Below are 110703 nucleotides of genomic sequence, written 5' to 3'. Positions count from 1 at the left end.
GCTCACATCCAAGTGAATGATCATTGCAAAAGAAAGCATACCCAAGCAAGCACAAACACACAAGCAAGGGTGAGCTAGATATACAAAAATCATGTTATATCAATCACACACAATATGCAATTAAAGGCAGATATAATAGACCATGCAACATAACTTCTTACACTTTACACTTGACTCGTCCGGACGAGAATGATTGCCGAGCTATGGCGGGTTATACACTCGTGGTGGCCTCTACTGCTTTGCAAAGTCATTACCAATGGGTTTCACTCTACCACACTCACGAGGTTAGTCTGTTATCACTCACCTTGGGTCATACTGGAAGCACCCAAGACTAGGACCTCCTGCTACTCCTCACCACGTGGATCAATCCTCTCTACTTGAGAATGAAAGACCATTGGAGCGTCAGGAAAACCCCCAAAACTGAGCTACCATGCATTCATTCCAAACACTGAGGGCACCACCATGAATCCTCACCTTAAGGCCATGGAATTACGTTCATTACACATAGGGCACCACCATGTGACCTCCCTTGAGATCCATGGAATTACGTCCATTACACATACTTGTTACATTCAACCACCAAACATGTCTCATACATTCACATACTTTCAGTATAATAACATTACCACGATCATACTATGCATTCCAATCATTCCGCACACTTAATTCAAACCAAAACAAGAGCAAATGAGCTTGAACGGAACGCTATGAGCTTTGGCCGAGCACTGAGAGCTTTGGCCGAATGATATGAGCTATGGCCAAACACCTAGAGCTTTGGCCAAACACTTAGAACCTTGGACGAACGCTTAGAGCCTTGGTCGAACGCTTAGAGCCTTGGTCGAACGCTTAAAGCCTTGGCTGAACACCTAGAGCCCTGGCCAAACACCTAGAGCCTTAGCCGAACACCTAGAATCTTGGTTGAATGCTTAGAGCCTTGGTCGAACGCTTAGAGCCTTGGGCGAACGCTTAGAGCCTTAGCCGAACACCTAGAGCCTTGGTCGAACGCTATCAAGACCACCACTAAGACTGAACGTTACCAAGACCACCCACTGAGACCGAACGCTACCTATGACCGAGCGCTACCTGAGATCGAGCACCATCAAGACTGAACGTACCTAAGACCGAGCACTATCAAGACCGAACGCTACATATGACCGAGCGCTACCTGAGACCGAGCACCATCAAGACCGAACGCTACTTATGAGACCGAGCACCATCAAGACCGAACGCTACTTATGAGACCGAGCACCATCAAGACCGAACGCTACTTATGAGACCGAGCACTATCAAGACCGAACGCTACATATGACCGAGCGCTACCTGAGATCGAGCACCATCAAGACCGAACGCTACCTATGAGACCAAACGCTCAACAGCGCATGGCCGAACGATTATTAGTTCACTCTCGGCGAAACTGCATAATTCTGCAGAATTATGAACAACACCTAACATAACCATTCCTAACCATTTTTACTAACTTCTAACACCCTTAATTCTTGTTTTATACTTAATTAAACTTATCTAAATGATTCTAAACATTCCTACTACCATTCTAAAGTGATTAAGACTCAAATTCAACTCTAAAACACCAATTTTCCCAACTTAGGGATTCAAAATTCAATCCCACGGCTTTGCACCTAGTTTGATCAATTTAGTGACTCAAACAAGTCACATTACAGTGGCTAAGACTACCCCAACAGCCCAGTTGCGCTTTAGACCCCAAATGCCCAAAACCACTACCTCACTTCCTCTCAAAGTGACCTAAAAACCACAAAACTCAAAATTTCTATCCAACCAAAAATATACCAGATTTCACACCTAAATCACTTCCAATTGGTCAATTATAGCAATTCAAACCTATCCAAATCAATTCCAAACAGCTCAACACAGTTTCATGGATTTCACATATCAACACATACAATATGATAATGCTAGTTCTTACCATTATCTAAGCATCATTTTAGTAGCAAAATCAACTCTTCTTTAGCTTATTACTTGCTTAAATCCTCTCTTTTATTTAGTTTTAGTATTTATCTATATTTTGAGCTACATTACGTAAATAATACTCTAATCCCTTGTTTTTTGATCTATTTTGATGTTAGGAAGATCCTCCATTACATTGAAGAGCCTCGGTGATCCAGGAAGTCATTGATTTAACAGTCATTTTCGCTTAAGCGAGAATAATTTAGCTTAAGCGAGAATGACTATCTTCTCCAAGAAGAATTCTCGCTTAAGCGAGAATTCGGGCAGTATATATACTCACGAGGCAGAAAGAAAAAAGGGTCTTTGGTTCTTTGGAGGTGCGATTTCACGTTTGGAGCTCATGGAGGGTGCGAGGAGCTTGTGGGAACATCTCCTCCTCTTCCTTTGGGTCTCCTTCTTCTTCCATCTTCCATGTTTGTAAGCTTTAGGGTTCTCCATGGAAATGGAGAACCAGATTCATCTTGTTAGGGTTAGATGTAGCCTATGAACTCTTGTGTAATGAATGATTGTTTCGTATTTATAAATGTCTTTTCTATCTATTTCTAGTATTCTTGTTTCCGATCTTAAAGCTTGCATGTAATGGAGACGTTCATGACTTGATTTTAGGGTTTCATTGAGCCAGGGATGGGATACGAAATCTTGAACTGAAACAAGAGTCCTTGTGGGTCATTGAGCTAGGGATGGGATATGATTCACATGTTGTCTTAGATCCTAGTTCTTAATGTGGGTTTGCTTGTTAGATTGTCCAAGGGATTGGAGTTTGATAAGGAAAACCTAGGCTCTTTCACCTAAGGGATTAGGGCTAGAGTGTTTTAGTGGATTGACTTTAGTAAATTGATAGAGAGGAGATGAAATTGGTTATACACAAGAGTGCATTGGTGAAAACTAACCTTAACAATGTCATTTCATACCATTTCTAGTCTTTTCCATTTCCAAGTGTCTTCAATACCAAAGTCCAACCTTGTAATTACATGTGAATTTATCTTTTTGCACATATTCTTAAATGATGAGTTGTTCTTGAGTCTAGATGAGTTGTTAATCGCATAATTTTCTAGTATTACGAGTCTCTTGGGAAAACGATACCTGGTCTTACCACGGTTTATTACTTGAACGATTTGGTGCACTTGCCAAAGAGATTAACACAATACAACATACTCAAAACAAAATACAACTCCAAACAGTGCACCAATTCAGAATCCAATATACATACACTTCATGCAAGCAATTTAAAGAAGTATTCTAGCTCCCTTTACCTTGAAACTTCTTTGCTCAGCTCAAAGACCCGCAACTACAGTACCTCACACGCGAATAATCTAGACAGCACCCTACAACCCGCAATGCGGTGATTAAGAACAGCTCTTAGAGCTAGAATGAACGGAGGAAAACGTAAAGGAGGGTACACTAGGCACATGCAACTTGCCCTAGGTCCCAAACAGCGGAGAACAGTGAAGAGCTACTTACCCGCTGAAGAATGAAAATATATTCGGATGGTTGCGAAGGTCTCTACGCCGTGGTCACTTGAGCACCACCTAATCCAACATGCAACCACTAAATGTGAGGGAATGGTAGAGAGAAGGCAGAGAAATGAAAGAGCAAGATTTTTAGAGAGAGAATGGGAAGCTGAGATAATGAACTCAGATTTTGAAAGGTTTCTTCCTAAGATCATAGTGCCCTTAGTCTTATGGGCCTGACTGCCTCAACCTAAAGCCCAACTGCCATATATTTTCAGACTCTTACATGTTTCATATTGCATTTCATTTTTTTTTTTTGAATGTTTGTTCCAGAAATCCTATTCTAGAAATTGTTTCGAAAATCATGCTCTCGAAATCATGTTCTGGAAATTTTGGATAATGTGTTCATAAATTTCCATAACAAGTAATCTAGAAGTCACTTTTTGAAGGGTAAAAGGGTGATTTTAAAAGTTATGGAGCTGCAATTAGAAATTACGGTGGTGCAAGAATTGGACTTTAGCAACAAAGATCGTAGTGGACCATTTGATACCGATCATGCTAATGATAACTTGCAGTAAAGTTGCACAAGAGCGGTGCATGAAGAATGATTTCTAATATTATATGGGACAATGCAATAATAAATTAAATTTATTTAATTAAAATTTTATGATGGGATAATGAATGAGTTTATATAGAATAAAGTATTAAATATTACTTTTACAAGATTTCAAGTTAATCTCTTGTGACCGGAGGTTAAATAAATTTATTCATGAGTTTGAATAATATTATATTAAGAAAATATGATTAGTGACATTTAATCTCACATATATTAGAAACTTTTAAATGATAGTTTGGGATAGAATGAATAATTGGTATGTCATGCTTTTATAAGTTGATAATTTAACTATTTACATGTTTCACATTTATATGATTCAATCTCATTTAATTAGTTCTTTTGTTGTTGAATCATATTTTAATATATCAAAACTTAATCCATCTATCAATGTCGTTCTTATATTAAATCTAAAATTGATTATTCATTTTTCTCAAAACATTTACTATTTTTCAAACATAAGTATCATTCTTATTATAATAGAATTACTACTTTGCGGGACATGTAATCTAGTAGTTAGAAATTGTTTTTTAGATTACATAATCTTAAAGTCAAACATGATTTTAAATTGGCTAATTTGAAAGTATGTTTCACTTTCGAATTATGTAATCAAATTTATACTTTTGAATTGTATAATTCAAAATTTTTATGATAAGGTTTTTGTCTGAAATTATACAATTTATATTTATTATAATAATCGACTATACAATCTAGAATGCTACAAAACTTTAATATATATATATATATATATATATATATATATATATAGTATGATATAGTCTAGTCATGTTTTTATGAAATAATGTCGATTGTGAATATATATTAAAAAAACTTTATTATGAAAGTTGTTCTTTCCTGATTGTTCCTTGATAAAACCTCGAACTTATTTTAGATAAAGATATTTTAATATAAAAGTAGCCAATACACAAATGTTATATTAAAAAAATTCTATAATAATCATTCTCAACTAAAATCACAGTATTAACAAATTTCATTTTATCTTACAATACCCTAAGTCTATGCTTTGTTTATTGGAGAAAAATAAGTTAGGGAGTTAATTTTGCTTAAGAAATTTAAAACATAGTAAAATTAGCCGATATATATATATATATATATATATATATATATATATATATATATATATATAAAATTTTATTTTTCACATTCCATTTTAATAATATAAAATTATTAAAATAAGACATATATAAATGATAACTTATAAGGAACTTGAGACTATTAAAGCAAGAGTTTTTATTTTTGATGAACCAAAGACTATCTATCTTGTTGTTTCTCTCTTTTCTTCATGCTGAAACGATTGAAAAGACGTCATTCTTAAGCTTACACCATTTAGGTGATTATCGCAAAAAAAAAACATACATAAAGATAAATAACACAAAAGCAAGGGTAAGTCGATGGTGAAACAGTTCTTCATAATACAATAAAATTTCATTATACATTATATTATAAACGTAAAAAACATACATCATAATCATATTATAACATTAGACTTGACTCATTCGAATATAGTATGAATGTTGAACTAGGGTAGTTTATGCAATTGTAATGGTAATACAGTTGGTCCACCCCAAGCTACCATACAATGTTAGTTCATAAATGTCTTTGGGCAAGGTAAAGCCCCTATACTATTCCTCTTGCTACTCTCCAAGACATAACCAACCATCTCTACTTGAGTTGGGGTTATTGAGAGCATCAGGATAAACTCCCAGTACAAAGCTACATACATTCATATAACGAAAACACAGGGAACCACTATGTAACATCTCCACGAGTGTCATGGAATTACGTCCATCAATATCATTCACATAATCAACCATATATTCATCATCATAATATCATTCTTCCTTTTTCTTAGTTTAAGATTATGCTTAGGAATATATGTGTTATATATCTCTTTTTCTTAGTTCCTTGTGGATTAGAGGTTCTAAGAACTCTCTTTGATCGCTTTTCTATGTTTTGTAGGTGTTCTTAGGATTCCTTGAACCTTGAGCAAGGTTGGTGAGCTGCGTTGATATGTGCTAGTTCTCCTTAATGTAAGGAAAACTAGTGTTTTTTTTTAATTATTGAAACTACTTGTATGATTGATCGTTAGTAGAATGGTAGAATGATTTAATTGTAATTGAAATGATTATTGTGGTGAAGATTTTGTTTGATGATCTCAGTGATAATATGATTGTTTGAAAGATTGATATGTTTATATGTTGAATGGGATTGAAAAGCTTGTGATTGATGTTGTCGTGATGTTGATGGAGTTGTTTTGGTGGAATACTGATCAATAAATGTTCGAGGCTAAATTATAGGTTATCTTTGGTTTAAAAATAATAGGTGTTGATATAAAAGATTAAGAATTAAGAGTTAAGGAGGACAAAAGTAATTTATAGATGGTAAGAATTAATCAATTGGGAGTTATTGGAGCTTTTAGTTGGTATTAGTTTGTGGTATAAGAAGTAAGGAAGTTATAGGTTGTGTTTATAAGGTTTTTAAAGTTCATTTTGGGGGTTTGAACTAGTGAGATTTTGAATTATAGGTTATTTGTCAAATTGGTCATTTTGGAAGGTGTTAGTAAGTCATTTCTGACCTGTTAGAGTTCCTAAGTTACTTAAAAATGAGTTATAGAACTTGTAGAATTCAATTTTGGCCTCAAATGCAAGATTTTATATGTTTCAAAGTGAAATCTTGTGGTAAAATAGTTGAGAATTAGTTTAAGTTGGGTTTAACACTTTTGTTTAGGCCTATAGTAGTTTATAATCTAATCTAAGAGTGTTAAAAGTTGGTAAAAATGATTAGAATAGGTCATAGGTGGTTTACAAGTGATAATTATGCAGTGGGGCTGGGCAAACAATATGGGCTCGCTAGGCGAGTTTAAAGGAGTTCTGGTAGTGAGTTCCAAAGACTGAGCGAGCCAACTCGTTTAGCTTGGGGAGCTTGTTGTCTTGGCTCTCGCTAGGCGAGTGGAGGAGCTCGTTGGGCGAGTATTTAGGATATTTGGCAGAGTTACAAAGGCTAAGCTAGCCAATGCACTTAGCATGAGAGATTTGTTGTTTTACCTCTCGTTGGGCGAGCAGAGTCTGATTCATGGGTGAGTGGGTCTGAGTCTTGTTAGGAGTTTTTGAATCCTTTCTCTTATGTGCATGGTTTTAAAAGTTATAATGGTTTGTTGTATGACCTATGGTAAGGTTTGGAACATATGCGTGAATGAAATAAGGCGTGTAACTAAGGAGAATTCTTAATGGTTTTATTTAAGTATTGTTGGAATGAATGTAGGAACTCAGTATTGGGGGTTATCCTAACACTCTAATGATCATTCATTATTAATTAGAGAGAATTGATACATGTGGTGAGTAGTAGGAGCTCTTAGTCTAGGTGCTTTTAGTATGGCCTAAGACGTGATACAGACTAACCTTGTGAGTGTGATAGGGTGAAACCCATTGGCAATGACTCTGTAGAATAGTAGAAGCCACCACAATTGCACTATCCATCATAGCTCAACATTTATATTAAATCTGCATAGTCAAGTCTAGGTCTTGGCATGATTAAGATTGTTCAGATTACTTTATGTGAAATATGACTCATGTATGAAATGTTAATGTATATTATAATTTGTTTTATATCACTAGCTTATCCTGTTTATTTGTGTCTTGTTGGGATGTTCTTGTGCGTTGTTTGTTTTGGCGATGATTATCTGATGGATGTGAGTTGAGGGTGATAATTTGATAGTGGAATAAGCATTAGATGGAGTTGACTCAAAGACGTAGGAACTTTAGTAATGTTATGCTTATTAGTTATGTTTTAGCTTTGTTGATTTTAAATAACCATTTTTGTATATAGTTTTGATCTTGATACTTCGTATATAAAATTTGTTTTTATAGTTATATTAGATAACTGTAAATTAACTTATATTCTTGAATGTTAATCGATGTAGTTTATTAATTATGCAATAGTTCCTTTATAATTTTAATACCATATAATTGAAATTAAATGCTTTGTTTTTAAATTTAACACTTTTTTTATTTGATATTTTTTTAACCTTAACAAAATTTAAAAATTAAAATAATATTTACAACTAAAAAACCCTATAAAATAAAGAAAGAATATTTCTTATTATAATAATTATTTTATATTTACTTTATAATTATAATTCTATTATTTTAAAAAATGTATGTATTTCACTATATAATTTAATTTAATTTATTTAAGTATACCATGATTAAAATATTTTTTTTCTTTACTTTTTATATCTATTTATACTTTAAAAAACAACAAAATATTTAAGTGTACTTTATATATATATATATATATATATATATATATATATATATATATATATATATATATATATATATATATATATATATATATATATATATATATAAAAGTTTCTTTTACTTCTATTTTCACATATATGGAACAAATGCTTAATGATGGGTCCTAGAGCAATTTATTGTCAATACTGCTATCCACCTCTCTTTCTGAATTTTGAAAACAATTATAATTTTTAATTTAGAAAATAAAAATAATTACAGATAAACTCTGAAAAAATATTCCTTTTTCATTTGTTTCCCTCCTTTCTTCCTTTCTTCTTGTTTACAAACTTCAAACCCTTATTAATTTTACTTTTACTCATCAACCATTTATTTTTATTATTTTTAGCTTAAAGCATGCTTTTTGTTTTTAAATTTTTTCAGAAAAATCTTAAATCGTGTTTTACTTTTTTTTATTCAATTTTATTTTTATTTTAAAAAATTATTCAATCATATTTTTTATTTTTATTGTATTAACAGTAGAAAGATGTTATATGTCAGTTTATTATTTTTTTTTAATTTTTTTAAATTATGTGAAGTTTACATCATATTATATGATATAGACGGTGTGAGATAATGATGTTAAGGTTACGTGTTTCAATTTGATTATTATATTTTTATTTTATTTTAATTCAATCTTAAATTTTTTTAAATTAAACAACTAAATTAAAATTAAATTTAGTTTTTATATAAATATTATACAAATATTTTTATTAAAATTAATATTTTAAAAATATTAAATTTATTTAAATTTTCATTTTATATTAAATTTTATTTAAAATTATTAATAGAAAGTAATTTTAGTAAAAATTTCGAAATAATTTTAACTATGTTAAACATTTTTATCAATTACATTTCATAAAATAAAATAAATTTATTAAAATTTTCAATTATTTTAATTAATTATACATTTTTAAAATGTATAAAATTTAATATCTTTTTATATAAATATTTGATTTGGTTGAAAAATAATAATTTTATAAATTTAAACGTGAAATTTGAAAATAATTATAAATAAAAACAAATAAATTTAAAATTTGAAAATAATTTTAAATAAATTTTAATATAAAGTATAAATATAAATAAATTTTATATTATTAAAAATATTTAATAAAAATAATTAAACATTTATAAAATTAAATTTTATTTCAATATGAAAAAGACTAAATTATTTAATTATAAAAAATAAAACTAAATTAAAACAAAATAAAAGTAACAAAATATTAAAACAATAACCCATCATGACATGTATAACTGTTACTGTTAAATCTTCACCTAACTTTAAATAATAAATTTTTAATTTTTAGAAAAATTAAAAAAAAGTTAAAGAAAGATAAAAAAAAACTAGAAGCGGGACATGTGACATATTTAAAGCTGTTAGTCCATTATTAATAAAAAGACATTATTACATTAAATTTTTACAGTAGAAATCAAATTAAAACTAATTAAATATAGCCTCATTATTATTATTATTATTATTTAAAATAATAAGAAAGGCATTCCCCTCGCACTCAACTCAAACTTATTTTCCCACACTTCTCTTCCACTTACTGTTAAATGAGTACACCAAACCCGACCCAAACCGACGATGGGCCCTGACCCACTTCGCTGGCAATGGGAAAGTCCGGAGAGGAAGACCACCCTCTACCGTCCACCGTCGCCGCCGAGGATCCATGGCGGAATGCAGTGGCGGCGGGCTGCGCCTCCGTCGTTCGAGTCAAATGCGTTATTGTCTTGCTTTTCTCACTCGCAGTTTTTCTATCCGTACTCTTGTGGTTACCACCATTCGTTCACTTCCCAGATCCCAAGGATCTGTATTTAAATTCTAATTACAGAGGTAAGTTTTTGAACTTTTTTTTCAAACAAATTTTGGGTACTCTCTCACAGCAAATATCTTTCTTTATTTAGTATTTAATTTTAGGAAAATCTTTAATTAAGAAAAACAATCCCTGTGGTGATAATTAGTGGATTTGGTTTTATAATTGGTGTTTTTTTTAGTGAAAAAGATAACAATGTGAGCGAAAATGTAGATTTTAACTTGGATAGGTTTATAATTTTTAATTTTTTTGGGGCGGTTTTTAATTTTTACTATTTATTATATTTTGTGAACAAAAGGGGAGATCTGTTTGTTGCATCGTGTTTTGATGTTTTCTTTACTTTGGAAATTATTGTTCGAAACATTTATTATTAATTAAAATTTTAATTTTAATGATACAGATATTGAAATTATCTTGATGTTGCACGTGAATACAAAAAATTTCCCAGTTTTAGGATCTGACACTATCATATATGCTGTTGTGAATTTTGGTTGAGCTGGAATATTGCAGTGAGAATTTTCTTCTGGGAAACTCTTACTATAAGAATCTTGAAGCTTTTATGCTAGTAATGGAGTGGTTTCTTTTTGACTCTATATGTCAATGTTATTAGTTGATAGGTTTAATGCTTCTGTTAGCATTCGCAAAGAGAATACTGGGTTTGCATAGCACTTTACCTTTTAGAGCAAGAAATGGAGGTGTTGTAAGTGTTGACTTGAAGAACCATGGGAGGTTAAGCTGCTGGATATGAGAAAGTGAGAATATGAGGGTTTGTTTGTGTTTTATTCTTCAAAATTGTTTTTTGTTTCAGGAAAAAAAAACTAGTTTTAGAAGTTATTTTCGAAAGGGGTACTTCCTCATTTTTAAAATTAATAGAGAATCATAACATATTAAGTTTTTAGTACATTATGCTTTCAAACTTATATTTATTCATACTCTTTCTTGCATTTCCCTATTTTCTTCCCTTACTCTTTACTATCTAAAAAGTAGATTTTCAAATTTAATTTACAAAATTGTTTTAAAAGACAAAAAAGAATCACAAGACCCTGGGTGATTAAATGCTTTAGCACATAAAAAGTAACGGAGGAGGCAGGGACAAAGAAAATTAAATTAACTATAGGAAAATAGAAATTTTGTTGGATGATGCAGTAATGGCAGTTAGCATTAGAATATATGTAGTTCCAATATACTTCCTTTAATAACATACCTTTTAGGCTCGTACTTTTGCATGAAATGTCCACAATTTCCGACACAGTATTCTCTTATCTGCTACAATAAATATATTTTCTTGTTGATAATGAGTTTAATTGTTGGAATGTTTAAGTAAATACGTTGCTTTGTACATAAAAACATGAAATTAACCGGCTTTTTGTATGTTTTTTTGTCGTCACGTGTACAGGAAATAATGCAAACTAAATATGGAACGGTTAAATGTTTAGAATTCTATTTAAATAAAACCATTACTAGTAATAATGACTCGATGAAAAATAACTGTTAACGGTATATATAATTTTGATTTGTAATCCATACCAATATGATTAGAGAAATGCATGTAACATCAACGGGACCGAATATAATAAAAGGGTTAGTCTTCCACAACGTGGTGAAACAAAGTTTGAGTCCCTATTAGAAGAGTATTCTCATTTAGCGTCTGAATGTATCTAAAAAGCATTGTTTTTAAAGATAACTGTATGAAAAAAAAGGATATATGCATGTCATTTGAATCTAATTTATTTTTTTGGAAATTCTGTTTCCAAAAAAATAGGAAGGAACAAGTCAGGGGCTGGAAATGTGTCGCCACATGTGCTGTTTGGTTTGAGAAATGAAATATTTTGATTTCGTTCTGGACGTGATACTGTCAAATCGATTTTGTGATCATTATCAGTGGCTCATAACAAAGTTTTAAATCTTGATCGAGGTTTAAGCATGATTTTATTTAGTGCTATAGTAGTGTAGTCGGGAGCGCCCTTACCTGTTACAGGGGTTGCTATAGCAGAGAGGTTTAATGTCTCAGGTTGAATAGCTGTCATGGAAAACTAAGGGTTTGCATGTGTTTTTTTACCCTTGGAGTATCCACTACCATAATGAAAGTTTGGATAGGTGAGAGAATCAGTGTACAGCTAGTTCTATTTATGAAAGAAGTCAAGAATCAAGGACGGCTCAAGGTTTTTGGAGGTCTAAAACAAACTTAAGAATAATATATTTTCATTTACTAATAAAACATTTTGTTAAAATGTATCGTAGTTTTATTTAAAATTTATTTTCGAGCTTTTTTTATGCAAAATAATCTATTAAAAAAATTTGGAGCCTTTTTTTCTAGGAGACCTAAAGCAAAGGTTTTTTTTAGCTGCTTGGGCCTTGAGTGAGCCATGATCTTTACTATATAAATAAAGGAATCATGTGAAGAAATATGACATACCCAAACTTGAGAGAGGGGTCACCACTTTAAGAGAAAGGATGATCTTGGAATGGGGGAGTTTTTACAAGTTTGTTTGAAAACTTGTAATGTGTTATAGTATATGATGAAATATTGTTGAGAACATAGGTACAAGGTGCTGAACCCTGTAAATTCATGCATTTCGTTATTTTTTTCTGTGATGTTGATTTGCGTGTCTCACACTTTGGTTCTAATTTATTATGTTTGAAAAATAAATTTTCCCAGTCCGTAATGGACGCTATAGCAACATCATGTGTCTTGATTCCGAAATATGTTTTGGATCACATACAGTAGAGTTTTTTAGGACTATTTTGGGATTTTCGTTCCAAAATTGAAATCTAAAAATGGCATATTAATGAAAATGATAAAGAAACTTGGATTTAGATGATGATGATGATGAGAGATATTTCCAATATAAAAAACTTGTATTTCACATTTGTTGGTGTTAACTTCTATGTTTTGTTTAAAGATGTTCTCGCTGATAATTATAGATGTTAATTCTGATTAATTTGTATTAATTTTTGTGAGTTTATACTCAGCACTCTCCTATGGTTTTGTCATTAAATGGATGTTACGGGAAGAAGCTATATATAAATAAATCTTTATTATCTGACTCTTAAACAATGTGAAGCTTTTCTGTGTACCAAAACAATTCACCTCTAAAAATTTGACAATTTATCTCTTCTAGTTTTGTATTGGTCTTGTATGGTACGTTATTTTCCCGTGGCTTCTGACATGCTGCTGAATACAGTAATCAGTTTGACTGAGTCATGTGTTGGCTTTCAAATCGTGTATGTGACGCAACATTTTAGGATGAACCATGAATGTTATCTTCAATTTTGTGATATATGAAAATGTCCTTGTAATTATATATTTGGAAGCTTCTAACTCATATGTTACCATATATTATTATATAATTTATATGATAAATAATGTAATGTAGTTACGCTTTCGAGCATGATTATCTAATCTTTTTATTAAATGACGTTGTTTTAACTTTTCAGATCATGATATCGTTGCAAGCTTTTATCTGCAGAAGCCAGTTTCTGTGGTAAAAGACAATATGTTGCAGCTTTCTGATGACATTTTCGAAGAGATAGGGGTTCCCTCAACCAAAGTAACACCTTCACTGGTTTCCTTTTGTGAACTTTATTAGCATGTTTTTTTTTGGTAAAAGAACTTTATTAATGTTAATATTATTTGATATAGAACTCATTCTTATATTTTAAAACTAGGTGGTCATCTTGTCAGTGGATCTCTTACGACGATCAAACATGACAAAAGTCGTGTTTGCAGTTGATCCTGATGGTAAATATTCTGAAATGTCTGCAGCTGCCATTAGTTTGATAAGAGCGTCATTTAAATACTTTGTTATACGCCAATCATATCTCCTGCTCACTACATCCTTATTTGGTGTACCCTCCGTTTTTGAGATGCTGAAATTTAAGGGAGGGATCACTATCATTCCACAACAAAGTGTGTTTCCTCTGCAAACAGTGCAAACACTATTCAACTTTACTTTGAATTTCTCCATTTACGAAATACAAACAGATTTTGGTGAGCTGACTAGTCAGCTAAAGGCTGGGCTACTTTTGGCTCCTTATGAGGTTTGTCTTTTTTATTTTTGTCCTTACTGCTTTTGTTGTATGGCTCTTGATTGTAGTTTTTTTACATACTTTCTCAGTTCTGATGTCATGTCAAATCTGTCAATTATGGGTTCTATGTGATTACCTTTATATGGTATTATGGATTCTGTTGTGGGATTTCTATCAGTTACAAGTGAACCATGTTTAAGGTTGGACTCTGTAAGCCAAAAGACTAACATATATCATGAAAAATACGATAGCTGTCTTGGGTATAATCTTTAAATCTAGGAATTCCTTATCCTTACTCAATATACATTTACTTATTCTTAATACTGGAAGGATTTCGAATATACTGATGTCACCAACCTGATTCTGATTGGGTTTCCTTGTTGGTATGCAGAACTTGTATGTCATCTTATCAAATTCTGAAGGTTCTACAGTAGCTGCTCCTACCACAGTTCAAACGTCTGTCCTACTTGCAGTTGGGGTGACGCCATCAAAGGAGAGGCTAAAGCAACTGGCACAAACCATAATGGGACATCATTCATGGAACCTTGGGTTGAATAACACACAGTTTGGTAGGGTTAAGCAGGTTCGACTATCATCCATCTTGCAACACTCCCTTCATGGCACCGGCAGTGGTGGCTCTGCTCGGTCACCTTCCCCCGCCCCTCTACCTCATCCTCACCACCATCATCACCACCATCACCATCACCATCACCACCATAGTCACCACCATAATGCGCATGATTTTCCTGAAACTTCACCTTCACCTATACCTACAACTGGGGAAGGTGCTGCTTCACCTGAGTTTGGTTCTCCGGCCCCTGCAAGAAGTCTGCCTGCCCCAGGTAGACGCTCTTATGCTCAACCTCCAAAATGTCAATCCGGGTTTAGAAAGAGATCTAGCCGGAATACTCAAAAACAATTTCATCTAACACCTGCAGTTGCTCCTACTAATGCCCCACACTATCCTGTTCCGTCACCAAAGGATCGACCCTCAGCACATGGTTTTCATTTCTCAGTTCCTGCCTTAAGTCCTTTACCAAACATAGCATTTGCGCATATCGACCCCCCTCCTAAGAATGAGCCATCTGCTGAACGTCCCAGCACACATTTTCATGGGCCATCGCCATCTTTATGTGAGTGTTGTTAATGGTTACTTGCATGAGCTAACATATTAACTCTAAATTACAAACGACTCCTTTTTACATAGCTTTTTGTCTGCACATGTTTTAATGCTATTTGTCATATCTTGTTATTAAATTTATCGAGTTTACTAAGTTTATAAAGGAATTAGAAATTATTAGCTCAATGAAGTTGAGCTTTGAAGGGAAGTAGGAGAGGAGGAAACTGCCAGATTGTGTCTGGGCTCAAACTAACTCCTACTCTGCATGTCCTCAAGAAGTTCTTTCACTGTTTTGCATTGCATGCTCGGGTCATACAGTATAGAGTCTACTGCTTTGTTTTTGTTGTCCCCTTTTTTTAATGGAGGTTTCTAGTTCATCAATATTAAATTTAATGTTCCAACATTAGATTATAATCTCGAGCAATGCTAACATGAAATTTCTTTGGTACATTCTTTTCTATTTGTAAGTTTTATGAGGGTTCCACTGAAAAAAGCACAGAATCAGGTTGTTTTAGCGAGACCATATTTGAAATTCATCTTATTGAGAGATAATTGAAAAAAGTGTTACTAAGCTCTAGCTCACTTGCTCGTCCTTAGGTTTGACTATTCCCTTCATGATCATGAGCTTTTCTAAACTTGTGGATTTCATTGTATCTGGGTATTGGCTATACTTGCAAATGAACATAATGATTGTTTGAGTTCTTAAGAATATGTGGTAACTCTATAAATTACCATGGTTATGAAAATGGACCAGAACAGTTGCTTCCATTAAAAATCCAGTGGACTGCTCATGTCTAGTTCATAAGTCTAAACTGACTGGAATTAGTCCATATCCTATACAACCATAGAGAACTAATTGTTTTCTGTGTTTTCTCTTTTTAATATTTTTCAAATATTTTCAGTCAATCAAAAATACTTCTAACCAAATAAAGAACCTATGCTAGTTGCTACGATCCATACACAAGGCTTTTATTATCTTTTATCAAACCATATATTAAATCCTTCGACAGATTTAAATTTTTATTTGACTTGATTTTTATTATTTTGTGTTAGTTTATCATTTAATATTTTACATAATCTTATAAATATATGCATGTTTATTTTCTGTTCCTCTATGTTTTGATTTGGCTGAATCATTGAACCCTAAAACATTGTATGAGACCATGAAATATTCCTTTGTACTGACATTTTTCCTTTGCAGATTCTGCAGGTTGTGCTGGGACTATTAATGGGATACCATTAATGTTTTCAGTAATTTTATTACTTGTATAAGAAGTTCTGAACTTCAGCCAGATAAACCAGAGTGTTATAAAGGTGAGCTACGCAAAGGCTATCTCACATGAGTGAATACAATGTGTTATTAAGAGTGTAAATAGTTGATTAAAAAGATTCAAGAACAAATGTGCCCTTCAAAGAGGGACAAAAAGAAATTCAAACAGTGGATGCGTTTTCAGGTCAAAGTCTTAAAGTGGCAGGCCTTGATTACTTGCATAGCTGATGTTCTGTAACTGTAGATGGAAAAAGAAAATGAAAGCAAGACAAAAAATTGTAACAATTTCCCTTTTGGTTCTCATGGCTTTTAAATCCAATTTTGCATGCATTTCTCATGTATGTATTTCATTTCATTTTATTCTTATGCATTGATTTGCTTATATTTATAAATGTTGTAAAAGTTATCATTGGAGCTTGGTTGTTTTTTCTGGTAATTTATGTTGCTGCTGTTCCTTTTTAACATATCTGACTTTTCACTGTTAGATTCAATTGATAAGATTTTATTAAGTCTAATTTTTCGTTTAAGTGTAATTCAATTTTACAAAACAAATTTAAAATTCACATTCATTTGAATATTATAAATTGGTATTAGTTTTATTCGGTGTGAGACTTTCAACGTCAATGTTCAATATTGTTTGCATTTTTGTGTTGTATTCTTGACATCACATTGAGCATCCAAACTCTGATGTTTTATGTGTATATGATAGAATATTTTTTATGATGTGCACGTGTTAACTTTGTCTACTTCTCCTTTGCATTAGGCTTTTTTGTTAGACTTGCCTTTTGTCATTTGGGTTCGCATTTGACACTTCATTTAAATTTCATCTAGTCTTTATGTATTTGTATATTAAGTAGACTAAATTTACTTTTCAAACATGATTTTGATATATGTTAAAATGTAGATTTGTTTAATTTAATCTATTTATATATATATATATATATATATATATATATATATATATATATATATATATATATGATTTCCAACACATCAAATGTATTCGGAATTGATTTTTCAAAATGAAATTTTCTGAATAAATTTTTTAAAATACATGTCTTTGGAATAAATTTTCTGAAATATTCTTACATAAAATACATTTTAGAAGTTTCGGATTGAACTTTTCAAAATATATAAAATGTTTAAGAATTTTTCGGGAGGAGTTGAACCGACAGTGTCGGTGGGCGGTGGTTGGTGACAGTGATGAAAGTGTTTAAGTCTTTTTTTCTCTTATTATAGTTAGTAATTTTGGAAATGTAAATCTAATCTTACAGTGCTTTGCTTCCTTACACCCTTATTATTAGTAACTTTACTCCGATATTAACTAAAAAGACTAAAATACCCTCTTATTGTATCACCTCAGCCATCATCATTACTACCGCTGCAGAGAAAGGAGAGGAAGAACGCATTGCAAAAAATTAATTCATTCTAGAAAACTCATTCTGGAATATTTCTAAAGCTTGTTTCAAAATACATTCCACGCATTCGTCAATGTTTATTCTGAAAATCCTACTTAGGAAAGCTTGTTTTGAAACGCATTTCATGCTTCTCAAAAATCCCATTTCAAAATCATGTTCTAGAAAATTTGGAAAAGTTGTGGCAAATAATTTACAGAATAGATAATTCGAAAGTCACTTTAATGAAATATAGAATGGTCATTTAAAAAAAAAATATGAAGATGAACCCATAAATTATGAAATTGCAAAATGAAAAGGCCTCTTTCTTGACAGCTAAATATTTTTATTTTTTCAGTAGCTGAGATGTTCCACAATTTTTTTTTCTAAAAATTCCCAAACATTAACCACTAGTCAAGTTCGCAGAAACTCGTGAAAGTGCTGTTATGTCCCAATTTTTATAAAAGAACGATACATGAAATCTGAGAATCTACACCAAATACAGGTATTCCAAGAAAGTGAAGAAGATCTGGACTACACACATCTCCATCAACCATCATAAAATACCATCGTACTATAATGAAAAAAGAAAATTAACATGACTAGCTATAATGATGAACAAAAAGAATGAGCACAGACCATGTTGGAAGGCTCAGAATTTCCTTTCTCACACAACCTTGAGGTTCTAGATTTTTCCAATCGTGAAAAATCATATGGTTATGACGTTTCTGCTCATGAATGCCTGCCAAGCCGAGTTCCATTTTCATCATCACCCGTCAGAATGCTTCAAGTATATTCCGTTCAGCCATTTGGTTATAACATTGAACTGGTGATCATTTTCCAGTATTTGCAGTAAGTCACAGTATTACTGCACAACAGCACAGATGGTTTTGCCAATGCAGTGACATCCTTATCTAACTCCTGGATATTAGAGTAAAATGTATCTGATAAATTTCATCCACTTGGCAAAAAGAATAAGACAAATGAGCTCATTATTCTGATAAGATGGTTCTAATCTGCATCACCAAGCCCATCACTTCCATCACCCCTTTTGGAAATGGGAGTAAAATGTGAATTTGGTTTCTTCTTCTGAGAAGCAATTTCAGCATTCTTCCGCAAAACAGCTCCAGGAGATGGATATGGTCGTTGTTGAAAGAGAGGACCCTGAAATTGATCAAGAACTTATAAATCATGTTCAGTTCAGGAATGTCAGGAAACCGAAACCAGAAATATTATTATGGCAGACATTCTACTTTCTCAGTTTCTGCATAACAGGCATCACTGCTACCCACTGGCACTTGATACTACCAACTCTAGAGACTATATTGGCATCAAATAGAAGCTCAATTTCCACCAACTCTACCCGTAATCTTTCATTACTCAATTTCACCTACTTTTTTATTGTTTACACACGCCACGTTTTCACGGATAACTTCATTCAGTTACAAAATTCTTCTGAGAATTAAAGCATCCACATAAATGAGGCTAAAACATTTGTTTGGCTAAAAATGCATTGAAAAAAATAGACATCAAATTTATCAATAAGAAAAGCAATTAAGGAAAAGATAGGAACAAAAGAATTTCTGAAAATAAAAAGAATAAATAAAAAGAAGTAATGTACATACTGTTGCTGTTGTGTCAGCTGCTCGTGGCTGCACACCTTTCAGACCCACGACCCTGAAAGTAATCATACATTTACAATTACTAATCATTTAATCGAGCTTTTCTATTATATGTGTGTGTAGCACACACAATACACATACCAGCCACCACGAGGAGCATCAGAATAGGAGCTAGGGTCCATGGGATCCAACTCATCATCCTCTGCATGAGCACGTTTCTTTCCCCCTTTTCTGCTTCCTTTGTGAAATGGAGGTTTCGAACTGGTCCTGGAGAAACAAATTCTAATCATTACAATCCTCTATGGCACCAGTAAAGAGAAACCGTGAGATAACTCAATGAGATGATAGCAACCCAGCCCACAACTCCCGGCCCAACAACAAAATGGACTGTATGATTATTGAGCATTTAGCAGTTTGGGGAATATCTAGGGTGGTAGAGGTCACAGGGCAGAGTAGGCTCTTCACGTTTGATAGGTTTCATTTTCTATCATTCTGCATTTACATTCTTGTGTTATCTATTGTAATGAGAGCTCTACCTCTGCAGTTATATTGCTTTTATTTACTAATACTGGTTCCTATCATTTTCTTTTCAAAAGTTCATTCGCCTTAATTTTCATCAATCATTTCTTCAGAATGCACCTTCCACTGTTGAACTCTAGGAAGTATTATCACAATATGGAAGAGAACCTAAAAGAAAGTGTATTTGCTATACAAGCTTTTAATCTAAGCATACTGTAGATTTTTCATGAAAGCATAGTGTAGAAAAAGAGAAAATCTAAAAGGACAGTGAAAGATGAAATTTAATTATATATTATTATAGAGGTCTGTCTCAAGGGTGCACAGCAACAAAATTGGCTAGATAACATCAACAGAACAACAATGAGTTTTTGTTAAAAAATTAATAGCACTGCAGATCTTCATGCAACTAACCTCTCTTTGTTAGACTTATTGTCTGAAATTTGAGAGGGATGTGCAGCACTGCTTTGCTGATTGTTCAAACTTGAGGACAAATACTGACATTGAGGAAGATTCAGAACCCTGCATTTTTTAATTTTTTGATAATAAAACCAAATGAAATATTAGAGATAAGCCTATGCTGCTAATTTGGAAAAAAAAAAGGTAAGCAGATGATGTATATAGTCATACATGAAGAAAAAAATGAACATTAATTTTGTGGATTTCATTTTCACTGCAGTGAGTGGGATCTGTTGTTCTGATTTTATTTTTGTAGATTTATTTACTTACTATTATAGCACATTTCCAGGGACCTCCTATTACAATTCAACGTATGATACAGATGAACTAGCAAATTACAAGTGAGCAAGACAAGCATCTTTCTGTCACAAATGGTGTTGTAAGGAAAGATCAGAAAGGAATAATGTTTTGCCTTAAAATGACAAAACTAGTACTTGGTTAAGCCTTTGAACAATTTCATCTACAGCAGTGAAAAAAGGTTTGGGTATGTGTAGCCCCGTTGCTTGGAATTAGTATATAAAAGCCTAAAGCATGTCCCCCACCAAATCTTGTTAACTAATTTTGGTTTTCAGGAAACTTTAATTTTTCCCTCCATTCCCTTTGATTTAGTGTGTCAAAATGAATGATACCCTGTCATTACAGGACTATAATCATCAATAAGCTGAAAATAATGCAGAAACATCTTCATTTTCTCTTGTGATAACAATGTAGTTGACATACAAAATGAGATAGATACATTCCTGGAAAGAATGATGATAAAACCGAACTATCAACATCACTTTGTACCATTCCAAACCGAGGATTGCTTGAGGCCAGACAGGGATCTATGATGTTGGCATATCTAGGAGGTTCCTCCATGTAGATTTTCTCATCAAGATCACTATTGTTAGGTGAAAGTTCAACAGACCCTTTACTTTGGTTTTGATTATGTGCTTAAATCATAACAAAGTATAAAATATAATTTTATAAGTATCAGGTCTTGTCAAACGCAAGTACTTTATTGGCTTGAGAGACGCAAACATGTTGCTCTTCACCAAACACAATGGGTACACCAGGTCTACATCTAGATACTACGTTAAACAGCAACATGGCTTTCAAGAAGCCCTAGATACTATGTTTAAGTATAAGAAATAAAATCAATACAATAAATAGAAGAGAAGTGGTATTCGGTAATGATAATGATATGATATGGTAATAAATAAAAACATTCCTAATAATAATCTACATATTCTTCATTCTAAAAGCTTTGTGCCTTGTTTATGTAATTATAGTAATAAGAACTCCCCATTAGCAAGCTTGGTTGGGATTATTTCTAAAGAAACAATAAGAGTAACCATTTTCCAAAAATAAGATGAACCAAACACAAACTAAGACCTCAGTATTCATTAACAGTAGCAACTCTCTACCTTGTACAGTGATTGCAGTAACCCCATGCTTGAACAAGGCCAACACCCCACCCACCACATCTCATGCACCGTGGTAAATTAGATGATTGGTCATATCCATCACCAACAGAAACTTCGTGAGCTAAATTAGGCCTCTCCCATTGTGATATATGAGTTTTTGTATTGTAATAATACTTATGACCTGAAATACAAAGAAATAATTGATAAGAAAAATTATAAAATTCTCAAAACAATGACAAAAAAGATAAGAAAAATGAATTGTACAAGTACAATCAAGTATATGAAAAACTGGTCCAACAAACAAACCACTCTAAAAGTCACTTCGCAAGTGTTTAAACGTCTTATTTCTCTACCAAGAATCTAAAGTATATATTGAACCTGGTAGATATTTACATGGTCACTATGAAAATTTGTCATGTTTATATCAAACACCAATGAATGACGAATCAAATACATTTACTAGTTGACAAAATAAAAACATGCAAAAGGAAAGAACAAATGAAAACTCAGATGTTAAAATTGTTAAACTACAAGAAAGAGAGACATTAAACTGAAATCATGTGTTGGAGACAACATGGGTGCTAGAGGTTTTACTGTTGTTTTCTACCGGCAACAACAACAACAAAGGCCTTTCCAACTTCAACAACTAACTTGTTAGGAGTCCTACATTGAGTAGAATCAACTATTTGATAGTATTTAAGCCTTGAGGAGGAGAGTCCAACCCAAAAATGCTAGTCCATTGGGTGGGAGAGCCTCGAGGCATACTACATCAAATACTTCATTTTACTCAGTGTAAGACTCCTAAGATAACTCCAGTGTTGTGATTCTCTCCCTAGTTTCTTATCAAGGTCCTTACCATGACATTGAAGAAGGTCAGTGGATCCCATTGAACATTGCTTTCTCCTACTAAATTTACCTTGATCAAATAGTTCATTTTACTCAATGTGAGACTCCTAAGATAACTCCAGTGTTGTGATTCTCTCCCTAGTTTCTTATCAAGGTCCTTACCATGGCATTGAAGGTCAGTGGGTCCTATTGAACATTGCTTTCTCCTACTAAATTTAGCTTGAGGACAAGGTGAATGTATTCCTTTGGGGGTTATTGTTTCGTAAATATATTGGGTTAAACTAGTTTCTATTATCAAAGGAGGTTATCGTTAGTTACTGATGGCTAGAGAGATTTCAAAAAAAAACATTTAACAGATAGGTTGGAGTCTCCTTAGAATACAATAAATAAAACTCAGAGACCAGATGCAACTACATGATAATTATAGCTGAACCTGTTGTTTCATCCAATGACTCCACCCAATTTTCTGGGAGATGTGAAGATGATGGTGATTGCTCAGTTAAGTATGATTCTTGAGGCTTTTCCCATTGACTCTTTCCTGTACTTTCATTATAATAATAACATGCCCCACTTCCAGGATCTTTTGCCTCAACCTACATGGAAAATTCTAGTAGTAGTAAGGTATTGATAAAATTAAGATATGTTCATTATCCGAACTTAAAATGCACAATAAGATATCATTAATTATGTGCCTCCAAACCTACTCATAAACTTCTACTTTGGAACAAAAATTATTTCATTAGCTGGGTACAGAGTAAAGCCCAACATCTAATATGTTGTTTCTTGTTTGTCAAGCCTAAGGTTTCATTCTTCCATAATTCACATGCCAAAACTTTCTGTCAACAAGATTTCATTTACCTTCCATTTGTTTTTGAAAAATGATATACCCAGGATTGTGGTGATGATTAAATATGCAGCAGCTGTGACACCAAAATCTTAATTCTATCTTCTTTTTTGTAGAAATTATGATTTGATTTAAGAAGGTCCAGGACTGATTAAGAGATTTAAATAGCTAAAGGCATATGCCAAGAAATTTCCCACCGAAATTCAAAAGCAAACTTTATAACAAGTGATAGTGATACACACCCATCCTGGTGGCAACTTTCGATATTCCGTAACTTCATCTGCAGTGGCTTTCTGAAACTCAGTAACGGGTAATATGTAAGGTAGTTGAACAGATTGAAAGTAATTACTGTAAAACACTTAAGAGAATGAAAAACTATAAGTTAAAGTTGCAGCAAAATAGTCTTAAAAGATAGAATATCTTGTATTTCAAACCTCAGATAAAATTTGTAGCACAAAGTTGTGGATGAAACCTCAGAAATAGATTGTCATCCTCACTTCCACGTAGGAAAATATCAGAAAAAAAAAAGGTGCAGGAGGGGAAAGTGAATATGATAACAAATATAAAATAAGATAATATACTTACAAGATCTGCCGTGCATGAATTGTCTCCAAGAATACCCCTAGCTCTCAACCTCTGCTTGAGGTACTCAGGCAATTCTTTAGCTGCAGGTTTCTGTTCTGAACATCTATCGAGTATAGGATCAGACTGACTGATGGCACTGTTACCTACTTCACAGTTCCAGAACCCAGAAAGTTAAGGTACAAGAGTCTACAGCACGAGTAAAAAATCTTTGTAATCATATTTACCTGCAGCAGTATTAAGTTTTGGACCATCATAATAGGCACCTCCACCGGGCACACCATATCCATTGCCTATTTCTGTGTTACCTGATACAGAATGCATATGATACCAACATAATCAGACAAGCTATTACCACTAAAAAACAAGCACAGATGCAATATTGTTAAAATCGCGAGCAAACTTGCATAATCGTCTTATCCCACGAGTTCAGGGGATGCTAAAAGTTTACAGAGATGGCAGATCAGGAGAGGCACAGGCTGTGGGATCACAAGGCTGCTTGCCGAATCCCAGGATTATGTGCCACATCTATCCTTTCCATTTTTTGCAGCTAGGGTTCAACAACCCATTTGTTGGCTAAAAGAGAAGACTAAACCCCGCCCTATAACAAAGGCCAACTCATATGACCCTTTTGTTCTAATAGGAAATCAGAAACGGAGGAGACTACTCATAGCACCCATAATGTTGATGCTAACACTGCTGTCAAACAACCATAACTGTCATCACTGACAGCCATCTAAAGACTAATGTAGCTACTGCCGACACTAGCTTCTTCTTTGTCAGCAGAAAATATTGTTGCCAGTGATGCCCTCACAGTCGTCAACACTTGCTATGGCTGCTGTGTCTTTACTTCTTTTGTTCTTGCAAGAGAGTGTTCTATGTTCTGTTTAGAATTTGAAGAAAAAAAAATTGGCATCAGATAGGGGTGATTCGGGTCACACTGCTAGAAGGCATAGGAGTAAGGACTGATCCTGCATGGAGTCAGTGTGTTTTAATTGGTGGGAAATCAAGAACTGTGAAGTGTAAATATTGTGAGAAAGTATTAACAGAAGGAATCTATCGATTGAAGCAACATCTAGCAGGATTTTCAAATGATACTGGACATGTATAGCAGCTCCAAAAGATGCTAAAAAAATATTTTGGATGTTGTTTATCAGGTGCATAAAATTTGATTAAAAAATAAAATTCAAAGAATTTGAAGGGGGAGTAGTGTCAATAATTCAGAAGATGCTAGAAAGGGACTAAAACAAGATGAAGAGGGTTATGACCCATCATGGATTTTCAGGAAAAGAGGATTAGGGAGTCAAACTACTATAAATGCCATTTTCAAGAACAGTAAGAGGGACTATGCATATCAAGAAATTGCTTTATCTTTCTACAATAATGTTATACCATTTAACGTACCAACAAGTGAAGAGTTCTCAACTTTGGATGCTTCGGATGAAAACATATAAGTTGACGTTGGAGAAAATGCTAGTGGTGGTGTTGCTGCTGCAGAAATGGATAATTCGGAGGTTCCTCCAGGCTTATCTTATGACATAAGTGCTTCGGTAAGTATTTGGAAGACGTCAAAAAAAAATTGCTATGTTAGCTTCTCTCAATAAGCTCTCTACTCTAGCTTATGAAAACATTTACAACTTGCATGGAAACAATTTAGCCCTGCTTCCTCTCACTTATCGAAACAACTTATAAATAAGTGCATACACGATAAGGAATTATTCGGTAAGCACTCAAGTAAGCTGCTTACTTACTGTCCTTAACACAACCTACATTAGGGTAAACTTGTAAAGTAATGTCTAATTCCAATCAAAGGACCCCCAGAGTTTGCCTAAAGATTTCCTGTGGTTAATCCATTCGAAGTGCTCTAGCTGTCCCATTAGATCTGAATTTATTATTTCATAATTTATACTCCTTCCAGTTGACAGATACTACCCATTTGTTTACCACCCATCCTCTACTCCTACCTGATGCTCCCTTATGTAAAGATCCATTGTGGAATACCTTTACAGAGGTATGAATGCTACTCTAATATATACACACACAATATTATACATAAATAAGACAGTTATTTACTTCTCTTGTCAAAATCCTTTAAAACAACTCAAGGTTCTCATATTTGTATGAAGGGGATAGACGCATGATTTATTCTTCATTTTTATAAAGATGTTAGATGTCAATTAAATGAAAGAGCCAACAAAATGGGAAAAGAAATATTATGAGAAAGAAAAGTCCATAAGAGTTGAACGTCCAGAAGTCCAAATGGAAAAAGAAGATGGAGCAATATACAAGGAAATCAAGTCATAAATGAAGGTAAAAGTATAAAGTAATATCAGTCCACCAACATCAAGCCACCAATGCCACTTAATCATTGAACTGGAGAAAAAGGAAGCAAAATGGTACAGAAATAAGAATACTCGGTTAAGTAAACTACAGACCTTCTTCCACACGTGCAGCTTTCCCACGTTTCACAGCCATTTCAGCCCTATGCTCTGTGGCCATTTTCAACAGATGCTCCTGTTTTTTTTTTAATAAAAACAAAAAATAGAAAAGCTCCGTCTAACTCTCCTACTCTTCAAAGAAATAAAATTAATCCCAATCACGTTTTGTCACGCACCTTCAAAGCGTTGGGGTCACGCCGCTCCGAGAATATATCCAAATTGTCCTCGTTAGGTGCAACAGCAGTTCTTCCCTCCCTGGAATGGCACAACACAAACATCTAACTCAATAATCCCACTATCTCAAACCACTAACATTGCAAGACAGCATTCCACATAATTGATCAAAGGAAAACGAAAATCAACACACACCTTTGACTCCTTATGACATTTTGCATCGCAATTTCCTATCAACAAAAACAACCAGAACAGTCAAATGAAAACTAACCAAAAAAAAAAATTAATAAAAAAAAAACACGAGAGCAAGAACTTAAAACACAGTCCAAAAGATCAATAAAACAACAACTGCACCCACATTTCTCCACAATATCAAAAAATCACAAAAGAACCCAAAATACCAATATAAAACCTTGCACAAGAGATAGCAACATACTTGTTCGCGCAGTACTGCATCCTGAGCAGCAATATCAATGTCGCGCGACCCATTGAACTGTGCTCCATAGTAGTTCGAAGCGATGTTATTTGAAACTGTAACTGTGGCATCATCCACTCTAGTGTTCACAGTAAGATTAGAATTGGAAGGGCGAATTTCATGTTGAAGGTTGTTGGGGGCGTTGGGAGGAAAAGGGTATTGAGGTGAAGGAGCGGCAAGGGCATAGTTTGGCCACGAAGGAACACCTGGAGGAAGTGGTTCATCTTGGGAATTTTCCATGCCTTCTGAATTTCCTCTGCTTAACACACCAAAAAAATGGTGAAATCACAACATCGATTTCGTAAGGAGCATGAACGAGGGTTCATGAAAACAGAGTCGGTTTGCGTAGAATGAAAGCGTGAAAGTTGAATTGGGTATATGTGAAACAAAGAAGGATTGAAAGGGTTCTTGTGTTCATACGGTGGATGAACCCTTACAGAATAATTGAATTAAAATAAAATAATTTATGAGCTTGGAAGGCATTAGAAAGCTTCTCACTTGAATTGCATCGGTGTGGTTCATCCAATTCCATGTTTAATATTTTTAAGAATTTGTAAATATTTGAGTAGGTTGAAAAAGATACTGATTTTCCCATTTTACGATTTCTTTTAATTTTTAAATTTAAAATTGTCCGTCTTTTGAATTTTGAAATATATGAATTTCTCAAATAAAGGTTAACATTGTACACTAATTATATTTTTTTAAAAATTTGAAATTGTTTATCTTTTCAACTGTAAACTGTGCCGATTTGTTAGTTAAAAATTAGCGTTGCTCTTGACTTTAAATATTAATCGATTTACTAATTAAAATTTCACTTTTTAAAGTGAAAACGAAAGTAAAAAGTGATTCATACTTAAAACAATGTATTATTATATGAAGTTACAATCAAAACAAATATACGTATGTATGAAATATTAATAATTATGTATAGTATCTTGTAATAAAAAATTTGCTTACTTCATGCATAAAATGTGGTTTAACTATGATTTAGCAAAAGATTTTTAGAAACAAAATGGCTTAATTAAATTTCAAGTTTCTAATCAACTTGAAAACATTAATTAAATTTTTAATAAGTTATGTAGGTTAAAAATTAATAAATTTGTTGGTTAAAAATTAATATTGTTCTGAATTTAAATATTAACCAATCTCTGTGACACTGAGCTCAGCAAAACTCAGAGAGTCATTAAGCTTCAAGATGTTGAGTGTCACTCTAGGCATTAAGCACCACAAATTTAATGAGTTCTCTAACTTTTGGGCGCTAAGCGGTGGATTAGGGCGACTTCTCTATTGCAGGTCTGGACTTTTATTTTTGTTTAATTCGTTGGACAAGTGACTTTAGTACAAGACATTTGTTTTGGGTTTTCCCTTTAAGCTTTCTACACTTTAAAAAGTTGTTTTTGGTTTAGATTGTTTTACACAAATTAACTAAATAAGGACAGATATTATATATGTTGATGATTAATGAATATGGGGTGTATGATGTTATTTTAAGTATGATATGAATGTGATAATGAATTATGGTTATTGGTATAATATTAATGTTTGACATAATTTTGTGGGCATGGGGATGAGACTCCATGGTAGCATTCATTAGTTAATTGTTTGGCGCAATTTCATAGATCCTATGAGTATATTTTGTGTTGGCATTCAATAGTGTATTGTATTGATATAGAGACTCGGTCTTTGAAAGTTATCTTGACACTTTAATAATTACTTTATCTCAAGTAAATAAAGGAGTTATTTGGTAAGGAGAAGCGAGAGATCCTAATCTATCGTTTTGATTCTTTTAACATAGACAGTAAACAAATTATACTTATTTATAACTTGGGTGAGCAAGCAGTAACACCACTACAAATGAAAAACTTGTCACATTAATACATATACCTAGATGATCAAGTCTAGAGTGTGTATGCTTAATATTTGTTTGATTTTCTTGTGTTCAATCATTGTATTATTAATTTAAAAATGCATGTTTATTTCTTTGACAATTATCACATAAAGGATAATGATGTTTTAGTGGAGGCAGCAACTGCACAAATGTATAGATAATAAGAAAAGTTCTTTTGTATTTGAAGGTTTTGAAAGCCTATCTTAAAAGAGTTAGTTTATGTACAGGCAATCTTAGTTTTAGAAACTTATTCTATACATAAAAATACGATGTCATGATTAATTTTGAGTAACTTTTAAGTTAATTGTTCTTGTTACTGAATATGTAATACTCCATTAAAGTGCTAAAACTATTAAAATGAGATTTTATTGTTTCATTTAAATTTTAATTTTTTATTTCGATTGATTTAGTTATCACATTGTTCGATACAATTACATAAAAACACATTTAATTAAAAAGTAATAAAGTATTATTATTTAATTTTACAAAAAAATAAAATACTTATATTAAATTTTAATTATATATGTTTAAACTTAAATTCATATAAATTTTTAAAACTCCCATGATAAAAGTACTAGTTTTTTGCCAGTTAGCTTAAATTCATATAATAAATATATTTTATTTATTTTTAAAACTTCCAAGATAAAAGTACTAGTTTTTTTACCAGTTAATTTAAATTCATATAATAAATATATTTTATTTATTTTTAAAACTCCCAAGATATAAGTATAGTTTTTACACAGACTTAACGTAACAAGAATACAAACAGAACGGAAACCAAGTATCACAATATTTTAGCTTTCGGAAGAATCACAATCCATCACTAATACAACTAAACAATCAGAAATAAGAGCAATGGTACAAATAAGTGCAATGGTTCAAATAGTACTTCAATATTTATGACCTAATCCTCATCCTCGTCACTTCCATAATTTTGACACAAAGATTGTAATCCAGTATTTGTTCTAATATCCTTTTTCTCTGGTTCTGGTTCTCCAGGACTTTTAACATCTGATTTCTTGGTGATAGAAATTCTCACCAAAGAATTAAGTTTTCCACCATTTCGTTCGCTTTCTACAAATAACCAAAACATATTAACTTTGCATTCCTACAGATAGTATTATTAAACAAAAGAAAAAATATTAAACGTAACCAATTAAACCTGACTAAAAATAAAAAATGCAGGTGTGAATGGTGTGCATAGCTTTTCGATTTTCTGCAAATCATACTAGTGTTACGAACCTGGCTCTATAAATATTAGACAAAGATCAGAATTGTGCAAAGCTTAAGGTTTTCTTTTTGATAGTGTAAAGGATAGAGTGAAATAACTTCCCATTGGTTATTGTGTTCCGGTAGTTATGTTCAGTTTATTATAAATGTGTTTTATCTTTACATTTCTATGATGCAGAACATATTTTACAGAGTAAATTAATATTATGATATCTCCTTACAGATAGGAAGGAGGGGATGCTTGTATAACATTAATGTAATGTAGTGCAGATGAAGGGTAAAGTGGATTGGGTTCGTTGACTGATACTACCAATTGTGCAGATGATGGGTAATGTGGCTTGGGTTATTTGACTGATACTAGCAAGTGAAGGTGACATAACAAATGTAAGAGGTAAATCCAGATCAATTGATATGATACACAACTGAAGATGGTCCTTCAAATTGATCTGCATTCATGTCAATTCTCTTTTAATAGTGATGACTTCACTGAGCGATAACATTTCAATGCATTGGTGAATTTCGATGCATTACGTGAAAAGTACATACCTTGTTTGCCATCCAAAGTAGCTTTTGTAAGAGAGTCAGTTGGTTTGCTTGGATGATCTTCAGACATCTTTTGCTTCTGCACACATATATAACACAAACACACACTCAAACAGTTGTTTTTGTACAAGATTTGATGCTTTAGATGAATAAAAGACCACATACGGATGATAAATTTGTAAATTTAGAAAAATTTCACCTATAAATTTCAGAAAATTTTATGAACTTCACACATATTTCAAGTCAAAAAAGTCCACACTCAAAAAGAAAATAAAAATAGAAAACTTCCTTTGAATTTTTTTTTCTAAGCAATAATTTATTTTAAGAGAGACAAATATTAAATGGTAAAAGGAAAAAAAATAAAGATCAAGAAACATGCAACAAAGCCTGCCAATATCCATCTGTAAATCTAAGAAAACCACCTTAAGATAAAAAAACCAACAGCAGAACACCACAAAGAAGCTAGAAATATGTAATTCCAAATTCTAGATTATCATATTTTTTTCCCAGATATTTTAACTGCAACTCCATTTTCTGACTGCCTCCAAAAAAACAAAAAACAAATGCATTCAAGCAGCCATTATGATCCTGTAGACAGTTCTACAATTTTTTGTTTCTTTCCTTATAAAAAAATTGAAAGGTTAACGGAACCTAAAAAGAAATTTTCATTGATCCTGCTTGCCATACAAAATTTATGAATGAATAGTGAAATCAAACTCAGAGACAGCTGGTTTAGTGAAAGTGAACCGAGAAATGACTCAGAACAGTAATTACTGAAAACCAGGAATATCATAGTTCAGAGCAATATGAGGTTGAAGGTTAAGTCTTGAATTTCAATAGTTAAGAACAGAGTGTGATGAAAACATAATTGAGTTGGTGTATAATGATGATAATTTATTTTGCCAACAAGACAACAAAAAAAAATACATTACTGCAAGCAAGCAGACATATACCTTCATATTATAACTTGTTTCACCATGTCCATGTGAAAGCGGATCTAACTGCTCTTCGGCTTCAATATCTTCATCACGAATTCTTTTGACATAACCTCCTGAATTCTGGTAAATATAGTATACAGCAAAAACCAGGATTAAAAAAACAGGAAACAAAAGTAACTAGAAGGAAGAGAACTAAAACTGCAGGATTGTAATACTTACATGGAAGACAACCGATTTTATCATTGCTTCATCTTCTTCTTCCAGCCTCTTCTCCTGAAATCATTATAAATGAATTTGAATTATTGAGGAAGATGATAATTAAACAATGCTTCAAAATTACGTATCATGTTTATGTCACAGCCAAATATCAGAATAAGAAATAGTGGACAATCAATGTTTAAATGGGTTATATTGCAATTGTATAAGTTCAGGGTAAGGCATCAAGGGATCATTGGAGTTGCAACAAAGGTTGTCGCAAGAGAATACAAGAATATACCAAACAGCAAACCCAAAATTTGGTTTTGTGAGCATCTAATCAGAAAGATGACCCAAGTCATGACAGACTCCAAATATACTTCCATTCTTTTGTCACTTTAGATAAGTATTTTTTGTTCCATTTTATATCTCACTTTAGAAAAATAGTTAGGCATTGATATTTTTTTTTAACTTTATACATTCTTATTAAGAAGTGAAAAAGAAAATAATAGATACTAAAATACTGAGTATTTCAACTAGTAATATACAATAACAGTTAATTTTTTTTATAGTCAAGGATAGCTAAAAAATGGACTATGGAGAGAACTACGCTGAAAGTAATCATTTTATAATCAACTCACGGTCTCTGGCCTAAATTTTCTACTTTTACCAATACTTTATTATATCAAGGAATGACTACCGATAAATTACATTTCAAACCAATTATAATTAATCTTTGCTTCAAAAAGAAAAAGTTCTCAAATAATTATATGACAAGTTTTCTCATACCTTATCAGCTGCTGTACGCTGCAGAGCCTCCAACATTTCATCAACAGAAACAGTTGCATGCCTAGACTGAAATGAAAGAGTCATGTTAGCAACTACTTACCACAAACAGACCTTATGTCCACGCACAAATGTAATTATTAATTAAAAAATGGTGTGAAATGTTATTCCTCTACAGAAAAATGAAGCATATTCCACAATTATAATGCTCGCATCCCTATTGAATCATTTATGAGCAAGCTTCAAATTTATTTTATCATTATATATATTCAGTCACAACAGTAATTACCTTCATTGACTTCATCTCATCCAATGCAGCTAGGATGTCCATCTCCCTTTTAGAATCCAAGGTTCTATTTTCCAATGATTTCATAGCATCTCCCATCTCTTCAGCATCCCTCTTCTGCTTCATTTTATCAGCTTCTTCATCTTCTGCACGCCAAGGCTCAAAATTTCTGGTTGCACCGGATTCAACAATATAATCTGAATTTTGCGGATCAGTCTTCATGGTAACTTCAGCTGAACATTTGGTGCATTTGAAATAGAATCTGAATATTTGAATTCCAAGATACGTCTGCGAAAAAATGCAAATAATTCAAAGTCAACGTCATTGATCAAATTACACATGAAGCAATAAGCAAATATGAACCTCTGAATCCTACCAATATATTAAACAACAACACACAAGCAATTGAAGGAATCCAATACAAAATCCAAAAGATAACCAATCATAAGATTGAAGGAATCCAAAAGATAAACACCAGCGGCATCTCCTTTAAGAATGTACATAGAATTACACGGAAGAAAACGAAATAAAGATTGAAAAGTTAGTGAACTTAAAAATAACCACACCTCGCCAATAACATCTTCTTTTCTGGAATTGAACTTGGTGCCCTTGTAGATGTAATTGCCACAAGTATTACATCGAATGCTCATGGGAAGCATCATGCGAACTTTAATCTGCTGGTTCTTAGGCCTTCTGGCTCTGGGAAGCTTGGAGGGATCAAAGTCCGGAGGGTAATACTTGTTCAAAACCTTCCTCTCTCCCATCTTTCTAAAAAATTGGAAGGAAAACCAGGTGATGAGACGCTACCCAAGCACGACGGCGAGGCACGGAGATGGCAGGGCGAGGTGAGGCACGGCGACAGCCGGCGATGCGAGGCTAGGCACGGCGAGAACGCGACGACGGAGAAAATACGGTGGTAAAGAAGAAGAAACACGAAAGAAAATAGAGGTACGCGATTGCGATTTGGGTAGAGTTGTCAGTTTTGCCTCTTATATGGTTTGGCCCATGAGGTCGGGTTAGAAAAATCAACAGGTTTAAAAAGTCCTTCATAGAATATCTACAATAATCTCATGGGTTTAGAGCGAACTCATGGGCTTTTATTTAGAAAAAGATATTCATTTTAAATACAAAATGTAGTGAGTCACATATTTATTTTGAAATAATTTTTATATTTTTTATTTAATTTTCATTTTATTTTAATAATTTATAATCATAATTAATTCATGTATAATTATATTTTTTGTCAACAAAATTAATTTTTTATTTCATAACTATTTCTATATTAATTAGTTTAATAATAATGTTTTTATATAATTATTTTTTAATTTTCAAATTTTGTTTTGATAGTTTTTTATCTTAATTTCGATTTGTAAATTTGATGGTTCAGAAATATCAACATAAAATAGGTTTGAAAGTTAAAAAAATTATTTTAATTTGTAAAATTTTGATGGACTAACGAATTTATTTATAGATGATAATATATTTTGTCACTAGTTTAAATCAATATCATTCGATTAAGATTTGTGATCAAAATTACATTTTTTTTTAAATTGGTGTGAACATGTTAAAATTTTGACTTAATAACTTTTTAACTTTTTTAATTTTCCAAATTTAATGAAATTAATATTTATTATTTATAAAGTTATATAACTCTTTTATAATTTTTTTATGAAACGTATAATTTAGTCATTTACATCAATTTATATATTTTTATGTCTTTTTATATATTTTATATTATATTCATTTGTCTTTTTATTAGTTTCTTATTAAGAGACATTAATGTAATTTATTTATTATTATAATTTTTATTTATTTTATATGTTAATAATTAAATACAATAATAATTTTAATTTTAGTGTTATAAATTATAACGTTATATTTATTTAAAAATATTGTATCTATTATTTAATTATTTTTTATTACAATCGGCTCAATTATGATAAATAATTCAATAAAAACGATCTCTCTTGGATAAAGATAGGTCTGATTTTAAAATATTAATTTAATCTAAAAGGTTAGAAAAAAAATCTGATTTTATAACCGCTAGGATTACATTTAGATCTTGTATACTAACATATATGATATTTATAACAGTTTTGCCTAACAAGGATTTTCACTAAAAAGTTAGTTCTTTTATTATGTGAAATTAATTTTAAACTTTATAAAGTTTGTAGTTTAATTATTTAATGTATATATATCTATACAAAACATTCAACAAAAAAAATTTATATGACAAACTATAAAAAATAAAAATTTTACACCGACATTAAAAATTCATCCAAAAATAGTAGATTTGAATTTAAAATCTATCCATAATTAGTATTTCAAATATTTATATACATATCAGAATTCGATTATTGAAAAATCGAATTTTGAACTGTGTTATTGTGATAATTTCTTTTTTGAAATTTTTTTCATTTTCTTTTAAATAAAAATAATAATAAAAATTTTCTTTTTTAACTTTCTAAAATAATAAAACTATATATTTAAAATATACTTATAATTTAAAAATTATTTTAAATAAATTTTTATAAAATCAATATTTATATATTTATATTTAATTAAAAAGATATTAAATATCATGTAAAATTTGAGAAGTAAATAAAAGAAATAACTAAAAAAACATTAAAAGTGAATTAATTTAGTTTGGGGGCTAGCTCCATCCTAACCCTACCCCAACCCACTTTATGTGTGGGTTTTGGGGGTTGGGGCTGTTAAAAAACCCTATTAAGTGGGCTAGAAAATTGAGGCTTGATTTTAGAAGCGGTCAGGGTCAACCTATGGGTCAGGGACTCAAATGACACCTCTAGATTTGGGTCTTCGGATAGAATTTTGGTTATTCGATTTGGGTTTCTGGAATTTCAATTTGAGATTTTTGGGGTTTTAATCTAGGTTTTTGAGGTTTTGAATAATTTATTTATTAATGATAATTATCTAATAATATTTTAATAATACTATTATTATAATCAATTCTTAATCTTAATTCGTCCACTTTTATTCCATTGTACTCATACAAACAATATATATCAATATGGGAGTATATTGTATTGTATTAATTAATAACGTGCCATAATATCATTAAGGCTTAATAGCCTCTTTTTTTCCCAATTGTGCTCGGTTTTGTCAATTTGGTCATTGGTTTTAAAAAAGTGTGTACTTGGTCCTGACTTGGGAAATTTTGTGTCTGCTTTGTCCCTTCCGTTAAAAAATACTAACGGTGTTAATGAATTGATGATATGGTAGTATAAATTGGTAACGTGTCAATGAGAGATGAGGTGGATTTTACATTATAAACTTGGTTGCCACGTCATCACCATCTTCAGAAATCCTAACTTCCATCAAGCATCAAACCTTAGCTGTCGAACCATCCACAATCGTCACCGTCAACAGCTACGACGCTGCTAACATCATGCGCTGCCGCCACCATGAAACATCTTCATTAGACCACCACCCGCGCTACAAAGCCGCCGCAAGGCACCATCCATCACGAGCTCACACAAGCTGCCGCGACCACCATCTCCCACCTCCATCAAACCCGCGAGCTCCGCCACCAATTTTCACCATCACCAAACCAATCACCACACCAAGAAAAACCCTAAATCGCCATGCCGCCGCTGCCGCAGAGCAAACCTCTCCCTACAGGATTGCGAGAACCTGCAACCACCACACCTCCATCACCTTCTCCAAGTCCAAACCTACAAACCAAAAAATCAGAAAAAAAAAGCCTCATCCTACGAGATCTGAGTTCGCATCTTCGCACCTCCGTCCACTTGAATTCACTACCTGCAAAAAGGAAAAGACCTCCAATTCGCCAAACACCATTACGTTACCAGTAGCCACCGTAGATGGGAAGGCCGAAACCCAATTCTCGCGAGTTAACGGCGCAGAAGCACTCTTCCCCAATCTGAAACCCTAATTTTTGGGTGGGGAAGGGCTGCCACATGGTAAGCCTTCATTTCTGTTTTGCGCGAATTGGGAGTTTGAAAATTGGGAATTTTTCTGGGTTTTTTTGGGTCTTAATCGTGAGGAAGAAGATGATGTCGTTGTTGGTGATTTGGGTTGCGCGAGATTGATGATGGATGGTAGGTTCGAATCTGGTTGTGCGATTTCCGACATAGTGGTGACGACGCGACATGGTGGTGACAACGCGAGATGATTCATGGTGGTGGATGGGTTTCACAGTGTGGGTGGTTGTGGCATTGATGGTGAAAGACGATGTGGTGGTTGCAGGTTCTTTGCGGCATTGACGGTGTGGGTGGTGGCGGCACAATTGGATAGGGTTTGGACTTTCTGTTGCGGCGCGACAAGGTGGTTGTGACGGATAGGGTTTGGCTGACGGTGGAGGAATTAGGGTTTCTACTGTTTGGGGAAGGCAAAGCTGACGTGACGTGGGAGGAGGAAATAGGTGACCAAAAGATTAAAAAAAAATTGAAAAGAAACTGCCATATCATCAGATTATTAACTCCGTTTGTTTTTTTTTTTAACAGAAGGGATAAGGTTGACACAAATTTACTAAGTTAGAACCAAGTAGACACTTTTTTAAAACCAATGACCAAATTGACACAACTGGGACAAAAGAGGCTATTAAGCCTATCATTAATTATTAATTCAATAATTTAATTAATGATTAAAATTCATATCACCAAATGTATATCAATTAAATATATAATTTTTTAAAACTTATTTTCTTTCCGATTTATATTATACTATCAGTTATTTATAAATCAAGTGACCGAAAATTAAATTTGCAAAAAGATATGCGATTTTTTTAATTGTTTTCATCTTCACAATTGTTTGTCTAATAATTATTACGTTTCAATGTCATTTTATAAAGTCAAATTATAAAAAATAATACTCATTTACCCCTCCACATACATATTTAATTTTATCCATTTAAATATTAATGTTATTAAAACTTAAATATAGAATAATAATACTGTTTTAATAAACTCTTGTAAAGTCTCGAAAATTTAAAACCTCCACCTGTCAAATCACGTCATTAATGCTCTAAAATCCTGTCCAGAAATTGTATTAAGAAACGCACCCACACCCTCTCGTTCTGAGCACCATTTAATGCACCCTCGCCACACGTGCAGTGCCATTAAAACGCACTCACACTCATTCTGCATGCAACTGCCAAGTGTCACTTTGGAACATTCGAAAACGTTATTGGAATCCAAGTGGCAGCAGGTGAATGGACGTTCGTCCTACGTGGGGAGAGAAATTACTTTTCTGAAAAACACTCTCCCACTTCTCTGCATGCTTCGTCTTCTTCCCTAAACTCTTGATTTCCAAATTCTCTACCTTCTCTCTAGAACCTCCATCTTCTCTCTACCATAACTTACCTTCTTCTTCTCCGATCCAATTTCAGAGACCGTAGAAACGATCCAGACGTCATAAGCTTTCCATCAAACCGAACAAGTTCAAGTTTTGAATCTGGTAAGTGCGTCCCTTAGCTGTTCATTATTAGGGTTCATGCAAAACCAAATCTGGTTACATGCATTCTCTTTATCTGAATCAAGTTTTGATTCTGGAATTTGTTTTAGTTCGCAAGAAGTTGAGTGGTCCGAGGATAGAAGTGATAGTTGGGCGAATCTGGGATTTCGCGTTAGGACGTTCGTTCACTACTGATCCAGGTAAGGGAAGCTTATTAAGTTTAATTCATGTGTATGTGCTGTGCTGTATGAAGTATGAAATTTGTATGATTAATCTTTGATGTATGATCTGGATGATGAGATGATATGTGAAATTTATGAAATGTGCTATGATATGCGTAGTTAAATGCATGAAGGTTTATACTGAAAAATGAGTTACTGTAATTGAGACTGGAAATATGAAATGCTATGAAAATGAACGTTCGTTATCGAACGGTCTTTGACCGTTCGGTATTTTGTACTTTCCTTGAAAACAGAATTCTTTCATTTGGAAAGAATACTGAGTTAGGACGAACGCCCTCTTATATTTAGTCTTACGTTTGAGCGTTCGGCCAAACGTAGGTGCTCTGAGTGTTATGCGAGAAAGTGAGAAGCTTAGAAAAATACAACCTTATATACTTAGTCATTCCTAAATAATTCTCTTCACTATGATTACCTTATAAATTTCTCTTTCTATTAATATCCTGCCTCAGCGATGGGTCTCGACCCAAAGCGTTCGTTATGAGTAGCGCTCGGTCTTATACCGAACGCTCGTCCTTATACTTGATTATCAATCGTATGAAAATAGCGTTCGTCCAAACAGTAAATAAATATCTATTACCGCGTTCGGTCATTGACTGGCGGTTAACATCTTTTATAAATTCGTATCCGTTATCAATATCTAAAAGCCTTGCGATGTCTTTATTCATTTGGATTCGATCTAAAGTCCTTAAATTTAAATTATTCTAAGTATCAGTTGAATCGTTCTAGAATCAGTTCATTTAACTGATTCAAGTGGTCATGACGTCCGTCCTTGGAAAGACATTCGTTTTCTTTCTTTCAGAAACGAGTATCTCTCGGTATCATGATAACGTTCGTCCTCATTATGAAGGGGGCTGAACGCTCGTCTTTTTATGAAAGTGGAACTAAGAATGAAAATGTGATTTAGAGGAAATTGTATAATGTGCGAACAGTATATGAGATGAAACTATGATTATGGAATTTGAACGAGCGTTCCAAGGAGGAACGTCTCTATGATTGGAATATGAGAAGTTGTGTAGTATGACCATGGTAAATTTGCTGATGGCAGTTCATCCTGATGTTCCGTGAGTGCTCGTCCTCAAGTAGAGGGGAGTAGGTCATGTGTGGGAACGGCAGGAGGTCCTAGTCCTAATGAGTACTTTGGACTGATAGGGCTAACCTCGGGTGGCAGCTGTTGAGTGTTTTCAGTTATCACATCACCCGGGTGCACGAACGCCTGTAGATACATGGATTCATACAGTCCGGACGGTCTGTCTTATGAGAGTTTGAACTGATTATATATGTTGTGATATTTTATGAATGTTAATATGCTATTTGTATGAATGACTTGTGAATTAAATTCAATAAGCTTACCCTGTGTTATTTCCTTGTGTTGTCGTTCGTCCATGAACGTCCGTCTTGTCTATGCAATGATCATCCGTGTGGATGTGAGCAGACGGAGAGGCGTTGCTTGAAGAAACGCTGGAAGAAGAAAATTTGGAGGACGCCAATCTGGTCGAAGTAGAGGTTAAAGCCGAGCCCTAGAGCGCTCGTTAAGTTGTAGCTTTTAGTTTTCTGTTAGCTTTTTGGACGTTCGGTTAAAGTTTGTAAAACCGTTCGTCTTTAAACTTTGAAATACTGCTGTATGATATTTTATCTCTGTACGTAAGCACGTTCGGTTTTGGAATTTTATGATTAGTGTAAGACTGCATATTTTAACTGTTAATTATAATTAATTCTAAATTATGGTGATTACTATATTTTGGAATGTTACAACTCTTTATTAAGATTATATGTTTGCTCATGAATTCTCGTGCTATTTTTGAAATTTTCATTAGACAAACAAATTATGCAAGAGATAATGACAATATACTGATTCAAAATCATAATTTTTATTTATTTATATAAGATAAGACTCTTATCCATCTATTCAATATACTATGTTTTTTAATCTGATAGAAAATCATATTTATATTTTGTTATAAAAAAACAGTTTTATAGTTCATTAAATAAATATAAAAATATTTCAAAAAAAGATAAAAACTATTTCTTCTTGAATTTTACCAGAACACTTCAATTTAAAACTTATATTTGAAATTTGAAAATGAAAGCTTCGCCTGCAAATGCCCTTGTCCCAAAATTATTTTATATTTTTAAGAATTACATCTCTTAAGATATTATATTATATACTCAATGTACTGCAAATATTTTTATTTTATTAAAAAGATAAAACGTGGATTAAAACTATAAATACGAAAGATATCCACTTATTACAATTTGAAACATTATTATATAAGGAAATAGATCTTATTATAATTATTTTTAATATCATATTTTATCAGATAATTATGTAGAAAGATTTTCGATGGATGCTATTATGTAGAAATTGAAAACTTATGAGGTAGTTACTGAAAATTTTGAATATTTGAATGTGGACTTATATGCGAGAAAGTGATAGGAATTGTTATATTCCTGATAACGTGAATTAGATAAATAGTGATGAAGAGCAGAGGAAAAGAATAAATTGTCATGGTTTCTTAACTTGAATTTGAGTGAAGATAATATTGTTGTAAAATTGATAGGATTTGATGTTGGAAGATCATTGTACTTATAATTGTATCAGTACACGAAGGTTAATCATTGTTGGACAACGCTTAGTTATCATTGGAGATTGGCGATATATTGAGTCCCTGATTGTTAAATTAGTTATTTTAAAAAGGAAATGCTAAATATAGAGTGAGCAAAGTGTATTTAAGTGGATTTGTTATTTAAGACTATTTTGAATATACTAATATTTAACTAACTCGCATAATGAAATATAAGTAGGTGGTCAGAGTCGAAAAAAACTTTACTTGACATATGGTATAATATGAAAGAGGATCATGCTTAGGAACCTACTGAAGTTAACTTATCATGACTTAATCGTATTGATTTATTTTTTATACAAGTTTTGAAAGAAGTAAGAGGTGTTAAACATGACAAGTGTAAAGTCTCAGGAGCCTATTCAACACACTAGACTTATAAAAGTAATATCTATATGTATGTTGTACTTATATAGTTGTTTGAGCCATTTGGACTAAGATTTGAATGAGTTGGTTTGATATAATTGTGGGAATTGATGTTGGTGGTTGATTTTTTATGAATGTGAACTATTTTGTGTTTTTGGACTAGTTTTTACTTAGAATATTTACTGAGCGAAATAACTTGTATAACATCTCAATTTCAAAGACTTGTATAACATCTCAATTTCAAAGGTTACAGAGTAATTTTTTTCTTAAACATAATATTATTACTGAAATTCGATTTCAACAAGTCTTTACAATTAGCAAAAAATGAATCATAATTTTAATTAACTACAAAATAAAACTTCCAATAAAATTGTTTATTTAAAACAAAACCCACAAATTCTCTAACTCTCGTAGTTAACTCACCGCTTCAAGCCTCCATTGGGTTATCTGCAACATCATTTGCTTTCATATAAAAATAATAGTCGCAAGTAAAAATCATAACATATAAAAGTAAACTAACAAAAAAACACCAAATTATCAATATAACATTTATATCACAATCGTTAAGTCCTTATTACAGTTTCATACATAAGACTATTAATAAAAGAGATTCTTTACACACTTTTTAAAAATTTTATTCTTTTAATAACTATTTTTTAAATTTAATCAAACATTTATTTTCTTTTAATTTTACCTTTTTTAATAGCTATTATTTTAAATTAAAATAATTACTCATAATAAACACAATTTTATAATTTTATTATTTTAATAACTAATTTTTTAATTTAAATAATTATTCATGATAAAAATCAACTAATTACTTTTTATAAAAGGATTTTCTAGTTTACAAATACTTTTTATTTTAAAGTTTTAAAATTTTTACTATAATAAAAAAGTAACACGTGTTTCCACCAGGATTTTATAATTTTTGAAAACTTGTTTTCATATTCTAATTTTCAGAAATGAAAGGAAGTGTTTTGAAATTGAGACTTCCTGAGTAGATACTAACAAACATATATTAATGAAAAATTAATAAGCTGTTTTTATTCGGGCTGCGCTGCCTCAGGTCTCAAGAAATTCCGCGATATGGGGTCCACGCAGAGAAGAAAGAAAGAGAAAAGTTAAAATGAAAAAAATAAAATGAGGTGTGTGGCAAATTGTCCTATAAAAATAAAAATTTCTAAACAACTAAAACCTGGTTTGGTTTTTTCCTCCTTCTCATAACTCTGAAACTCATAGCCCTCTTTCTCATCCCTATAGCACCACACTCTCTCCCACGCTGGTTTTGAACTCAAAATCTCTGCGAAGTTGCTCTTGCAATCGCCATTGATAATTTCTGTACGAACCTTCTTGACAATCTCTGAATGTTCTTCAACAGTTTTCCCTACAACTCTAGATGTTTATGTTTGTGTGTTTATGCCTGGATTGTTAGGTTTGTGCGGTTTGGATTTTTTTTAATCCTCGCTTTTGACATGTTTTAAACGTTATAATTGATCATCGACTTTGACACACCCTACTCAGTTGAATATGCGCTTGCTTTTGTCATATCTTCATCAAAGTGTGTCTATTGCTGTGGTCCGAAACTCTACTCTAGGTGTGTTTAGTGCTGTCAAATTTGTGGTGATAATAATAAGGTTCTTTATTGTTTTTGGTGTATGATAAACATTTTTTTTTTCTGTCCCTTTGTTAGCTCCTCATGATCAGTGTGTTTGTGTTTGGATTACTTCAGACCTTCGATTGTCTCAGTTTGTTGTCACCATATTATGCGGCTTGGTGAAAAGGGATTGTCCCGGAAGAAAGGGGAATTGACGTGCTTATGGTGGGCAGGGTTTTGTGTGCATTGATATTTGTTGAGATATTTTTAGGAACTTTCAAATTTTATTCCCATTGGTTTTAATTCTCTATAATGGCTGTATCTTAGAGAACGGTGAAGAATGAGATAGGAATCATGCAATTTGCATATGTTAGCTTTAGAATTAAAAAACATACTTCTTATGTGATTACATGCTATTTTTAACACGTGAATTTATTGGCAAATTTATTTTCTGGAACGTTTTAATTCTAGAGGACTAGAACTGGTTATGATTATCTACGCCCTTTTCATTGCATATTGCAAATTAGATGGCTTTACTTTGTCTGTTATTGTAACAAAAAGGTGGTAAAACAGGATGTTTCGCTTTAATAAAGTCGCATTAGCATTAGAAGGTTGAGTTGTTATCCGATCACATCTATTTGTTGCCTTTGGCTTGGCAGCCTATGCATACACGGTGTGGGTCCATTTCAGTGAAGTGTCAATTTGCAGATTAACATTTACTGAGTGTTGATTTTAGAGCTTAGCAATTTTCTGAAAGACTGTATTATTCTCAATTTGCATTTCTTAATTATAATGGTGATTTTAGAGGGTGTCTTTGGTAGATCTAGATGGATTTGATGTGCTGTGTCTATACGTATTGTGTTAGCCATCGTTGATATTATTTTTAGTGATTTCTTTTCTCTTCCATTTGTGTCTCTCCTTTCTTACTAATTTATTTATTATAAATATTTAATACAAGCACTCAGAAATAGAATATATATTCAATTCTTAACCTATTCGTAATTAATAATAAAACCTGTAGTACCGATAGAAAAAGTACAAGTAGCTACTGGTGCTGATGTGAACAGTAAGAGAAAAAAGAAAAAGAATAATTGATAGTGACTAAGAAGAAGAAAATAGATAGTGGCTGAAAAAGAAAGAGCTAAGCAAAGAAAGGAAAATATATGTGAAAGTGGAAGGAGAAAGACCAACGGAGCACAAAAAAAAGAAAAAGAAAAAGAAAAAAATAAACCTAGCACAAAAATGAAGAGGGAAATCTGTAGTAGTGAACTGAGCAGGTCATCGAAAATGGAGTGAGTCACTGAAAAAAAATAAGAGATAGCTTGGAGAGTGGTTGTGTGCATGAGTGGAGAAGAATGAAGGGGTCAATACAAGGTGTGTATAACGCAGTGACCTAAATCTGGTATAGTGCACTATTTGTCACTATTGATAGCCCAGTGAGATAACTTCTTCAAAACTTGGCAAGTACTCATTCGTTGTGGATCTACCCTTTTTTAAGTGTGTATTGATCAAAATATGGTTTGCTAATAGGTGCTAACAAAGGTTCATATATAGTGCATGTAGGTATTATTATTGTAAAACAATCATAGTTTATGCCAATAACTTCAATGACTGATTTTGATTTCTATCTCTTGCCATACCCAATTTTTACGGGAAGAAGGAACATTCTTGCCACTATGTTATACAACATTATCTTGATTAAGGAAGGTGAGGGAGCGACATATCTTTCATCTAGTATGAGTTGCATCTTGTTGTGAATATATTTTCTTCTTTTAGAGTTAAAGTCTAGTTTCATTTCTGGTTTTGGGGAAATGCCATGTGATTCATGGGCATCCTCTTACAGGCCTTGACACGTGATATGTTTACCATGCTTTAGTGATGTTGCTCTTATGGTCTTAACAAGATTTGCTTAGAATTCAGAACAATTTCTTGATAATGATCAAGACAATGTCAGTTGTTTACATGTTTTTGTATTTTTTCTATCATGTGGTTAAAGTTTTTTTAATTAATAGATTCTATATTATGAATTACTTTTTAAATAATTTCCTTTTTTTTTTCTGTCAGGACTGCACTGATCATTTTACTTGGACAAGTGCTATTGTAGCTGGATTTGATGGCGAATTCTGCTGTGATCCTTTTATACAGAGCTATCTTTGTATTTTAGAGTATACTTGTAATTGAAACAGTTTCAGATTTGAAAACATTATCTTGTACACCTGTAAACATTTAATATTTTAGTGTTACCTTATCAAATTTTATCAACTCTGGTGTTGTGTGGTGCTTGTATTAAACTGATTCTTGCTTTAGTTTCTTTTTGTGTGTTTCTACCACCTCTAAATATATGCTTGAATTCACATGAAATCTTGTAGATATATATTGGTTATACGTGGGAAAAAGTAGAAGAACTGACTTCTTCATCTGAATTGTTGGATACACTTCGTACGTAGTGAAGAATGGAGACTTTAGCCCAGCTGGAAGCAATGTGCGAGAGGCTTTATAACTCGCAGGATTCTGTTGAAAGAGCACAAGCGGAAAGCACACTGAAATGCTTTTCCTTGAACAGTGACTACATTTCGCAGTGCCAATATGTTCTGGATAATGCATCCTCTCCGTATGCATTGATGTTGGCAAGTTCGAGCTTGTTGAAGCAAGTGACTGAGCAAAGCCTTCCGTTACAGCTCCGGATTGATATTCGTAATATTCTTGCTTGCAGATGATTATGACTAAGAGTATTTTAGGGGCTGTGAATATTTGGCTTGGGTCTGCGGGAAAGAATACATTATTTCTCTATTTCCTAAACAGAATTTACCGAGCGATGTTTGAACCTCGTCAATTACATTCTAAGATACTTGTTGACTTAATTTTGCATGTATTGAAGTCTCTTTTCCAAAATTGGCATCACCTTATTTTGTGGATAATCTGACTTTTCTCTTATTTCTTTTTCGTGTTGTTTTTGGGGAATTTGGGTTCAGTATTTTCGATTACCTTGCTGTCAATTTTCCCTCACTGTGGTTGCTCTATTTCCTATTCTCTTTTAGCCCAAATTGATTAAATTGCTATTTTTTTTGAAGGAAACTACCTCATAAATTATCTGGCAAGCAAAGGACCAGAACTGGAGCCCTTTGTTCTTGGATCCTTGATCCAACTCTTTTGTCGCATTACAAAGTTTGGTTGGCTTGATGATGACAAATTCAGGGAAGTTGTTAAGGAGGCAATGAACTTCTTGAGTCAGGTGACACGATGAATGTTAAAATTTGATATGGAAGTCCATATATTTCCCGTGTGTTTTGTTTTGGCATCCAGTAAAGTGCATCAAGCATTAAAATGTGCGGCTTTGATTTGTTATTTCTTTACTGTGCTATTAAGCATTTCGTGACTTTTGATATTAGATTCTATCCCTCATAAATTAAAGGCCATTATAAAGTAGTTGTAGGGTCTATGCTTTTTTACCATGCTTAGGTTTCTTGTATTATTCTTTGAAAGTGCTTGTTGTCCTTGAGGTTTTTTGGAAGTTGAAATTGCTGGAGTTTTATGTCTTTTCCCTTGGACTTTGCACAACTTCTTTGCAAAATGGTAGAAATTATGTATAGGAATTCTGGATTATTTGGAAATCTATGGCAGCAGCCAGCACCAAAAGCCAAGGCTTCAAATTTTGTTTGGTCTTGAATATTTAATGGGGTTAGTGCTAGTGACATGATATGGATTATGTAAATGTTACAATAAAACGCACTTTCTGGAATTTTTTTTTGCAGACTTATCTTTTGGTCTGTGGTGATCTTTGGTCATGGGGTTTCAAAAAATAACCAGCTGCATGTATTGAGTGATGAAGTTTGAGAGTCCATTCAAACACATGTTTGTATATGTCTTTATTGCTTTTTAAGGCTATATATTGATTTTCTCTCCTTCACCATCTACTAGATGAAAACTTGAACTATAGGAAAATCACATTGTTACAAAATAAATACAGAATACAACTATAAGTGAAGCCAAGAAGAAAGATTCCCCCTCTAATTGTCTTCTTTTTTTAACAAAATGAAGCTTCCTACTTAAATATATGTAGTTGGTTGAACTTGAGTCCAATGAAGATTTGGTGTTTTATCTTCTAATATCTTACCCGCTAAAACATAATTATGTTCATTATCTGTTATACTTTATTTTATTTTCGGCTTCAAGTTATACGTGACATAAACCAAGTCAGTCGTCTTTTTCTGATGCAAACGGTTTCTTCCATTTGTATGAACCTAGAGATAAATGAATTTTTAAAAATTATACACCAAATAAATAAAATTAAAAACCACAAATAACTTGATAAACTTGAATCACCATTTGAAATGAGCTCTAATCATGCTCACACCCCTAAGAACTGCATGCTAAGCTTAAAAATCGAATAGCAAACCTCTTCAACTCTGAAGCTCCATCCCCAAAATACCTCCCACCATTCTCTTGGAAGCATAGCTTTCCTACAATCTTTTGCATTTTCCATAGAGAAAATTCCTTTAGCATGTTGGATAGGGTTGTGCAGTATGTTGATTGTTGATTAATTGTTATAATATAACCTTATAGGTTCATCTTCCTTTGTCTTTAAGGCTTCCAGTGTAATCTTCAGCTATAACAATTCATATATTCCTTGAGTCATTGCTCAAAATTCTGCTTCGACACTAGATCTAGCTACCACCATTTATCTTTTACTATTCCAAGTTACTAGGTTTCCATGATGGAAGGTGCAATAACTAGTAGTTGACCTTCTATCCATAACTGAGCATGCAGAATCAACATCTGTATATGCCTCAAGATTGACATTCTTGTTTCTTTTCAACAAAATTCCTCTTCCTATTGTCCCTTTTAAATATTTGACAATTCCAGGAGCAATTTGTAAATGTGCTTTCTTATGTTGATGCATAAATGAACAGACTAGACTCACAAAAAAAAACCATATATGGTCTAACATGAGAGATAAGTAAGTCTCACCAAAATTTTGTCCACAACAAAATCATCGTTTGTACTTCTCAACTTTTTATTTGGATCAACAAGTGTATTTGCTAGTTTGTAGGTTGATTACTCGTTTCTGATAATTTCATAGAAAATATTTCAACCTTTGTTGCTCCTTTTCATCATTTCAAGTAACAATGATATCATCCACATAGACTAATATAATGAGTGAAAAGTAGTAGGAACAAAATAATAAAAAAAGAATGACCGGGTGGGTGGGTAAAACAACACACTCTCACGACATGGAGAAAAGAGACAAGACTTCAATGGGAAGATCATGGTGCTAGAGAAGAGTTATGCCATGGTTGTTGGGGACTTGTGTGGAGGAGATGCCACAACATATGATGTGAAAAGGAGACATGACTCTACAATGCTAAAAACATGCAATGTAGACAGGACACAATCGATGAAAAAGAAGATGCAAAGTGGAGAGGTGGTGGTTGGAGATATTGCGTGAAATGGAGGTACATGTGTTAGAGATTTTCTATTCGGAGAACATGTGACCCAACCTATTGTTCTTTACGATATGGGTTTTCATAATGTGAACAACGACTTTTCTTGTTTTTGTGCCGAACCATGGATTCAGTGACTCAAACTTGAATTCACGAGTCTACCATGAGTGAATTGAGTTTGCTTTGAGTGTACCAAAAAACAAGTTTAGAGAGGAGTCAACTTGTGAACAGGAAACAAATTGTTAGGCTCGTATGTGTTTGTGAGTTTATATGTGGGTTTGGTAACCATGGCTGCAACCACCATATCCTCTTTGACAATTAGAATAACCACAACTGTATCTAAAAGAACCAAAATATTCAGTGTGTTTTAGCGATCTTTTATTGTTAGGTTGAATGGATCAATCATTGGAAAAGGATTGAAACTGTATAGGTGCATGGCTACATTTATAGATCGATAAATTGTAGATCTGATGAGGTTCTTTTCTTGTATTTTTGTTGACACAGTCCATGAGCAAAAGTAAGACCTTAAACATCTTCATTATAAATAAATTCAATACAACTCAGTTAATACAATAACAAACTCACATTCTTGAGGTAATCCTTTGAGAATTGAATCAAGATGTTCTTTTAAGGAAATCAAAATACCAACATAAACAAGAGTGTTAACATGAACTTTGACTTGAAGATGATATTCAGCTACAAAAAAGGAAGAGTTACACAACTTAGACCTCAATTGTCTAACTTTCCTTTGAGTATAATGGTGAAAATAGGAATGAATGTTTAACAAAATTGCTTAAGATTGACAACGAGCAGGAATGTTGTGAGCAAGAATAACACTAGAAAGAAAAGATTTTAACCAAGCTAACAACAATTGATCTTGTTTCCAAAAAAGATAATTTGGATTTACATGATCAAGATTGCAATCTTGACCAGAAAGAAAACATGAGGAAATTTTTGGAGCCACAACAAAAGGATGCAACCTATGTTCTTTAATAACCAGTTCAACTTGTTAATGTCATAACAACTATTTTTTGTCATCAAGTTTCTTTTAAACATAGTGGGCAAACATGATTGGAGTTGGTAGCAAAACCAAGATTACAAAACCATTGTCACTTGCAGCAGTATAGGTTTGTAAGTTGGGTCACTGTAGTAGCTGTAGGCAGTAGAGAGGAAGGATGTTGAACATTTTCTTAAGTCATGGATCCTTGTGTGCTTGATACCATATTGAATGAAAGAACTAATATTAAGCATGAATGTGCAGATACATAGAAGGTGCTACAATTGTCTGTCACAGAAACATATATGTAGGTCAAAGAATTACAATTTTTATGAAGGAAAGATAAAAAAGTGATATATCCCTAACATTGCGAACTTTACAAGGCTTGATATTTCTTACGTAGTTGGAGTTGTTACTAAATTCATGCAGAATGATCAAATTGATCACTGCAATGCTATAATTGACATTCTCTTGTATTTGAAAAGGGCTTTGGGACAAGGATTGTTGTATAAGAAGGGAAAAATACTCAAGTTATAGTATTGCGATGAACTATCCCATTGACAAGAGATCTACATTGTACTATGTGTTCCTTTGAAGGAATGTTGTCTTGTAGAAGAGCAAGAAACAAAATGTTGTTGCCCATTCACTTCACAAGGTGAATATAAGTATATGGTTTTAGTCACTTGTGTAATTTAAGCAACTCCTTTAAGTGTTTAAATTTTGTGAAGTTGAGCAAATGAAGTTGTATTGTATTGTGATAATCAAGCAGTCCTTTATATTGCCTTCAATCTAGTGTTTCATGTGAGAATCAAGCACATAGAGATCAATTGCCATTTTGTTAGGAAGTAGTTTGATAGGTTTGCTATAGTATATAAGAGAAGAAATAAATAAGGGAATGTGCCTGCTGAAAATGACTATTATAAACAGTCCAGGGTTAGTTGTGGGTGGGGAGTTTTTTGAAAGGGAGAAAGTTTAGGAGAATTGTGGAGAATGAGGTTATACTGAACAACTTCAGTGTGGGAAACACTTTGTAACATTCGATACCATTTCTATACCTACTACATTGGTAGGTACAAAATTGGAAATAAGCAATAAAGATTTACAAGACAAAGTCTTGTCTCCAGCTATAATTCGTAGTTCTATCATAGTTGTTGTCCAAAGAAGTTACTATGGGATTTATCAGCTCGAAGACATTCTTGCTAAGTCTTTGAGATTCGAAGTGTGGTGCATACAATTTATATGATCCAAGTTGAGGGGGAGTGTTGAAATTGTGTTTATTATTTTATCTTACGGCTTTCATAAAGTTGCTACCAACCTAAACATGAATTTATGATATCGAGATTTTCCATTGTAGAAATTGATTCAGGAAAATCTATTCAAACCGTGTTAATTCTTGTTTGTTTAATAATCTGCTTCTAGGCCATCATTTCCCGTTTCCTCATTTTTGTTGTTCGTTTCTTTTTGGAGTTTGTGGTGAATGTTTCTAGGTTTTTGTTAGGGAATGGAGAGTGTATGAGAGGAGGAAGAATTAATAGGCTAACTGCTTTAGCAGTTAGGAAAGGCGGGAAAAGAGAATGTATAAATAGAATTTGTGTTTTGTTTTAGGGGAACTTTTTGACAGTTAGTTGCTTTGACAGGAACCATTGGTTCTGTGGGGGAGGTTAGGCTCCCATTGATTGCTTGTACATTGTATCTTACTAGTTTTGAATACAAGAAACCCATTCTTTTGTTATCTGTGTGTGAGTAGTGAGTGTGTGAGGGGCTGTCTGGTTTGGTTTCTTACCCAGAAATCTAACCGTTTTAGTGAACTTGGGTTATAATTCCACAACTGGTACATATAGCTACTTGGTGATTATGCCAGCTTATACTTAATTTTATTTTGTGATTGATACGTACATCATGTATCCTTTAAGTATATATTTTGTTGTATGTCTTATTTTTCTTGTCTTTGATATGTGTTCTGATTACAAAATTAAGGTCCTGTAATTTGTTGAGTCTTAATAGTGGAGTTTAATGGTCTAATCATCAATGAAATTTTTTAGGGTGATTGTCTTGTATCCCAAACTAGTTGTACGACCCATAAGAATATTTATAATAAGTTTATATTGTTATTCTTGAACAAATATTTTTAATTTTATTGGGAGTATTAACATATCGTAAATTAGATGTAGGATAGGATAACAAAGAAGATTTTGGTTGACAGAGTCAAGTTCTATTAACCACCACAATCCACCACGCTGACTAGTTTCTCTGTTACTGGCATGTGATGTTTGAGGTTTTGATTGTGTACTTGCTGTTTTTACTATATTTATTAATTATTAAATATATCTTCTTTTGTACTACAGATCTGATTGTTTTGAATTTTAATCTGACCAATTGATACTTTTAGCAGGCACAACATCACTATGCTATAGGTTTGAGGATATTGTATCAGTTAGTTTCTGAGATAAATCAGGTCAGAATCAATGCTTTATATTTCAACAGGAAGTAATAGCTTGATTATTAAAAGCTGTGCACTTGGTGTATCTCAAAGCATTTGTTTCACACTTCTTAGGACTGCACTTTTATTTTGTTGTGCTTTTTTATTTGTTGTTGCTGATTTGTTTTTGTATGCTTTGCCTGAAGTCAATGATGGTTTTGTCTTTAAGTTATAAGTTTTCTGGTATAAGTTTTTTGTATCTTCACACTTGAGTAAATTTTGAGATTTGAGCATCTATTATATATGAGTATTAGGAACTATTTGTTTGCATTGTGTCTGCTTTGTTTGGTTTAGCTGTTGCTATCTGGGAGACTGATTGATATGGGATGTCAAAACTGTGAGTTGTCAATATTAGCATCATATTGTGTTGTTATATGGTTTGGTACTGTGACATGGTCTTCTTTTAACTCATATCCACCATTTTAGCATTGCAAGCATGGTTATCAAACTCTCAAGTTAACTCGTAAACTCTTACGAGTTTACGTTCCTAGACATGGCTTCCGAGTTAATTCGGAAATAAACTCGTTTTTTGCGTAAACTCGGTAGAATCGACTGTGAAATCGGTAGGATCGTGTAGAATTTTGTGAGTTTGGAGCGATTTTACAAGCTTGAAAGTTATATATTTAATGAAATGCATTAAAATTAATGACAATAATCCAAGTATTTATGTTTTACAATATTTATTTTTATGAACAATATAACTATAAATTTTATTTATTTAAAGTTATATAATTTTGTAGACTTATTTGAATTAAGATATTATTTATATAATTTTTTTCATCTGAAGTAAACTCTTTCGAGTTTACGAGTTGAGTTTACGAATTGAGTTTACTCAACTCTCACGAGTTTACATAAACTCTCGAATTTGATAACCTTGATTGCAAGGGTTAATGGGTAGACGATATACTTAATGCCTCTGAAGAGTAACGACATATTGTCACTGAACAACATTACCGCATAAAAACTGAGCTTAGATACTGCAGAAAAACTGAACTTAGATATGCAGAAGCACCCATTTTCTTAATATTTTTATTTCATTGTTTTATTTGCTCGGATGTGTTTACTTCTTGTTGGTGTTTGATTCATAGCTTGTGCAACAAAATATTCCATAAATTTTGTACTGTGGCTGTGCATATTCTCTTGCAATACAACATTATTTATTTTGATATCTCCGTATCGAATTAAGTATTATATTTGCTTAGAACTTTTTTGCTGATATAGTTGTTGTTATTTTTATTTATTTTATTATATATTTTCAGCACAATCCTGGATTACCTGCTGCTAGGCAACGGAGGATAGCTAGCTCTTTCAGGGATCACTCACTTTTTCAGATATTCTCGATATCATTAACTTCTCTCTTCCAGTTAAAATCTGATGGTATATCATATATTTGTTATGAACATGATTGTATACATTTTTTCATTTTCAAAGTTTTAAACTGATGCCGTGCTTTGAATTTAGTAATCCTTCTTTGTTTTTGTAAAAAATTCAGTTGGGAACAAGTTGCAGGAACTTTCTCTTATGCTTTCTCTCAGTTGTTTATCATTTGATTTTATGGGGACATCATATGATGAAAGTTCAGATGAAATTGGTACTGTTCAGGTATAATATGTGTACATAGATACTTGTTTGGTTTTGTCTGGTCTGCAGTTCTTGATCTTGAATTGGCACTGGTTGTGCAGGTTCCATCGGGATGGAAGCCTGCCCTAGAGGATTCCTCAACACTGCAAATATTTTTTGATTATTATGCATTGAATCAAGTTTTTTCAAAAGAGGTTCGTTTATGTTAGTTTATTCCATTTGACAGTGGAGCCAGTGCTTTAAACTTTTATGATAAACTTTTTATTTACTGCTGCATTTTGTTTGATTTTTCAAGGGATTAACCCTCACTGTTATTAACTTGGGATTTTGTTTTGTGTATAGAAAGAACATTATTTGAGATGTTAGGACCTCTCTTTGTTGCGTACATTTTCTGGATAAAGCGTAATATGTTTGAATTCCCGATGCAATATTAGAGAGTAAATCTGATGAAATTCTTTATTTGTTATTATGATTAGATATAGTATTTGTATTGTTACAGGAAGTTCGAATCAGTTGCCGTTTGCAGCTGATGTGACACCTAGCTAACTTCTATCTAAACCAGCCAGCTGGCTCCTTAATGTCGATTATATATATATGTATGTATGTAATTGGACCATCCCAGTACTACAGTGCAGGCCCAATAGTACAGTTATACTTCTAGGATTCTACAAGTACAGTCTATCTCTAATAGAATTAAATTGAGTATTTGTGGCCAACGGGGGAATGTATTCTGGTTCATTTCAGCTGCATAATTATTTATTTTTTCACTGATCTTTGTGGTCTTATATAATTGTGAACTTCTGAATGAGTTATTTTAAATCCTATTGTCACGGACCAGCTCTCCAAAGAGCCTTAGCTTTTATGTGTATGTCTATGATTGGTTTTATACTTTTATATACTCATCTCCCCTTGTTATGCAAGGGTTCTTTGGGATCAAAGTATGAAGTATCAACAATGGCAAACCTACCCTTACATTCTGCTTATATTTAAGTATGAAAAATGGTTCAGGATTCTATGGTACATTCCCTTGGGAGTCTAAGACAAGCAAGGCTGGTGTTTTCCTTTTTTTTGCTGTTTTGTTGCTGCTTGATCCTTTTTTTTTGTGATAAATGTTAAATAGGTGCACCAATGACGTATTTGGTGGAAGACAATTGATAAGACTCCTAATAAGGATCATAAGGTGGGAAGTGAACATGGACCCGTTACTCAGCAAGGAATAATTATAGAAGGAATAGTTAGGCCCAAAATATGGAATGTTTGTGTCAGAAGAAAGAAAGTGGGGTTAGGAAAAGAAAGAGTGAGAAGTTAGTTAGGATGGGGAATGACTTGTCAAGAATATGGAGATGGGGGAATTCTGTTATAGGAGTGAGAAGGGAGAGTGTGAAGGGGTACAAAGTAGGAAGTTGTGAGTCGGTTAGGAGGAGAGTAATTCTCTGGAGGAGTCTAGTGCTCTGGGGTTGTCTTGTTGCTATAGAGCTATCAGCTCAATAACATTTTACTGCATAATATTCTAAATAATACAGACTTGGATATTAAGTTATTTCTTGGTTTTTATCAACAATAAATAAAATTTCCAAATCTTGTTATACTATTTCAACCCTACTTTTACTATATGCATCATTAGACTTTATTTTCTGCTTGATTTGACTTTACCCATCTATATTACTTTTTTTTTTTCTTTTTGAATGTGATAAACTTGTCTTTCGCAAGAAGTATGTAATTTATGGTAAAGTACATTTTTTCTCCATATGCCGTTTCCTTTATCCTCCATCCAAGTAATGTAATCTATCGTCCTTGGCTTCATTAAGATGCTTTTGCTTTAGGTTTCTTGTTGATAGAGTTGATTTATCTTCCCAAAATGCTTTTGCTTCTGATTGTGACAAACTTAAATTGTTATTGCTTTCAATACTAGGTCATGGTTTGTTCACCTCGTAACATATAACTGGAATATGTTTAATTTGAGGTCTTGTTTATAGTTAAAATCTTGTTGACTTATCCTACTATTTGTATTTTATTGTTCAAATTTACTGACGATTTCAGGCATTGTAATTTTTCGTAAAATTCAATTTATCCTAATATATATATTTTGATACTAGTGATAGATAAATTGATTGCCATATTTTAAATGAATATACTATTTGGTTGTTGTCCTTTTATTTTATATCTATGACATAAATGCATGTGAGCTTCTCTAAGGTTTTTTGCATTTGATCCTTTGTTCCTAGAGTTCTATTATAATGGCAAAATTAGGCATGCAAAGAAATTACTGATTCATTTTTTCTATTCCTCAACTTCCATTTTTTGATCTATGTAGGTGTGTAACCTCACTTCTTTATATTGGTGATTTCCCATATTTGTTGTTATTAATTGTAGGCTCTGGAATGCCTGTTGCGTCTTGCTTCTATTAGACGATCATTATTTCCCAATGATACTGCTCGAATGAAGTTCCTGTCACACTTGATGCGAGGCACCAAAGAAATTCTGCAAACTGGAATAGGTAAATTTGATTTACAGTTATTTGGCTTTGCCTTGATTCTAACAGTTTATTTTAATGATTTTGGAACATTGGTTCCATAATTTTTATCTAAAAGTTGGTGCTAGTTTTTGGTTATAAGTTATTGAATTAAATCTGATACTTTCCTCAAACAATGCTAGTCAATAGTAAATGGTCGTGTGGAGCGGTCACCCTTGAAAATTCCATTTGAATATAGCAGTGGACCACTTTTCTGCCTTTTCTTTTCGTTGTACCTTATGATGCACAAATCTGATACACATTGTATACAGTATGATGTGAATCCGATATAGTGATATAGTCATTCTACAAATAATAGGATATGATATGTGCAAAGTATTTAATTAAAAATGTATAAAAATTTATAAAACATAAGAAATATGTTACTGGTATCATGCAAATCCAAATTAAAATATAATTTCTAAGATATTGCCAAAATAAAAAAAATTATTAATCATTGTCATTATAAATTACTTTCATTATTTACGCATAAGAATAACAGTATCAATCTTATTACCACATGAATAATGAAAAGGAGAAAATAAATATTCTATTAATTACAATCATTATAATTACATTTAAACTCCTCTATTTGTAACAATCACATTCTCTTAAAAAAGGAAAGAAAATTAGCCAGAATGAATGTGTAGATTCTGGATATATTTTCTTAGTTATTATGGTGATATAATTTTCTCTGTTTTTATATTCACATACGTATTAGTTTCTTGTAGTTTTATTGGATATAAGTGCTTTAAAAGCTTGGATACTTCACGAACCCTTAATGCTTAGAAACTTTGTTATTACTATCATATTTTAATTTATTATATTATGTTTTATTTAGTTTTTATCAGTGTCATGGATAGCGGACTATGCTGTCCAGCAAAAAATCTGCCTTGTAAATGGATGGAGTTGTGGCATATGGCAGATGTGTATTCACATATACAATTAATTATTTAGAGGAAAAAAATAAGCTATACATGAAGCAGAATCAGCCAAAAATCCGTCGGTAAATCTGTAATTAGGCAATGCCATTTAAAAATGCAATATGCTATACAGGAAGTAGAATAAGCCATTAACCTTGATCCAAATCAAGTGTTATATCATGAAGACCTAAAATATATCTGATTTGTGTGAAATAAATATATGAATATAGCATAAATGTCATGTTGCCAGAGATTTTTTTGCTGCTTTTCTGTCAAAGCTAATAAAGAAAAAATGTCTAGTGTGTCGTAGGATAAACCTAACTTTCACTGGAGATGCTGAACAAGAAATTTCACAATGAAAAAGCAGCATATCATAGAAAAAGAATGTGGAATTCTGAGTGAGCATTACGCTTACTCATATAAGAGTAATTGTGCGACATATAGCCTACAAACTTACTGCATACCTTTGATAATAAATTGTTAATACATTGACATATCAGAATACCTGACTTGCACATTGCTAATTTTTGTACTTCTTGCCTATCTATTGATTTACATTAGTGCTGAAAGTGTGATCCATGTAGCTAAGGATTTTGTCTATAAATTTTATTTAGACCTCTGTTGATAAATTTCTGTGTAACAGGTCTTTCTGATCATGATAATTATCATGGCTTTTGTCGACTTCTTGGACGCTTCAAACTCAATTATCAGGTGTGCAATACTGTTTTTGTCTTTTTTCATGATCCATGTACATGCCCATTCAATCTCTGATAGGATTTTTTTTCCCTGGGATCACCACCTCATGATATTTGTGGGATGACTTGTGAATGTAGCTTTAGTTTTGTTTGTACAATTCTTGGTGAGTGTCTATGTGTGTTTTCTGTAGTGTCTTCCCCGCAAGAATGTCTATCCAATTTAACGTGTCTCGTTGGATCCTGCTGAACAGGATTATGGGCTCTGTTGATTATTGATTTATTATCACAGTAGAATTTCATTGGTCCATCACAATCAATCTTCAAGTTATTTCAACCAAAGCAATTGACAAATAACTTGTGCTATTGCTTGAAATTTAACTACTACGCCAGATTGAGCTACAACGGTTTTTTGTTTTACTTCTCTAAGTTAGCAAGTTCCTCCAAGTATAATATCCAGATTATTGTTGGCATATGAAAATACCTTTCTTGTAGTGGGGCACTTGAATTCTAAAAGAATATTTCAACCTGAGTTTTATCTCAAACTACTTTTCTAAATGTTGACTAACGAGTTGTTGTTCCTTCCAATCATCCTAGTAACATTGATGTCCAGGTACACTAAGAATACAGTTACTCCCCTTGAAGTTTTGTGTTTAATATATATATTTCCTGCTCAGGATCCCCATGCAATAAATGATTTTTCTCATCAAACCATTGTCCAGTTTTTCTTTGATGAACTGTCGATCTATCTCTATATGCTTTATCCTATCATACTGAATTGGATTGTGAGTAATACTAATAAATGACTTATATCATGATAAAGATTTCATAGTTCTTCACAATTTGCTTTTAGATCATTCAAAATAATTTCAACCATAACAATTCACATACCCCTGTGTTGTCACTCGGAATTCAACCTTTGCACCAAACCTATTTTTTTTTCTTCTCCAAGTTACTAGGTTTCCATCCAAGAACATGCACAAGTGAATCTCCAATCAGTAACAAATGGTCTGCAACAATGTGCATCTCCTTTCAAATTTTCATCCTTCTTAAACAACAATCCCCTTCATGCACTTGCCTTCAAATATTGAGGGATTCTGTTTAAAGCTTTTAAGTGTTGCTTTCTTGGATTGTGCACAACAATCCCACTTGCCTTCAAATATTGAGGGATTCTGTTCAAAGCTTTTAAGTGTTTTTTTCATGTTTCTTTTGTATCTTCTCTTCCCAGTTTTAGAGGTTGTCTTATTATTTTCCTTTTCACTTTTCCATTGTTTCTCTATTTTCTTTCTTTCTTGATAAAGATTAATGGGTATAGAGGAACTATTCCAACCTGGTTTTCCGTGACTGCTCACATCCTCGTATCTTGTTTGATTTTGTTCATTTGAATTTGCATAATTAAGTTTTCCTGACTTCCTTGGATTGATCTTGTACTAGTATTTCTTGATTAATAAATCACGTTCCCACTTTGATTTTTTCTGCAGTTATCTGAACTTGTGAATGCTGAAGGCTATAGTGAATGGATACACTTAGTAGCAGAGTTTACGCTAAAATCTTTGCATTCTTGGAAGGTATGATTCTATGATTATTTAATTAGTTCCTTGAAGTAGCTGGATTATACATTTTGTTCATAAAATGTTAGGAACTGTGTCAAATATGTTGGAAACTGTTAGAATTATTGGTTATTGTGTATGAGTTATGTGTGTATGAGTTGTGTTCAAGCGAGTTCCAACTAAGTGAGTTGGAAAGGAGTGTGGTTAGTTACTTTGTTTTCTATAAATGTAAGTGTAGAGGTGTTTAAGACCTCAAGTAATACATATTCCTGTATTCGATTTTAACACGGTATCAGAGCAGGTTCTCTGATCTCTTCTGGTGGTCTTTGCTGTCTACTGGCGGCCGGCCGCCATGGCCGCCGGCAGCCCCTAAAAATTTCATAAGATCCATTTTCTCTTCTTAAATCTCAGCACCCAGAATCAAAGAGACCTAAAGTCTCCTGGGAACCCTAGAAAGACACTCCCTCCGTAACAGTCAGCCGTCGCTAGCCGCAACCCAATCGATCGCCCCTCTCCGCCGTCGCCAGCCACTGTCTGCCGCCAACCTCTGTCCGCCGCCGGCCACCGTCACAGTTTCGACGGGTGACCAGCAGATCTGGACTGTCTCTTCGAGCAACGGCCAACCACGTCAGTTTCGGAAGCTACTTCTCCCTCACACGCCGCCACGAGCATCAGATCTCTTCGATCTACGCCGGCCACCGTCACGGTTTCGACCGGTGACCAGCGGATCTGGACCGTCTCCTCGAGCAACGGCCAACCTCGTCGGAGTCAAGACCAGACTCCTCTTCACGCGCCTCCACGCGCCGCCTGTCTTCAGCTAGTCTCGGGTGTGTGTTTGTCACGCGCCGCCTTCTCGTCGGCCACCGTCACAGTTCCGACCGGTGTCCAGTGGATCTGGACCGTCTCTTCAAGCGCGACCTAACCCTGGTGGTCGCCGTCTCTTTCTCGTCCGCATGCGCCGTCACGCGCCTCCTCTCTCTGGTAGATCTCGGACGCGTGTTCATCACGCGTCGCCTTCTCGGCGTCGGCATCAAACCGCACCGCTGCCGGTCGTCTTGCCGGACCTCCCTTTCTCTGTTCAGACCCTCCAGAGCAGCCATTGCTGCCATCTTCGTCTGTCTTCGTCTCCGCCGTTGATGGACTAGCGCCTAGTCCTACCTTTTTCCGCTTTCGTCATCGTCCAGCTTTGCCGTAGGGGGTTTCGCCTCTGTGTTGCTGTTCTTGCCTTTTTCTCACTATATTTTCCGCTTTGTCAATTTCTTAAGATTGCAAATCTTTTTGATCTTCGGACCAGCAACTGTGATACTTCCAATCTCAGTCAACAATTTCACCGTTTCCACCATGCTGTTCACACTGAGGGGGAGTATCGTTCCAAGACAACATTGCAAAGGAAATGTCAGTCCACCATGGGTGTAGTCCCTGCAGTTTTGTAACTTTCAGCTACTACGGTTGATCTTATCACCCATCCTGCAAACCAAGTATGGCAGTTTAGCATGGGTGTAGTCCCTGCAGTTTTGTAGCTTTTACTACTGTTGATCCCATCACCCATCCATCATTGATGGGGATTCAGTGTAGTCCCTGCAGTTTTATAGCTTTCAGGCACTGCAGATCCCATCACTCATCCATCATTGATTATTCAGTCCTTGCAGTTTGTCATTGTCCACCGCTGCTCTCCTTCATCCACTTTTGAAGTTGAAGTTTCACAAGCTGCTGTTAGTTCATTGATATGTGATAACCCATCTCTGGTTGCCTCACACTCTTGAAGACAAATCATCCAGTTCAAAACCGAGTTCAGTTATTCCAAGCTTGGTTCATACAATTTGTATGCTCCAGTTTGAGGAGGAGTGTTAGAATTATTGGTTATTGTGTATGAGTTATGTGTGTGAGTTGTGTTCAAGTGTGTTCCAACTAAGAGTGAGTTGGAAAGGAGTGTGGTTAGTTACTTTGTTTTCTATAAATGTAAGTGTAGAGGTGTTTAAGACCTCAAGTAATACATATTCCTGTATTCCATTTTAACAGAAACAATTTCTGTTTGAATTAGATTAATGGCTGGGATATTTAAATGGACAAATTCATTTTTGGTGGCTTGTCATGAGCCAACAAAGTTACATTTTCTTACTATTTCTCTTGAAATTAATTCAATATGAATGATTGTCGAGATGTTTCCAAGTGCTTACTCACTAGCAACTAAATTAAAATATTTTAGTTTTCAACTTAGTGTTGGAGTGGGTTCTATCTTGCTATTCTTTCTCACTTGCAGTTAAGCCTTTGGCACCTTCTGTTGTTGCTGTTCAGACTTCAATCTAAATTGCCTTGTTGTGAGGCAAATCCTTTAAATTTTGGAGGCCACATGAGTGTCATGTGTTCTGCTCCGGTCACTATCAATTTTGTTGTATCATAGTTTGGTTTCGAGATTTGGGATATGAGGACTGTGAACGGGGAAAGAGTTTGATTTTCTGCTCTATTTGCTTTGCTATGAATTGAAAGAAGAATAATTTATATACTAATTGTTATTGTTATGTGCAATGATAGGAATCATTCCCCATCATATCTTACTATAGCTAGCCCTACTACTTTTTTTTGCCAATTCTTTCTTCTTTTTTTATGTTATTTTAATCTGCATAAAATTCACTATAAATGATTGGATATTATTAAATATGGAAAGAAACTTCTATTGATACATATATGTTTCCTTTCAGTGGACTGGAAGCAGTGTTTACTATCTTCTAAATTTATGGTCTAGATCTGTGGCATCTGTGCGGTATCTCAAGGGTGACAAACCTAATCTGTTAGATGAATATGTGCCTAAAGTTATAGAAGGGTTTGTATCATCAAGGTTTGATTCATTGCAGGTCAGTTCCTTTAAATTCCATATCGACATGCATAATACGTTGTTGTAAGAAATCTGACTTGATCTTTGTAATTAGGGAAATATGTACAGCTGATACTTAGGGATATTCTCCATTATTTGCCCTTATTAAGTTTCCTTATATTGTACTTTGAATGTTATAAAGGGTTTGCATGTAGATTAAACACAATTCATGAGGACAAGAAAACTTTATTGTATCAGAGAACTAGGTTTTCCTTTTCCCTCTTTTCCCTACTTTTTTTCCGCTGTACACTGTTCTTGCAGCATTGTTCACATGGCACTATACGTGTGCGTTGTTCATGCAAACTACTGCAATCCACCATTCACCACTGCCGAGCAAAACTCAACAGAGTCTCCATCTCCTGACTGCCTAAGATCGATGCATGCACTACCTTTCTCTGCCTCGTTTGTCTCACTAGATCCCTGAAGAGTTTTTGTATTGACAACAATCGTAACAAGCTTGACTGATATGATGATATCCTTGAGGGGAGTGTAAAAGTTATGATTTAATCTTTCTACATGGGAAAGATGTGAAGCCGATAGTTAGGGATATTCTTAGGTTCCCTTTATTATACCATGAGTGATTATAAATACTTATTAGGCTTGTATTAGATTTGTATTAGGCTTTTCTGTACTGTAATGTCATACAACTTCTTTTCTGTTTTTCGGTAGTTAATGTGTTACGTACCTGAGTACGAAACCTAATTAGATAACCCCTCACACACTCAAACAACAAGCACATAACAATGAACGAATGATAATGGGCGAATGAATCTCTTTTATTGATGGTGATATCTGAATAAACAAAAGTAAACAAGGGTAATTGGGAGCATAACCTCCCTCACAGGAGCATAGCCGCCTGTCAACAAACTCAATAATAAAAAGCATGACCCTAACAATAGCCTCTAGCTTTATTTATACTAATTATTTCCCGTCCATCTTGTGCTAAATCTTGCCCTAGAATAAAATATGAATATTGTTCTAAGTAAAATATTTCCCTAGAATAAAATATTTCCCTAGAATAAAATCTTTCCCTAGAATAAAATATGAATATTGTTCTAAATAAAATATTTTCCTAGAATCAAATATTTCCCTAGATTAAAATCTTTCCCTAGAATATATTTCCCTGAATATCGCTCTAAATATACTAAATATTTCCCGCATATCCTAACTGCGAGCAGTTAGGATAATAACTTTTTCAACTGATCGGCTCCAACTCTTCATCGCCTTCCGTTCGGCTTGCTTCCCCCTGAATCCTCCGCCTTCTGTTCGGCTTGCTTCCCCCGGCCTCCTACCGTTCGACTCCATCTCTTCCCCGCCTTCCGCCGTTCGGCTTGCTTCCTCTTGCCTTCTATCGTTCGACTCCCCTTCCTCCTACCGTTCGGTTCCCCTGCCTTCTATCCTATCACCCAGTATCCTATCATTACACCCCGCTGCAGAACAACCTTGTCCTTAAGGTTGAAACCGGGGTGCTTGATCTCATGGCTCTTCTTCAATTCAGGTTTGGAGGTGTGGGTGGTGGCAATACCTCCTCGTCCTCTGCCAATATCATGACTCTCAAACTCCTGTCCGAGCAGTGATGACCAGGACCGAACGGTCCCCCACACCTGATACACCTTCCCTTCTCTCTCCATTTCAAGGCTTCTGAATAAGGCATATTCTTGGTGTTTCTCCCATTATTATCACTACCCTCCTTCCGTAATGACCCCACACTCTCGGCGGCTTCCTATCAGTCTGGGTTATAGTGATTGGCTTCAGAGCGCTTGGCGACTCCCGATCGGCCTGGGTTATAGTGATTGGCCTCGGGTCGTGTCTCCTCACCACTCGTTCGTTCCCAAGACGATTGGTTCTTTGTCACGCTCCAGTTCCCAGCCTTCGTGCCTCCGTGGATCTCCTCCACGTCCCTTGCTATCCTCGTGGCGATCATCAACTCCTGCGGGTCAAGTAGCCACACTTGATTATGAATTCCCTCTTATAATCCTGCCATAAAGTACCCCATCAGCTGTTCTTCGGACACTCCTTTCGTCTGACCCACCATTATTTCAAAATCTTGGATGTATTCTTCCACGGATCCCGATTGTTTATTGGCCGCCAACCTCTCAAAGACTGATCCCCTGTTTCTCCCTCCGGATCAGGTTACCCGCGCCTCCTTTAAACCCGCCCACGAACGGTTCCTGGCCTTCTCCCTCCAAAATCTGGACCAATATCCGACACTTGCTTCCATACTGATGTAGGCTAGGCGCACCTTCGCTTCCTCTGACACCCTTGTAGTTCAAAATTTTTTTCAGCTCTATTGATCCAATTCAACGGATGAACTCCTTAAAAAATGGCTAACTGTGCCCTTTTCCTCCAATTTGGATGCTCCTCCTGGCGTCCACCCTCTCTACCTCTAGCATCTTCTTCTTGCCTCCTTCCGTTTTCATTAACAGAAGCTTGACTACCGTTCGAATGTTGGTCATCCTGGTTATGGCCTCGACCACCCAACATCCTCATGATTTCTTGCAAATCTTGTCACATTGCTGTTGTCTCAACCTTCAATCCATCAACCACAATTTCTAATGTTTCCACCTTCCCTCCACGACGTTCATTCTTCCCTCAAGGATCCGACATTTCCCTCCGTCACGCCCTTTTCTCCTCTCTATCGATCTGGCAGGTCGGACCAATTGTTATGTACCTGAGTACGAAACCTAATTAGATAACCCCTCATACACTCATACAACCAGCATAGAACAATGAACGAATGATAATAGGCGAATGAATCTCTTTTATTGATGGTGATATCTGAATAAACAAAAGTAAACAAGGGTAATTGGGAGCATAACCTCCGTCAATTACTTTGGGAGCATAACCTCCCTCACAGGAGCATAGCCGCCTGTCAACAAACTCAATAATCAAAAGCATGATCCTAACAATAGCCTCTAGCTTTAGTTATACTAATTATTTCCTGCCCATCTTGTGCTAAATCTTTCGCTAGAATAAAATATGAATATTGTTCTAAATAAAATATTTCCCTAGAATAAAATCTTTCCCTAGAATATATTTCCTTGAATATCGCTCTAAATATACTAAGTAGCTAGGATAGTAACTTCTTCAACCGATCAACTCCAGCTCTTCACTGCCTTCCGTTCGGCTTGCTTCCCCCTGAATCCTCCGCCTTCCATTCGGCTTGCTTCCTCCTGCCTCCTACCGTTCGGCTTGCTTTGTCCTGCTTTCTACCGTTCGACTCCCTTGCCTCCTACCGTTCAGTTCCCCTGCCTTCTATCCTATCACCCAGTATCCTATCATAATGTTTTTGGCAAGTTATGGCAGTTGGTTTGCATTAGTAATTGTCATTAACTGTTGTTTCTCTTTTTCGAGTCTATTTAAAGGACTCATACCTTTCTGTAACAGATGACATCTAATAATACGTTAGAATTATCTGGTTACATATTCTGATCCATGATGTCCACTTCTACTTCCAATCCTACTCGTCACCCATCCCCTAACCCCTTCTTTTTGCATTCTTTTGCTGAAAAACTTATGACTCCAATTATCTGCTTTGGAAGCAGAAATTTGAACTTTTCACTAAATCCGACACACTCCATTGGTTTGTGGTCAATCCTGTTATTCCCCCTAGATTTCTCAGCCTATGAAGAATTGGAAGTTCAAGATCAACTCTTACTCTCTTGGCTTTAGTCTACCCCATCCAAAAGTATTTTGTCTTGGGTACTTGGTGCAGTTCATTCCTATCAAGTTTGGGACCTGAACCATATCCATTTTTCACTCAAATGATGGCTCGTGCCTGACAGTTGCACATTGATCATCGCACCCAACCCTTGAAAGCAAAAATTCTTGGGTCATATTAAGTATATTGTGGATGAATTTATTGGCATTGGTTGTATAGTTACACCTGGAAAACATGTTGATGCCATCCTTGAAGGTTTTCCCCTTGATTTTGCTGCTGTCATCTTTGTCATTGAAAGCAAGTTTGAGACTCCTCCCATCATTGAAGTTGAGGCCCTCAGCCTCGGCGTTTGAATTTGTATATAAAACTCTGGTTATACTGAAAGCCATATATGGTCTTAAACAGGCTTCACAATAATGGTTTGGCACGCTTTGAACCACCCTTTTGAAGCTTGGCTTTTCTCCTACGAAAGTCAATCCTTCTCTCTTTGTTTATCACTGTTAAAAAGTGGACTTTAATTATAACTTAACTCCACAAAACTGACTTGTAAGGTGAGGTTTGCACTCACTTATATACTATAAATTGGCCTTATCTCTAGTCAATGTGGGACTTCCAACACACCCCTCTCATGCCGAGGTATATACATCTCTAGCATGAGACTAGACATTAATGGGTGGTCCGATAGTGGGTGGAACAATATGTTCACACAAATCTTGCTAGGATAGGCTCTAACTTGACTCTGATATCATGTTAAGAAGTGGACTTTAAGCCTAACTCAACCCCACAAAACCTGCTTGTAAGGTGAGGTTTGCACCCACTTATATACTATAAATTGGCCTTATCTCTAGTCTATGTGGGACTTCCAACCCACTCGGTATCCAGAGCCAGGTTTTGTTATCCGCTGCCGCCGCCGTCACAGGTTTTTCTCCGGCGAAGTCAAGGGTTAGGTGCGCCTCGACGAACGCGACCCATTCGTGGTGGTTGCCGCATCATTCTCCTCTCGATGCACCGTCATGCGCCGCTTCTTTCCGGCCAGCCTCGGGTGCGTGGGATACCCTCTTGAAAAGCTATTAAGTGTGTTTTCTTGGGATACCCTCTTCTTCAAAAAAGGTATAAATGTTATTCTTCCTCCACCAAGAGATATTATATGTCTGCTGATGTCACATTCTTTGAGGATACACCTTTTTTCTTGTCCTCCATGGAGGATCGTTCATCTGTTCAACAAATGTTTCCTCTACCATCATGTGATCCCTTGGTTATTCATGCTTCTATACCTCAAACTCAAAATGTGAATGACATTGTTCCTCCACCTCTTCTCACATATCAACGTCGGGGACGATCTCAAACTAAGAACATTGAAGATCCTCGAGACTGAGATCATCCTCCATCAGATCCCTAGACCATGGATCCTTAATCCTCTTCGCCTTATCTTGACTTAGATGATAATTTGCCCATTGCTCTTTGGAAAGGTATTCGCTCTATTCGTAATCCATATCTTGTTTATAATTTTTTGAGTTATCATTGTTTGTCTCCTCCTTATTTATCTCTTGTTTCCCCCTTATCCTCCCTTAAGATTCCTAATAATATTCATGAGGCACTTAATCATCCTGGATGGTGACAAACCATGGTTGATGAAATGCAGGCTCTTGACCACAATGGTACTTGGGACCTTGTCCCTCTTCCTCCTTGTAAGAAGCCTGTTGGTTGTAGATGGGTTTAAGCTATTAAAGTTGGTCCTATTGGTGAAATTGATCGTCTCAAAGCTCGTCTAGTAGCTAAGGGATACACTCAAGTTTATGGTCTTGATTATTATGATACTTTTTCTCCTATGGCTGCCATTCGTCCTTGGCCAATTTATCGGTTGGACATTAAAAATGCCTTTCTTCATGGTGATATAGAAGAGGAGATATACATGGAGCAACCTCCTGGGATTGTTGCTCAGGGGGAGTCTAGGTTAGTTTGTAAATTACGTTGTTCCCTCTATTTCTTGAAGCAATCACCTTGAGCTTGGTTTGGTAAATTTAGTCGAGTTGTGCAAAATTTTGGATTGAAACGATGTGAGGCAGATCCTTCAATGTTTTATGGTCATTCTTCTACTGACAAATGTGTTTATCTCATGGTGTATGTTGATGATATTGTTATTACAGGGAATGACGTCACTAGAATTACTCAATTAAAGAATCATTTGTTCAACCACTTTCAGACTAAAGATTTGGGTCTTCTAAAATATTTTCTTGGTATTGAAGTGGCACGGTCGAAAGAGGGTGTCATCATTTCACAAAGGAAATATGCTCTTGATATTTTAGAGGAAACATGCCTGACAAATTGCAAGCCCATTGATAGTCCTATGGACTTAAATCAAAAGTTAATGAGACATCAAGGTGAACCTTTCTCAGACCCAGAGAGAGATATAGAAGGCTGATTGGAAAACTCATTTATCTTACAATAATAAGACCTGATCTTTCTTATCCGGTGGGAGTTGTGAGTCAATTTATGCAAAATCCACATGTTGACCATTGGAATGCAGTGATTCACATTCTCAGATACGTAAAAGGAAACCCAAGACAAGGATTGTTTTATGAGAACAAGGGAAGCTCTCAGATCGAAGGATATTGTGATGCAAATTGGGTTGATTGTCCAATTGATCGAAGATCTACTACAAGATATTTTGTTTTACTTGGAGGGAATCTTGTATCTTGGAAAAGTAAGAAACAAAGTGTTGTTGCTCGATCTAATGCTAAAGCTGAATACTGATCTATGGCTTTAACTACATTCGAACTTGTATGGATCAGACAACTTCTTCAAGAATTGAAATTTTGTCAAAATAAGCTGTTGAAACTTTACTGTGACAACGAAGCAGCCCTTCATATTGCCTTCAATCCAGTGTTTCATGAGAGAACAAAACACGTAGAAATTGATTGTCATTTTATTAGAGAGAAGTTGTTGTCCAAGGAACTTGTTACTGAGTTTGTCAACTCTAATGAACAACTCGGACAACTCGGAGACATTCTGACCAAATCTCTAAGGGGGCCCAAAATTCAATTTATATGTTCCAAGCTTGGTGCATATGATCTATATACTCCAACTTGAAGGAGTGTGTTGAAATGTAATGTATTTTCTAGTGGGCTTTTTAGGAGCCTTGTATCTTTCCTTTTTATGTTGATCTACTGTCCCTTAAATAGGATACTATGTGTAAAAGCCCACTCTAAAAAGCCCACTAGAAAATACATTACATTTTTTAGGAGCCTTCTATCTTTCCTTTTTATGTCGATCTACTATTCCTTAAATAGTGTACTGTGTAAAAGCTCACTCTAAAAAGCCCACTAGAAAATACATTACATTTTAACAATCATCATGCCTCTCATACTGTTTGCATATTGGTTTATGTTGATGACATCTTCATTAAAGGCTACTCTATTCCTCTTATTCACTCCATTAATCAGCTTGCATTCCAACCTCTCTTTGAATCAGCTGGGCATTGAAATTAATTATCTTTCAGACCAGTCTTTGATACTGGCTCAACGCAAGTATCTCAGATCTTTTGCTTAAAACCAAATGACCGAGGCTCATCCTGTCCCTTCTCCTATGGTTTCTTCATGCAAATTATCCAAATTTGGGACCTCACTCTTTATCGCTCTGTGGTAGGCGCCTTGCAGTATGCCACTCTCACTCACCCGATGTTAGCTATGCTGTCAAGTTTCTCAATTCATGGCTCAACCCCTGGACTCTCACTGGACTGCTGTTAAGCGGATTCTATAGTATCTTAAAGGCACTGTTTTGATAGAAACCAACTGGTATAGATATTATTGCTGTATTATAGTCACAAGAACTTGTGAAATAATTACCAGTTTACTCAGAACACATAAAATGAAATTGAACAACAATTAGGACAGAACACATCTTCCAAGTTATTGAGAGCTTGGTCTCTCCCTTTCCTGATTTTCCTCTCCAGTCCCCTCCTTTTTTACCTCCCTTTCTTTATTTTTCTGCTGTCCTGATAACTGCCTACAGGCAGTTATGCTTGCCCCTAATAAAAACATTGAAAACTACCTAACTGATTAAGAAATTGTCAACAACTATTACAATAACTATCCTATTTAATATAGACCCAACAAAATATTTATTTCTGGTTTCTCCTCTTATAGTGCTGACTCATAAGAGGTTCTCACCCAGTTCTTCAGACAACATTGGAGGTAGAGGTTGAGGCCTTCTAGCCTCAGCTATCTTCCTCGGTCCCAATCTCATTTCCTGGTGGTCTTGCAAGCAGAATTTTATAGCCTGCTTGGGCACTGAGGCTGAATATCGTACCTTAGCCCGCACTTCTGCTGAAGTTTTGTTGATTCAGGCCCTTTTAAAAGAACTATCTCTTCCTTCATCCACTCTTGTTATGATGTGTGACAGTTAGAGTGCAATTGCCATAGCTCATAATGCAATTTTTCATTCCCACACTAAACACATGGAAATATATGTGTTCTTTGTTAAGGACCAAGTGTTGTCTACGCAACTTGCAGTTTATCTCATTCCCAGTGTTGATCAGTGGACTGATGCTCTTACGATGTCCCTTTCTCCAACTCGCTTTGAACTTCTGCACTGCAAACTCCATGTTCAGGATTCTGCTAATCCCTCACCTTGAGTTTGAAGGGGGATATTAGACTTCTATTAGATTTATATTAGGCTTGTATCACTATAAGTTCAGTACTGTACTGTTGTCATATAGTTTGTTTTCTTTTTTTCGGTGGATACTATTTTTGGCAAGTTATGGCAGTTCCTTTGCATTGATGACTCTCATTAACTGCTGTTTTCTCTTTTCAGAGTCTATTTAAAGGACTCAGACCTTTTTGTAAAGGATGACAACTTCTAATAATACATTAGAATTATCCTGTTACATTGTCTTTTCTTTCCTTGCTTTTCTCAAAACCTAATAATACTAGATTTACATGTGATTAAACACCAATTCATAACAAAAGAGAAACTCTTTAGTTCTAAAGAGAAATATTTATTCTACATTTTAACTTCTAATCATCGATTTTTTTCAGAGTGAACTTTCAGATGAACTTGGTGAAAATCCTCTAGACAACGTAGAAGTGCTTCAAGATCAGCTTGAATTTTTTCCTTTCCTCTGTAGATTTCAGGTTCTTGCTTTTTCATACTTCTAAATTTATACAAAGAGATACTTGTTATATTGGAGTGATTGCTTTTAATTGTTATTAATTATCTACACTTTTAGCATCTGTATTGATTCATTGAATTTCAGTATGAAAGTTGCAGTTCTTATCTGATGAAGATAGTGGAGCCTATCATGAAAAGCTATATGGTACTTTTAGTGGTTCTTCATCAAGGGATTTAACTTTGTTTATTTTAATATATTTTTATTTGGTTTTATACATTTTGTGTAGAAGGAAGCAAATCTCCAAAGCCAAGTTGATAGTTTTGAATTGTCTGTAACCGAATCCAAACTTGCATGGTTCACACACATAGTTGCTGCAATTCTCAGAACAAAGCAGATTTCTGGTTCTAGGTAATTGCTTTAACCAGTGAAGGAAAATAAAAGCTTCTGCACAGTAAACTTTTAAGTTGTCTTTTATTTCTATACAGCAGTGAAGAATCACATGAGATACTTGATGCGGAGATTTCGGCTTGTGTTCTGCAGTTGATTAATATTTCTGATAGTGGGTTTCACAGCAAGGTATGTCCTTTTGTATCAATATGAGGGTAACATTGTTATATCTTATTCTAAAATGTGTGCATGGTCTGCTATTGATAAGTTTTTCTTTTGGTCCAGTGTTTTTGATTATTTATGAACTTTGACATCATCTTTGCATATATTTGGCTGGTTCTGGTTTGTCATTTAAGATTTTGCCTGTTCTGCTTGCTATATGATCTTTCAAGAATAATTTGGTGGGATTATTCAATATAAAATTATTTTCTCTTTACACTAATCATTTCTCACATCAAACCACAAATGACAATTTGATTCTTTTTCACTATGTTTACCATTCATTTAGATGCTATTATCGTACTTTTGGCCATGATGGTCAAATCTTAATAAACTTATAGAGACAAAAACACCCCCCTTTGTTGTATTGAAACATTTGATTCAACTCCTCCTTCTACTTTGTGAAATATGCATTTAGACGACAACGGAGACTCACCTCAAAGATGAATCTAGCTCATTTTTTAAGTGGATGATTTTGTCATTAAGGCAATGTTTATTAAAACAAAAAAAAATGTATTTCATTACTAAAGGAAAATTACAGAAAGAGAGAGTGAATCTCTTTAAGAAGCTCATATATGTATTGGTAAGAGGAGCACATCAAAGGAAAACCAGTTGTAGCAAGGAGCTGTACAAACTAAAAACAGAGGAAATAACTTCACCGACAATGTTTGCCTAACTCAGTACCCCTCTCTGTAGCTCCTTGGTGGACTCTAGTACTTCCTAAAGAAACTGTATAGGAGATCTCCTTAGTACGTCATGGTTATTTATATTCTTCAGCTTGAGGGGCAAGTGTTCAGAAACAGGCATAAATACTAAATATTTAGTGTATAACACTTGAAAAAGAGAATGATTTTATTATTTTCATTCATGGTAATTGTGAGAAATAGAGAAGATTGGGAGAAAATATCCCTTGTGTCTTTTGCATACACATAGGATAGTTTATTTATAATGTAAGATATGGGCCAATGTCCTTAATACAGAATGGGCTGAGCCCAATTAACAGAAACACACATCTTAACATCTAACATCTACTTATCTCAGGAATCATGGACTGCCACACCTAAGTCATAATTAGTGAATCTTCATTGTCCCAAATTGGAATATGAGTGTCGTCTGGTCTGGGTCCTCCTCCATCTATGTGATCTAGTCTTGAATGTCCCTTGAGAATCCTTTGAATATACTAGCTCCATTGTAGGAAATTTTGACCATCCAACCGATAGGCACCCATCACATTGGGCAGATCATTAGGACCCAAAGGAATAATTTTTACTCTAGACATCACGTAGAACGCAATCAAGTGTCTCTGGTGACGTTATCCGAGGTGATGATGACGATACCGGGAAAAGGAGCCGAACCTAAAATTCTGTTCTACTCAAATTTGGGCCTAACGGGACGTCACTGACCCGTGGAACAGACTCAGGAGGCGTCGATGACCTTGTCTGTGATGGCGGCGGCGAGTGGGTCTAGCCGCAACAAGGCACGTGGGCTGCACGCGCCAACGACAACGGCGGCGTGTGGTGGCGCGTGGTGACTTCTTTCCCGGACTGATTTTTGGTGTTGTGATCATCAGAGTTGGGCGGACCTTTCTGCCCTATCAACGACCCCAATTGGCTATGGCGGCAGCCGCGGTGGTCGGATAGCGGCGACAGTGGCTACTGTTGCAGCGGAAATGGATCTCCCAAGATCGGGAGGTCTGATACCAACTTGAAAAAGAGAATGATTTTATTATTTTTATTCATGGTAATTACATTCTCCTTACCTCTATTTGTAGCAATCTAATCTTCTAGAAAGGGAAGTAAGGAAACAAAATAATCTAGAAGATCGTACACATGTTTTCTCTAATTACAACTATGAGAAATAAAGAAGATTGGGAGAAAATATCCCTTATGTGTTTAGACTACACATAGGGTAGTTTATTTATATTGTAAGATATGGGCCAATGTCCTTAATACAGAATAGACTAAGCCCAAATAACAGAAACACACATCTTAACATCTAACACTCCCCCTCAAGCTGGAGCATATAAATCATATGTTCCAAGCTTGTTACAAAGATAATCAATTCTAGGTCCTCGTAAGGACTTAGTGAATATGTCTGCCAACTGGTTGCTTGAGTTAACAAACTCAGTCTTGATATCTCCGGATATGATTTTTTCTCGAATGAAATGACAATCAACTTCAATGTGTTTGGTTCTCTCATGGAAGACAGGATTAGAGCTAATATGGAGAGCAGCTTGATTATCACATATAAGTATCATGTGAGTGACATCTCCAAATTTCAATTCACTAAGCAATTGTTTAAGCCACACAAGCTCGCAAGTAGCTGATGCCATAGCTCTATATTCTGCTTCTGCACTCGACCTTGCCACAACACTTTGCTTCTTACTTTTCCAAGATATCAAGTTGCTACCAATAGAGACACAATATCCAGAAGTAGACCTCCTATCAGAAGGGGAACCAGCCCAATCAACATCTGAATAGCAAATGATCTTTGTATCGTTGTTAGGGCCATATAGCAAACCTTTTCCAGGTGATCTTTTAATATACTTCAGTATACGAACAACTGCATCCCAATGGTCTTCACATGGGGAGTTTAGAAATTGACTCACCACACTAACTGCGAAGGAAATGTCAGGACGCGTAACAGTAAGATAGTTTAATTTACCAACTAGTCTTCTGTACCGTTCAGGATCTGAGAAAGGCTCCCCCTGATTTGGTAGGAGTTTGATGTTAGGGTCCATAGGTGTCTCAACAGATTTACAGTTCATTAACCCTGTTTCCTCCAAGATGTCTAACGCATACTTCCTCTGAGATATGACAATACCATCATTGGATTGTGCTTCTTCAATACCCAAAAAGTACCGGAGTTTGCCAAGATCTTTGGTTTGAAAATGATGACAAAGGTGTTGTTTCATCTGGGAGATGCCAAGATAGTCGCTTCCTGTGAGAACAATATCATCGACATACACTATTAAATAGATACATCCAGCACTCGAGTGGCGATAGAACACTGAATGATCCGCTTCACTGCGAGACATACCAAATTGTTGAACAACACAACTGTATTTACCAAACCAGGCCCGAGGAGACTGTTTTAGGCCATACAAGGATTTGCGAAGACGACATACCAATCCAGATGACTCCCCCTGAGCAACAAAGCCAGGCGGTTGCTCCATATAAATTTCTTCCTGCAAATCACCATTGAGAAAAGCATTTTTGACATCAAGTTGGTAAAGAGGCCATTGTCGAAGAGCGGCCATGGCAATGAAAAGGCGAACAGAGGTCATTTTTGCCACTGGAGAAAAAGTATCACCATAATCCAAACCAAAAATCTGTGTGTAGCCTTTGGCAACCAGTCGAGCTTTCAAACGATCAATTGTGCCATCAGGACCAACCTTGATAGCATACACCCACCTGCAACCAACAACAGACTTTCCAGATGGTAATTGGACAAGCTCCCAAGTTCCACTTTCCTGTAAAGCACTTAATTCATCCATCATAGCTTGACGCCAACCAGGATGAGTTAAGGCATCACCCACAGATTTGGGAATTGACACAGAAGAAATGGATGAGAGACAAGTATAAAAAGATGGAGATAATCTGTGGTAATTAAGAACAGTATAATGGGGGGAAGGGTTACGGGTAGAGCGTATACCTTTACGGAGGGCAATAGGCAAGTCAGACTCAGTTGCTGGAGCCGGAGGAGACACATGAGGCGGCACCGGAAGTGAGTCATGAGGGAGACAATTACGGCGACTATAAACCTGAAGGGGTGGAGGTGAAGGATGATCCTGTGGTGAATGAGAGTCTAAAGAAGGAGAAGACAAAATGGGTGGAGCATCACCAGGAGGATCACAGATAAGAGGAATATCAACAGTAACAGGGAGAGGTACAGAACTAGAAGATAGATGTGAAAAGTAAAAAGAAGACTCATCAAAAGTGACATCAGCAGAGATAAAATGACGATTTAGGGAAGGGGTAAAACACTTATAGCCCTTTTGTGACCGTGGAAATCCTAAGAAGACACATTTGTGAGACCTAGGAGATAACTTATCAAGACCAGGACTAAAATCATGAACAAAACATGTAGACCCAAAAACTCGAAGAGGTAATGGATGCAGAGGGTCTTGAGGAAATAAGATAGAATGAGGGATTTTGTTATCTAGGACAGAAGATGGCATGCGGTTGATAAGATAACATGCTGTGAGAACTGCATCACCTCAAAAACGTGAGGGTACTTGACCATGAATAAGAAGTGTACGAGTTGTTTCAATAAGGTGTCTATTCTTACGCTCAGCCACCCCATTTTGTTGAGGGGTATAAGCACATGAGGTTTGGTGAAGAATGCCATGAGAAGCCATAAACTGTTTAAACGGTTGAGAAAGGTATTCACGGCCATTATCACTACGTAAATTTCGAATAGACACCCCAAACTGTGTTTTTATTTCATTGAAAAAAGATTGAAAAATAGAAAACAACTCAGAACGATTCTTCATTAAAAACAACCAAGTACATCGGGAATAGTCATCAATAAAGGTAACAAAATACTGAAAACCTAAAATGGACTTAACACGACTAGGTCCCCAAATGTCAGAATGAACCAATGAAAAGGGGGACGATGCCTGTTGTGAGACACTACGAGGAAAGGAACTACGAGTATGCTTCCCTAACTGACAAGACTCACACGACAAACTTGATAATGTGGACAACCTCGGGACAAGTTGTTGTAGTTTGGCAAGACTAGGATGACCGAACTGAGCATGAAGAAGGGATGGTGACTCCATGACTACGCCAACATGTGGAGAAGGGCGGAGATGATAAAGGCCATGAGACTCACATCCTGTGCCAATCATGTGTTTCGAACTTCGGTCCTGCAACCAAACAGAATCTTTAGTAAAGGAAATAACACAATTAAGAGTACGAGTTAAACGACTAATGGACAATAAGTTGAAGGGAGACCCAGGGACATAAAGTACATGATCAATGGATATGGATGGAAAAATATTAACAGTACCAATACCATGAGATGAGACTCTAGACCCATCAGCCATTGTTACCGAGGGTAAATTAGCCGGACATGACAAGGAAGAAAACAAGGACTTGTTACCAGTGATATGATCTGTGGCGCCTGAGTCAAGGACCCAAGGTCCAAGGGAGTGAGTTAGACCAACAAAAGGTGTACCTGTACGTGCAACAGATGCAGATGTAGTGGAACCAGAGTGCTGATGATCCTCATACCATCTGAGAAAGTCGTTAAAGATTGCAGGTTTGTCTACGATATTAGATGAAGTAGGATGGTCTGCAGACGGTGATCGGGGAGGTGGATCAGAATTTGCCACTGCTACAGGTCGAGGAGGACGTCCATGGAGAGCATAACATCTATCAATCTTGTGGCCTAACTTGCCACAATGGTCACATTTTGGACGTCCTTTACTTGGCTTGCGAGACCGACTTCGATCATCACGTTGAACAGCCATAACAGAGGAATCATCAGTACGAGGAGATGTCTCAGTGACGGGTTTGCTCGGTATACGCAAAAGAGCAGAACAAGTAGAAGTAAAGTTGGGTATGACAGGAGAACCCAAAATCTGATCACGGACATGAGAAACATCATCAGAGAGTCCGTATAATGCCAACAACATGAAGAACTTTGATCGTTGTTCCAATTCTTCAGCAGGAGTGGAAGCAGGAGGTAATATATCATTAAAGTCATGAAGAAGGGCATGAATTTTACCCAAATATTCTGCCATGGGACCAGGATTGCGCGGACCAATAACAGTTAATAGGTCCTGACAAACACCATAAAGACGCTGAGTGTCATTTGTGTATAACAACTTTGCTTGTGCCCATACTTCTGAACATGTCTCATAGGATCGAAACATTTGTTTCAGTGAGGAGTGAATGGTGGACTTTATAACAATGCATAACTGAGCATCAATTTTCATCCAGCGGGAAGTGTCATCTATGAGAGCAGTAGTCACATTTTGAGTAAGATGATCTAAGTACCCCTGACTCTTCAACAAAAGTTTGATGTCTAACTTGTCAATGGACAAGTGTACATTCACATAATTAGTATATATTGAGGGATCAGAAGATGAGCCACCAATAGAGGTGTTTGTAGACGAGGAAGACGCCATGGAGAGGGAGAAACCCTAAAAATTCAAAGTGCTCCGATTGACGCAACGACCACAGATCCAGAAAGAGGGCGAGGAGGCGATCACGGCGGTGCTGATCGGCGGCGGAAAGCTCCGGCGACGCGCCGGCACGCGCGGCGGCAGCGGCGACTCTTGCGGCGGCGCGTGGAGGCGCGTGAGAGCTCCGATCGCGGCGATCTTCGTGCGACGGTGGTCGCCCGGCCGAGACGCTTCCGATGGTGTGGTCGCCGGTCGATTCTGGTGCTCCGGCGGCAGTGGCGACGGCAGCGGCGGCGACGCGGCAACAGCAGCAGTGATGGGTGCCGGAGACCGTGGAGTTGACTGGAACTATTCCTGTGCTCTAGATACCATATGAGAAATAAAGAAGATTGGGAGAAAATATCCCTTATGTGTTTAGACTACACATAGGGTAGTTTATTTATATTGTAAGATATGGGCCAATGCCCTTAATACAGAATAGACTAAGCCCAAATAACAGAAACACACATCTTAACATCTAACAACAACAATAACCAATTTAATAGGATTTGATATCTGATAGAGGTAATGGATTATCCTCTAATTGTAAACCAGCTGCAGAGTGTTGTTTAGAAACACGGTTTTAGCATAATTGTGTTTCTGTTCTCTCTTTTATCAAGTGCTATTACAATCCTTTTTCGATGATACTTTCTAAATTTTTCTGAGCTTGTCCTCTGCCTTTATAGTTTGAAAGATATCATAAATGTTAAGGGTAGATCTGTCAATCTGATGCATTCAATATTTTTATTTAATATTTTTTCCCTTGATGAATTAATTACTAAGGTTGTTTGCCTTATGAATATGATTTATACAACAGTTACCTGCTTCTTAGTCGTGGACATTAAATAGCCATCCTTGTTGAATGCACTACGAATATATATTTGTGTGTTGATGCTAGCATGAGGATGTAGTTGTATTTTATTTTAAATAGCCGTCCTTGCTGAATGCACTAACGACTTATTAATTCAGAGGTATGAAGATGTGAGCAAGCAAAGACTTGATCGTGCTATACTAACTTTCTTTCAACATTTTAGAAAGTGTTATATTGGTGACCAGATTGTTTCTTCATCCAAGGTAGAAAATTGGAAGTTATTTTCCTTTGAATATTTAAATATTATTAAGGTTATGTCTGTAATTTTCTCGACTGTAATTGGAGCAGTTATATACCCGACTATCTGAACTTCTTGGACTCCATGATCATCTACTACTACTAAATGTTATTGTGGGAAAGATGATTACTAACCTTAAATGCTACACAAAGGTAATGATGAAATTTTAGACATAATCTTTTGCATTACTGTTATTATTGAGCTCATAGAATGAGAGTTTCTATGTGCAGTGCAAAGAGGTTATCGATCATACCTTGAATCTCTTTCTGGAAATGACATCTGGGTTAGTTTGGTTTCCATCTCAAATACTTGAAGTCTTCATTATTTACAATTTTCTATTTTGATTTCTGAAATAAGGATTTTGTTTTTGCAGTTACATGTCAGGAAAGCTGCTTCTTAAACTGGATAGTGTTAAACAAATGATTTCAAACAAGAATGTGAGTTGCCTCTTAACCAATAAGGATGACATGCACTTTTGACCTCCTTGTTGCCCTATGCACTTTTTTCCTCTACTAATTACATTATAAAATACAGCTAACATCTTTGGATATCCACACACAAATACCTATTTCTATTTAACTATGGAAACAAAGTATGAAATATAATGAAAAAGTGGAATTCACTACTAAGAGATCATCTTACATGCTACTAAAGAGAGTATGTGGAAGATTGTGATTTAACAGCATAATCTGCAAGCTAACCATTTAATATTTATACTAGAAGGCTAAGAAACTGTTCCCTTGTAGTTTGACTAGACCAGTATAGTTTTTAGACACATTTTTACTAAATTTCAACTTAGAACACACCTTTTATGTGTGTGTGTGTGTGTAATTGAGTATAAAAAGTTGAAATGGTAAAGTGTTTTATTTTCTCCCAAACAGATACAAAAGTATTGTAGAAAAATCTGGTGCGCTCATTGGTAAAATTAAATTGTGCAATTAGCTTGAAAGTATGTATTTTTGCCTAGTTTTCTTCAAGCTATTTTATGTTGAAATTAGTTTGAAAGTATGTATTTTTGCCTATTGTTTTTTTATCTAGTGTTGTCTAGAATTTGAACTGCACAGTTTGTTGGAGCTGGATATCAAATCTGTCATTTTTTTTTGTAATCCAAGAGACAAACGGGCCAGCCAAGAGTAATTGACTTGATATTTTAGTTTCTGTATATATGCTTGTTCGTATCGTATCAGTTGATTTCTAAGGGCAATTTTTTTCTCTTTTTTTCAGAGGGACCTATTCCCTTTCATAGAAAATTGGGAATGTTTCCGTAGCAGAACAACCCTGTACTATACTATTGGCATGTTGATATTCTTGGAAGATAACCCAGTCAGATTTAAATCTACAATGGAACCTTTCTCACAGGTTGGTAGCTTTAAATTGCCGCTGACCCATAATGGTAACAATTATTCTGACATAAGATCTTCAGAATTGGTCTTTACACAGTATTTGTAGCAAACATTTACTTGTAAAGTATATTTATCTTTACTGGCCTTGTAAATATAAGTAGCTATTGAGTGTATACTAACTCAATCAATTCACCAAATCGTCCTTTCTGCTCAATCTTTAACTAATCTGTTGTGGTTCTCTGTCTGATTTGATTTTCCAAGCATTAGAAAAGTTGCAAAGGTTAATTTTGTTGAATATAAATTTCCTTACGTTTGTCAATTCTTCTTTTCAGTTTTCATTAACTTGAGCCAACTGGTTAAATTAATTCTTTTGGAAAGATATTGATTTGATTTCAATTGTTATTGCTAAATATATTTGTATCTTGTATTATGATGTGTCTTGTGAAGTTTATTCTTTTTTTTTTCTGCTGTAGCAATTTAGGTTGGTGCAGCAGTCTGTACTCCTGCAATTACAATGTTCCTTTCCTACTTTTATTACACAGACTAACGTGTAAGCTGAGTGGGAAATGTTGTAAATAATTCAGTTAGTGCTGTATGTTAGTTTGGTAGTTAGTTGGCTGTTTTTTAACTGCTTATAATAGGCCTATAAAATTTCAGATTCAGCCACTATATCCCTTGTCCTTTTTCTCTTTTCTTCTCTGTTCTTATGAGTGTGTTTAGTTTGTTCTAACAAGTGCTATCTGGAGCTATTTTTATTGGGGACTGAATGTGTGATGTCCACTAGCTTGAGGTATTCTTATGTGTGAGAACCCTTCCTGTGTGGGTTTTATATCTGTTTTGCAAATCTTTTTGGAGTGGAATTGAGCAAGGTTCAGAGGGTGAATCTTGGTAGGTTCTAATGGGTTTTCATTGACTAACTTGCCAATTCTTGGTGGTAGCAAGAACTTTGATCAATGGAGTATCAAATGGGTGTCATCTTTGGATTGCAAGAAGTGATGGAAGTTGTAAAGAATGGTCTTGTAGAATTGGAGGAAGGTGCTAAAGAGGTGCACAGGGCAGTTCCCAGGGAATCGAAGAAGAAAGATTGGAAAACTTTCTTCTTGATCCATCAGTGTCTGGATTCTAACAATTTTGAGAAGATATCTTTGGCTAATTCAGCCAAGACTGCCTAGGACATTTTGAACAAGTCATATGGAGGTGCTGTTAAAGTCAAGAAAATGAAGCTTCAATCATTTAGTAGACAAGATGAATTGCTATCCATGGCTGATGAAGAATCAATCGGGGATTGCTACAATAGAATTCAAGTGGTACTCAACTCAATGAAAGCTTGTGGTGAGATGTTTTCAGGTCAGCAATTGATTGAGAAATTTTTAAGAACTTTTGACTCCCCAATTTGACACCTGAGAAATCAAAGGATCTTGAAAAGAAGAAGGTGGATGAGCTGCAAAAGACTTATAGGATGGAGTGTTGACAGAGCTGCAGTTCACGCTTTGTGAGCAAAGAAATTTGAAAGAAATGATGGTTGGGGTGGCAAAAAACAAGGGAAAATGGACAAACAAAGTGCAAGATTTTGGTGAAGGTTCTAGCAGGCTGTCAAATTATAATTTTAGTGGTGACAATTGTGGAAAATTTGGGAAGGAGGTGATCAAAAGAGAGGAGGGCAGATAAAATTTTATAAGAAAGGTATACACTGCTATGCTTGTAAAAAATGGGGTCATTTTGCTGATGAATTCTTAGAGAAACTGAACAGAGAAAAGAGAGAGAATTGAACATGAACTAAATGTTTTTATTGTTGTAACTAGCTTAGAATCATAGCTACAGTGTGTCTTTATAGATAAGTTGTACAATATAAGTAAACCTACATATGAACAATGCAAATGTAAAATATACAAGTCAACTATAGTCAACTATAGAATGTATATTAACAACTCCCCTCAAGCTCAACGAGAAGATTCAGAAGAGAAACTCTTCACACTGATTTGCCACGAAGAAAAAACAAAGCGAACTGAAGAGAATGACTTGCTTAAAACATTTGCCCACCAATCAAGAGCTGGAATATGAGAAATGCATGATTGTTTGGCCATAGTCTTTTCTCTTACAAAGAAAACATCAATCTCCATGTGCTTTGTGTGATTATAAAAGAACAGGATTATGGGCAATGGAAACCACACATTGACTGTCACAAAGAAGAGTTGAAGTGCTAAAAGAAACTTGAAGTTCTGTAAGCAATTTGGATATCCAAGACAAGTCAGCTTGTGCTAAACTCTTATATTCATTTTCAATCCTTGAATGAGCAATAGCTTGTTGCTTTCAAGACCGCCGTGATATTAAGCTGGAAGCAAGAAAAATTGCTGCACCTGGGGTAGATCTTCCATCAACATCAGAAGTCCTGTCAGCGTCACACAAAGCCTTGAAAGAAACTGGACTATGTAGCAGTGCTGGCTGAGAATACAAACCATGAAAATAAAGTGGGTTGGCCATAAACTGACAAAATTTGTTGACAGTGAAACTAATTTTTAGCCTAATTAGAGTAGCATATTGCAATGCACTAACTACTGATCTGAAAGTAGGATCTGAGAAAAGATCAGCACCGTGTTTAGATAATTTGCAATTTCAAACCATAGGAGAAGAAATGGAATGAGCTTCTTCAATATGAGCTTTATGAAGTAAATCTCGTATATATTTTGTCTGAGGAGGAGTGTTAAGTAGTTATATGTATTTTATATTATTATGTGCCTTGTAATGGACTTACCCTCCTTTTCTTTTTTCTAATTTAGTTGTCAGGGCAAGTGCACCAGTCTGCACTCTTGCATTCACAATGTACGTTTTGACTTTTGTTGCACACAACACTTGTTATAGCGAGTGAAAAACTCAAACTTTTCCCTAAAATCATCAGATTTATGTGTCATAATTTTTAATATTCATTTTGTCCTGTAAAAGACAATGTTGACATTTGTGGACAAATGGTTAGTCCTTTTAACCATAGTTTATTTTCTAATTAAGAAGGTCATGTCTTCATGAGATTCTTTTGTGAAAGTGATGCTTGTCGGACCTCAATTAAATTGAGCCTAGCAAATTATGCAGTGTACAATAAAGTATTGTCAATTTATTAGTGATTATCGATATGTTGTATTGATTATTGTACATTTTAATTGATTCTTTATTTTTGTTTTAAATTTTAAGGTTTTGGCTAGATTGGAATCAACTCCCGATGCTTTGTTCCAATCAGATGCCGTAAAATTTGCATTCATTGGGTTGATGCGGGACCTTCGAGGAATAGCAATGGCTACTAATAGGTTGGTAATTACAACGTCGAAACTTTGTTACGTTTACAAATGCATTGTTATTTGTTAACAATGTTAATTTATTTTGATTGTTCTTAATTGCTTGTTAACAGCCGCAGAACTTATGGCTTCCTTTTTGATTGGCTTTATCCTGCCCACATGCCTCTTCTTTTGAAAGGCATTACACATTATGCTGATATTCCAGAGGTCTGCTTCATTTTTTCCTTTTAAACGTCTTGCTATGCAATTGAAGGAATAGTTTTATTTTCTTATTTTTCTTTGAAATCGAAGGAATATTTTTTTTTGGGCATGCTATAACAGTAGTCTATGATCTTGAATCTTAATGGCAATATTGGGAAAGTAACTAGTAGAAAAGACAATATTAAGCCAGTTTTTACGAGGTTAAGTTAGGCATAAACCCACTTACTAAGCTTTTTAATTTTTTAACTTTAAGCCTTTTAAGTTAAGCAATATATATATATATATATATATATATATATATATATATATATATATATTTGAAATTTAGTTTTGTATAATCGTTTACAAATAATAGTTGTCTTGCTATGTTTTTTATGACTATTAGCTTCCGGCTACCCAACTTGTGGTTAAAAATTTCATCCATTATTCGTTTCGTTACCCGTTGGATACCTTATTAAAATATACCCATAGGTATATGTGGATATTTGCAAATATATTACAAAAATTAAGAAAAGAAATTGAAGGAAAAGGAAGAAACCCTAAAAGAAGAGAAAGGTGCAGACTTTGGGTGGGCTAAGAGTGCAAGGGCTATCAAATGCCATCTCCTCTGTTGGATACCTTATTAAAATATACCCATAGGTATATGTGGATATTTGCAAATATATTACAAAAATTAAGAAAAGAAATTGAAGGAAAAGGAAGAAACCCTAAAAGAAGAGAAAGGTGCAGACTTTGGGTGGGCTAAGAGTGCAAGGGCTATCAAATGCCATCTCCTCTGTTGGATACCCGTTGGATACCTTATTAAAATATACCCATAGGCATATGTGGATATTTGCAAATATATTACAAAAATTAAGAAAAGAAATTGAAGGAAAAGGAAGAAACCCTAAAAGAAGAGAAAGGTGCAGACTTTGGGTGGGCTAAGAGTGCAAGGGCTATCAAATGCCATCTCCTCTGCTAGGTAAGCTTTTATTTTCCATAAAAAGGGCGAAGCGGTTCACAGTGATTGATAGCCTAAACTGAGTGCCGCACGTGATGGTTTCTGGCGGCATTCTTGGTTGCAGGCAGTTGAAATCAAAGGACGAAAAGTAGAGGTTGTGTGTGATTAAGCATTGACTGTGACGATTTTGGTGACGTTTCCGAACAATGGACTTGAAAAGTGGAATAATTTTTATTATTATCATTCAAACTTATTTGTAATAATCTAATCTTCCAAAAATAAGGAAATAAGGAAAAAATATACTTAAAAATAAACAAGAAGATTCTATTAATATTTTTTACAACACTTCCTCTCAAGTTGATAAATGAATATCAATCTTTCCAAACTTGCCTATAAGATCTTGAAATCTACCTTAAGGGAGTCCTTTTGTAAAAATATTTGCTATCTGAAGTTCTATAGGAACGAGAGTTGTAATGACAAAGCCTCTTTCTAGATTATCTTTGATGAAATGTTTATCAATCTCAATGTGTTTGGTATTGTCATGTTGTACTGGATTATGGGCAATGCTCAACGCAGACTTATTGTCACTGTATAGTTGCACGGGATTGTCCACCTTGACTTTAAGGTCATTCAAAATTATTTTCATCCAAAGTCTTTCACACATTCCTTGAGTAAGAGCTCGGAATTCCGCTTCGGCACTATAATGAGATACTCTATCTAACTTTTTTCTCCTCCATGTTACCAGACTATCTCTAAGAAACATACAATACCCAGTGGATTTTCTGTCTGTAATAAAATCTGCATAGTCAACTGCTTGCATGTATGTGATAAATAAATTGGCACACTACACTAACTACATAAACAATGTCTGGTCTCGTGTGTGATAAATAAATCATTTTTCCTACCGATCTCCAATATTGGGCTTTCTCTACAGGAGCACTTTCTTCACTTCCAATTCTGTGATTCTGTTCTATAGGAACTATTGAGGTTCTACATTTGAACTTTCCTGTTTCTTTGAGGAGATCAAGCACATATTTCCTTTGGGAGACGAAAATTCCATTCTTGGAATAAACAACCTTTATTCCGAGAAAATATTTGCGTTTTTCTAGGTCTTTCATTTCAAATTAGGGTGCCAATTTTCCTTTTAATGCCAATTTTTCTGTTTGGTCATCTCCTGCAATAATCATATCATCCACATAGACAAACATTAGAGTGAGTTTACTTGTAGAAGAGTGCTTTATGAATAGAGTATGATCTCCTTGGCTTTGTCTATATCCCAAAGATACCATTGCTTTTGCAAATCTTCCAAGCCATTGTCTAGGGGATTGCTTAAGACCATACAATGCTTTCTTTAGGAGACATACCTTGTTTCTTTTTTTTTTTCACTTCAAAACCTAGGAGAATTTTCATGTGCACTTTGTTAGGTTTCTAGAATTAGAAACCTAGAAAGTCCCTCAAAACCTCTCTCAACAAGAAAATAGGCAGCAAAAAAAAAATAGTATTTCTGTATTATCAAAAGAATAAAATGAACAAGAATCAATGTATAGTTAAATGGTTCTACGAGAAGCTTCACTATGAAGTCCATACTAATCTCTTCCCAAACCGCCTCAGAAATAGGCAAGGGCTGCAACAACCCTTGAGGTGACGAGGCCAAATATTTGTGCTGTTGGCAGATTATACACTGTGCTACATAATCTGTGACAGTCTTCTTCATTCCTACCCAATATAACGACTGTGCCACCCTGCGGTAAGTTCTGTACACTCCAGAATGACCTCCAGTTGCAATGGTTTGGAATTCAGCTAAGATTTTGGGTATCCAAACTGATTTTGCTGAGATAACCAGCCTACCCTTGTAGTGGAGTCGACCTCTCTCCAGGGTGAAAGCTAAATTTGACTTAGGATTTTCCTTTAGGTCCTCCATTATCTTCCTTAAATGTTCATTCTCCTCTACCTCCCCCAATACCTCCTGAAAATCCTGCCAGTATGGCCTTGCCACTACTCTCAGCTCTTTTTCCTCCTCTGCCTCGCCCCCTTTTCTGGATAAGGTGTCTGCCACCTTGTTTGCCACCCCTGCTTTATACATGATGTCAAAACCATACCCTAGAAGCTACGCTATCCAATTCTGCTGGTTCTGTGTGGTAGTTCTTTGCTCCAACAGATATCTCAGACTTCTCTGGTCTGTATGCACCACAAATTTCTGCCCAAGGAGATAAGGTCTCCAATGCTGGATAGCAAAGACTTGGGCCATGAGCTCCTTCTCATAAATTGACTTGCTCAATGACCCCTTGGATGCCTTGCTAAAAAATGCAATGGGTCTCTTGTTCTGGGTGAGAACAGCCCCTACTTCCCTCCATATGCGTCACATTCAATGTGAAATTGCTGGGTGAAATCAGGCAAGGCCAGAACTGGTGCTCGTGCAGTATCTGACCATATAATTCCCCTTCTTCAGCAGGTCAGTCAATGGGCATGCTATCTTCCCATAATCCCTCACAAACCTTCTATAGTATCCCGTTACGCCCATAAAACCTCTTAGAGCCTTGAGATTTTTGGGTTTGTCCACCCCCTAAGTGCTTCCACCTTCTCGGTGTCCATCTCCACTCCTTTCTCAGAAATGCTGTGCCATAAGTACTTGATCTACACCTTGCCAAATTCGCATTTCTTCCTATTAGCCACCCACCTATGCTGTTTTAAAGTGCTCAATACTCTTCCCAGGTGCTCCTTCCAAGACTGGCTATACACTAATATCTCATTGAAGAATAATAGGACGAATTTCCTTATTATGGCTTTAACAAGCTGTTCATAGCACTTTGAAACGTGGCCTGAGCATTGGTAAGGCCGAAAGGCATCACAAGGAACTCATAGTGCCCTTGGTGTGTCCTAAAAGTTGTTTTCTGGATGTCTTTTGCCCCCATTTTAATCTAGTGGTAACCAACTTTCAAATCCACCTTTGAAAAATAACATGCACCCCTTAATTCATCAAGAAGCTCCTCTGTTACAGGTATAGGGAACTTGCAGAGGATGGTGGCTCTATTTAATGCCCTATAGTCTAGACAAAACCTCCAGCTCCCATCCTTCTTTTTAACCAATATAACCGGACTTGAATAAGGGCTTGTACTGAGCCTTATTATCCCTGTCCTCTACCTGTTTTTCAATTTCCCCCTTCATCACATGCGGATACCTATAGGGACGTACATAAATGGTGTCTACTCCCTCCTTCAATGGTGTTTTATTCACCATTTCCCTGTCTGGGGGCAGCCCTTTTGGCTCTTGAAATACCTACTTATACTGCTCCAGCACATCTTCCAGCTCTTCCTCCTGCACTTCTGTCAGCTTTGGAACCAACTCTCTGTTCTCCTCTCCCGCCATTCGTCCCATATTCCACACTAAGGTCACCACTTCTGTTTTTGTTATTTTGAGCAGGGCTTCCGGTGCAACTACCTCCCTGGCCAGCGTTGGATCCCCCTGGATAGTCACCTCCCTTCCTCCCTGCCTGAATACCATAGTCAGTTTCCCCCAATTCTTCGTCACTTCTCCCAACTTTGCTAACCAGTCTACCCCCAAGATTGCATCAACTCCACCTAGCTCAAATAGGTAGAACTGTTCTTCAATCTCAGCTTCTCCCAGCGTCAGGATTACACCCTTGCAGAGCCCCTGTTTCTTTCTCTTCTGACTGTTTCCCAGGCTCACCTGATAAGGCCGGGTAGCCTCTACCTCCAATCCTAACTCCTTAACCAACCCTTGATATATGAAGTTGTGGCTTGCGCCACTGTTAATCAATATTAGCAGCGATCTCTCTTTGATCTTCCCCTGAAGCTTCATCGTTCTGGGCTGTGTCCACCCTCCAGCCAAAAAGGAAGAAAGCTCCATCTACCTTTGATCCACATCGGTCTCTGTCATATCGGCTTTTGTTCCTTCCGTCTCTCCTTCTTCATCCTCGCCTAGTATCACCACCCTTAAACTTCGTTCTGAGCAACGATGGCCTGGGATGAAAGGCCCACCGCATCGGAAACAACGTCCCTCCTCTCTCCGTTTAAGGAATTCTTGGTAAGGAAGGTTCTTTATTCGTATTCCCTTATTATCGCTTCCCCTCGTCATCTCGGTCCTCTCCGTCGTGCCTCCCTGTGGTCCTTCCCTTCTGACCGAACCGACGCTCTCGGATCCCCCTGTCCTGCCTGTACTGCTCCGGTTAGGTTCAATCCGGGCCATAGTTCCTCCTCTGTCTGTACTTCGTCCCCAGGAGGATGGGTTCTTATTTCCGCTCCAACCCCTAGCCTTATTACTCCGGCGAGCTTCCTCCACATCCCTGGCGATTCTCATGGCGGTCATTAGTTCTTGCGGGTCTTGTATTCGAACCTGGTTGCGTATATCCTCCTTCAACCCCGCAAGAAAATACCCCAACAATTGTTCCTCCTGTAATTCCTTCGTTTGCCCTACCATTACCTCAAATTCTTGAACGAATCCCAAACCTTACCACCAACGCATCCTTTAATCCTTCCCAAGAACGATTCTTGGCCTTCGCCCTCTAGAATCAAAACTAGTATCCCGCGCTTCCCTCCATACTAATGTAAGCTTATCGCAGTTTTTCGTCCTCCGTTACTCCTTGTAATTCTAAAAATTTCTCTGCGGGATTGATCCAGTTCAGCGGATCGAGTCCCTCGAAGACGGGTGGGTCCACCCGTTTCCTCCAATTGTAATGCCCCTCCATCCGTTCGACTTCCCTTCCTCCTTCTTCATCGTCCCTCCTCGCCCTCCGATTCTTGTTGACAGACGCCTGAGCTCCATCCGACAGCCCCTCCTGATCGCGAGCCCTTCCTCCAAAGATTCTCAAGACTTCTTGCAAGTCTTGCTGCATCGCCGCTGAATCTTGGCGCAACGCTGTGGTCTCGGCCTTCCGTCCACCGCTATTTCCATCGCTTCCAGCTGACCCTCCACTACATTCAACCTTCCGTCGAGTCTGCCCTCCATTTCTCCCTTTCTTCCCCCAAATTGGATATGGCAGGTGGACCAATTATTAGGTTTCTGGAATTAGAAACCTAGAAACTCCCTCACATCCTCTCTCAACAAGAAAATAGGCAGCAGAAAAAATAGTATTTCTGTATTATCAAAAGAATCAATGAACAAGAATCAATGTACAGTTGAATGGTTCTACGGGAGCCTAATCCCCCTCCTCAGGTCTAAGGCCCTGACTTTACAAACAATCTCCTCCCCCTAACAGAAATGACAATTACACTATTTATAGTAACTCTTTCCCTCCCATATAACTGTTATTACAGTTATACTTCTAACTAACTCATCCCCCCTTTCCTCCTAACTTGCTTTATTCTTCTTCCTTCTTTCATACACTTTCCAACCCTTATCACACTTCTTCTTCCAGATTTCCATGAAGAAAGGCATTCTTCACATCCAACTGGTGTAAGTCCCGACCAAAAGGAGCATCCAAAGCAAGAACAACCCGAACTGTATTCATTTTTGCCACTGGGGCAAACGTCTCCTCAGAGTCAATCCCATAAGTTTACGTATAGCCTTTTGCCACCAATCTAGCTTTATATCTTTCTATTGTCCACCTTACTGGCATTTTTCACTTCGCTTATCGACAATCTCCCAATTTGAATTTCTTTCTAATGCATTCGTCTCCTTTCATGGCTTGAGTCCAATGTTCAAGTTTCATGACCTCCTATATTGAGGTAAAAATTTGTGGCATCAATGGCAGCAATAAAGCTAATGTGCTTATCAGAGATATTGTTAGTGCAAACATACCGAGAAATAGGATATTTATCTTCACATTTTCTTCTTTCAAATTTTTTTCCAAAAAAATTGCCTTCTTCCTCTTTTTTCTCATTGTGGACTATGGTAGCTTCATTGTCTCCAAACGTTACATTGGTACAATCATAAATAAAGCCGACAAACCATTTGGCTCTGGAAATAGATTCTACGACAAGTCCCCAAACGTCACATGAATTATATCAAATGGTGAAGTACTCTTTTAATTACAAATAGGATAAGATGTACAATGGTGTTTTGACAACTGACAAATATCACCATTAAAAGACTCAATAGACTCCTTGGTAAACAAATGGGGAAATAAGGTCTTGATAAGGTTGAATGAAGGATGCCCAAGCCTTTTATGATGTAGCCATATTTGTGAATTTGCCCACGTCTCAGATGTAGCCTGTTGACTCATGATTTTTAGTTTGCTTTGGTTATCAGACTCCAACAGATACAACCCACTCTGCTCCTTAGCAGATAAAATTGTCTTTCCCGTTGCAAGGTCTTGAAAACACAATAAGTTGAGAAAAATGTTGCTGAACAATTTAAAGCCTTTGTGAGATTTTGCACAGAGATAAGACTATTAGCTAATTGTGGAACATGTAAAACATTCTTTAATACAATAGATAGTTCAAAAAATATATTCCTAGAACTGTATATAGGTATACCTTGGCCATTCGCAACTGTGATAAGTTGTTCTCTATTTTTTTATCATGAGTTGAAGGACCCACGAAAAGGTGTCATATGATCAGTTGCTCCTGAATCAAGAATCCAAATAACTTGAGACACAAGACCAAAAGTATTGAGACAAATCTTAACTTTCATGGACAGATTACATGATGCAGAGGGCTTACTCATTGATTTAACCATTGCTTTCAACCTATCCGTGACAACGACAACGTGTGAGCTACATCGAAAAAAAAGGAACAAAACTCAAATCTAGGCCAAATGGGACGTCACTGACCCATGGAACGGCCTTAGGAGGCTCCAACGACTCTTTCTGAACTAAGTGGAACTCAAAACTCAAATCTGGGCCAAATTGGACCTCACTAAACCGTGCGAATCTTTTTGTGACAGCAGCAAGAAGTGGGTCTCGTCGGAACTAGGTGCATGGGCTACATGCGTCGACATGTGGCGGCATCTTTCTTGGAGCGATTTTTCGGCGTTGTGTTCACTGAAGTTGGGTGCACCCTTTTGCCCTATAAACAACCCCAATGGCTACGACGGCAGTTGCAATGGCCGGATAGCGGCGGTGATGGCTACTATTGCAGTTGAAACGGAGCTCCCTTGAAAAGGAGAATGATTTTTATTATTATCATTCATACCTATTACATTTTCCCTCCACCTTTTTGTAACAATTCAATCTTCCAAAATTAAGGAAATAAGGAATAAATATATTGAAAAATAAACTAGAAGATTTTACATACATTATCTCTAATTTGGAAGATTTTGCTCTAATTACGACAAGCGGCAACCCCAGTTTTCAACGGTGGCTGACGTGTGATGTGTTCGCGATTTAGATGGAAAGAAGGGAAACTGTCACGTGGAAAGAGAGGAGTTCAATGGCGGTGATGTTGTTGGCTCTGCTGAGGTGTTAAGATGAGAAGTAGGGAAACAACTATTTTTTTGAATGGGTGAGTTATTTGAATGAGCAGCGAAAAACCTAATTTTGATTAGGATAAGACTTAGGGCATTTGAATAGTAAATTATTATTTTTATTTTTAACTATTAATAGATACATGTGGGTATGGGTAGTGTCATACTCAACCCTGCCCCGTTAGTAAGGTACTAAAAGTCCTGTTATCCATTATTCGTGGGTATCTATTACTCATGAATACCAACTATCTGCAGTGGATACCTGCGGGCACGAATCTTTTTTCCATCCCTAATAGCTATACTATTGTTAGGGCAGCTACTGCTATGTGTCTCGATGCAGGATTGGTAACTGTAGAAGAATCCAGGGGTGACCATTAATCCTTACATCCCAAGTCTACAGGGATGAGGCTTGGTTATACTTTTAGTTTTATCTGGCACAAATATGTGAATGCCGGAGGAAATTTCTTAATTGAAAAAATAAATATATTTTTCTGTAAAATTTGACATTCCTAGAACAATTTAAAGTATTTGAGGCTTGGGAATCATTGAATTTCTGCCCCATGGTTAAAGAACTAACAAATCCTATTTCATGAGTTAACTTCTGAAGAGAGCACCCAACTAGCTGGTTCTGAAGGGAACAAGTCAACTATTGTGACAGTAATCTCGTCCCCTCTTAATAAAACAAATGTTTTGTTAATTATACCCCTAAGAGTAAAGTTTAGATATATTTAATTTCTAAAGAATTTAACTTGTAGATATTCCTATGAATTTTGCATACATGATGCAGGTAACAACTCCATTATTGAAACTCGTGGCTGAACTAGTACTGAACAAGTCCCAGCGATTGAATTTTGAGTATTCTTCTCCTAACGGAATACTACTCTTCCGAGAAGTTAGTAAATTGATTGTTGCTTATGGATCAAGAATTTTGCCTCTTCCTAACAAAGCGGACATGTACACTTCCAAATACAAGGGGATGTCACTTTGTTTGATAATTCTTACACGAGGTATGCAAATATTGTGAGATATTGAAATAGATGACTGTCTATCATATTTTCTGTTGGCAAGTAGGATGTAGTGGAAGGGACTGGTCTATTGGGAGCATGGAGTAATTTAGGTTTAGATCTAGGTAACATTTTTCTGTAGATTAAACACCACATGTTAAAAACTTTCACTGCCACCATCTTCTAACCTGCTTTTCTCGACTATCCTATTTTATTCTATATGAATTTTTTTTTCAAGGTTCTCTCGGTTAAATGATTTTTTACTTACCCCTTTTAGTAATTTTGTCACTTTGTCACGCTTTTTGTGTTGTCTTGTATTGGCAGTATCAAAATTTATTTGTGAGTAGGTCTGAATTGTTAAAGGTGATAGAAGTGAAACGTAAATGCTCTGGCTGTTAATTTTTATTTTTTATTTTAGAGGTTGTTTTCACACTAATTATTACTTCCTTAATAATGGCATTTATTTATAATATCATGTATTAACTGTTTTCTCTCTATTGATTTTTAAAGCAAAAGAAGAGTGATTGAACATATTATGTAATAGTATTATCATATATTTACCTTTCCAATGAGTTTATTTTTATTTTTATTTTTCTGGCAGCAATATCTGGGAGCTTTGTGAACTTTGGTATTTTTGAACTTTATGGTGATAGAGCGCTTGTTGATGCTCTTGATATCATTGTTAAGATGATACTATCAATTCCTTTAGCTGATATATTTGCATATCGGAAGGTATTACTCTACATTTACTCCATGTTCTTTGATATGTTGGTTAACAATAGAAGTGCTTTCCTCTGGTTTATCCAATTTGTGTGTTGTAATTATAATATATATGTAAAGTTTATTAGGCATATATTGTTGGTAAACTTACATCTAATATTTCCATTTGTCTACATTTGAGTTTAATTTTAAATTAGTTTGGTAATGATTGTGTAAGCAAATTCGGATTACTATTTGGTTTGCTTGTTTTCTTAAACTGATATCAATTAATTTGTATACAAGTATTTGATCAACCTTTTTAGTGTATATTTTATTTGGTTTATGTTTCTTTTTCCTCTCTAACACAGGTTGGCCAGCCCTGATGTTTACAGTTTTGTTTCTGGAATATAGCTGAAAGAACTATAAATTAATGACAACTGGGTTTGACTTAAAAAAGATAGTCGTTGATAGAGTTCTTTCTGATGGTATGTCTTGATCACTGGTCATTACAGGCTTTTCTTCTGGTCTATTTTCCAGGTCGCAGCTGCATACTTTGCATTCTTGGATTCTCTCTTCAGTTGTCATTTGTCATTTGTTTTAAGTTTGGATAAAACTACGTTTATGCTTGTTGTTGGATCTCTTGAGTCAGGGCTTAAAGATTTGAGTGACAAGATATCTTCACAGGTTTGTAAAAGCTCGACACACTTTTAGTTGTGATAATTCAATTAATTTTTTTTTTTGGTTCAGCAGAGAAGGATATTTTATAATGCTAGTTATACCAGAGAAAAGTGTTAAATACATATGACCAAAAAAGTAAATAAACAATGATATCCTTTGTTAGGACATGGAGGGTTTATGAGAGGCGAAAGACAGGAAGAGTACTTAACTGCTAAACAGTTAAGTGGGGCGGGAAAATGGTCTCTATAAAAGGACCTCTTTTATTGTTTTGAGTTAGAGAGTTTTGTACTCTTGAGTTGTAGACCAGTTCAGACTTGGTGAAGGAGGTTAAGCTCCTGGTTTCCCAATTGTATTCTTGATTCTTTGATGTGAATACAAGTCGTTTTTTTTACAATTTCTTGCTGTGAGTTTACTGAAGTGTGCGAGTAAGGGAGAAAGTTAGGATTCTTACCAAGATTCCTAACATCGTGTTATAGTGTATTCATATGCATTCTATAGATATACTTTAACCAGACTCCCACATAAAACACCTCCACTGTTTATATTCATCAATAAGTACATCTAACTGCACCATTCCTGCATGTTCATTTTTTTTTTCTGTTTAACGCACCAAAAAGTTACCCAAGCTAAATAATATGGACGTTGATTCCCCAATATAATTCAATTCATGTTATTTACTGGTATTAAATATAAGTTTGGTTTATAATCCAAATAAAATTTGTTTATGCGCTTGTAGTGCGCTTGAATTGAGAACTAGGGACAATTTCTTATTAGATGGTATTTTTCTAGTTACTAACTCTAATGTGTCATTTGCATTTGTAGTGCGCCTATGCTATTGACAACTTGGCTACATTTTATTTCACCCATGTCATTGTTGGAGAGTTGACTACCTCACCTTCTGCTCTTAATGTATCTGGACTCATTTCTGACTGTGCTGAACTTTTCTCTAGAGTATGTTTATAATTAGCTTACTTAAGGTTTATTTTTCTTTTCACTACAGCTTGAACCGATGTCTTAACTTTTTAATTGTCTTTAAAATTTCCTTAGATATTGAGAACTCTATTTGAAGTTGTTATATTTGAGGACCGTGGCAATCAGTGGACTCTTAGCCGTGCAATCCTGAGCATTATGCTAATCAGCGAAGAGGTGATTATTTGGCGTCTGATTCCTATTATAATTCACTTGATTGATTTTTATTCACACTGTTTCAGATGATATAAATTTGAATGCTTGTTGATGCTAATCAGAACACGTAATGTCTATACTGTTTTTTCCGTGATTGTTTCAAAAACATGGTGCTTAAATAGATAGTTAAGCATTTGCTTGTTATTTTGACATTGGTTGAGAGATACTCAATTTTCTTGAATGTTGAACAGAACATGACAATTCAATCATTTTATATGAGGTATTCTGTTTTAATCTGGAAATGTAGGATTCCAAATGATTTCCATATTGTTGGCCGTTCCATGTTGAATATAGATATCGGTTCATAATATGAGTATTTTATTTGTTGCTTATTAGTTCAAGGAGTTGTGGAGAATTGAAACTTGATTTTATTACTAGAAGGGATGAATGATTTCAACACACTTGTAGCTACATATAGCACAGAAGGAAACGAACTCCTAACAACTAACTGTCATTGACAGTTCAGTTAAGTTAGGAGAACAGCTAGCAAACTGAAAACTTAAAAATACAGTGAAATAGAGAAAACTACATGGAAGTAACTCTTACTCAAATATCCCCTCCACCACTCTGAGTTGTTCCCACAAAGTGAAAGCTTGAAAGACAAAGAGCCTTGGTGAGAAAATTGTACTGATCTATTAGAGGGACTTGAATGACTTGAAGTTGCTTGCTGTGAAATTTTTCCTGAGCAAAGAAGATATCTAATATGTGACTGGAGCTAGAATGAAGGATTGGATTATTGGGATATATAAGAACAAAGTATCTTTTATATTATTTATTCTCGTTAGAAGTTCCACATCAACTAGAGATAAGTTCAATTCACAATATATAAGTGGGTGTAAATCTCTCTTTACAAGTTGATTTTCTTGGATTGAGTTAGGCTTAAAGTCCACTTTTTAATATGGTATCAAAGTCATAAGCTGGAGCCTATCCTCGAGAAATTAGATGTTGCTGGTCTATTGTTTCACCAGTTATCAGGCCACTTTGGACCATACTCGAGATGTATATACCTCAGTTGAGGAGGTGAATTGGAAGTTCCACATTGATTAGAGATAAGGTAGTTCACAATATATAAGTATGTGCAAACCTTGCCTTACAAGATGACTTTATAAATGTGGATTAAGAGCAAGTGCCACAAAGGACCTGAGGAGTAGTGTGAGGAAACTTCATCTCTGTTCATTTTCTGTCCACTTGTCCTTTCAATTTTATTTTTTTCAAGTCAATTAACCAATTTTTTAAATTGTTCAATAAACCTTTTTGTCAAAAAATTTTATTATACAAGAACCTAGATGGAGGCAATTGATTGGAGAAGGACATGAATCTAGAGATTTATACTATTTTTGAACCAATCCATTTATGTCTTATTTTGCATCCTCATATTCACTGATCAAAATTCAAAACAAAATGACACTTGAACTTAGTAGATTTCTGCCATTAGAATTTGAGTCTAGTCAACTAGGAAAACATGTTATATATTTGGGAGCCAAGTTGTGTCTTATCTTTTGGTGTTAGATATATTTTGTTACTTCCATTGATGAGTATTCCAGATGTACTTTAGTTTATCCTATTATAGACTATTTTGAATTGTTGTCTACCTTTACATCAATTTGGCCAAGTAATGAAAATTTTAAGAAGTCATAATTTGAAAGGATACTTCTCTACTTTCTTTACAATTTTAAGTTCACAAGGCATTTTACATCAATTTACTTGTCCTTATACACCTAAACAAAATAGTATAGCAAAGAGGAACAATAGACACTTAAATCTACTCGTACCTTATTACTTGATACAAATATGCATATCCATCATTAGGGAGTTGCCAATTTGCTATTCCATTCTTTTTCCAAAGGATCTTCTCTTCATATTTCCCCCGTGTGTTTGGTTGTGTATGTTTTTGTCTATGATATGTCTCTAGGGCTAGATAAAGTCTTCTTGGGTTGTTCTCATCTTCATAAAGGATATCAATGTTACTCTGTAGAAATACCTTTGATCCTTTTATTTCTTACCAACAAAAGACCCAAATGTCTTGTCCAGTGATCCATGGTGAATCCTCTTCATCAAGTTCTTTTCAGTCATCACCTTAATACCATGGTACATAGTACTGATGGTTTAGCTTTGCCCACTGCTTGTTGTAAATGTACTCATTCTACCCTATAATCCACATCTTATTTATAGAATTATATATGTTATGAATGAGTTGTGTGTCTAATGCAAACCACACAATATATATTTAGACTATTGTACAATCAATTATACTAGAAACACTTAATAATTAGGAATCAGTCATCTTAATTTTCGATAAATTTGTAACATCAGGAAAAATCAACAATGAAAGTAAGGAAGTTATAAAAGCCTAATGCAGAACAAACACGGCTAGGACCCCAAATATCAGAATGAATTAAGACAAAAGGTGACAAACGACTTTTATTAACTTGAGTACCATAGGTATGACAAGTGTGTTTTCCTAACTGACAAGACTCGCATTGAAAAGACAAACTATGAGAAAGATTGGGAAGCATGAGACGCATTTTGGTAGGACTAGGATGACCTAAGCATTTGCACTGGAGGTACAAGCAACCGATTGTGATTGATAACATAATCCTTGAGACTCATCTCGTGCTCCAATCGTTTGTCTTGTACGCCCATCCTAAACAAGGACGATCTTTATCACAGTGGTCACTGGAGGAAAAGGCAATCGGTGCCAGAGAAAACGGGCATAGAGTGGCTGCATGTACTGTTCACCCAAGAAAAAGAAAGATCCAAGATCGAAACCCTAAACTACTAATATCGTATAGAATTTTATATATTCTAAATGTATTTGTGTCTAATGCATACCACACAATATGTATTTATACTATTTTACATAATCGATTATAATAAAAACACCTAATAATTAGGAATCAATCATCCTAATTTCCTGATTAAAAACAACTAATATGTATTTATTGTTTTCTAACACTATTGCCGATTATCATCCTAATCCTCCTGATTAAATTCTAACACTTTTTATAGTTTTCATAGCTATCATAGATTGTCTCCTTACTATTACTATTAAGAAAAATTAGAATGAAAAGTTTCATCATCCTAGATGGCAATAAGCCATGATTAAGGTGACACAAGCTCTTGCCATAATAGCAGATTGGAGTTAGTTCCCCTTCCACCTGGGAAGATGGTTGATTATTTGTTTGTCATTTGCATTGTAGCTATTCGTCATTAACCACTTCTCCAACTAGATATTAAAGGTTCTTTGCTTCATGATGATCTAGAAGAGGAAGTCCACATAGAGCAACTGCCTGGGTTTGATGCACACAAGGGTTATGGATTGGTTTGTGTTACGTATCCGAGTATGAGACATAATTAAACACGATCACAATAAGTAGAAAAGACAATGAACGAATGATAATGGACGAATGAATCTCTTTTATTGATGGTAATATCTGAATAAACAAAAGTAAACAATAATTGGGAGCATAACCTCCTTCAGTTACTTGGGAGTATAACCTCCCTCACAGGACGCATAACCGCCTGTCAACAAAACTCAATAATCAAAAGCATGCCTCTAACAATAGCCTCTAGCCTTATTTATACTAATTATTTCCTAAATAAAATATTTCCTTAGAATAAAATATTTCCCTAGAAAAAAATCTTTCCCTAGAATAAAATATGAATATCGTTCTAAATAAAATATTTTCCTAGAATAAACTATGAATATTGTTCTAAATAAAATATTTCCCTAGAATAAATTCTTATTTACTATAATTATTTCTAATTATTTTCCGCCTATCCTAGCTGTTGTTCCAGTTAGGATAGTCACTCTTCAACCGACCGGGTCCAACTTCCGTTCAGCTTTGCTTCCCCCTGCACCCTACTGTTCGGCTCCAGCTCTTCACCGCCTTCCACTGTTCGGCCTAACCTTTCCATCCCTTCCACCGTTCGGCTTGACCTCTCCCCGCCTTCCACTGTTCGGCGCCCCCTTGCCTCCTACCGTTCGGATCCCTTCTATCCTATCACCCAATATCCTATCATTACACCCTGCTGCAAAACAACCTTGTCCTCAAGGTTGGAACCAGGGAGCTTGATCTCATGGCTCTTCTTCAATTCAAGTTTGGAGGTTTGGGTGGTGGAAATTCCTCCTCGTGCTCCGCCAATATCAGGACTCTCAAACTCCTACCCGGGTAGTGGTGACAAGGACCGAACAGTCCCCCACACTTGATACACCTTCCCTGTTCTCTCCGTTTTAGGGCTTCTGAATAAGGCATATTCTTGGTGTTTCTCCCCTTGCTGTCGAAAACCGATTTGTCTATCACACTCCCTTGTGTTCCTGCCTTTCGTCTGGACCCTACACTCTCCATGATTGTCGCTCGGCTCTCCACAGCAGCTCTTGTTCGGCTCTGGTTAGGTCGACTGGCTCCATCCACGTATCTGAACCGTTCGGTCTCTCCCCAGATTGATTCTTGATTATACTTCCGCCACCAGTCTTCGCGCCACCGTGGATCTCCTCCACGTCCTTTGCCATTCTCATGGCGATCATCAACTCTTGCGGATCAAGCAGTCTTACTTGACTTGATTACAAATCCCCTCCTATAGCCTTGCCATAAAGTACCCCATCAACTGTTCTTCGGGCACTTCTTTCGTCTGTCCCACCAAGATTTCAAAATCTTGGATGTATTCTTCCATTGATCCCGATTGCTTATTGGCTGCCAATCTTTCGAAGACTGACCCCCTATTCCTTCCTCTGAACCGGATCACCATTGCCTGTTTTAAACCCGCCCACGAACGGGTCCTGGCCTTCTCCCTCCAAAATCTAAATCAGTGTCCAGCAATTCCCTCCATGCTGATTGAAGGATAGGCGCAACTTTTCTTCCTCGGACACCACTTGTAGTTCAAAAAAATTTTCCGCTCTATTGATCCAACTCAACGGATCAATCCCTTCAAAACTAGGTAACTCGACCCTTCTCCAATTCAGTTGCTCCTCTCAGCGTCCACCATCTGGCATGCCATCATCTCTCTCGCCCTCCTCGTCCTTTTTCCCATTGACAGACCCCTAACTTCCATCCGAATTTCCATCTAGTGGTTGGCCTTGCCCTCTCATCATCATCAGTTCTTGGACTACCGCCTCCAATCCCCCCATGGAGATTTCTATGGTCTCCAGTTTCTCTTCGATTGCATTCACTCTTCCCTCCATGATGTCTTTTCCTCCTCTCAACAGTATCTGGCTGGCCTCTCCCTCCGCTCTATCGATCCGGCAGGTCGGACCAATTGTTACGAATTCGAGTAGGAGACGTAATTAAACATGATCACAATAGGTAGAAAAGACAATGAACGAATGATAATGAACGAATGATAATGGACGAATGAATCTCTTTTATTGATGGTAATATCTGAATAAACAAAAGTAAACAATAATTGAGAGTATAACCTCCTTCAATTACTGGGAGCATAACCTCCCTCATAGGACGCATAGCTGCCTGTCAACAAAACTCAATAATCAAAAGCATGCCCCTAACAATAGCCTCTAGCCTTGTTTATACTAATTATTTCCTAAATAAAATATTTTCCTAGAATAAAATATTTCCCTAGAATAAAATCTTTACCTAGAATAAAATATGAATATTGTTCTAAATAAAATATTTCCCTAGAATAAATTCTTATTTACTATAATTATTTCTAATTATTTCCCTCCTAACTGTTGTCCCAATTAGGATAGTAACTCTTCAACCGATCGGGTCCAACTCCCGTTCAGCTTTGCTTCCCCCTGCACCCTACCGTTTGGCTCCAGCTCTTCACCGCCTTCCACCTTTCGGCCTGACCTCTCCCCACCTTCCACCGTTCGGCTTGACCTCTCCCCACCTTCCACCGTTCGGCTTGCTTTCCCTTGCCTCCTACCGTTCGGCTTCCCCTTGCCTCCTATCGTTCAACTCCCTTCTATCCTATCACCCAGTATCCTATTAGTTTGCAAGTTGCGTCGCTCTTTCTGTATGGTCTAAAGCAATTTCTACGTGCTTGGTTTGAAAAATTTAGTTACATTGTTCAGACATGTGAGTTGAAACATAGCAAAACATAGAATAAGCTTTTTACTGTCATACCTCCCTTGTAAAATGTGTTTACTTAATAATGTAAGTTGATGGTATAGTTTTTAGAGCGAATGATGCTACTAGAATATCTTTTAGCTAAAGGAACAATTATTCAAACATTCTCAAACCAATATCTTGGAAGCCTAAAATACTTAGGTATTGAAGTGGCTCAAGAAAAAGGTGTTGTAATATCTCAGAGAAAATATGCTCTATATATTGTAAAAGAGATCCGTGGATAGTTTGATGGACCCAAATTAAACATTAACGACAAACAAAGTGAATCTTTATCTGATCTAGAAAGATATACATGACTTGATTTGTCATTCTTAGTCAATGTTGTTAGTTAGTTCATGCACTCGTATTAATCATTGGAATTTTCTTATCCGTATTCTAAGGTACTTCAAAAAGACTAAATAAGGTTTTGCGATATGAAGATAAAGGACACACCCAAATGTTTGGGTATTATGATGATGATAGGGCTAGATAACCTATTGACTGACACTACTACAGGAAATAATACTTCTTGTAAAACTAAGAAACAAAATATAGTTACCCAATCAACTACTAAATATAAATATAGAGTAATGATGTCTCTTGTGAACTTTTATGGATAAAATAAATCTTTCAAGAACTTATATTTTTTGAGATTTAGCAAACGAAGATGTATTGTCATAACCAAGCTTCTGTCCACATTGCTTCCAATTCAATGTTCCATGAGAGGACTAGGAACAAAAATTAATTGTGATTATATTGGGAAAAAGTTATTGTCCAAGGAAATTTGTGTTGAGTTTGTTAGATCCAATGATCAACTTGCATATATGCTAAGAAAATCCTTAAGGGAATCTCAAATTGAAAAGGTATTAAATAGTTTTATTGGAAAATTTCTTGAGCTGACTGAGATTTAGTAAAGATTTGTTAGATATATTAGATTATTAGATATCTTAGATAGAGATCTTATCTTTATCTTTTATCTTTAGTTAGTTTTTTATTATTTGTTATTTGTATTTTGAACTTAGCCCATATTTCTTTTATTATAAATACAATACTCTAGGTGTATATTCAACACAAGGGAGGTTAATCTCATACATAGTTTTCACTATATTGAACAAGATTAAATAAGATTGGAGACTTAAGCAACATTAATCTAAGCAAGAACTTTATTGAATTTCATAAGACGTGCCTTGCCGGTTGATGATTCTTAACAACGTCAACAATGAGAGTTTCAAATTTGCTACTGATAAGAGATTGTGGATTCATAATCTTCGAGAAGTTCTTTAAGAATTACATCAAGAAGCCTTGAATGCAAAGTAGATATTTAGAAACAAAATGATTCTCAAAGAAAGTGTTGGAAAGCTATGTTCAAAGTTTAGGGGCCTTTGTGTTGTGCAAGTAAAAGTAGACATGACTCTTGTGCTTAAGTTGCTAAGAAAATTTGCAACCGATTACATGTGTAAGGATATCTTGTGCAATTGAATATCAATGTCAAGAAAGTAGTAGTTGATCTGGTTTCCCTCATGTGAGGTAAAAATAAAAAATATGCGTCCCGATCAGCAATGGGAAGTTATTTCAATTCAAGTTGTGGACTGACAAGATAATGATGCAACTTATTTCCCTTGATTACTAGTCCTACTAGTTCACAGGATATAATATTTGAATCAAGCTTCTAGGAATTTCTTGTGAGAATGTGACAGTAGTAGAATTGGAAGTCGTGGAACAATCTCAAAGGTCATACAGAGCTCATGATACCATAGAAGATTAAGATGATTACAACACACTGAGTATTGTGATGTAGGGATATATAGCTGAGAAGGGAAACTAACTCCTAACAGGATTCAAACTAACTGACCCTGACTAGAAGTAAATTTATATGCTCTAATACTGAACAACACAGTAGCACATACACTTGCACCAGCAAAAATTGTTTTGGCAGTTTTTTAGTAAGGATTTTCATGGTATTGGAAGAATTACCACTAGAAAGCATCAAGAAATTTTAGGATTAGGTTGATGCTGATAACGGTGATACTTCCTTTGTTTTTATTACATGTATGACACTAGCAGACATCTAACTCATGCATCTAATGTGGAGCATTCTTCTTATATATCTATCCACCATATTGACATGATAATTTTTGTAATATTTTTATTAGGTTGATGTTGATATCGGTAAGTTTTGTTATTTCTTCATTATAAACAAGCATATTGACATGATAATTTTTTTTACAGATGTTCACAAATGTGAAGGCTCAAATCTTGGCTTCCTATGTAAGTCCAAACTGTGGCACATCTTATTATGCAATCTAGCAATATTTCAGTCTTGAAAAAGAGAATGACTTTTATTATTTTCATTCATGTTTATTACATTCTCCTTACCTTTATTTGTAGCAATCTAATCTTCTGAAAAAGATAAATAAGGAAACTAGAGGATCCTACAAATATTTTCTCTAATTAGGAAGATTCTATAGATATTTTCTCTGATTAGGAAGATTTACCTCTAATTACAACATTCACCCTCAAGATGGTAAATGAATCTCAATCATTCACAACTTGCTTACAAGATCTTGAAATCTACCCAGAAGGAGCTCTTTTGTGAAATTATCTACTATTTGTAAGTTCTGTAGGAACATGAGTTGTAATCACAAAGCCTCTGTCTAGATTATCTTTAATGAAATGTTTGTCAATCTCAATATTTTTGGTCTTGTCACGTATTGGATTATGGGCAATGCTCATGGTAGACTTATTGTCATAGTGTAGTTGCACAGGGTTGTCCACCTTGGTCATCCAAAATTATTTTCATCCAGAGTCCTTCACATATTCCTTGAGCAAGAGCTTGGAATTCAGGTTCTATAGTAGAACGAGATACTCTATCTTGTTTTTTGCTCTTGACTATCTCCAAGAAACACACAATACCCAGAAGTAGATTTTCTGTCAGTAATAGAACCTACATAGTCAACATCATTATATATTTTCATACTCAATGTGTCTTCCCTTTTGAATAATAGCCCATTTCCTAGACTTGACTTCAAGTACTGGAGAATTTTGTCAACTGCTTGTATATGTCTCTCTTCTGAATCATGCATAAATTGGTTCACTACACGAACTGCATAAGCAATGTTTGGTCTTGTGTGTGATAGATAAACCAATTTTCCTACCAATCTTTGATATTGGGCCTTCTCTACAGGAGTACTTTCTATACTTCCAATTTTGTGATACTGTTCTATAGGAGATCAAGTACATTTTTCCTTTGGGAGATGAAAATTTCATTCTTGGAGTAAGAAACCTCTATTCCAAGAAAGTATTTGAGTTTTCCTAGGTCTTTCATTTCAAATTGGGCTGCCAATTTTTCTTTTAACGCCAATTTTTTTGTTTCATCATCTCTTCCAATAATCATGTCATCCACATAGACAAGCAATAGAGTGAGTTTACCTGTAGTAGATACTCCATTTGTCTTATGTTTCACTGTGAATATCCATCTACATTCTACTGCCTTCTTGTCTCTTGACTTATCAACAATCTTCCAAGTTGAATTTCTTTCTAATGCATTTATCTCTTCTTTCATGGCTTGATTCCAATGTTCAAGTTTCATGGTCTCTTGGATTGAGGTAGTAATTTTTGTGGCATCAAGGGTAGTAATAAAGCTTTTGTGCTTATTAGAGATATTGTTAGTGCAAACATACTGAGAAATAGGATATTTAGCACATGATTTTCTTTTCTTTCTCAATGTAATTGGTAAAACCTCAATAATACTTACGTCCTCACTGTTATCTTCAGGGATCCTCACCTCCAGATTAGATAGTTTTTCATGCTCGAGTGTTGAAGTGGGTTGTTTACTTTCATATTTTTTGCCAAAATATTTGTCTTCTTCCTCTTCTTCCTCACTGTGAACTACGGTAACTTCATTGCTCAGATCTTGGAAATTCATGATTCACATATTTAGTACCATTAAGAGACCTAATTCTTTTGATATTTTTTCGAAATTGATTTTGGACAAGACAGAAAAAATTACCAAAGATTTGGAAAACTTTTGATTTATTTTTCATAAGGTATATCCATGTGACACGGAAATAAATTATACGACAGGTCTCCAAACGTCAGAGTGAATTAAATCACTTGGAGGATGGTGTTTTTACAATTGACAAATATCACAATTAAAAGATTCAACAAACTCCTTGGTAAACAAAAGGGGAAACAAGGACTTTATAAGATTGAATGAAGGATGTCGAAGCCTTTTATGATGTAACCATATTTGGGAATTTGCTCACGTCTCAGATGTAGCTTGTTGACTCATGATTTTTGTTGTGCTTTGGTCATCAGACTCCAATCGATACAACCCGCTCTGCTCCTTAGCAGTTAAAATCATCTTCCCCGTGGCAAGATCCTGAAAAACACAATAAGTTAAGAAAAATGTTATTGAACAATTTAAATTGTTTGAGTTTTGTACAGAGATAAGACTATTGGCTAATTGTGGAACATGTAAAACATCCTTTAATATAATAGATGAGTCTAAAATTATATTCCCGAAGCTGCATATAGGTATACCCTGAGCATTCGCAACTATAATAAGTTGTTCTCTATTTCTTTTACCATGAGTCAAAGGACACACAGAAAAGAATCATATAATCAGTTGCTCCTAAATCAAGAATGCAAATACCTTGAGACACATGATCAACAATATTGAGACAAATCTTACCTTTCATGGATATAGTACATGATCTAGAGAGCTTATTCATTGGTTCAACCATTACTTTCAAGCGCTCGAGTTCCTCGTTATAAGCTTTCATATCAAGATCTAGTGGTGGTGAAGGACTAGATCGATTGGTGGCGTCATGTTCTGAGGTAGTATGATTTAGCCTTATTTGAGCAGACCCTTTGTTGTTTCCCATGCGCTCGAGAACATCATTTCTTCCATGGAGTTTGAAACATGTTTCCTTGGTATGTCCAGATCTTTTACCATATGAACAATAGTCTCCACGATTACTTTTTTTCAAACGACTTCCCCCCATCAAGCATGTCAGCTCTTTGAGTTCCTTCCTCTCTTACCATAAAAAATACTCTTGCTGGTATTTTGATCACTAAACTCTTGCTCCTATGATCCAATTATGGTCTTTTGGTTTTCAAATTCCTAGTTACATAAATTAATAATTGTTCTGTGTGAGGAGAACAAATAAAGCTCCATGCTTGGGAATGGTATAAGGCTCCAGATATAACGAATTGCCCAGTGTTTATCCAGTGGCCTTACTGTCTAGATCTCTGCATATCCAAAGCGCTGCATGGTCACATATAGTAGGAACAAAGGCACCAGAGTTATAAAGGACTAGCAGTATAAAATTTATTCTTTTTAGCATGTACGACGATAGTGTTGTTTGTAAAATTTCTTAAAATCTTTTTTAATTATATTTTTCCAGGTGTGGGTAAACCCATATTACCTGCAGTTTTCCAGGGCGAGTTCGGTCTGTTAAAATTGAAGCTCGGTTAAGATGCGGGCTATAAAGTCAGACTTTTTGAATATAGGTTTACGTGTGTGTAAGCTTAAATAAGTGGGTTCAACCACATATCCAGCTTTACTTGTAAATTACATACCATTTCAATAGTTCAACAACACAGTTAAGTAAATTAGTAAAATAACTATCTACAATACTAAAATGATAGTCTAATAATGCATGATTAGAGTATAAGTTTAAACTACACCGAATAAATAAGTTCCACTCGTTTCAGCAATTGAATTTGAAATTGAAGATGTGTAAACAAAAGCAATTAAACGTGTAAGATTAGCCAAAGTTAGGCTGTTAACCAGTCTGGTACAGTCTATACAGATAGCAATTTTTTACGTATTCTATTCGCAATAGAAGTAGCCATAATCTCATGCCTTAAAATATTAATTTTCCTTGAATCGTTTTGCAGCCACCAGACCAACACCAGCGGCTTTCTTCGTGTTTTGACAAGCTTATGACAGATGTGACGCTCAGCTTGGATGGAAAAAACAGGGATAAATTCTCTCAGAACCTGACCAAGTTCAAGACTGAGTTTTGTGCCAAATAGCATTTCTTTTGGCAGAATAATTTTGGTCAGCCCAGAACCATATCGTATCTGCTTTTATTCTCTTTTATTTTTTAGGGTCCTTGTACATCTTTACCATGATTCGTTTTTGTTCTTTCTGGAGGGGAATGAGATTATTTTTTTTTTTGGGGGGGTTGGGGGATTTGTTTGATGAAAGGTTTGGTCACACATTGGCATACCCTAGGTGAACTGGTATTTTGAAAGGGATAGAATATAGCAATTTCTAGTTGCACTGGAATATTTAGATAAACTGAGGCCAATATGCCCTGGATTAAACCATTTATCTTTCCCCTTTTAAACTAGCTGAAATATTGGTAAATTGAAAGGGGGGTATTTGTAAATTGTAGGTACTTAAATCAGTTCTAGTGCTTACAATATATGATATAATTTGTTAATACTTAATGACTGGCTCCTTTTTTATTTCTTCCTTTCATATACAGTTTCGAAGAATCATTAATATTTTCTTCACATATACCCTATTGAATAATTGTTATAATTTTAGTATAAATAGTGAAATATTGAATTAGAGTATTGTAGTCTAAATAGAATAATGTTTTATATATTCTAAATAGTTTTGTAATGCGTTTTAACATCAATGAATATGAAAGAGAGGTAGTTCACTTTAGATTACTAACATTAATTAAATTATGAAATATGAAAACTAATTTCAAGAGTAATTTGAAATATTCTGTATAAATTTATATTATTATCTACCGGCACTTATAATTGTATGCCAAGTGTTGATTTTTATAGCAATTCTTCATTTTAAATTCATTTAGTTCCAATTTTTTTTTTACAAGGATTTAGGGGAAAAAAATGGTTTGCAATGTTTCAAAAATATAACATAACCAACATTAATGTCTTGTTTTAAATATGTAAATGTTCTCAAAAAGTAATTACTATATTTTGATTGGTAATTTGGCATTAGTTGGCATATCTTTATAAGTTGTGACAAATAGAATGTCACGTGATAAGGTTATCCAATGTTAAGAACGTCCTGTTGCACCCTCATAATTTTTAAACTGGTTATTTTACTATTTATAAGTGACTTTTCTTTTCAGAACTAAAATTCTGGAATGAGATTTCTAAAAAACAAAAATATTAGAATGATTTTTTTAGAACAAGTTTTTTGAAATAAGTTTTTAAAACAAGAATTCTAAAATGAGAAATATTCCGCAACATGTTAATATGGGTGTAATTAGTAGTGGGCAATTTCTTCCTGCACCCCATAAGTAAACTGCAAAGTAAATTTTTGCTTTCTAAATTTTATAATGTGTAATGTAAATTCATATTCTTAATTGTAGAATTCGTAATGTAATTTTATATTTCAGATTATATAATTCATAATACAAATTAAATTTTCAATTTGAAAGGTCAAATGTAAATTTATTTCTGATGTCCTTAAATTGATGTAATTATCATTTATTATTAGAGCATCAAATATAAATTCGTAACAATTAATTACAAGTTTGTATTGATATTTTTTATGTCTAATTCTTGATAATAGGAGACGTGATAGGGGAATTTTGGGTTTGTGTAAAGAAGATTTACAATAAAGAGCACAGTTTAACATAGACTAAGAGTTTATCATTCTAGGATAAATTATTTAGTGTTATATGTATTGTTAAGATGTTTGAGTACAACATTTTTGCATGTAATGCAAAATATTTTATCGATGGATCAATAGTTTTTATATTAGGTTCAATGAATCCTTTAATATCATCCTTCAAGATGATTGTTGAATTTGTTATAATATTCATTTTCTTTCTATTTTAATTAGTTAAACCAATCTTCAATTGCTTTATTGTACCAATTCTGTGTTCCGTGTATTCAAAAGGTTTTAATATATAAATAAATGATTTCAGAAATTGGAGAGAGACTTCTTCATAAATTAAAAGTTGTTTACATTAATCATAAAGGTTTTCCTAGAGCTCTCGTGTTAAAACAATTTTAGTTAGAGATTAAGATAAAAACATCTCTTTAATCATTTCCTTGGTGAACATTAGCTTGCACAGAAACTGGTTTAAGTTTTCAATTTTTGTACATTCACAATCTAGGTTATCTTAATCCAAATTTTTGTTTTCAGTTCTTCTCTTCAAAGTTTTCTTGATCAGAGTTCCACAAGGGTGTAAGAATCTTGTAGGGTTCAAAGTCTTGTTTTACTTTTTCTTGTTTTTCTAATATATTTGTGTAAAAACTTGATTACAGTGTATTAGTTTGGTCAGTGTGATTAAGCAATTAGACGTAGCCTTTTTGAAAAGTGAACCACTATATCAACAAGAGAAAATTCGACGTTCATAATGGGGAGTTGATGCATCTCCACGACATGTCCGTAGAGGATAACGACACCAATAAAGTCAATGTTAGGAATAAAGCCAACCAAGATGCCACCTTACCAAATGTATAGTTGTTTTTGTTTGATTTTGTTTAAGAGTTGATAAGTTGAATTTTAATTTTACCTATCGATTGTGTAATGATCAGCTCTACAACCAACTATCATCAACTCTACAATTATTTTGTATACAACTCTTACTATTAATGACATAGCCAATTTACTTTTATTTTGTATTATCGTTAAGCTTGTATGACTTGTTACTATCGCATGAATGTTTGAATTTTGCTTTTGACTTTGGTTTTTAGCTACCTGTGTCAACGTTAGGTGTTTAGTTTATTAACCATTCGGTAGGGGCTCCGTCG

The 110703-nt window shown here is 35.1% G+C and overlaps 4 protein-coding genes across 15 annotated transcripts; 2 read left to right on the top strand and 2 right to left on the bottom strand.

The window, feature by feature from the left end:
* The first annotated feature begins 9887 nt into the window (after window positions 1-9887).
* Window positions 9888-16965, top strand: LOC108324236 (uncharacterized). Of its 2 annotated transcripts, XM_017557113.2 has the most exons (6): window positions 9888-10203; window positions 13622-13734; window positions 13853-14224; window positions 14604-15054; window positions 15151-15345; window positions 16534-16965. In XM_017557113.2, the coding sequence occupies exons 1-6, from the start codon at window positions 9981-9983 to the stop codon at window positions 16602-16604; spliced, it is 1425 nt and encodes a 474-aa protein (XP_017412602.1). In that variant the 5' UTR covers window positions 9888-9980; the 3' UTR covers window positions 16605-16965. The 2 variants fall into 2 exon arrangements, with proteins under 2 accessions (XP_017412602.1, XP_017412601.1); XM_017557112.2 differs by having other exon boundaries at window positions 14604-15345.
* Window positions 16966-18435: 1470 nt separating this feature from the next.
* Window positions 18436-27886, bottom strand: LOC108326172 (uncharacterized). 4 transcript variants are annotated; one of them, XM_052875331.1, is made up of 14 exons: window positions 27320-27886; window positions 27079-27113; window positions 26886-26964; window positions 26707-26785; window positions 25676-25801; window positions 24499-24579; window positions 24275-24420; window positions 23932-23982; window positions 23279-23438; window positions 22000-22180; window positions 20549-20656; window positions 19760-19885; window positions 19622-19673; window positions 18436-19160 (listed from the first exon to the last, which is right to left on the bottom strand). In XM_052875331.1, the coding sequence occupies exons 1-14, from the start codon at window positions 27596-27598 to the stop codon at window positions 19008-19010; spliced, it is 1656 nt and encodes a 551-aa protein (XP_052731291.1). In that variant the 5' UTR covers window positions 27599-27886; the 3' UTR covers window positions 18436-19007. The 4 variants fall into 4 exon arrangements, with proteins under 4 accessions (XP_052731291.1, XP_052731292.1, XP_017414988.1 ...); XM_052875332.1 differs by having other exon boundaries at window positions 24275-24417; window positions 27320-27885; XM_017559499.2 differs by lacking the exon at window positions 25676-25801 and having other exon boundaries at window positions 27320-27883.
* Window positions 27887-30019: 2133 nt separating this feature from the next.
* LOC108324943 (uncharacterized) lies at window positions 30020-34207 on the bottom strand. 2 transcript variants are annotated; one of them, XM_017557900.2, is made up of 7 exons: window positions 33791-34207; window positions 33228-33512; window positions 32942-33007; window positions 32177-32230; window positions 31973-32077; window positions 31023-31098; window positions 30020-30316 (listed from the first exon to the last, which is right to left on the bottom strand). In XM_017557900.2, exons 1-7 carry the CDS (start codon window positions 33986-33988, stop codon window positions 30282-30284), a joined length of 819 nt encoding a protein of 272 aa, XP_017413389.1. In that variant the 5' UTR covers window positions 33989-34207; the 3' UTR covers window positions 30020-30281. The 2 variants fall into 2 exon arrangements, with proteins under 2 accessions (XP_017413389.1, XP_017413387.1); XM_017557898.2 differs by having other exon boundaries at window positions 30020-30320; window positions 33791-34205.
* An 8873-nt stretch (window positions 34208-43080) lies between these two features.
* LOC108326012 (uncharacterized) lies at window positions 43081-108426 on the top strand. 7 transcript variants are annotated; one of them, XM_017559223.2, is made up of 30 exons: window positions 43081-43224; window positions 45545-45608; window positions 45850-46174; window positions 46552-46712; window positions 52308-52373; window positions 53657-53774; window positions 53890-53999; window positions 54080-54172; window positions 56352-56475; window positions 58057-58124; window positions 59587-59673; window positions 62355-62507; window positions 71225-71320; window positions 71443-71502; window positions 71585-71706; window positions 71784-71874; window positions 79046-79150; window positions 79236-79337; window positions 79416-79468; window positions 79559-79622; window positions 80410-80544; window positions 83712-83824; window positions 83926-84019; window positions 93103-93322; window positions 93921-94051; window positions 94556-94702; window positions 95519-95647; window positions 95744-95842; window positions 104176-104214; window positions 107851-108426. In XM_017559223.2, exons 3-30 carry the CDS (start codon window positions 45934-45936, stop codon window positions 107986-107988), a joined length of 3159 nt encoding a protein of 1052 aa, XP_017414712.1. In that variant the 5' UTR covers window positions 43081-43224; window positions 45545-45608; window positions 45850-45933; the 3' UTR covers window positions 107989-108426. The 7 variants fall into 7 exon arrangements, 6 of the variants coding, with proteins under 6 accessions (XP_017414712.1, XP_052730143.1, XP_052730142.1 ...); XM_052874183.1 differs by having other exon boundaries at window positions 45545-45653; window positions 71588-71706; window positions 71787-71874; XM_052874182.1 differs by having other exon boundaries at window positions 45545-45653; window positions 71588-71706.
* The last annotated feature ends 2277 nt before the right edge of the window (window positions 108427-110703 follow it).

This window comes from Vigna angularis, chromosome 3 (assembly GCF_016808095.1).
Source record: "Vigna angularis cultivar LongXiaoDou No.4 chromosome 3, ASM1680809v1, whole genome shotgun sequence".
Classification (NCBI taxonomy): Eukaryota; Viridiplantae; Streptophyta; class Magnoliopsida; order Fabales; family Fabaceae; genus Vigna; species Vigna angularis.
This window is presented reverse-complemented; position numbering and strand designations above follow the sequence as displayed.

Excerpts from the sequence above, each read along its gene's own strand:
- LOC108324236 (XM_017557112.2), top strand. The coding sequence starts at position 9,981 with ATGGGAAAGTCCGGAGAGGAAGACCACCCTCTACCGTCCACCGTCGCC. Across the intron at positions 10,204-13,621 it reads TTTAAATTCTAATTACAGAG|ATCATGATATCGTTGCAAGC; the intron begins GTAAGTTTTTGA and ends TTAACTTTTCAG. Across the intron at positions 13,735-13,852 it reads TAGGGGTTCCCTCAACCAAA|GTGGTCATCTTGTCAGTGGA; the intron begins GTAACACCTTCA and ends TTTTAAAACTAG.
- LOC108324943 (XM_017557898.2), bottom strand. The coding sequence starts at position 33,988 with ATGGGAGAGAGGAAGGTTTTGAACAAGTATTACCCTCCGGACTTTGAT. Across the intron at positions 33,008-33,227 it reads ATGAGATGAAGTCAATGAAG|TCTAGGCATGCAACTGTTTC; the intron begins GTAATTACTGTT and ends CTTTCATTTCAG. Across the intron at positions 31,099-31,972 it reads AAACAAGTTATAATATGAAG|AAGCAAAAGATGTCTGAAGA; the intron begins GTATATGTCTGC and ends ATATGTGTGCAG.
- LOC108326172 (XM_052875331.1), bottom strand. The coding sequence starts at position 27,598 with ATGGAAAATTCCCAAGATGAACCACTTCCTCCAGGTGTTCCTTCGTGG. Across the intron at positions 23,439-23,931 it reads GAAAGTTGCCACCAGGATGG|GTTGAGGCAAAAGATCCTGG; the intron begins GTGTGTATCACT and ends TTTTCCATGTAG. Across the intron at positions 19,161-19,621 it reads CAGCTGACACAACAGCAACA|GGTCCTCTCTTTCAACAACG; the intron begins GTATGTACATTA and ends GATCAATTTCAG.
- LOC108326012 (XM_017559223.2), top strand. The coding sequence starts at position 45,934 with ATGGAGACTTTAGCCCAGCTGGAAGCAATGTGCGAGAGGCTTTATAAC. Across the intron at positions 79,338-79,415 it reads ACCTTAAATGCTACACAAAG|TGCAAAGAGGTTATCGATCA; the intron begins GTAATGATGAAA and ends TTCTATGTGCAG. Across the intron at positions 95,648-95,743 it reads GTGCTGAACTTTTCTCTAGA|ATATTGAGAACTCTATTTGA; the intron begins GTATGTTTATAA and ends AAATTTCCTTAG.